The 144,179-nt window shown below is 38.6% G+C and overlaps 1 long non-coding RNA gene and 1 pseudogene across 1 annotated transcript; both read left to right on the top strand.

The window, feature by feature from the left end:
* Window positions 1-63,685: 63,685 nt before the first annotated feature.
* On the top strand, window positions 63,686-109,296 carry LOC129463547 (uncharacterized). Its single transcript, XR_008651224.2, has 6 exons — window positions 63,686-63,798; window positions 100,109-100,172; window positions 103,668-103,775; window positions 105,974-106,118; window positions 107,791-107,879; window positions 108,831-109,296. It is a non-coding gene; the product is annotated as an uncharacterized lncRNA (long non-coding RNA).
* Window positions 93,704-93,867, top strand: LOC129464296 (uncharacterized; annotated as a pseudogene).
* Window positions 109,297-144,179: the final 34,883 nt, after the last annotated feature.

Here is a 144,179-nt window from a genome sequence, read left to right as displayed (position 1 = left end):
GGATCTTTGATGAAAGGTAGAGACATTTATAGGAAAGGAAGAATGTAAATTGTTCGCCGTGCAAATATTTACCTGAATTGTCTTCCCTTAGTGAAGGAAGTATTTTAAGCAGGATCACTTGCTTCTGTGGTGTGAACTCCCTTATAGACTGATTGGTCTTGTCCTACTTCCTTCAGAATACTATGTGGTACCATGATTGAGATGGCAACATGTTCAATAAGTGCTGCTCAATTGTTACTTATGTGTCTTGTGGCCATGTTTCCAAACCTCAAATCAGGACACAGTTTGAGTAGCCTGACTGTGCTGAGTGTGCCTATGAAAAAGAATATTTGAAACTATGCTGTTCATAGAATTCTGCAGTGAATGATTACATTGACTATGCAGCTAAAGAGATGTTCATGAAAGAAAACTGGGATGGCTTTAGAATTTTGTGAAAAGACTTGAAAAAATGATGCACTCCAATTCTGCCTCTAATTCTCAAAAATGACACCCATATAGGTATCCAGAATATACCTCTACTATGAGTTACAGTCCTCCCATTTTTACCATGAAATTACAAAAATTTTAAATGTACAGTTTGTTTAAAATTATGCAAGTGATTGTAAGTACTAAAGACTCAAGTTCCGGTTGTTTAAGAAATGACATTAGAAGCGTTCAAAACCCCTTTGTATAAAATAGATACATAAGCACATATTTAGCTCTAAAATAATATTTTGATTGGTTTTGCCTCTTTGGATCCCACTGGGTAGAATAAAATATACTGTCATGATATAGAAGAAAGACATATTTACAAATATCTCCTTTTTTTCTTGATGCTATGGCCATATGAACTTCAGGAAAGGAAGTTTTGAGTCCTGAGCACTAGCCGGAGTGTTGTTTTTGTGGCACTCTCTGCAAGACATCAAAATACAGTAGTGTTTTCTGGGATGAAATCTACAGAGCAGATCATAAAGGCTGCTTCTGTAGGATGAATTTCTTATGGGAAATTCCTAAATATTTTGTGGAACTGAAGCAATGATACTCCACTCCATTGCAAGGGATTTGAGGATGACCCAAAGGTTGGGAACTAGGAGCAGCAGTAATTTTTCTGAGGATTGCTCAGGCACATGGAAATGAACAAGGGCACTTCAGGAATACTTTCTGGCTCCTATCTCTGTTTTTGACTGCAGTGCATTCCCAGAATCAAAGCCTTCCATCCCCATTCCTTCTATTTTAGAGTCCTTGAATACAGGATCATTAATAATCTCCCAGAGCAATTTAATATAATAGAATTAACTCCTAGAAGAGAAAGGAGCTAAGAAGAGGAGGGAGTCTGTAAGAGAAATCATGCTGCTCAAACAAAAATAGTGTTGAGCTTTCCAATAAAATTCCATTGAAATGACAATGTGCTCCCTGAAGTCAGTTCAAATAGTTTAGTGGTTATAAGCAGATTATTTAGATTCTGTGTTATTACCTATTTGTCCTTAGCCCATTGTTCAATCACCTTACACCTCAGTTCCCTGATCTATAATCTGGGAAATAACAAGGTCTCTCTCACAGGACTATTATCAGGATCAAATGAGACAAAGTACCTAGTTCAAAGCACATTTACAGGCTGGCAGCAGAGGCTTACACCTGTAATCTCAACAGTTTGGGAGGCCAAGACAGGCAGATTGCTTGAGTCCAGGAGTTTGAGACCAGACAGGACAATATAGTGAGATCTTGTCTCTACAAAAAGAAAATTTAAAAAATTCACTGGATGTGGTGATGCACACCTGTAGTCCTAACTACTCAGGAGGCTGAGATGGGAGGATAGCTTGAGCCCAGGAGGCAAAGTTTGCAGTGAGCTGACATTGCACCACTGCACTACAATCTGGGTGACAGAATGAGACCCTGTCTCAAAAACAAAACAAAGCACATTTACATTAGTGCCTGGACTTGGCAAAAGTTCAATAATTAGTAGCTATATTATTGTTAGTATTATTACTACTAGTACTCTTACTACCACCACTATAAGATTATCCAGTGCATGGCTATTTATGTAAACCATGGGAATTCTCAGTTATTCATTCAACATACATTTTTCAGAAACATTATGTGTCAGGCTAAGGACTAAAGAGACATGATATGAAAGACATAAGCTGGGTGCAGTGGCTCATGCTTGTAATCCCAGCATTTTGGGAGGTTGGGGTGGGCAAATCACTTGAGCTCAGGAGTTTGAGACTAGCCTGGGCAACATAGTGAGACCCCAGTCTCCAAATAATAAAATTTTAGAAAAGATACACATACCTACACATATATAGAGAGACACTGTAGTAACTGAATATAAAATGTATATAAATAAATATATTAAATATACATTTTTCATATTTGGCTCAGAAGGACCTTTATTTTTGTTACACAGCAAAACGAGCTTTGGGTTTAGGGTATTACTGACACAAAGACACTGATAGGGCAATGGCCAGATGTCATATTTTTATAATTTAGTCCCATGACCCAATATTAAGAATTTAAATAAACTTCAAATCAAGAAGGTCATCATAAGCTAATGACAAGTATTTTGACTTTATGTTAGAGCCAGACCGGAGAGAATGATAAAAAGGGTGAACTCAACTTGATTTTGTTTTTGTTGCAGCTGGATTGCTGTCGTTCAGGAACCATTTAACAAACAGACAATAGACACATGGCTTTATTTATAGCAGTCTGGAGGGAAGGAATGCAGTCAATTGCACATGTCTTCCGCAGTAGTTTAGCTACAGAATTATCTCTGTCAGGTGGAGGATGCATTAGGCAAACATAAGCTCATTCTGGAATGTAGGCAAATTGATCTCTAAATGGGTGTGCTGGTGAATTAGGCAAGGCAATTTCACCTGGAAAGTGACAGTTTTACAAGGTGGAGAAATTCAGTGCAAGGAATTTTTCAAAAAAGTTCTTGAAATAAGCATCAGAATTTTTAAATTCTTCTGCCAATTCACAGATTTTGAGTTAAAATTATCCTAATGAGTAATACCATTGATACTTCCCACCATGTGTGGGTAATGCCTGGCCTGTTTCAATTGCACTGCTCTGATGGTATCACACTTATACCCTTCACTCTGAAATAAACATTCTCCAAAGCTCTCAAACAGATAATGCTCAGAGTTTTCCCCTGGGTCCTCTTTTGAATTAAATCAATTAAGAGAAGGCCATATGTTCACCATATGTATGTCAACTTGCCAGGGATTCTTAAAAGGAGACATTTAAAAAAAATCACAAATCACTTAAAAACACACAAACTGAGAAAGAATTAATCAACTAGTTAAATCTCTATATAAATCAAGAGTTGATTAAAATTAGACAAGATAATATGTGTCCTGATTATTGTTATATTGTACTTCCGTTTTTTTCTCATTCTCATATGCAATTAATTTCTTAGGCAGTATAAGGAATCAGTCACTCTTTATCAAGTTTTCTTTACCTGTTTATTCACCTGGAAAGAGTGTAATGATTGCCAGGCCATTGATAGTTAATCTGAACAAAATCTTCAGGGTTCAATAATCTACAGATTATATGTGCTAATATTTGGTAAATATTTTTGGCTGTCCTTCATTAACTAGATTGTGCAACTGCTATGGCATGTTAGAGTTGGGATGTGCAGAATAGGTCTCTTGGTCTGACTTCTTAATTGTACAGATGCTGTTATTTAATTTTGAGTCCCACAGAGTACCTCTCATGATGCTTGCTTGGCACATAGCAAAAATTCCATACATATTTTGAAAATGGAAACATTAAGAAAACTGAGGGTTAGAGAAGTGGCATGAGCAAGGTTATCCAACTAGAGAACAAGTCTTCTGACTCCTAAACATTTTGCTGCTACACTATGAACACTAACGAATATTCTCTTCCATGGGTTACCATACCCTACTGTATTGTCACTCATGCTAAGTACAATGTTCTCACTGGGGCATTTCTCATAACTGTCCAATCCCATCTCATTTTTCTTACATGTACTTGTGTTCTAGTTCATATGTTACCTGAATTTACCCTCATGTCTCCTTTTTTTCTGCTTTTGCTTGAGCTCTTCCCTTCACATTGTTCATTTTTTCTGCCCATCTCTACTTTTCAAAATCTTCTGGGCCTCAATGTGATTGGCGGTGAATTCAGTAGAGGGTAGAGAATTGGGACCTCGTCTGGTTTAAAAGTTGTTGATTATAAACAGCAAATATCCTAGGTGATTTCCAGAAGGGTGGCAGAAGTATGTCCTTGAGTACATGCAGTGAGATGCATTTATAGCTCTGATTACAAGGAATCGAGGGACTAAGAATGTGGACAAAGATTCTTGAGTTAGTCTGGTTGGACTCAGCCCTGAAAAAAGGTAGAGGTATGTAGAAATTATTTTTAAGGCATCACTCTTCTTCCTTTCTCCCTTCCCTTTGTTCATCTCCCAGATGCAGTCAAAGTTGTTCAGAGTTCTAGTGCTATCCCTATACTGGTTGGCTTTACAAAGGTCAAAATATTACAAGTTCCTCTTGCTTCTTGGTTTTGTCCTATACCAAAAACAACAACAACAACGGCTATGTAGTGCTTCCCATGTGTCAGGAACTGTTTCAGAAAATATACGTGTGTGTGTGTATGTATGTATATGTGTGTGTGTGTGTAAATATATATGTGTGTGTATATATATCTACACGTGTATATATACGTGTGTATATATATATCTACATGTGTATATATACATACAGATGTATATATACACACGTATAGATGTTTGTGTATATATATACACACGTGTATAGATGTGTGTGTATATATAAATTTTTCCCCTTTAGTCTTCATAATCAATTTTTGGAGTAAATACATTATTCTTCTTCTTTTACAGATGAGGAAACTGAGACATGAAGAGGTTAGACAACTTGGCTAGATTACCCAGCTAGTAAATGGCAGAGGCAGGATTTGAATCCAGTCAGTCTGGCTTTTTGGTGTGCACTTTTAATGGAGACATACACCCCTGATGTATATCCTCTTCTCCTCTAGGACCTGCCCACTGGGGTATGGTCAGTGGAGTATAGTTAATTCTGCTTCTACCTGTCTTTTCTGGCTGGAATTTCTCTTTGGCTTTTGAAGAAATAAAATTTTTTCCTTTCTTTATGTCTTTTCAAGATTGAATATAGTTCCTTTTATGCTAAATTTGGTTTTCAAATAATTAAATCAACTCATTTAAATCACATTAAAAAGGGTTTTTACTTACTTTCCACTTTCAGTCTTATAAATTATTCAGTTAACTGTCCATGACTTTGACCTTACATTTCCCATTTTTGTTTCTGCCTTCAAATCTCTTTGTTTAGTAGGAGTTCCTGCAGCTCTTCATGGCTGTATCTTTGGGCAGCACTCACCATGAAATGCAGTTGAAGCTATTTTGCTCTTCTCCAGGTAGACCACTATCTTCCTTTTCAGTATCTTCTTTCAGATATCCATGATGACTGTTTGCATCTAAAAGTCCACTCATTGAGGGTTTTTTTAAAAATAACATCCTCCAAATATCTGAGATCTATTATTTACATGTTGAATGAGACGTTTTGCCTCCTAAGTTTTGTACACAGGTACAGAAGAGACTTGGAGAAGAAATATATAATAAATTTATTTTTCTACTGACATTGCGGCAAAACAATACAGAGACAACTATGTTGTTCTATATATTTTTATTTTGGCAAAGATCCTTGAATTGAGGTTGGGAAAAACACTGTTACCATAAAAATGATGGAAATGCCTATAGTAAACTAGAATGAAGACAATGAAGGTAATCATACGCAAGGAAAATGTGGTAGTTCAGGTGAAAAACAAGGAATAGCTGTATAAGACAAATTTACAGTAAGAAATGCTGAAACATTTTGGGAAGAAGAATCACAAATTTGATGGAGAGAAGCACTTATATTTGAAGAGGACATAGATTCAAAGAAAAAATAATGAATGGAATGGAAGCATTTCATTGTATTTTATCTCTTGCTATAACAGGAAGTAAATAGAGAAAATGAAATTAACACTTGGGACTCAGTGCCCTGTTGGGTTTCTTGGAACCTTGCAAAAGGAAGGGCCATATGGTAAGGAGTGCTTCTGTGACAACATAGGCTCAGCTGAAATTTCAAGGATTATAAATCTTCTTGTTTCATCTTATAATTTGATGACCAGCTGGCATTGGGAAGTATAACATTGCACAATTAAGTGCCTATGGGTTTTAAAAAAAAACTTCCTCAGTAGCATCCGGATTTGGCCCCCGAAAAACAGAATGTGGCACTACTCCAGGATAATCATTAATCTGCCTCAGTAGGGCGTCTTCCCACATGGGGGCCCATCCATAATGGTCTGTTGTAGTGATCTGTCACACCATATGGGGAAAGATGAAACAAGAGACTGAGCAGCAGAGGGACACACAACATAATTTGGAATCTTGGCAAAAATGGAAAAGAAGGAAGGAAGCATTGCGTATCATCTGTCCACATAGCTGAGCAGAGGTCAAGTAGTTAATTACATGCCCATTGCTAGGTCTCAGAGTGTCATACAGACATAGAGGGGAAAGAGAACCAGCAGGGAGAGTAAATCAGTGTTTCTGGAGAGGTACCAAATTAAATATCAGGGACCAGTTGAACAGGAGAGAACTAAGCTCCTGGAAGCCACTGCTATGCTATGTATACAGTGCCTGCTCATGTAGCAGGGGGATTAAAGACAAGGCCTACAGGGATAGGAGAAAAAGCCATGAGTGTGTCATACCATTCTTTATTATGGTAGTTGATGAACTCTACGCCCTTTTACAGTTCAGTTTTTACCTATCCCTTGTCCCACCCTACGCTGCAGCCGCACCAAACTACTTATAGTAATTCACATTTGTCTACTTTTTAGAGCTCAGGCCTGTCTGGAAGAGGAAGAAATGAATAGTTAAATGGGTAGTTGAGTGGGTCAGATGAATGCATGCATGCATGAACAAATGCTTCCATGCAGCAGCACTTCCCATAACAAGACAGCTACTTAGCACAAATGGTGGCAGTTAGAGTGTTCATCTCCTGGAAACAGAGCTGGTAGGATGCTGAAGTAGGGCAGTGGCAGGTGAGGTGGGGTAGTAGACATGGTAAAGAGAAAAAAAAATGATATTTTGGGGGAAATTGTGTGATTTTCTTATTTAAATCAGAACTTTCCCCATATAATCTACTTTTCCATGGTGCTTCAATTATTTAATACATGGTTTTCCATTAGCTTTCAACATTTTAAAACAGCAATCAAAGGTACATTTTTAATGCAACATGTAGGATTCATAGACTAACAGGTGTTAGGAAATGCAGACTGGGAAATGATTGCAATCAAATGGGATAGACGGTATTACAGCACATACTCCCTCAACCTTGTCCAGGTAAAATTGAACTAATGTCAGCTCAGCTGCAGCAGTGACAAAAGGGTTTGGTGACTGGGGGGGAAGCAGAAGGGGTAAACAACCTGTCTTTAACCTTTCAGGAGATGGAGCTCACTCAGCGGGCAGGATCTCAGGGCTATGGGAGAGCAACTGCACTGTGCAAGCACAGCCAACAGGAAGTGAATGCAAACACATTCTCCTCAACATAAACACACACAGACTTCACCTATGGCTGAACTTCTGCCCTTGGGTGACCAACACCATTAGGACGCAGGTCAAAAGGTTGCAGTGTGACAGAAAATGCAGACTTATTGAATGAAAAAGAAAATGAAAAATTCTTTTGTTTGCTTCACTCTGTGGTTTGTATAGCTACTGTGATGTCATAATAGAGTCCAGAGTGGGAAAAAGAAGTCCCTGCTATATCCCTGTCTGAGAAAGGCAGTCAGAAATTGTTAGGCATGAAAGAAAAAAATCGTATGGAAGACCTACACAAAATAAAAGCAAGTCTCATTGCTTTTCAAGGGCAGCGTAGAAGCGATTAGTCTCTGATGATAATAAGGTATGAGAGCAATATCAGAAAATTTCTCTTGCCATTATGCAGAGGATGGAGGAAATACAGATGCAGAGAGACAGCTTGCTGACACACTCCCCTCCCTGCCTCTCCAAGGCACCCTCATCACAGTAGGCCAGAAAAAAAAAAATCTTATGCTTAAAGCTGTATATTTATATATAATGTGCTCCCAGATCATATATATCATATCTATATATAACAAATATATATATTTATATATATATACACATACACACACAAAAAATATATATGTATGTATTCAAATATGTATGTATGTGGTATGTGTGTGTATTTCGAAATACGTATATACAAATCACGTACAAAAAGGCATGTAAACATGAAGCTTACCCGGCAGATTGCATAACCTCACAAAGTGTAAGAACTGGAGATCTCATGGTGTGTTTGGCTATTTCCATCCGTTCAAAATTTGAGCAAATTTGCAAGTTCTGGATGATTCTATTCCAGAATGTTTCTTCAGGGTTAAAAATTCGGACCATTTGACTGAGAATAGCCTGTGTTCAAATTCAATCTATCATTCTGTTGGTAAAGATTACATTTAAACAAAAAAAGAGACTACGTCGCATTGCTGACGTTGTGGAATTCCAAAATGTCTGATTTTATTCTAGAACCTCTATTACTATGTGCCTTCTGATAGGTTGGACTTTAGGTACATATTGTTTCCTCTTACTATCTGAACAAGCAATGAACTATTGAGTTCAAAAGGAATTTATATTCGAAATAATTGAGCAGGTTTTTGGAAACACATACTATTATTATTTTTTAATGCAGTTTTCAGTAATCTGAATTAGAGCATTCATGATTTTTGTTTCTTAGGGTTACCCCCATGTAAAACTGCCACAAGCTCTCAGAAGTGAGACTTTAGCTCCTTACAAATGCTGAGCAGACGTGAACACCCTCCTGGGAGATTGATGAGTCCTATTAACCTTGTTGCATAGATGGAAACTCAGAAACAAAGTGACTGAGGATTAAGAGGAAGTCAATGTCAGCACCAGGATTAGAATTCACACTTGCCTGGTTTCTCAGCCCACAACCAGCTCCCCCATGGATTCCTGCTTTGTCTCCCTCCCCAAGTGAGGGGACAGGGTGTTTCTAAACTTTAAAAGAATCCTGTTATTGTCAGGCCTCTGCCTTGTAGGAAGGTCCTTTCTTTTAATAAATTACAGAGCTGAGAAGTGACTTTGAGGTGATTTATTCTAATCTCCCTATTTTATAAGTGGGAACAAGGTCATAAAAATGCTAGAAACAATAAGAATGCCCAGTTTGCAGAAATATAATCGAGAGGCAAGTGGGTGTAGTGAAAAGTGCTGGATAGAATAGGCTTTGGGGGCCTGGGTTTGAAGCCTGGCTTTGAATCACTGAGCCTCAATTTCTTGTCTGTAAAATGTAGAAAGTAATATTGCCTTTAGTGTTTTATGAAGATTAAATATGTGAAGTACATAGATGTTGTAGGCACTTCTTCAATTTTTTTGGCCATCCATGTTTTCATCTTCTTTCCTGTTGTACTTCTAAAATTTCTCTCTGTGAGAAAAACAGTACTCAAATGTTCACACTTAAGGATTTAATCCCAGGTCAGTGGGATTTTGTGAGACTTTAGTTTTGGAACTTCGTTGAACCCAGTGTCAGGAATTAAGACCTGACTGTAGCCCTCGGCAGTTCAACGCCCAGAGTTTTCAGAGTTTTTCTCCAAGGTTAGCATTTGAAAAGCCCCCACACATAGAGTCCAGGGGGCCAGGCAGGCAGGTAGATAGTCTGTGGAGTGGGGGTCACATCGAGTGTCAAAGTTCTGGAAGGTGTCACTCAGTGGATGGGCACTGATGCAGACCCATAACTGAAATGTTTTCTCTACAGTCTGGGAGCCCTGTATTCCTTATTTCATTGCCCATTTCCTCATTGTCTTTTTTCTTTTTTTTTTTTGAGACAGAGTCTTGCTCTGTCACCCAGGCTGGAGTGTAGTGGTGCAATCCCGGCTCGCTGCAACCTCTGCCTCCTGGGTTCAAGCAATTCTCCTGCCTCAGCCTCCCGAGTAACTGGGACTACAGGCACACACCACAATGCCTGGCTAATTTTTGTATGTTTAGTACAGACGGGATTTCACCTTGTTGGCCAGGATGGTCTCGATCTTTTGACCTTGTGATCTGCCCGCCTTGACCTCCCAAAGCTGCTGGAATTATAGATGTGAGCCACCGCGCCCGGCCCACTCCCTCATTTTCTTTTGCCAGTCCTCCAGGAGAACATCTACTTCTCACTAGACTAGCACACTCTTTGTTCTCTAAGGAATCACTAAGCACACTTTGCCTTATTTCCTCCAAAAGGGGATTAGCAATTCATCTTCATGAGTCTGAAATGGGCACAATATCTTCTTTTACTCTTCAATTTTGAACTGGGAATTTCCAGCCAAAAACCTTGAGAGGATGTTTGGAGGAGGAGGGCACAGAAAGGAGACCTCTGCCAAGGAAGGAGTCTCTGGCCTTCCACCTACTGGAGGGGTCTCTAAGCTTATACATTTTAACTATGCAAAACCAGAATGGCCACCAGGAGGGAGGATTTAGGCAGGAAGGGCTGGGAAATTTTTCAGAAATAATCCTCTCCACATAATGAGATTATTGTACTCATAACAATGACTGAACATCTTCTAAGTGCTGTGCTCTGTGCTGTGCTGTTCAGATACAATGTCTCATTTAATTATCAAAACAACTTTCAAAAAACTAAAAATACAACTACCATTCAAGCTAGCAATCCCACTACTAGGTATATACACAAATGGAAAGAAGGCATTACATCAAAAAGACACTTAGCTATACTTGCATGTTTATTGCAGCATTGTTCACAACATTGATGGCAGCAGTGCCTATCTAGAGTGGCTGCTGCCAAGACCCTGGCTGCAGTGGGGAGGTGGGTTGGGGCTTCTGCTCCATGGAGCAGGGAAGAGCCTCGCTCTCCTTGGTCTCTGCAATCAGTACCCTCAGGGTCCCAGAAGGCCCACCTGCCCTACCCCCATCTCCACAGGATGGGGGTGTCTGCTCCTGCTGCCTGGCCTTTCCTTGCTTGTGGTGCCTGCTCCAATCTCAGAGCAGGGTTGGGGCCGAATTTGGGCACTTTCACAGCCTGGCTGGGTGTGCATACAGTTGGGGCAGTGCTGATGTGCCAGCCCCCTGCTACCTCAGCCCCCTCTGCACTTTGGATGTCAAGGAGCACAGGAGGGAAAGCTGAGTAGGTGCTGAGGGCAGCTCGGTGCTGGCCTACAGGTTCCCCTTGGTGCAAGCCCCCTGGGCACCATGGATGGCTGCAGGAGGTGGACAGGCTCCTGGGTGGAAGAGGGCAGGTCCCCAGTGAAGCCCTTCCTTCAGGCTCAGGGAAGGCCTGAAGCCTGGGGACCAGGCTGCCAGTCCTGCCTACTGGAGGAGGAACTCATAGTGCTTTTTCCTGGGACCGCCCATGGCTGCCCATGGCTGCCCATGGACCAATCAGGATGCACTTCCCCACACTGGGGCCCATAAGAGCCCCAGGCTCAGCCAGAGCAAGGCTGACAACAGTTCTACTGACTGCAGAGAGGAGCTATGCTTTCTGCTGATAGCTGGAGAAAGTTGGGACAACCAGAAGCAGAGAGGAGCTTCCTACCCCAGGGATGACCTGCCTGCAGAGAGGAGTAACCCACTCCAGGGCCTCTTTTCTGCTAAGAGCTGCAGAGATGATGGGATGACTTGTCAGCAGAGAGGAGGCACCCACCCCAGGACCTCCCCATCTCGGCTGAGGGCTGAATATTTGTCAGGATACCCTGACTGCAGAAAGAAGCTACCCACAGTGGGTTTTTGAGCTGTTCTACTGCTCAATAAAGCTTCTCTTCATCTTGCTCACCTTCCACTTATCTGCATGCTTCATTCTTCCTGGTTGCAGGACAAGAGCTTGGGGCCTGCTGAATGGCAAGGCTAGAAGAGCTGTAACACAAACTGGGCTCAAACATGCCCCTTGCTCACCACATTGCAGGAGAAGAGATGGGGAGAAGAGCTGCGGCCCTTCAGGGAGCCCAGACCTGGGAACTTCCTAAGCTAGGGCTGTGACTCCTTCTTTGGGGCCCTGCATTTCCTGGCATCTCTAAGCTTCCAGGTGCCACTGCATTCCCCAATGCCAGCTGGGGAAGCTGCTTGCAGTGTGCCTAGTCCAGCTGCAGCCTCGCAGAGAGCCGGCACCTGTGCTGGCACATGGAGCTGCCTGCCCCACTGTACCAGCCAGCAGACTGTGCACAGTGGCCAGACCCCACGCTCTCTTGCTCACACACCCCTCACTGCTCCATGCCTGGCTTGCCCTTGGCAGGCACGGGACCCAGGCCGGTAGTGTGAGTTGAGTACAGCCTGCCAGGCCAAGTGGGCAGAACAAGCTAAACAGGCCCGAGCCAAAGTCGGGCAAAGGCATCACTGGCCACAGAGATTTCTGGCCAGAAAAGCAACACCCCAAAGATCCCATAACAATAGCAAAGGTATGGAATGAAACTAAGTGTCCATCAATAGAGGACTGGATAAAGAAAATGTGGTATACATGTACCATGGACTACTACTCAGCCGTGAAAAGAAGGAAATCATGTCTTTTGCAGCAACATGGATGGAACTGGAGGCCATTATCCTAAGTGAAATAACTCAGACACAGAAAGTCAAATACTGCTTCTCACAAGTGGGAGCTAAACAATGGGTACACATAGGTATACAGAGCAGAATAATAGACACATGACACTCCTAAAGGTGAGAGGTGAGAGGGGATAGGGCTCGAAAAATTACTTATTGAGTACAACGTTCATTATTTGGGAGATGGGTTCACTGAACAACTAGACTTCACCACTATGGAATGTATGCATCTAAGAAATCTGCACTCGGCCGGGTGCGGTGGCTCACATCTGTAATCCCAGAGCTTTGGGGGGCCACGGTGGTTGGGTCACCTGAGGTCAGGAGTTCAAGACCAGTCTGGACAACATGGCGAAACCTTGTCTCTACTAAAAATACAAAAATTAGCTTGATGTGGTGGTGCGTGCCTGTAGTCCCAGATACTCAGGAAGATGAGGCAGGAGAATCGCTTGAACCCAGGAGGTGGAGGTTGCAGTGAGCAGAGATCACACCACTGCACTCCAGACTAGGTAACAGGGCAAGACTCCATTTTTTTTAAAAAAAAAAGAAAGAAAAAGAAAAAAGAAATCTGCACTTGTACTTCCTAAATCTATAAAAATAAAAAATTAAGAAAAAACAGCTTTGAGGTAGGTTCTATTATTACTAGCATTTTGCAGATGAGGGGCTCTGGTGCAGAAAGCTGGACATGGGTTTCAGGTCACAGATCTTAGAGACTGCACAGCACAGATTCAAATCCAGAGGAGTCTGTCTTCAGTCTGAGCTCTTGACCGCCACATCTTACCAGTGGTCTGTCAATCTTGGCTTAAGTAAACAAATGCATTCTCTTTTCCTTCCTTCGTCTCATCCTTCAGCGCCTAGGAATGCCCCTCTCCTGATCTGAGAAACAGATCTGCTTTTCTGTCTGTTCCTCAGTCCGTCCTCAAAGGCCTGGGCCAGCAGTGTGCATAGAGTCTGAAAAGGCATCACACAATGTGCCTTTGGCTCCCAGCTGGTAACCCACTCACCTGGGCTGATGGCTCAGTGAGACTAGGGTTTGGATGTGATGGGGGATGAACCAATTTGGGGGGAATTAGTTGGCAGTGCCAGGCTATGACATTTTGGAGCTTAAGAACAAGTGGGCCATGACAGTGTCTCTCACAGCTACGCTTGGAATAAAAGCAAGTGAGGGATGTGCTGAGTGCACATTTCCCAGTGTGGACGGAGCCCTCTCAGTCTACTCTCAAGGCCATTTTTTGTGCACACCACCCCCCCCGCCACACACACACACACCCCCGCATGGGATTCAGGGCAATCTTGTCTCACCTACAACAGTTCTGTCATCACAAAATCTGCTACTAAGATTTTATTTGCAAGGCTTAGGTTTGGGACTTTCTGGGGCCAGACTATTTCTATCATTTTTCACTTCTTAAAGGCTCGACAGAGCAGACTTCAAGCCTACTCTCTTGATCTACTATTTTGCTCCTAGTGATCTCTTTAGGTTTTTCTCTGTGGGTAATTGTGCGATGTTTTAAAGATGCCTGAAGGCGTCTTGACCCTTACTTGATAGGGTCTGACTTCAGAGGGTCTCATAGTCTCCCTGAGTTCTTTAAAGGCTCTGTTAACTGATAGAGTCTTAAAAATATGCAGCCATTTCTCCAAAGCTTGCCTGTTGGTTTGGGAGCATTTTAAACGGCAGATGCTTTTGATCCACCTTTCTTCTGTCTCTCAGATGACTCCCACCCACTGCACGTGGTCTATGCACAGGTTATCAAACCGGAATTGACCTCCCCACAGAGAAGGGAGGTAAAAAAATAAAAAGACACGGAAATCGTCTTTCTTTTTATTGTTGTCCACTATTACTCACCTCATATAATAAGCGGGCAACTCTTTCTTTGGTCTTCCCCTTGAGGCTGCTGTATTTAAAAATGTAAAGAATGCAAAGAATGCTTACTGTGAACTATAAGAGTATCTTTCAGCCACAAATGCTCTTGCCACCTCTTAGCTTCCAGGCAAAGATACACTTGTAAGGGAAAGGCAGCCAGAAATATGGGGGCCTGGGGGGCCTGAGGTGGGGGTATATGTGGGGGCTGAGGGTTGATATTAATGGAGTTTGTTCTCCTTTTCTTCCTCAGACAGGCTTTGTCATTTTCTGTCTTGAAAAATTACTAAGTAGCATTTGAAATAAACTCCCCAGGGAAAATGACATGGATACTGTGAATTTTAAGTAAAAATCACTTTCTGCCGCTCTGCATGATTAATTCTTCTTTATATCTTCTTTTCCAAATATCATGTGTTAAAAACAATATTGAGTTTACATATAGTCTTAAATAACCATGGTTGATAGCAGAAGAAAGATAGTTCTTTGTCTGACTAAAGCAAGTAACTTTTTCAGTGCAGAGTATCAGTTGAAAGGCTGGAGACAGTGGAAGTTGCTGTTCTGCCCTCTGTTTCTAGAAAAATAAAGTTTTTCTGAGACTAAAAAGGAAGCAGAGGACACAATTCTGAAAGGAGAAAAGTTTTCTTATTGATGATTAGGACTTTATTAACTTTACCCTGGAAATAATGAGCTTGGTCCTTTCTTTTATCCTCAGGAAAACTTAAGAGATACTTTAAGTTTATTTTGCCCGTTTCTTCTTTCAGAGATCCTGCACTTCACTATACTAATGCCAAAGTGGGGAGAACTGGTTTCTTTACAACCCAGAGAGCCCAATGGAAAGTAGTATTCTTTGTCTCTGCAAAACTAAAAGAACAAGTGTTTCTTGCAGGTAATAAGGCATGAGTGTAGGCCACACAGAAACGGTGACCCAATCTGGGCACAAACAGGACTCTGCCATTTTAGGATGTCCTGTTGGAATTTCAAAGAGCTAAAACCAAGCTCAGAGCTGGTCACATTTAGGAAACAATCCTCTGACAACCTTGGCTTTGCCTGACCTGTTTCACATAATACAGTCCAGATTCATTCGTTTCCACTTCCTTGCCTGGAATGCCTTCCTTTCCTTTAATGACTTTGAGTCTGGTCCTTTCTTCCAATACGCTGCTCCAGTTTTACCTACTTGCAAAAGCCTTTCAAAGTTTCCAATTCCTAGTCTTAAGGGATTGCCCTTTTCTCTGGATTCCTATGCCCCTTGGATCTCTAGTTCATGCATTCGGCCAGTCATTCATGATGTTGCCTCTCTCTAGGATGCTCTTCTGCCAGGTCTTTGCATGGCTGGCTTCTTCTCACTCAACTGAAGTGCCACTTTCAGTTTCCCTCACTACCATGCTAAAGTAGGAGCCTTTTCTGTATATTCAGAGACTGTTGAGTTGAGACACATCTGAAGATGGAAGATACTAGATCCACACCTGTTAGTGTAAGAAACTGAGAAATTCCCTGGAAATTTCTGGTGGCTAAAATATGTGAGATGCCAATGTGTATTTTAATGATGGTAGTTTAATGTGAATAAGCAGGAATGACTGCATGTTTAGCTCATATTAATCTCTGGGCTCTTCCCCTAGTTGTTCTCTGGATGAGGTTTCTTTGTATTGAGGATTGACAGAGGCTGTACCTAACCTGAAGAAGTAAGGAAAGTAAAACTTTAAATGCCAGTAAACATCATATAGTTTAGGTTGAAAAACTCTGGTAGCTCATTAAAAGGGTTCACAGGAAGGTTTCAAAAGCAGGGTATTGAACCAGAAATGTAGGTCTGGGGAAATGAAACCTAAGCATAAGATAAATGGAAGTGAGGAGTAGAAATAGGAGTTAGAAAGAAAGTAGTGTGAAAATGGAATAGCTATGGGAGAAAATTGTTTACAGTGCCATTGGAGTGCACATCCTACTTTTGTAAAGAAAAGTTTAAAATAACATCTTTATTAACATATAGTTCACATAACATATAATCACCCATTTAAAGTGCACAATTCAAAGGTTTTTAGTATATTCAGATATATGTCACCATCACCACAGCCAAAATTAGAACATTTTTATCACCTCGTAAAGAAGCCCCATATTTTTTAGCTACTACTCCCCATCCCTCCTATCTCCAGACAAACACTGAAGTGCCTTCTGTCTTTATGGATTTGCCTGTTCAGGATATTTCATGTAAATGGAATTATATAATACGTAGTCTTATGTAATTTGCTTCTTTCCCTTAGCATAATGTTTTCAAGGTTCAGTCGTGTCAAAGCATGTGGCAGTACTTCCTTTTTTTTTTTTTTTTTTTGAGACAGAGTCTCACTTCGTCACCCAGGCTGGAGTGCAGTGGCATGATCTTGGCTCACTGCAACCTCTGCCTCCCGGGTTCAAGCAATTCTCCTGCCTCAGCCTCTCAAGTAGCGGGCATTACAGGCCTGCTCCACTGTGCCAGGCTAATTTTTTGTATTTTTAGTAGAGATGGGGTTTCACCATGCTAGCCAGGCTGGTGTCGAGCTCCTGACCTCGTAATCCACCCACCTCGGCCTCCCAAAGTGCTGGGATTACAGGCATGAGCCACTGCGCCCAGCTGCAGTACTTCCTTTTTATGGCCAAATAATATTTCATTGTATGGATGAATGTATAATGTTTTGTTTGTTCATTTATCAGTTGATAGACATTTGGGTTGTTTCTACCTTTTGGCTATTATAAATTACGCTGGTATAAATATTCATGTATGAGTTTTTGTGTGGATGTATGTTTTCATCTTTCATGGTAGATATCTAGGAGTGAAATTTTGAGTCACACCGTAACTCTATGCTTAACCTTCTGAGGAGCTGCCAGACTGTTTTACACAGTAGCTGCGCCATTTTCCATTCTCACCAGCAGTCTGTAAGGATTCTGATTTTTCCACATCCTTGTCAACACTTGCTCTTATCTAACTTTTTGAGTATAGGTATCCGGGTGGGTGTGAAATGGCATCGTGTTGTGGTTTTGGTTTTGATTTCTCTGATGACTAATGACATCAAGCATACTTTTATACGTTTATGACTTCTTTGGAGAAATGTTTATTCAGATCTTTTACCCATTTTTAAAATTAGGCTTTTATTATTTTTATTATAGAATTATATGAGTTCTTTATATATTTTAGATATGTCTCCTATCAGATGTATGATTTCAATTTTTTTCTCTCATTCTGTGGATTGTCTTTTTACTTTCTTGATCATATCCTTTGAAGCAGAAAAGTTTTTAATTTTGATGAAGTCTATTGTTTTGGACTATTTTTTCTTTTTCTGCTCATGCTTTTGGTGTCATAACTAAGAATTTATTACCAACTACAAGATCACAAAAATTTACCTCCATATTTTATTCTAAGAATGGTATTGTTTTCACTCATATATTTAGGTGTTTGACCCACAATGAGTTAATTTCTATATATAGTGTATGTTAGAGGTTCGATTTCATTCTTTGGCATGTGGCTACCTTGTTTTTCCAGCATCCTTTGTTGAAAAGATCATTCTTATCTCTTTAAAAAGCTTGGAACTCTTGTCAAAAATCAGTGCACCATAGGCAGATGGATTTAATTCTGGATTCTTGATTCTATTCCATTTCTCTGTATGTTTGTCCTTATGACAGTGCCACACTGTCTTGATTACTGTTGATTTGTAGTAAGTTTTGACACTGAGAAGTTTGAGTCCTCCAACTTTATCCTTCTGTTTCAAGACTTTTTAAAATAGCTTTTTTGGGTACCTTGCAATTCCATATAATTTTAAAGTCAGCTTGTCAATTTCTACAGAAAAAGCTAGCTGTGATTCTGATAGAGATGGCATTGAACCCGTAGATGAACTTGAGGAACATTGCCATCTCTATAATATTAAATCTTCTGATTCATGAACATGGGTTATTTTTAATTTATTTAAATCATTTAAAATCTGTTTTAACAATACTTTGAAGTCTTCAAAATATAAATTTTGCATTTCTTGTTAAATATTTTTCTAAGTATTTTGTTTCTGATTTTTTTAATTTTTTTAATTTTATTTTTAGATTGTTAATTGCAATTGTATAGAAATACAATTGATTTTTTATATTGATCTTGTAACCTGCAAATTTGCTGAACTCATTACTTCTAATTATTTTTTAACTGAATTTCTTAGGATTTTTAAGGACAAGATCATGTCATCTGCAGATATAATTTTACTTCATTCTTTTCAATTTTGATACCTCTTTTCTTTCCTTTCCCTCTCCTCTCCTCTCCTCTCCTCTCCTCTCCTCTCCTCTCCTCTCCTCTCCTCTCCTCTTTCCTTTCCTTTCTTCTAAATTGCCTTGGCTAAAACCTCTAGAATGACATTGAATAAAATTGACAAGAGTGAACATACTTATTTGTTCCTGATCTTAGGGTAAAACATCCAGTTATTCACCATTAACTATGGTGTTAGCTCTGAGCTTTTTTCATGGATTTCTTTTATCAGATTGAGGAAGCTCCATTCCGCTCTTAGTTTGTGAAGTGCTTTCATCATGGAAAGGTGCTGGGTTTTGTCAAATGCTTTTCTGCATGTATTGAGATGCTCACATGGTTTTTGTTTTTCATTCTATTGATATGATATATTAGTTGATTTTCAGATATTAAACTAATTTTGTATTCCTGGTATAAATTCTACTTTGTCATGGTGTATAAATCTTTTTTTCTGTTTCTGTATTTGACTTGTTAGCATTTTATGCAGGGCTTTTGTATCCTTATTCATAAGAGAGATTGGTCTATAGTTTTCTTGTAGTATTTTTGTCTAGTTTTGATATCAGGGTAATACTGGCCTCATAGAATAAGATGGGGAGTGTTCCCTCCCATTTTATTATTTTTGGAAAAGTTTGTGAAGATTCGTTATTAATTCTTCTTTAAATATTTGATGGATTTCATCAGTAAAGCCATCTGCCCCTGGTCCCCTCTTTGTGGGTAGTTTTTTGATTGCTAATTTAATTTCTCTACTTGTTATAGATCTATTCACATTGTCTATTTCTTCTTGAGTCAGTTTTGGTACCTTATATCTTTCTATAAATTTTTCTACTTTATCTATTTTTCCCAACTTAATGTTATACAACTGTTCATAGTATTCCTTTTTAATCCCTTTTATTTCTGTATGATCAGTAAGAATATCCTTTACCATTTCTGATTCTAGTAATTTGAGTGTTCTCTTTTTTCCTTGATCAATCTAAATAATTGACAATTTTGTTGTTTTTTTTTAAAGAACCAGCTTTTGATTTTGTTGATTTTTTTCTACTGTATTTGTATTCTGTATTTCATTAATTTTCACTTTAATATTTATGATTTTCTCCCTTCTATTTGCCTTAAGTTTAGTTTGCTCTTGGTTTTCCAGTATTTTAAATGGAAGATTATATTATTATTTTGAGATCTTTTTTGTTTTTTAACATAGGTATCTACAGGTATAATTTTTCCCTGAAACCCTGCTTTAGTTCTATCCCATAAGTTTTAATATGTTGTGTCTTCATTTTAACTCATTTTGAAGTTTTTTCTAATTTGTTAATTTCCAAATATTTGTGTATTTCCAAAATTTGTTATTGATTTCTAATTTTATTCCATTCTGATTAGAGACTGTACTTTGTATTATGTCTATCTTTTTAAATTTATTTTTAAACTTTTAGGTTTGGGGGTACATGTGAAGGTTTTTTAATAGGTAAACTCAGGTTTACCTATGGTTTGTTATATAGGTAAATACCAGGGTTTGTTGTACAAATTATTTAATCACCCAGGTATTAAGCCCAGTACCCAATAGTTATATTTTTGTGCTCTTCCCCTTCCTCCCACTCTCTACCCTCAAGTAGAGCCAAGTGTCTGTTGTTTCATTCTTTGTGTTCATAAGTTCTCATCATTTAGCTCCCACTTAAAAGTGAGAACATGCAATATTTGTTTTTTTGTTCCTCTGTTAGTTTGCTAAGTCCAGCCCCATGCATGTTCCTGCAAAAGACATGATCTCATTCTTTTTTATGGCTGCGTAGTATTCCATGGTATATATGTACCACATTTTCTTTATCTGATCTGTCACTGATGAACATTTGGGTTGATTCCATGCCTTTGCTATTGTGAATAGTGCTGCAATGAACATTTGCATGCGTGTGTCTTTACATTATTTTATCTTTATGATAAAATAATTTATATTTCTCTGGGTATATACCCAGTAATGGAATGCTGGGTCGAATGGTAGTTCTGCTTTTAGCTTTTTGAGAAATACCATACTGCTTTCTACAATGGTTGAACTAATTTACACTCCCACCAACAGTGTATAAGTGTATTCCCTATTCTCTGCAAACTTACCTGCATCTGTTATTTTTTGGCTTCTTAATAATAGTCATTCTGACTGATGTTAGATGGTATCTCATTGTGGTTTTCTCATTGCAGCCCTGTAGTATAGTTTGAAATTGGGTAGTGTGATGCCTCCAGCTTTGTTCTTTATGCTTGATATTGCCTTGGCTATTCGGGCTCTTTTTGAATATGAATTTTAAAATAGTTTTTTCTAGTTCTGTGAAGAATGTCATTGGTAGTTTGATAGGAATAACATTGAATCTGTAAATTGCTTTGGGCAGTGTGGCCATTTTGATAATATTGATTTTTCCTATTTATGAGCTTGGAATGTTTTTCTATTTGTTTGTGCCATCTCTGATTTCTTTGGGTAGTGTTTTATTGTAATTTTAGTAGTAGAACTCTTTCACCTCCCTGGTTAGCTGTATTCCTAGGTATTTTATTCTTTTTGTGGCAATTGTGAATGGGATTGCCTTTCTGATCTGTCTCTTGGCTTGGCTGTTGTTTGTGTATAGGAATGCTAGTGATTTTTGTACATTGATTTTGTATCCTAAAACTTTGCTGAGGTTGTTTATCAGCTGAAGGAGCTTTTGGACCAAGACTATGGGGTTTTCTAGATATAGAAGCATGTTGTCTGCAAACAGGGATAGTTTGACTTTCTTCATATTTGGATGCCCTTATTTCATTCTCTTGCCTGATTGTTCTGACTAGGACTTCCAGTACCATATTGAATAGGATTGGTGAGAGAGGACATCTTCGTCTTGTGCCAGTTTTCAAGGGGAATGCTTCCAGCTTTTGCCTATTCAGTATAATGTTGGCTGTGGGTTTGTCATAGATGGCTCTTATTATTTTGAGGTATGTTCTTTCAATACCTAGATTTTTTAGAGTTTTTAACATAAAGGGGTGTTGAATTTTATTGCTAGCATTTTCTGCATCTATAGGGATACAATGTTGCTTCCTTTTTAAATTTATTGAGGTTTGTTTTATAACCTATCCTATGACCTACCCTGAAGAATGTTATATGTGTACTTGAGAAAAAGTCCTAAATATGTCTGTTAGGTCTAGTTGTTTTATAATGTTGTTCAAATCTTCTATTTCCTTGTTGGCCTTCTTGCCAATTGTTTGCCCATTATTGAAAATGGGATAATGAAGTTTGCAACTAAGGAGGACTGTTTTTGAAATGCTCAGCTTCAGAGATACTAATTGTATTGAAAGAGGCCTCTTTTGAAACTGCATCTCAGCTCAACTTCTCCCTCTGCCCAAACCTACTTCTCTCACTTTTTTATAAGTTTGTTTCCAAGGGCTCTCCCAACAAACTCTCCCCATGAAATCTCTGTATCAGTATCTATTTCCCAGGGATTTAAAATCTTAAATGGTCTTAGAAACAAACTTAAAGTAAGATTTTGGAGCTGGATTCATCAACGGACTATAGCACTGGTAGTCTTTGAAGCACTGGTACACACTGACATGCTGTAGCAGTGTAATAACAAAAAAAAAAAAACAAAAAAAACAAAATAAAAAAACAAAAAAAAACTAACTGTGAACTGAAATGGGATACCAGAGGAAGGAAATGCACTGGAGAATGTTGTATCTTAGGCACTTAGAGGTTTCTGAGAAAGAAGAAATTATAAAGATTACAGAATCATGTGGCTCTTATTGGTTTCCACTGATGCACTAACAAAAGAAAATGAAAGACTGAGGGTGATTAATCACACATTTAAGGTGAAGCCTAAAAGCCAGAGAAGCTCCTTGGCAGCTTATAAACAGGCTCTCTTCTTTTGTAGTTCAAGGTCAAAATAAAGCTAAGGATTAGGCCCAGAACTTAATTAGAGGAGTACTATAACTCTACAGATATTGAGTTTTCACCTGGGCCATATCTGCTATCCCAAGATCAGTGCTCTGGTTGGGTAGGAAGAAAGTCCTGATTCTTAAAGTAGGGAAATCTGGGTTGATTCATTCAAAAAACTTTGAATCCCAAGATTCCTCTGAGCCTTCTGGGCTTGAAGAACTGACACACTCCTACCTGTTAAGCCAGATGGCTGTTAAAGGTGAATACTTCTCCCATTGCTTGAAGAAAATGCAGAAGCTTCTGACCTTAAAGACAACAGGCACTTTCCACACAATTATTTACCATTGCTCGCTCACCTTGAAAATGTGAAAACTTGAGCCTGCAAAAGGAGAAAAAGAGCTCTATGCTAACACGTACAATCAAGATCCATGCGTCCCGGATCATGAGGGACCTAGATCAAGGGGGTGCATAGAGAATATAAAGAGGAGTAAAAGAGGGTATGTCAATATGGGACTACTCCCCTATCATACAGATTAAACAACCTAGCAGAGTCTCTGAGAGATGGTGCTAACACACTACTAGGTTGGCTCTTGAAAGCCTTGAAAAAGCAGTCACACACCAAGTCAAGCAGAAATTCCAGAACTCATGGCAGACAATGGTGGAGAGAGGGGCATGCCACAGCGAATATACTATACAAGGACAGAAAACCTACCAGCTCACTATGTTTCATGCGAGGGCCCAGAAAACACTGGAAGGAGAAACTCTAATATTTTTGAAAAGCTCAGTGGTGGCTGTCATCTGTAAGCCAAAGCTGATGGTAGGATATGCGGTTACAGAACTGCGCTCTCTGAGAGCAATGCAGATAAAAGGATATTAGTATAATAAGAGCCAGGTGGCTGTGTTTAACTGTCAGCAGCAAGGTGAGTACAATTTTAAAAATGAGCATCAAGGTCAAAGTGGCACCTAGGGGCAGAGAGTTATGGAATTGATTAAAAGAACACTGTGTTCTTTTAGAGGCAATAGAGATGGGCAACCAGCAAGGGTATTATTTAATTCATGTAATAAAAAAAAAGTATGAGTGTCCAAATAGCTGAGGACAATTACCCTTAATATAATCAAGATTTCTTAATTTCTAGATTTGAGTCCATTTTCATACTCGGAACCATCGACTGAAGGAGAGGCTGGGTCACAATGAAAAAGACCCTGCAACAACAAGGCAATTAATTATATGTAGTGATTTTACCTCAGTCTTTCCCCAAAAAGACTTATGGTTATTTACTTGAATAACCATACACAGGAGAAAGAGGAATATTCAACTCAGATGTTTTTAGGACTGTTGGATACACGTTCTGAGTTGATGCTGATACCTGAGGACACAAAGCATCCTCTTCCCTCTGCCCCAAAAGAGGGGAGGTATGTATTGCAGGATGCGGGGGGCAGGTAATAAAGGGAATAGTTGCCAAGGTTTGGTGCACTATGGGTCTATCGGGTCCATAGAGAAACCAAGAGGTCATTTGCCCCCAGTCCTTGAATCTAGGGAGAGTTTATTGATATGGGACATATCTAGTCTTAGAAGAACTCCCCGCATAGTCCTCTGGGGAAGGGATCATAGTGGGAAAGGTCAAATGGCCTTCTGAAACTGCCCTCTTCCCATCAGCCAAGATCATACAAGAAAAACAGTATCACATTCTGTGGGGAATGATGGGGATGACAGCTGCCCTTAAAAACCTACCAATTACAGGTTTCTACTGTTTCCCACTCAAGAGGAAGAAATTCTACCGTTTGTCAGAGATTTTAATGGTGCATCTGTTCCATCTACTTTGTGTACAGATAGAAGTGGTCTATGGTAAAACAGAGAGCCAAATCATGAGTGAACTCCCATTCACAGTTGCTTCAAAGAGAGTAAAATACCTAGGAATCCAACTTACAAGGGATGTGAAGGACCTCTTCAAGGAGAATTACAAACCACTGCTCAATGAAATAAAAGAGGACACAAACAAATGGAAGAACATTCCATGCTCATGGATAAGAAGAATCAATATCGTGAAAATGGCCATATTGCCCAAGGTAATTTATAGATTCAATGCCATCCCCTTCAAGCTACCAATGACTTTCTTCACAGAATTGGAAAAAACTACTTTAAAGTTCATATGGAACCAAAAAAGAGCCCACATTGCCAAGACAATCCTAAACCAAAAGAACAAAGCTGGAGGCATCATGCTACCTGACTTCAAACTATACTACAAGGCTACAGTAACCAAAACAGCATGGTACTGCTACCAAAACAGAGATATAGACTAATGGAACAGAACAGAGCCCGCAGAAGTAATACCACACATCTACAATCATCTGATCTTTGACAAACCTGACAAAAACAAGAAATGGGAAAGGATTCCCTATTTAATAAATGGTGCTGGGAAAACTGGCTAGCCATATGTAGAAAGCTGCAACTGGATCCCTTCCTTACACCTTATACAAAAATTAATTCAAGATGGATTAAAGACTTAAATGTCACACCTAAAGCCATAAAAACCCTAGAAGAAAACCTAGGCAGTACCATTCAGGACATAGGCATGGGCAAGGACTTCATGTCTAAACCACCAAAAGCAATGGCAACAAAAGCCAAAATTGAGAAATGGGATCTAATTAAAGAGCTTCTGCACAGTAAAAGAAAGTACCATCAGAGTGAACAGGCAACCTACAGAATGGGAGAAAATTTTTGCAATCTACTCATCTGACAAAGGGCTAATATCCAGAACCTACAAAGAACTTAAACAAATTTACAAGAAAAAATCAAACAACCCCATCAAAAAGTGGGCAAAGGACATGAACAGACGCTTCTGAAAAGAAGACATTTATGCAGCCAACAGACACATGAAAAAATGCTCATCATCACTGGCCATCAGAGAAATGCAAGTCAAAACCACAATGAGATACCATCTCACACCAGCTAGAATGGCCATCATTAAAAAGTCAGGAAACAACAGGTGCTGGAGAGGATGTGGAGAAATAGGAACACTTTTACACTGTTGGTGGGACTGTAAACTAGTTCAACCATTGTGGAAGACAGTGTGGCGATTCCTCAAGGATCTATAACTAAAAATACCATTTGACCCAGCCATCCCATTCCTGGGTATATACCCAAAGGATTATAAATCATGCTGCTATAAAGACACATGCACTTGTATGTTTACCGCGGCACTATTCACAATAGCAAAGACTTGGAACCAACCCAACTGTCCATCAATGATAGACTGGATTAAGAAAATGTGGCAGATATACACAATGGAATACTATGCAGCCATAAAAAAGGATGAGTTCATGTCCTTTGTAGGGACATGGATGAAGCTGGAAACCATCATTCTGAGCAAACTGTCACAAGGATAGAAAACCAAACACTGCATGTTCTCACTCACAGGTGGGAATTGAACGATGAGAACACTTGGACACAGGGCGGGGAATATCACACACCGAGGCCTGTCATGGGGTGGGGGAGGGGGGAGGGATAGCATTAGGAGACATACCTAATGTAAATGACGAGTTAATGGGTGCAGCACACCAACATGGCACATGTATACATATGTAACAAACCTGCACGTTGTGCACATGTACCCTAGAACTTAAAGTATGATAATAATAATAACAAAAGAAGTGGTCTATGGTTATATTATTACAAATCTTGAAAAGCAGTGAATGGTGTGGCTGATTGTTAAGGTGCCTGAAAGGAGAAAAATTACATAACAATGAGGAAGTCTGGGAAACATGTATATGGATCTATAGGAGGGGGCACAACCTGTGAAGGTCTTTGTGTTGCATGTTTACACCCACCAGAGATTATTCTCACAAAAGGGGCACCAAACACCAAGAAGACAGAATGGCCTATGCTGTTGATATGAGCCAGCCTCTGGCATTAGCCTTTAAAGTTGCTAGGACTACGGGATCATGAACAGAGTAGCCATAGTGGCAGGGCAGGATGCTATGCATGGGCCCAACAGCCAGCATGGGCTCTTATGCACCACGAATGTTACAGCTACATATTGCTGATGCTGTATGTCCAAACTGCCATCAACAGAGACCAACACTGAGACCCCAATATGGCACCATTACTTCAGCACATTAACCAACTGGTGGCAAGTTGAACTATCGCCACTTTGGAAGAGATAGAAATTTATTTTGCCTGGATTGACACATATGCCAGGTCTGGATTTGCTTTTTCTATTCACAGTGCCTTGGCCATCACCACTACATAAAAGTGTATAAAGGGTTTGATCTATTAACATAGTATACTGCAAAATGTTCCATTAGTCCAAATGACCGATTTTACAGCAAAGTGGGAACATAACCATGGGATGCACTAACCCTATCATATATTGCACAAACCAAAACTGCTGACTTGGTATAGTTACAGTATGGCCTTTTGAATGAACAAATGACCTGTCAACTTAGAGATGACAATCTGTGATGATGGGGTAGCATTATCAGCATGAACTTTAAATCAGTAACTATTATATAGTTCTGGGTTTCCAGATAGAATACAACATTTTAGGGAGCCAAGGAGTGGAAGTAGGATTGACCCTTTTACCATCTTTCCCAGACTCCCACTTGGGGAATGTGTGCTTTTTGTCCCTTCAAATGTCAGCTTTGTGGCTCTAGAGATTTTGGTTATCAGAGATAAAGTGTTGCCATCATGGACACAGTCAGAGTCTCAAGAAAAATTTAAGCCATGGCTGCTATCAAATTACTTCATGGTCCACATTCATAGACCAGTGTCAAGAAACACAGTCACGTGGCTGGATAGGGAAAATTGGCCCTGGTTACCAGGAGGAGCTGTTATACAAAGTAGGAAGAGAAGAAATTTGGGTTCCTGGTATTCCTCTCAGATGTTGGCTCTTCCCTGCTCGATTTTATTAGCATACAAACAAATGAAGCATATATGTCTTTAAAAGGGCATAATGACCAGAGACTGAGATACTCCTGGGATGAGAATCTTGGTGACTCGAAAAGGTAAGTCATCTTGGCCAGCAGAGATACTAGCTGGTGATGAGAAACATTTAGAATAGGTATAGTAGAGCAGCCAGAAAATGTGTATCACTTGTAGCCTCAAAACTAGTTGTAGTAGCAGGGGCCATATATTGTTTCACTAATCTTCCTTTCTTAGGTTTCCCTAAGACAAGGCACCAACCAGAATCTTAGAGGAGCATCCCCTAAATGGAGTAAGCATACTCTATAAAACCAGTGGATCTGAGAAATATAAGGAACTGGAGACTGTAGTGGAAGTTTTGCTGCACTGCACAGAGGCCTCCTTCAGACTGCAGCCCTTATGCTCTCTCAGCCACCAGAGTGTGGGCTGCTGACAGCTCATAACTGAGTGTCACATGGGGTATTTCCCTGGCTCAAGTGAGCTACCTCACCCAAATCACACCCCTCCCTGTGAGCAGCCAGAACTCAATGACTGATCAATGCAGGGAAACAAAGTTCCTGCCACCTTGACTTGATTCCTTACAACTCTGCAAAGCCATCCTAGTTCTAGAGGTCCCTGTAGCCTCAGATGAGCCATCTATTGCAACTACATCACCATTTAACTTTTCTTGTTGTCCATTCCTGCTTCCCTCACTCTCTTATAAGTGTGTCTTCCAAGAGTATTTCCCGATATTTCTCCTGCATCCATCTCCAACTCAGAACCTTTCTGATTCTCTTTTTATTATTTGGAAACCTGCCCTAAGATACACGTAGAGTGCGACTCTTAGCCATATTGGGACTCCTTCTTTACTGTGAGATCAATAGCAGCACAAGTAGTCTCCCTTTAAACTTATGCATTCCATCTAATCATTTGTTGGTTGTTAATGGGCTGTGGAAATATGGGTCTGGTTGTAAATTTCAAAACTGGAACATGACCTTGTAAACCAGCTTGGAAATCAGATAATTGGGCAATCTGTGGATGTGGAAGATATATGAGATAAATAGAGTGGAGGTGGCTTGTATAGATGAAGTCAAGCACAGGTCATGAAAATTGTAAATATAATAATATTTGTATGATATTTGGCTGGAGGATGATGTACTCTGCTCTCTGTTAATCAACTTCACACATGCACGCATGCACACACACACACGCAGACGCACACACACACACACGAATGGCTAACAAAGCAAGGCAAGTTAACATTTTGCTGTTTGCTGTGACCTTTGCCACAACTTGAATGAAAAACTCTCACGAGCTACATATACCTTATGAAAGATTGCATGAGATTGGTTCAAATGGCTTTCAAATATATTTCCAGTGCAAAGCCAGATCTGAATTTCATATCTTATCAATACAAGAAAAGGTCAACGTAAAGTATGCCCCATAGATTCAGGGGGAATATAGTTAAAGAAATAGAGAGCATGTTTTCCCTGATGAGCAGAGCTAGCCTATTCTGTCAGACCCAGAACTTTCCTAGGTTGGGAAGACCATCTGGTCAACACGCTGGTTTCCAAATGATAGAATAGAAAGATGAAATAAATCTTGCTATTCTGTAGACAGCATGCAAGAAACACTGGAAAGGACAGAGAGGTGTATGCAGGCATTCTCTGTGAGTGGACCAGGTCCTTGCTGGCACTGGCTCTTTGGAGACAAGGCTCTATTACCATGTGTTGTTGGTGAAAGTTATGTCTTTGAAATCTCTACCCTTAAGAGTCTAACAATACATTTCTATTACCAATCCATATCAAACTGACAGGGTGTCTTGTCCTTTATCTTGACTAATTTATAAAGAAGCATGAAAGTGAGGGAGAAGGGTGTAAAGGTCAACCATGTTCAGTTGTATATTGGATGTTTTTGTATGTATGAAGAGTTGCAAAATAAAAATTAAGATGGTGTCCTCTGAATGTTGGACAACTTTGACCATCTGGGTCACCTAAATATAGATGTTATACTGCTAGTCTCTATGGGCTATGTATAGAGTTTCCAGTGTTGTTTCATGTGGTGACAATCATTTTAAAGTTTGGCAGCTGAGTCTGCTAATAGGATGGGTTCTCTGTACAATGTAAACTTCTGGTACCTCTGGCTCAGAATTCCAGTCACCTGCCTGCTCAACTGTTTTCTCCTGTTAACATTCGCTGAAGCCAGGCAATTGTAAAATTCTTCTGTTAAGACCTGTTGGAAACCCGTGCCAACAATAGTAAGGGCAACTCAAAAGTATGGATAAGTTAAAATTGTTAAAGAATACAGCCCATCTACACTGGCTTGGACCAAACTTTTATGCTCGCCTCAGTCCATTAAACTGAAGAGTGCTCCATCCTGCATTTATTCAAGCTTCCTCCATGCACTCAGTGTAATTCTGATTACTATTTTGTGGTGGGATAGCCCATCTCCTTCTGGAAACTTTCTAGACAAGTGGATTTAGGGGCTGAAATTACACTCATACTTATGTTGGGGTCTTCCTCTTTCAGGGTGGGCTGTACTCAGGTGTAAAGATGTCAGTATTGATAGTGTAGGACACTATTTAGCCATTTTATAAGGTATACCTATTTCAAAATGTAAACCATAAATATATACAATTTATATTTATTAACTAAAAAAGAAACAATTTAAATATACACATGCACAAAAGAAATACATAAAAATAGAAATAAAATAAAAGTTAAGAGAAACTCTGGGAAGCTAGAGAAATGCTTCATTTTCCTCATGTTAAAAATTATAATTATATATACTATAAAACATATATAATTCCTTTATATAATTATAACAATTATTTATATAATTATATATAAAGGAATATAACAATAAATATATTTTATATACAGTTATACCACACACACACACACACACACACAAACACACACACGTATGAATACAACATCAATAAGAGAAAAACATCCTATCAAAAAAAAGCAAAATAAAACCCAGCAGACACCAAAGAAAAATGTAATACGTAGACGGGGTCAGTGTTTTCTCTTATTGGTTAATTTCAGAATAACATATTCACATATGTGTATGTGTATATATACATATGTGTGTGTGTCTGTGTGTATATTTGATACAGTACTATACTTACTAAATATATGTAATTATATCTTTCATATATATGATTATACCAATATGAGAAAAAAACCCTGTCAGAAAAAAATAAAATAAAAACCAGCAGGATCCCAATTGAAACGTAACACAAATGAGTGGTCAGTGTATCACACTGGCCTTATGCAAATAAAAGATTCTATGATAAATTCACAGATAATCTGATAATAAAAAGTACTCCCAATGAGGCAATCAGTGACTTCTTCTGCCATTGCTTCCCTAATTACTTTCAAAGCTTAGTTTTTATGAAAGATATATTAGTTTTTGAATTTTTTTTCAATTGATGGCTTTATAAAGAAAGCTCTTTGTTTAGCCATCACTTCCTAAGACAAGATTCGGTATGAATCCGGTGGCAGTGAAGACTGTCCCTATATCTCCCCAGCAATGGAAGTAATGGAAGTATTATGGGGACTTCTTTATAGTAGAGCAGTAAGGAGGAATTCTGGAGTATTCTGGGGAGCCTGCTAGGGTGGCTGTCTGAACCACAAGCGTGATGTTAAAAATAGAAAAGTAAACAAAAAATAAGTAAACTTACTGTTTTAGCCAGTGAGATTTGGGTTAATTTTTTTTCCTTATTGCAACCTAACCTAGATAAGCCTGACTACTTCAAATTCTCAATGAATAATGGAACCCAAAGTAAAGAAGAGAGAAAAATCTTGCAATACACATTTATTACATATTTTTCCTAAAGAGGGCTGGATATTACGGTAGATTACTTGGCATTTAAAAGAAGGCCCTACCTTTATTAGTTTACTTGAAACACCAGTCCATTGCATGTTTTTGCAGAGGAGTGACCAAATTAAAAACACAACAGAAAAAAGCAGATGTTGAGGGCCCCAAGGGGATCATGTTATATTACTTCATTTTCTAACTGAGTTTATTTTTCTGTTTCTGAATCTGGAGAAATCTGGGCAGATGCTTCCAAATGGAGAAAAGTAGGTAAATATCCAGACATCTCAGCAAAGCAAGAAGCCAGGAAATCTAAAGAAACCTTCAGCCTTCAGATAAATGGGAAAAGGTTGAATCCTCTGGAAGCGAGCTGGTGCATGTGTGAGTTGGGGGTGACTCTGGCTCTGACCCCATGCCCCCTGGCGTCACAGGTGGTGAAAAGAGCACAAAGGCAATTTGGATGAGATGTGGCTTGGAGCACTTTGCAGGGGCCAGATTGTAAATTTATCCATTTAGGAGTGTCCTGCAGGGGTTCCCACCAGCTCTGTGGACAAAGCTAAAGCTGGAAGGAACAAAACCTGTCCATGAAAGTTCCTCTTATTGCCACTGTTTATTAAAGAGAGGCAATAAACAAATTTATTATGTGTTGTTTCCTACTCTAGATACATTTCTACCTTTTTGACCAGAAGTGTGTACACATGTATGCAGTTATGATGGCCCAGATATTATTCCTAGAGATTCCTGCTTTTTTTTTTCTAGTGACATATGCCTATTGGAGGTACACAGGCCTCTGAATACTTTCCCAGCACTTAAACATATCATTCTGTGATTAGAAGAGACCTCAAGCCTTTTTTGCCAGGAATTCAAAGCAGATGTTGCTCATTATTCTTTTTTTTCAATAAAAAGATGAAGCAGTGACATTTGGATTACCTTTCTACACCAAAAGGTATTAGTTGAACAGGAGAAATTATTTATTCCTCATTAAAATTGGCTACCCAGAAACCCTAAATGTCATAACCATGACTTTGCACTACATTAGGGTGACTAATGGCAATATGTGGCACTAAATGACTTGAGTGACAAATTGTGTCTTCTTTGGCCAGGAAAAAAATCTCATGTTTTGGATTAGATGGCTTGTTTTAGGTCAAAAAAGAGGCAGGTGAATTAGCCAAGGCATCAAGGGATTTGAATGCCCTTAACTAAGTGGTCACTTTTGCAGAGTTCTTTATTTTAAAAAGACCTCGTTTACTCAAAATTTAACACTGTATTTGCTGGGAGAAAATACTACTATAGCTTAAAGTTTATCCCCCTGCTGCCTGCTGTCAACTATAAAACTCTTTTCTGAAAATTCAAGAAAGCGCTGTAAAAAAACTTGAATTAAAATACTCTGGAACTCTAGTTGTGAATGAAGCCTTTCTATAGAGGAGCTGGGGTTTTACATCCCCTATCAATACTCCTGAAAATTAAAGGGTATGAGCTGGTTTAAAATTATAGATAGAAGTAATGGTGAAAGAGACAATTTGCATTTCTAGCTCAGGGAAATGCAGCTCATTTCCTTTTTATTTGGGAAAGTAAATCTTGCCAAAATTTGTCTTATTGGTAGAAGTGCTTGTCAGAAAAAAAAAAATTGAAAAATAGTAAAGATTCCTTTTCTGCTCTCAAGGTATCTAAATGATATACACAGATCCCACAGTCATTCAAAGTTACTGTGCCTATATCACAGATAAGGAAAATACTGAATGTTAAGCAGATCTTGTATGTTCTAAGAAAGAGGAGAGAATCTGCCTCTTTTTACCCGCAAGACCTATATCTTTTGTTTTGTTCCCTTTTCATGTCTTGGTTTGTAGAGTGATGTGGCAGTTCTTAGCCTGAATCCTGGGCCCTCGTTTACTTGAGTCAGTAGTTACATTGCTCTGTGATTTATTCTCATTAGTTAAAAAAAGAAATGATGGTACAGTTATATTACATTACAGCCATTTAGAGATATAACTACTAACTTCAAAGTGCTTTAAGAAGTTTGGGTGAAAGGAAATGCAATGGAAGGCAGAACATTATCGTTTGTTCTTTTGCATCTTTATCAGGTTTGAATAAAACCTCCTCTTGATGAAAAAGCATTAGCAGCTGAGAGTGATAGACATTTTCCTTAGAAATCTAAAGGATTTAAAAATAGATTATGTGTTATTAAAATGTGGAAAAGATTGCATTTAAAAAGTATTTTTAAAGTTTTTATGTATCAGACAACACGATGACTTTGCAAACGTACTTTCTGCACAAAGAGAGGATAGGGGGCATTCTGGATCTTTTCTTAGAGTTTAGCCTGCCTCCAGATGAAAAACTGCCAAATAAAAGTTTGGTTCTGCTTTTACACTTTTGGTGGGAATGTAAATTAGTTCAACCATTGTGGAAGACAGTGTGGCAATTCCTCAAGGATCTAGAACCAGAAATACCATGTGATCCAGCAATCTTATTACTGGGTATATATCCAAATGAATATAAATCATTCTACTAGAAAGACACATGCACACATATGTTTACTGAAATACTATTTACAATAGCAAAGACTTGGAACCAACCCAAATGTGCATCAATGATAGACTGGATAAAGAAAATGTGGTACATATACCCCATGGAATGCTATGCAGCCATAAAAAGGAATGAGATCATGTCCTTTGCAGGGACATGGGTGAAACTGGAAGCCATTATCCTCAGCAAACTAGCACAGGAACAGAAAACCAAACATCACGTGTTCTCACTCATAAGTAGAAATTGAATATTGAGAGCTCGTGGGCACAGAGAGGGGAACAGCACACACCATGGCCTGTTGGGGGATGGGGGGTGAGTGGAGGGAACTTAGAGGATGGGTCAGTAGGTGTCAGTAGGTGCAGCAAACCACCATGGCACACGTGCACCCATGTAACAAACCTGCATGTTCTGCATGTGTATCCCCCCTTTTGTTTTTTAGAAGAAATAAAAAACAACAAAAAGTTTGTTTCTATGCATAATCACTGATGCTTTCTCCTCACCTCTTCCTGCATATAGCTTCTTGCAGTATCTCTTCTTTCCCCAGCATGGCATACTTTTCAGCTGCATTCTGTCCATACCAATATAATCCCTTCATCAACTCAGGTTGTTGCACTTGCTGATAACCCCTTTCTAGAGTTTTCTGATCTTTAGTAATCTCTCCTGGAAGCAGTTATTTCACCATCATGCACACTGCACCCTCGTACATTTTTATTGTTTTTATTCTTTTTCATTATGTTAGTTTTATCTCCTTGACATCATCAGATGCTCATAGGAGCAAAGGTCATATTACATTCCCCTCTAGATATATCCTGAGATGATATTGTTATTTCATACAGAATAACAGTTACATTTGGCTACTGATAACATTTTATACAATAGAATGGGAGTAAAGTGAAAGAATAAAATACCAAAAATGTCTTCCAATAACATTAACATAGAAAACAAGAAAGTGCAATTAGAGGCTTCAGTTCTCATTTCTAGAGCTGATCAGAACAGTATTTATGACTTTTCCCTTTCCTCATTGATTCCAGTTTCCCTTTGCCTCTTATCAGGACCTCAGTGGGTCAAAGCTCTTTATTGGTGCAATGATCCTTCTCTCAGTTCTTCATGGGCCTGAACCTTCAGTGATCCTGCCTGCCTGGGTGCCAGTGGTCTTCCATTTGCCCTCATCACTAGGCCTGGAAGTGTAGTTAAGTCCACCAGTCTTCTAGGTAGTTTTTGTCTGTTTTCCTAGTGGCATGAACAATTTGAAATGACCAAGTGTTTTGTCTCAGCTTTCAATTCAGTGAAGCCATTGATTTTTCTTTGGTGGGAGGCTGTCTCTGGATGACTAAAACCTCAAAATAGCAGCACAAGTTGAAAACCTGAGACAAGAATATTGAGAGTGAGTTACTGTAAGACAGAGATAAAATTCCCACCTTGGCCAGTGGTTCCCCTACCCATGTATTTTGCTTAAGAGAGAGAGAAAAAAAGCAGCAGCTGTTCATCTTTAGTCCAGAGTAGACAATAAACCTCACAAAACAAAACCCAATTTGACAAAAATTGTCTCTTAACTGGTACCATTTAATTTTTGTCTATGACAATTAGGAAATTCCTCTGAACAGTAAAAAAGCTAAGAATGCAGTTAACTAAGAATGCAGTTAGCTGTGAGTGACTGTAGCTTGAATGGTAAAAAGGTTTATGTGACTCATTCAACAGGAGTCTGATGGCAGATGGCTTTCGTGATGACATCAGGAACATTTCCATGTTTATGGGCCACCATCCTTAGCAATTATGCCTTCATCCTCATGATTGTGGCCTCATGGTTACAGCATATCTGCTGAAACACCAGCCATCATGTCCGTGTTCCAACTAGCAAGAAGGTTGTGAGAGGGAGCAAGAGGATGGGATCAGGAGAGAAAAAACTTTTCCCCAGAATCCCAACAGACTTCTGGTTTCGTCTCATTGATCTGAACTGTGTCACTTTACTCCATAGGAAATTTAATAACTACATGGTTAATGGTGCTGACAGAATTATGACAAGGAAGGAAAAATATCATAATAAGTCTTTATTTTAACAAGGACAAATTATTGCAATTTAGAGGTTCAGGAAAATGGACCTGTCACTGGGTGGTTTCTGGCTGGTTTCCTTGAACTATAGCGTGAGCTCTCAATCATTTTACTAGTATCAAATTGAGCACATTACTGTAGAAATAGCCTAACCCACCGTGGTGATGGGATCTATATGCAGCAGGCCCACCATGGCCTTCCTCCTTGTGAATTCATTGAGAGAGCACTAGGCTGCCTGGGAAGGAAGGATGACTGATATCCATCAAGTGACTATCCAATCCGCATCTTGTGGGACAATGACCACAAAATATATCTGAGTCTCACTATACCCACTGTAACGACAAAGGAGGTCAGACGTTAACACCTGGCCCTTCTGTCCTTAACAGACATTCCTCTGCAGGGGATGTGGGCCCGTTCTCAGAGTTCATTCACATAACCTTTTCTCAAAATTTCATATCACAAACTCAAATGCATCTCTTTCAAATTCTTGACCATGGAACCAAGTCAATAGTCATATCTCAGGAAATCAAGGAGCTCATGTTGAACCTGTTCTTCTAGGAAAAGGCAGGAGAAAAATTAAGATTATTCTATACTCCACAGTGTTTCAGGGTAACCCCGAAAAAGACTTCCCTTCTACAGCACTCTTCTTTCACCCAGTGCCTTCCTATATCACCTTTAAGCCAAGCCAAATGAAGCAATTCAATGATGAGCCAATAGGCATCATCATGCCTGTTCATTTAGAGACTGTTTAATTGCACCAATCTCATCTATTTCCTCAGGAAGTGGTATTGATTTATGTACTCTTTGGGTAGAGAGGAGTTAAACCAATGAAGTCCACTAGGCCATTACCTCAAAAGCTAAGGGCCATTGTGGATATTCTGATAGTCATTGAGGATATCCATTTCATTTATACATGGGGAAATTGGGGTAAGGATCACAGAATGTGTCTGAGTTTCACTACACCCACTGCAAGGGCATGGGAGATCAGAAAGTTAACAAAAGAGAGTCTGATGAGTAAACCCATGACAAATTTTATTCTGGGACCCAGGTCTTAGTGTTACCTCAGAGGTAGTATCTAAAAGAAATCACAACTTACAGGATTTTCTTTTCACCTTGGTTAAGGGCAAGCATGAAGTTCATATTATAACAGATGGTGGTAAAAGAAGGAGGTTCTCCACAGGTACCCTGTATTTCTTTTATACAAGCTGCTGTGTGCCTGAGAACTGAGTGTGTCTAGTGCCTAGAGAGGCCATGACTGTCTATGGGGTGCTTGAGTCAAGATTCAGGTGTAGGTTCTACCTATCACAAAAAACCATCAGCTTAATGCCTACATACCCGATATTAAATAGCCACAGGTCTATTCTGCAGGTCAGATCATTCTCTAACATCAGATTTCCAAATTAGGAGCTCCACCTATTATTACAATTATACCCTCTTTGCTTCCTGCTTTTGGTTTTCTCCATTTTATTTGGATCCTCTATAATCAACACTTGCAGTGTACTAAACCCAGTTATTGAATGCATTTTAAAGATTGAGTTGCTTCCCTCCCCATTCTATTCCTTAAGATTAAGAAGGAGGTCAACTTTTGGGCCTTCCTGAGGGACGGGTAAAAAAGTAGGTTGTTGCACTGAGCCGAGATTGTGCCATTGAACTCCAGCCTGGGTGACAGAGCAAGACTCCGTCTCAAAAACAAAAAAAGTGGGTTGAACATTCTAATCCAGTTTACTGTTCTCAAAATCCTTTAAGGCCCCTCTCTACATAAAACATGGATCTTCTGCCCTTTTGATGTCACATGGTGTGATCCTTTGTTTGATCTCAGTTTGAATCAGCTACCAAGCAACCAGTCTGGACTCTAGCCAGCTGCCTAGGCCAGCACACAGCATGCGGACACCATGGCACCTGCATCAATGGTGATTGCCCTCCACCCAAAGACTATATTCTGCCCTCTTGGGGCCAGCATCTTCAAAATGTATAACATACATTTTCTCTACATTTTTAAAAATATAAATTAGGAAATGCCTGTCCTTCTGTCTGGAAATAATAACTCTCTCTTTCTAATTCGGTGCCACATTTTACCCTTTGGACCACATTGAGGTCCAATGCAAGAATAATTAGCAATAATGAGAAGGTCTTAAAGGAAACTGTAAAATAAGAAGCATTTAAATATGGGTTCTTTAAGTCCTCTGAACCTTCACAGATAGCCAGTCTTATTGTAACTGCAAGGATGCCTCACATTTCCAGCCAGCGCCTTAACGTTTACACCAAAGACCTAGTCAGGTTGTTATTTTGATTGGAATTCCAGTCTAATTTAGCATATTACAGCAACAAGATCTGATTTTAGTTTCTGAAGTTCCCAGACCTGTGGTAAGGAATTCTTTTCAGATAGTCACATTATGACAAGGAAAGAACTATGAATTGAGAGTGAAGCAGGGAAAGGACATCACAAGAAGCAGGGAGAACAGAAGATTTTAATTTAAACTAGGATAGTGGCAATGGAAAGGAAGGGTATGGATAGTTTGAAGAGATGTTTGGGAAGTAGAAGGAATAGGACTTGGTGAGCATTGGATATGATGAGTAAGGAAGAAACAGGTTTCTAGCTTGTATAAACTGGATTGCTTTACTGAGGCAGAGGGCACAGGAAGAGGAGCGGGATTGGCAGGGAAATTGATGAAGTTAGCTTTAAACATTTTTGGTTTGAGATGCTTACTAGCCTTTTCTTGGTGAGAACCTCAGGGAAAGTTTAAATTTTTGGATTCAAGTTCCTTAGCACATGGAGGAGAACAAGAAGGCATTGAGTCCTCTCTCCCTTGTCAAGAAAGGACATCCATCACTCTGACCCTGTTTTTACTTCTATTTAGACATGAAGGGGCTTCTTTCTAAAGATCTATGGACTTGTCTACTAATATTGATTCAATATTGCACACAATCTGGAATTTCCACATATGGAAACCTGCCTAGTACAGTCAGTCATTTTTATTAGCTTAGCCAAATTTTCCAGGCACCTCTAGCTGGTAGGGACTTGATGAATAAAAGAAAGGGAGATAATCTTAATACAATTCCTCACAAACCCTATGTTTCTAAAGCAGTTTCCCATTCTGATTAGTGGATTTGAAAATGCGGCTTCACCCTTTAGGGATCTCAGATGAGATTTCTTTCCTTCAGTCCTAATTGTACCATGACTCTTTCCTGATTTTGAAACTAACAAAACTTTCCCCAAGCATAATCTACTTCTAAATATTTTCTCCTAGACACTGAAAAAGGCTGAAAGCTTCATCTTCCTGTTCCCTGAGTAACTCCACAATGTTGTCAGAGAGAATGGCCCTGAATTCTGTTTTGGCTGCAGGTTCCCCATGGCTGGTCTTTAGCATTCACAATCCACACAGGAAGCATGAGGAAAAATGCCACGTATTGTGAAAACTTGTGTTTCATTAATCACATTCCACCTTGGTGCATAAAAAAGGCTGACCTGTAAACACCATGCAAGACAATTTCAGGTCTTTATATATGTTTCACACAAAATATTTCTGGTAGTTGAACTTGTTTGGCTAATAAAAGAGGTTTGTCACTGATTTCTTTAAAAAGCCTTTGCAGCACAATTCTATTGGTGTTAGTGCCTGGCAACAGTTTTGGAGAGAGAATGAAATCTGGCTTGGCTGGAATTTATAGATTGCAAGCACAGTCTGAGAAAGGGCTATTCCCATGTTCTCCATCTCAAAAAGATTGCCATGTAATTTTGTCCCCACCAGGCCAGGATGCTGAGAGCCATGAGAGAAGTAGCCAGGAGAAATATTCAACATTCCCCTTCCTCATTTCTTTTGGATTCAACGTTTCCTGAAGTATCTAGAGACAAAAATGACTTCCGTTGGTTTAATAGCAGTATGTGGACAACATTCTTCTCAATTCTTTTTTTTTTTCTTTTTGAGTCGGAGTTTTGCTCTTGTTGCCCAGGCTGGAGCGCAATGGCACAATCTCGGCTCACTGCAACCTCCGCCTCCCGGGTTCAAGCAACTTTCCTGCCTCAGCCTCCCCAGTAGCTGAGATTACAGGCACTCACCACCATACCTGGCTAATTTATTTATTTATTTATTTATTTATTTATTTATTTTTGTATTTTTAGTAGAGATGGGGTTTCGCCGTATTGGCCAGGTTGGTCTCAAACTCTCGACCTCAGATGATCCGCCTGCCTTGGCCTCCTGAAGTGCTGAGATTATAGGCGTGAGCCACCGCACCCAGCCCTTAATTCTTTTCTCTAAACTCTGAGCTATGCATTCTCTCAGGGACTGACATTCAAGAGGTCAAGCCAAAAATATAACTCGTATGACTAGATTCCCCCAAACCAGTTCCTTTTTCAAAAGACTTTGCTTTAAAAAACAGAATACTTTTTAAATGAATTTTCTTGGAACATTTTCTGTGGAAATGCATGGTGGGGGAGGTGGCGGTGAAAGGAGTCCTTACATCTACAATGAGTATTACATTCTGGATAAGATGTGTGGGTTTAAAAAGGAATATATATTTATAGCCAATGGCTCGTAGAGGCATATTTTTGGGTTGTACATACTAAACATGAAATAAATGTTGAGGAGCTTTAGCCAGGCAGCCTGATTCAGCCTTTTCTATGTACCATAGCACTGCTCAAAGTCATTCCAAGGTCATTTTTGGTCATTTTTGGATTTTCACAATCCAAGCCATTTTCTGCAATGCCTTGAAGCTGATCTGTATGTAAAACCCAATTGAGTTTTTCCTTCTGTTTAGTGCCACCGAACCACAGGGGGAGAAAAAGACAAGTAATAACAAGGCCACACAAGTATGATATTCTAGATATAGCACTAAACACTCTACTTACTTAATCTTCTTTACTTGTGAACAAAGGCAAGGACTCATGATGTCATGACGTGCTGTTCATGATCCTCGGCTAGGGCAGCATTTGTGTGTTGTTGTACACTGGGGTTATGGAAGGAAAATGATGGTAGTTGAAGCTGGAAAGGTAAACTAGCTGACTGTTAAAAGATACTCATGACCCATGCTAATTACTCTGGCCCAAAAGGATTTTTTTCTCCCCATTTCTTCTTCCCTTTTCTTTGGTCCCTATCTTCTCATATTTCATTCTTTCTTTAGCTCCTGTTCTTTTATCAGCCTGTGACTCTGAACCCTCAGCCTTCCTGAGTCCCTGGGGCTCTGTATCTCTGTTCATCAGTCTTGGCCACTTCTAACCTGTTTGGTGTGAACTGTGTCAGGGTACCTGTGCTACACAAGGCATTGTTTTCTCCTGTAGGGATGATGCAAGAAGGTATTTGGGGAGAACTATATTCTGTCCTTGAAAGGCCCTAGGTTGCTATATGCCTTCATAAAATCTTCCCTCGAGCTGTATTTCACACAGGGAGGTGGATACCTTGCGATACTGGCATTCTTCACTATAATCCCCAGGATGATAGAGAAAGGCTCACCATGGGGAGAAGATGCTGTAATGTATTTAGATGAAAGTGAGCGATTTAAAATACTCACCTTCTGTTTTTTCTCAAAAACTTATTTTTAAAATTATTTTGGGGGATGTTCTTCAGCTGAGGGTCACAGCTGTCAAGGTTAAGGGAGAACTGAGGCCCAAGAAAGGTGAACTAACTCACCTTTAGTGGGTTAAATAGTTAAATTGGACTATTAGTTCTGAGAGCAGCCAAGGAACTTGTAGATATGTGGTCCCCGAATCATTGCCAATAAGTCATAAAGGTAATTGGACTGCACATATCATGTGGAGCATATGAAGGTGGTAAAATGTGAATCCTGAGGCTATAGAGGTATGAGTGTGGCTTCTACTCCTGGCAAAATGCTATCTATGGATAACAGAAGGTGTGGCATATGAGGACTTAGAATGAAGTTGTAAATACTAAAAGCCACATTCACTTTCACTTAGAATCCACATTAAACCAGGTGCTTTTTTTTTTTTTTTTTAAATTTTGGAAAGCACCAGGTTAGTTAATCGGGAGAGTCATAAAAAAATTTCCCTTTTCAGCATGATATTTGACAGAATGTCAAGGAGGGGTTAGGAGTTCTGGTTCTGGAGTCTTTGAGAGCTGAGTTGAAATCCCCATGCCATCACTGTCTGATCCAACATTTTATTTGCTCTGTGTCCTAGTTTCTTTATATAAAAAGTGAAAATAATAACATGGCCTATTTCACAGAGTTATTGCAAAGACAAAATTAGCTAATGCATGTAAACCTCTTAGAAAAATGTCTAGCACATAATAGACTCACAATGTGTAATACATGTTAGCTGTTATCATAACTGTGATGCGAGTGTTAGCTGTGTATATTACCTGAAGAAATGTGGGCAGTACTCTGTGTTCCAGAGAATTAGAGCTCCTGGAAAGTGGTGGACCTAAAGAGTGCTGGTTGTTTAATTGATACCAACCTCAGTGGAATTCTTTGGTTTGTATTCTTGGCCTTGACTCAACATTTTTGCTAATAATTTGCATTATGATAAAGGAGGATAAGTGCTTACCAAACTTACAGCTAAAGAAAATTGAGGCATAATAAGTAAGTTGAATGTTATAGCTGTAATGTAAAAAGAACTAAAAATTGAAAAGATGGCCCAAGCCTTATAAAATGCATTTTAATAAGTCTAAATATGAAGCCTTACATTTAGATTCCAAAAATTAGCCATATATTTCTAGGGTAAAGGATACCTGATTCAGAAATAACTCATATAAAATTATGAACAAAACATCTTATGAGTCACTACAAAGAAAGGATTCTAAAAGCTAATGCAATCTTAGGCTAATGAATAGAACTAAATAATCATCTCCTTACACCATGCTCTGGTCTGGTCAGGCCCTGGGGGAACACTGCATTTGGTTCCAGGTCATATGGATCAGAAGGGACATGAGCATGCTGTTACTCTATGGAGACTGTGAGGAAAGTAGAAGCCAAGACAGTTGATCAATAGTTGAAAGAATGTTGGATAACTGGTCTGGGAAAGAATAATACTCAAAGATTTAGGATATCTATTATAAAATATCTCAAAATACTGAATGTCAGGGAATACTGATTCAATATTTTTGCATAGCATCTCAAAGGGAAAAAGTGGTACACAAATGTGCAAACTGCAGTGAGCTAGATTTAATTTAACCATTAGGAAACATGTGGTAGAACATTGGAATGTCTATGAGTGGGAAGCGTTATCTTGTAGAGCAGTGAGCTTCCTGTCAAGAGAAGTGTTTGTGTATGGGCAGAAAGACATCAGTGTTGGAGAACAGATTGTGTTAGATAGCATCTAGGGTTCTCTCCATGTTAAAATCCTTTGGATTTTAACCCATTAGCCCCCACTGTCTACTGAATCCATTGTGAATAAGGAGACAAATTTGAACATGATCAGTTATGAGCCAATCATTTAGTAGTGAAGGGAGAAATTCAGCCAAACAAAGCATGGAGCCCTGGAGATGCAACTCTCCACAGTAATAAGTAACAGTTCAAAGCAAAATCAAAAGGAGGCCCCACATAAAAATACCCTTCAACTGGGCACGGTGGCTCACGCCTGTAATCCCAGTAGTTTGGGAGGCTGAGGCGGGCAGATCACGAGGTCAAGAGATAGAGACCATCCTGGCCACTGGTTTCTATCTTTAGTAGAAACCCTGTCTCTACTAAAAATACAGAAATTAGCTGGGTGTTCTGGCACTTGCCTGTAGTCCCAGCTACTCAGGAGGCTGAGGCAGGAGAATGGCTTCAACCTGGGAGGCAGAGGTGCACTCAGCAGAGATCCCGCCATTGCACTCCAGCCTGGTGACAGAGCGAGACTCTGTCTCAAAAAAAAAAAAAAAAAAAAAAAATCACCCTTCAAACAAAAAACATCTCAAGGATCTTGTTTAAGAATTGAGTAAAGAAATCAAGGATGATGGGGGTAGGTAGGAAGGTGAATAGTTTGCAGTGAGCCATGAAACAAGGTCCAGAATAAGTAGATGGAATCAGTGTTAAGAATACATTTAGGCTGGGTGCGGTAGCTCATGCCTGTAATCCCAGCACTTTGGGAGGCTGAGGTGGGTGGATCATGAGGTCAGGAGTTTGAGACCAGCCTGGCCAACATGGTGAAACCCCATCTCTACTAAAGTACAAAAAATAACCAGGCGTGGTGGCAGGTGCCTGTAATCCCAGCTACTCGGTAGGCGGAGGCAGGAGAATTGCTTGAACCCGGGAGGCGGAGGTTTCGGTGAGCCGAGATCATGGCACTGCACTCCAGCCTGGGTGACAAGAGCAAGACTCCGTCTCAAAAAAAAAAAAAAGTACATTTAAGGAGAAAAACAATCAACCTATACAGTATTCAGATATGGAAGGTGAGGAATGCCAGTGGAGCATAACAATTAGAAAAGTCAGAATTATTCTTCCTGAAGGAAACCAGCCTGTGCTCAGCCTACCCAGAGGGATGGAGCTTGGGGGACTTCTATTTGATTCCTTTTGGAAGAGTACCTGGTGGTGTGCCTTTTTCCTCCTTTTACCTGCCAGAGGTATAGACGTTGTGCAGTTCTAGCTGAAAGACACATGCTGCTAGATATTCAAAGGGAGGAGAAAATAAAACCAGCTCAAAAGAAAGAGTAGTTAAAAAAATTGTTTGAAGGAATAATTCCCTCCTATACTCTGCAAGAAAGGGATATTTTCAGAGACAAGAGTTTCCTAACAAAGGTGAATTAGCAAGGGGGATGCCAAAAGCAATGATCTAAGCAGCAAATAATTTGGAGACTGGTTTAAGAAGCTTGGGTTGAAGGATAATCCTCAACTGATGCCAGTGCTAGGGAGTTCATTAATAAGAAGGGAAAGGGGACAAGTGGAATAGATACAATCTACTTACAAGAAAGCATAGTTAATAGACAAAAGAAAGCAAGGCAGGTGTGTAATGGAAGTTGAAGCAATTAACTTTGAAATGGCAGGATTTGTCAGGGGAAAGGCAAGCAGACTGAATAATTTTGTTTGGAACAGGAAAAAAGGAAGGTAATAGAAAGACTGATAATTACAGAGTGAGAAGAATGTTCTCTTTCAGGATACAAAAGATTATTAGGAGACCTGGGTAAAGAAAGATGGCTCTGAAACAAACATGTGAAATAAAATCTTAAAATTCAGGATGATGGATGAGAGTTGCAAAGTCAATAGTGCAAGTTTATTGAGTACCTACAAAGTCACAGACACTATGCACTAATAAAGATGGCTTTTACTTAAGAAGCTGGTAGTCTAGGTGAGAATAATAATAGTGTTTGTTGAGAGCTTCCTATGTGTCAAGCCGTGTGATAAATGATTAAAATATATAATCTCATTGAATCCTCAAAGTAACTCTTTCAGGTAGGCATAATACTATTAATATTATCACCATAGAGATGAAGAAATGGTCCAGGCATTATGGTTCATTCCTGTAATCCCAGAACTTTGGGAGGCCAAGGCAGGAGGATTGCTTAAGGCCAGGAGCTCAAGACCAACCTAGGCAACATGTCATGACCGTCTCTATAAAACAATTAAAAATTAGCTAGGTGCGGTGATGTGTCCCTAGCTGCTTGAGGTCCCAGCTACTTGAGAGATTGAGGCAGGAGGATTGCTTTAGCTCAGGAGGTCAAAGATGCAGTGAGCTGGGTTCATGCCACTGCACTCCAGCCTGCAGCCTGGGCAACAGAATGAGACTTTGTCTCAAAAAGAAGGAAGGAAGGAAGGAAAGGAAAGAAAGAAAGAAAAAAGAAAAAAAGAAAAGAAAAGAGACTGAGGGTCTACATAGTATGCCTATTATAACACATCAAGAAACCAGTAGAACTGGTAGATGAATTTGGGAACTTTGATTCTAGAACCTGTGTTTTTAATCATTGTTGTTTTTTGGCTCTTGGACAGAGATACCTTTAATTGGGTCATTTCAGGGGGCTAAAATTTTCCATGCCCTCAAGTATCTCCTTTGAGAGAGAGAGTAACACAGTACCTGAAATACCACCATTAGACATTTCCCCTTTAGGGTGAATTCATTGCGGAAGAGGAAATTTATTATACTATTCCTGACCACTGATTCCTTAGAATGTATCTCCATTTATTCAACAACCATTTTCTGAGTTCACTAGGTGCCAGAATTGTGTCATACATTATGGGTGCCAAGATAAATTAGATGTTTTCCCCACCCTGAAGCCTACTATGTTCAGGATACTGTCCAGTCCCCTGGTCCCAAGTCACTGTTCTCCTCTGGACTCCTGCGGAAGTTTCTGAACTGGTCTTTCCACTTTAAGCCCCTTCCATTAATTCCCACATGGCAGTCACAGTTGTCAGTTTAAATGCACATCTCAGTTTGTGAAATCCCTATTGGAATCCTTTGATGGCTTCCCACTGCCCTTGGGATTAAAACTCAAATCATAAAATGGCCTACAAGGTCTGATATGATCTGGCCTCTACCTAACTTTCTAGATTAACCTTGCTCTCCTCTGCCCCTTACTCTTCCAGTGTCTTTATGGTATCATGGTTCTTCCCAAATTACTTTTGCCCTATTGGATTTTTTGGATCTCCTTTCTAGTGTCACCACTCCAGGCAGTCTTCATGGAGCTCACCCCCAGTGCCCCCACGCTAAGTCAACTCCTCCCTACCTATTTTATCTTGTAACTCCCTGTGTTTTTAGCTTCCAAACATTTACTATGGTTCATGTGATTATTTGATTAATGTATGGCTCTTTTAGTAGGCTTCATGAGAATAAAATTTTTGTTCTTTTCACATTTGTATCTTCACATGTAGAAGATGCCCAAGAAACATTTATTTATTGATTGAATTAATGCATTTTTTTTCTCTTGCTGAAAGGTATTTGTTATTCTTCTTCACCAAGACCCCTACTCCTTTTACTATCAATTCCCCACTCTCTTCACTCTCCAAACAGTATATACCTAGATATGGCTTCTATTGCTTCATGGCTTGTGCATGTAGTCATATCTCTCTTTTGCCTTCTACTCCACTCTACTTTCTGCTCTCCTGTCTGTATATTTGACATCTAAACCCTCTGAGAGGTTCTTACAATGGTTCAATTAATTATTATCCAGTATAGAGAAGCATTCTGGGCATTTCACATACACTGTTTTGTAAACTGCCAGAAGGCCAATAGATGGCTGTGTTTGGGTCAGTTGCTGATTTCTGATCCAAATAGGTATAGTCATGGTATCAGAGTTACAGAATACCAATCACTGACGTCTATATGTAAGGAACTGCCTATACCATCTTCTTGGAAATGTGTCTTGAACATGGCAAACTTCTGGAGCCAGCACTCAGCATAGCATTTGGAAATGTGTTACATTTAAGTAATCATTGAAAGATTAAGGATTGAATAAATTAAAAATGGCTGAGCTGAGGATATACAATAGTAACATCAGGTCCTCATGCTTCAGTTAGAACTTACACCTCCTGTACAACTATTATGTAAAAATAAAAAAATTAATGCATAAATATAATTTTAAAAAGAACTTGTACTTCCTGATTACCTTCCCAGGGCTTATTTTCTACTATACCATTTTGTGTCCAATGATAAAATTAAATAACTGGTCAATAGGTGAACATTTAGAGAAAGTAATCAGACCCTGAATGTAATGTGAGCATATTGTAAAGTACCATTTGTCTTTTTCATATATTTCTTGTATTGTTTCCTTGCTTCCCTTGTTTAATGTTAATCTTTTTAAACTTCTAGACAAAGGTGGTATGATGGTTAATGTTGAGTGTCAACTTGACTAGATTGAGGGGCGTCAAGATGGCTGATGAAGTCCTGTTTTTGGGTATATTTGTGAGGGTGTTGCCAGAGGAGATTGACATGTGAGTCAGATGACTGGGAGGAACACCCACCCTCATTGTGGATGAACCTCTCTGAGTCATCAAAAATTGTGAAGATATTTGCGTCCCATGTGAATGCTTACCAAAGGATGACCTTGGCAGAAGGGGATTTTAATAATCAAATGGATAGAATGACCCTTTCCGTGGACACCACTCAGCTTCTTTCCCAGGCCATCCCTGTCATTGATCAATGGGTTCATAAACAAAGTTGCCATGATGGCAGGGATGGAGGTTATGCATGGGCTCAGCAACATGGACTTCCATTCACCAAGACTGACCATGCTATAGCCACTGCTGGGTGCCCAACCTGCCAGCAGCAGAGACCAACACTGAGCCTTCAATATAGAACCATTCCTCAGGGTGATCAGCCAGCTATGTGGTGGCAGGTAGATTACACTGGACCATTTTCATCATGGAAGGGGCGGTGGTTTATCCTTATTGGAATAGACACTTAATCTGGATATGAATTTGCCATTTCTGCATATAATGCTTCTGCCCAGACTACCATCTGTGGACTCAAAAATGCTTTATCAACCACCATGGTATTCCACATAGCATTGCTTCTGACCAAGGAACTCACTTCACAGCCAAAAAAAAGTGTGGCAATGGGCTCATGCTCATGGCATTCACTGGTCTTACCATGTTCTCCATCATCCTAAAGCAACTGGCTTGAAAGAATGGTGAAAAGGTCTTTTGAAGTCACAATTACAATACCAACTAGGTGACAATACTTTGCAGGGCCAGGGCAAAGTTCTCCAAAAGGCTATATATGCTCCGAATCTGTGTCCAATAATGGCGCTATTTCTCCCATAGCCAGGATTCACTGGTCCAGGATCCAAGGGGTGAAAGTGGAAGTAGTACCACTCACCATCATCCAGTAGCAAAATTTTTGCTTCCTGTTTCTGTGACATTATGTTCTGCTGCCCTGGAGGTCTTAGTTCCAGAGAGAGGAATGCTGCCATCAGGAGACACAGTGATTCCATCGAACTGGAAGTGAAGATTGTCACTGACCATGGTGTATATGTGCCACATTTTCTTAATCCAGTCTATCATTGATGGACATTTGGGTTGGTTCCAAGTCTTTGCTATTGTGAATAGTGCTGCAATAAACATACATGTGCGTGTGTCTTTATAGTAGCATGATTTATAATCCTTTGGATATATACCCAGTAATGGGATTGCTGGGTCAAATGGTGTTTCTAGTTCTAGATCCTTGAGGAATCGCCACACTGTCTTCCACAATGGTTGAACTAATTTACATATGTACCATGGAATACTATGCAGCCATAAGGAAGGATGAGTTCATGTCCTTTGCAGGAACATGGATGAAGCTGGAAACCATCATTCTCAGCAAACTATCACAAAGACAGAAAACCAAACACCACATGTTCTCACTCATAGGTGGGAATTGAACAATGAGAATACTTGGACACAGTGCGGAGAACATCACACACTGGGGCCTGTCGGGGGTAGGGGGCCGGGGGACAGATAGCATTAGGAGAAATATCTAATGTAAATGACAAGTTGATGGGTACAGTAAACCAACATGGCACATGTATACCAATGTATCAAACCTGCATGTTGTGCACATGTACCCTAGAACTTAAAGTATAATAAAAAAATAAATAAAAGTGTCAGGCCTCTGAGCCCAAGCCTGCAAGTATTCATCCAGATGGCCTGAAGTAACTGAAGAATCACAAAAGAAGTTAAAATGGCCTGTTCCTGCCTTAACTGATGACATTACCTTGTGAAATTCCTTCTCCTGGCTCATCCTGGCTCAAAAGCTCCCCCACTGAGCACTTTGTGACCCCCACCCCTGCCAGCCAGAGAACAACCCCCTTTGACTGTAATTTTCCACTACCTACCCAAATCCTATAAAAACGGCCCCGCCCCTATCTCCCTTCACTGACTCTCTTTTCAGACTCAGCCCACCTGCACCCAGGTGAAATAAACAGCCTTGTTGCTCACACAAAGCCTGTTTGGTGGTCTCTTCACACGGACGCGGGTGAAAATAAGAATATATTGGGGACTTGAGAGTAGTGTTACAACATGAAACAATGCTGGAGGGCCTTCTAAGTCAAAGAGTAATTTTGAACCTTACCCAAAATGGCAATGGTAAGCCACTAAAAGGCTGAATTGTGAGAGCTGATTGTTAACAGAAAATTTGTGAGCCAGTTGTTAAACACAGCCATTATTAAAGTTAAATTATATACATTTGCAATTAAATAAATTAAAATGAAAAGTAATAAATACCAACACCCCACCCCACCACCACCAAAAAAAAAAAAAAAAAAAAAAAAGATTATTACTGACCACTTTGAGCTCCTCATGCCTCTAAGTCCACAGGCTAAGAAAGGAGTTACAGTGCTGGCTGGGGTGATTGACCCAGACTATCAAGATGAAATCAAACTATTACTTCACAGTGGAGATAAGGAAGAGTATGTCTGGAATACAGGAGATCCCTTAGGATGTCTCTTGGCATTACCCTGCCCTGTAATTAAGGTCAATGGGAAACTACAACAACCCAATCCAGGCAGAGCTACAAATTGCCCAGATCCTTTAGGAATGATGGTTTGGGTCACTCCACCAGGTAAAAAACCACAACCAGCTGAGGTGCTTGCTGAAGACAAAGGGAAATCAGAATGGGTAGTAGAAGAAAGTCACTATCAATACCAGCTATGACCATGTGAGCAGTTACAGACATGAGGACTGTAATCGTCATGAGTATTTCCTCCTTATTTTGCTAAGAATACATTGATGTGGCTGGGCGTGGAGGCTCACGCCTGTAATCCCAGCACTTTAGGAGGCTGAGGCAGGCAGATCACAAGGTCAGGAGTTTGAGACCAGCTCGGCCAATATGGTGAAACCCCGTCTCTACTAAAAATACAGAGAAAAAATTAACCAGGCATGGTGGTGGGCGCCTGTAGTCCCAGCTACTCGGGAGGCTGAGGCAAGAGAATCGCTTGAACCCATGAGGCAGAGGTTGCAGTGAGCTGAGATCACACCACTGCACTCCACCCTGGGCGACAGAGCGAGACTCCATCTCAAAAAAAAAAAGAATACATTTATGCACATATACACCTGTATTAAGCAAATAACTTTGCTTTATTTCCTTTCTCATTTCTTTATCATGTAACATTAAGTTTATTGACTACATATCAGCATTTAAATGTTGTTAATTTTATGTAATAGTATTTAAGGACTAGCGAGTTTTTGGTTGTATGAAGGACAGTTGTATTATGTTAGGTGGAATTATAACCTTGTTATTGGCTTTATTTAGAGATTAAGTGATTTAAGGAGATGTCTATGGGTGCCAAGTTGACAAGGGGCGGGTGGACTAGTAATTGTTAATATTAGATGTCAACTTCACTGCACTGAGGAATACCTAGATGGCTGATGAAACATTGTTTCTGGGTGTGTCTATAAAGGTGTTGCTAGAGGAGATTGACATTTGAGTTGGTATACTGGGAGAGGAAGGCCTGCTTTCAGTGTGGGTGGGCACCATCCAACTGGTTGCCAGTGCAGTGTCGACGAAAATAGTCAAACTGTAAAATATTTGAAGAGATTTATTCCGAGCCAAATATGAGTGACCATGGCCCATGACATAGCCCACAGGTAGCCCTAAGAACATGTGTCCAAGGTGGTCGGGGAGCAGCTTGGTTTTATACATTTTAAGGAGGCATGAGACATCAATCAAATACATTTAAGAAACACATTGGTTTGGTGCAGAAAGGTGGGACAACTCAAAGTGGCAGGGGATGTGAGGTGGGTGCTTACAGGATATAGGTAAATTTAGATATTTCCTGGTTGACGGTAGAGTTTGCCTACCTGGGATGATAGAAAGGAAATGCAGGTTAAGATAAAAAATTGTGGAGACCAAGCTTCTTATAGTGGCTGCCATTAGAGACAATAAATGACAAGTATTTCCTGTTCAGACCTTTAAAAGGTGCTAGACTCTTAATTAATCTCTTCAGGATTCGGAGGGCCTAGAAGAAAAAGATCTGGCTGTGTTAACAGAGAGTCTTTACAGATGCAAGTTTTCCCCAACAAATTGGAGGGCCATTTCAAAATATGGCAAAGAAACATGTTTTGGGGTAAAACATTTTGACTTTCTTCTTTGTCACAGTGTTATGCCAGAGTCAGATTGGAAAGTAAGTCATGATATATAGGGTTAAATAAAACCTATCTGATGAGAATTTATGGTTTGTAGGAGATGACTCCCCAGACCCCTTTAGATAGAAATTTGGGCAAGATAAAAAAAAAAAAAAATCAGAGTATAGTCCTCAGTGGCTAGAACAAGGCAGGTAGAAGAAGGGGGATAAGTTTGCTTGCTGAGTTTTCTTGTTCTTTCTCTTCCTTTGCTGGACACTTCGCTTGTCCTCCTCCTGCCCTTGGAAATCAGACTCCAGGTTCTTCAGACTTTGAACTCTTGCACTAGCAGTCTTGAAGGGGCTCTCGGGCCTTCAGCTGCAGATTGAAGGCTGCACTGTCAGCTTCCCTGGTTTTGAGGCTTCCAGACTTGGACTGAGCCACTATTGGCTTCTCTCTTTCCTCAGTCCGCAAATGGCCTGTTGTGGGACTTCACCTTGTAATCATGTGAGCCAATTCTCCCTACTAAACTCCCTGTTATGTATACATATATCCTATTGGTTCTGTCCCTCTGGAGAACCCTGACTAATACCCTGAGGTGGTTTGAGGCTTTCCCTAGATGGAAAAAGTCATCTCCACCATCTTCCACTCACTGGATTACTTACCAATTCACTGTGCAGGAAATTTTGGTTTTCTGAATATGTCATGTTTCTTGATACAGATTATGGGGGTTTTTCTGGATTCTACAATTTATAATACCACCATATTCCATGGCAACACAATTTTAAAAAAACAAGTATGGGAAAATAAAAACTTGCTTAATTATATATTTTTAAAGACATTTTGAGGTGGGCAGGTGAAAAAAAACAAAAACTTCTGCACAAACACATGTCTAGTAAGAACTTAGGAGGCCCTAAAATAAGTGACACACAATGAGACTCCATCTGCAATTAATATGCTGAGGTCATTTTCTGAATAATGTATTTTTTACAAGGATTTTGTTGACATTTAAGATAAATGAGGTTATTGGGGTCTTCTTTTGGGAATAAGTTATCCTGGATTGCACGGTCACAGCGTAGAAGCAATACACTTAGCTCGGTTTTTTTGATTCTCCTCTCTTGAACTTTGTTTTGTGGGAATTCCGAAGTTGCTCTTGAGAGCTAAACTTTTTTTTTTTTTTTTTTCTCTTGCACAAGGGAATAAACCCAAGTACAGCCTTTGGGGCAAATAGTGGACTTTTTGTTCTCCCATTGAAAGCCTCTGGGATTGGTGGCTGATCAATCACTCCTGGTCCGATCCACAGACAAAAGCCCTTCTGATTGGCTGTCACTGGGTCAGGTTCCCACCCTGCCTTATCTCTGTCGCACCCTTGTAGGCTAACAATAAGACTAGGTGTAGGGCGTGTTAGTTTAGAAAGAGATAGTGTGGCTTAGACTGAGTCTTTGCCTGGTACCTGTTAGGGTCTGTATTTTACTCTAGTGATGTCAAGTGAGACAAGAGCTGGAAAAGCACTTTTCGAAGACAGAAGTTCTACATATGGTGGAGGATATAGCAAACAAGAATGAATGCTGTCTATGGATAGGACTACTGTGATTTTAGAAACTCGTATGCTATAAGCTGAAGAATTTGAGGGAATCCTTTTTCAGGCTACTTTAATTGATGTCTTTGTAAACATAACTTTTACACGATGAGCATGCAAAAAGTGTGGGTTACTGCATCTAAGAATTGAGCTATATTAAGGTAAAAGGTTCACCTGGCTTACAAAATGATAGGGAAGAGTAGTTAGCTGATAAATGTGTAACTTTTGCATTTGGTAAGAAAGAATGCAGACTCCAAAAAGGGCACGTTTGAGATGTGCCCCAACCATTGTATTTAAAAGGGGAGGAAATCAAAATTCAAGAGGTTGAGAAACGTGTTTTATGCCACCTAGAAAGTTTGTGGCAGAACCATATTATAAACTCAGATCTTCAAACTCCTGGTTGCCATGAAAGGAGTACCAGCCCAGTTATCTGAGACCTGGATTCAAGTCCTGGCTGTACAGCTTACAGTGTGTCACAAAAGCTTTCTAATCCTACATTACAGAAATAAGTAATCTACTTTGTCCGCTTCCCAGGGTGGCTATAAGGATAATATATACCAAAGTATTTTGCCAAGAGTTATATAAGTGCAGAGTTATGTTGCTTAATTCAAAGTATAATCATTTGATATCACCTATTTGATAAGGGTAACTTTGTAAATAATAAAATCATGGCAATGAAAACCTGTTTTGTCATTTTCTTTTACCCCTTAGAGTCTGGCAATAGTACTGGCAGATGCTATGTATAATAAAGTGTAATTTGTGAAATTCAAATGTACTTGTGAGGACAGTTTGCTTTAAAAAATCTGACTTTCAAAGAAAATATGCAAGTAGACCATAATCCAAAATTAATGTTCTTCATTAATGTGTTTCATGTCATGGATAATGACTTTCCTTGTAAAATGATAAAGGAGGTAAATAATTTCTTGCTTGACAGAAAATATTCTGCATTACCAAATCACAAATTTTGCCCTGATTTCAGGTCCAGACTCAAATCAGTGTAAATTTTCCAGGACTTTACCACATTCATCATTGATGTCTATTCTAGTTCTTTGGAAACCCACCATAAGTTTATTGAAAAACTACTATAGAGTAATTCTTGTCCTTTTCAAACATTTAGATAGACAACATTTACCATGCCACTCTTTTCACAGGCTTGGCAAACATATGATTTAGAATTGTAAGTATTATCATACAGAGGTTTATTGAGTTGAAATTCATATGATGTGAAATCAACCATTTTAAAGTGTACAATTCAGTGGCATTAAGTACATCACAATGTTATGCAACCACATGTCTATAATTTCAAAACATTTTCATCCCCCCAAAAGAAATCCAGTACCCATTAAACAGTCACTCTCCAATCTACTTTCCACCACTCCCCTGGAAATCACCTATCTCTTCTCTGTCTCTAAGGATTTACCTATATGATCCCATCTTATTGGCTTATATTGTTATGTCTAGCAATTTCTTCTTTAACTTCATACTGCTTCTGAGAAAGATGGTCAGTTTGTATTTTCATTTCTGGCTACAAAATGGAAGTAGAATTAAAGAGACGGTAATTGACTTGCCACAGTCCACTCAGAGAGGCCTTGGCTGACAGTCCCAGAAATATAATAGACCATGACAGATGACTTGTGTACTCACCAAGGAGAAGATTACAGTTTAGCATCTGTCTCCTTATTCAGACTAGCTAATATCAGAATGTGTTACTGAGTTGCTAGCTTGAATAGGATGGGTAACAATGTTCATTCATTCATTCATTCATTCAACAAAGAATGAGTGCCTAGAATGTGTGAGTTCCTGGGCTATATATGACAAATGACTGTCATATACATTGCAAATCACAGTTCCTAAAGGCAGATAGTTTTACAAGCACTCGTTCTCGTGAACCATGATATGTTAAATAAATATGTTCTTAGGGATCCTTTAATTCACACACTCACACACACACACGCATACACATTTGTTTGTTAACATTTGAAAATCAAAGCTCTTTTAGCTGGACTAGCAGTTTTCTCCCCTAAAAAGGCTTTGTGAATGTCTAGTAACACAACCTGAGTATACACGGAGAACTCATTTCTTGTTCTTTCTGACCATAGATGGGTGCTCCTTAATGCCTGATTTAGTTGTCGATTGGACTAGTCAACCTGTTTAGGTACTGTTTAAAAGCCTCTTCATCAAGAGATCTGCAAATGTGGGTTTATAGAACTTCACCGTTGTCTCCGACTGAAACAGGGCCCTTGATGCCGTGATGTCTAGCCAGGCCTCTTCTGTATGTGTCACGCATGTGTGGGCATAAGATGTGATGTAAACAGAATGGTAGGTTTCAAAATGAGGAAAATGGGAGGACCTGGGCAGACCATTGGTGCTGCTGTAAAAAATCATTTTTGGCATGAATTTGGGTTGAATTTAACCCATTCTTTGTTAAAAGAAATCAAATTATTCAAGGAACTAGGACCTGGGAACCTCCGCCTCTCCCCTTAATATCATGGTCAGTCTGGGCCTTCATGATAAGAAGTTTCAGGTTATTCTATTGAAACACAAGGGACCAAAGAGTGTTTGTTATCTGTTGCCTTTCAAAGGCCTCTAAGCAGTGAAATACTATCTGAGAGAAAGAGACACAAGACCAGACTAGCAGGTGTTGATCCAAAAAGAGGTGAAAACATTCTCAGCACAAACTAACAGCCAGTGTAAGTTTATTTTTGTGCCTCCAGGTAGGGAATGCCTAACAAATAGAATATTATCTACTTTTTAGTCTTATGGAAGATGTTTAAGAATTTTGTGGTACACATGCTCCAAGACACAATTATATATCATAATATTGAATTCTAGCATATAGCAGAGGAAAGATAACACCAAGGTTAATATCAAAATTAATAATTTGTAAGTTAAGAAATTTTCACTTTTGAAGAAATTTGCTGCTATGTGGTTCTTCACGGAGTCTTTTATTTTTGAGCCATTGCCTGTCCTTTGGATGAAAGGGTTCACATTCTTTTTGGTGTGCCAGGGGAAAGACTGCTGTTTGACCTTGGAAAGGAGTAAAGGAAAAGATTTGGTGGCTGTTCTTGTTTGCTATATTTTCCACTGAGCCATGGTGGCCATATAAAGATTCTGCTTCAGACGTGATTAGTTTTCCCCAAACGGTTCTAAGCTTTGAAGACATTTGCATTATGCAAAGAAAAATATTTCTCTAAAGGAATTCTACCTATCCATTCCTCACTGGTAGTCCATATCCTCCTTCTCTTTCAAAATTTGAAAAAATTAAAAAATCTGTTTTCTTCAGGAAGCCTCCACAATTTAACTTAATGTGCTGTGTAGTCTTATACAATGCCACATAGAATTCATCTGTGAGACATGAATTCCTGATATCTTGGTGGTAACTTCTTTGGAGAATATTGTTTCAACTTTTCCAATCACACAGTTGGCTGCTTAGAATGAAGAGTGTCCTTCCCGAAAGCTAGGGTCAAGGAGGGATCTGGTCATGCAGGGAATACTCAATGAGTGTTGACTGGCTCACCTCAAGGCTGGTATATTTCCTGTTCTCACGCCTCTTCTTACATTTACAACATGTGTGGCAATGATTTTTTTTCAGTCATTAATGATTTTTTTCAAAGTCATTGAAGGAGGGAGAGAGAAGGAAAAAGAGACATGGAAAAAGAGAAGGAGAAAGGGAGAGAAGAGAGTAGGAAAGAGAGAAGGAGGAAGAGAAAAGGAAAAAGGGGTTGAAAGAGGAAGGGGAAGAGGAAGAGAGGAAGGGGAGGAGGAGAGGAAGAAGAGGGTGAAAGATTATCTTTACACATTAGTCCCTGTGCTGCCCTATAGAAATATTAGATCACCTTACACTTTGATGTGAGACAATAACTGATCACAACTGATCCAACTACAGTGAGAAGGAAGGGTGGTGGGTTTATCTACAAGTGATTTCATTAAAGCATTACAGTCTACAGAAGCCCTGGAATCTTGAATAAGTAAAAGAAAGTAAATAAAGAAAGAAAGGAGAAAAGATCTCAAATAGATCCTATTGCCTCAGCACGGAGGGACTGAAAATACCTCTCTAATACCCTAGGTCCCCAAACCTACAGTCAGTTTCCTGAGTTGTTTGGCCTTTTTCAATCTCTTTTATTTTTCACGATTCCTTCAGCTAAAGTCTTTGCACAAGCCCGTGTGAATTGCTCTGACCCTTTCTCTTTAGTTAAATTCATTTTAGTTCATTCACTTAAACATTCGTGGAGTTTTGAACTTGATGCCAAACACAGTTTCAGGCCCTAAGGATAATGTGACAAAGGGGACAGCACGGTCTGCTTTTGTGGGACTTAAATCCCAGTAAACAAGAACAGACAATAAATACATGTGTGACTGTTTGTCTGCTTAACTACTGTCTTCAAATTTTAGCTCGAGCTTCAACTTCCTCTGGGAGGTCTTCCTGAAAATTGCTTCCAAATGCTAGATGTCAAATTCTTCCATTAAAAGTTCCTGTATCACAATTTTACATATGTTTGTGTGATTATTTGATTAATGCCTGTATCCTCCACTGCCTATGGAACTGCATGAGGACAGTGATTTTGTCCTTGTTCCCACCAGATTCCCAGCATTAATTACTGGCACATAGTAAGCACTCAATAAATACTTTTTGAATGAATATATGTGCAAGTGGGAAGGTACACAAAGAGCATACATCCAGACATTTAATAGAATTTCCAGACTGGCTTTAAACTTCCAGGGAGAAGCAGTATGTAAGACACTTTTCCCAAATACCTTAATCAACTACAAATGTAGCTGACATTAGTAGAAATTCAAGCAAAACAAAATGAAGGAGGCAGGGTAGGCAGTTGGGAAGTACTGACAGGTCAGTGGTACACCTAAGAGGAGAAAAAGATAGCTGTTAAGGGAGGTGGAGATTTCCAAAACTAAGTCATCTCCCACCTGGTTACCAAAATCTAGCCAGATCGTTAGCAATTCTCTCCGGGACTTGGGCAGATTCCTTCTTTGGAATTGCTACAACAGCTTTGAAAAATGATTTTCCAATGAATTTGATACATAAAAGTGGTCCTGATTTACTTTACCTCATAATTCAACAGCATCCCCAAATCTTATTGCCTTGAGAGGTCGAATCTGTTTTGCAAATGGGACTACTTAAACACATAGAAACTTAGATTCTGTTTGCAATTTGGACTCACGTCTCTACCTTATTTGGTGCACAAAGTCAGTGTGGGTTTATAGTAGCAGCATTTTATGTTCCCTTAGCACACTACTGTGGGGAACTCTTAAGGAAGTGGTGGTTAACAGTGGAATGATAATGCATATTATGTCAACTGACTTCTGCTGGAGTAATATTTGTAATGCTGGGTAGAGTATAATATCTGTGAAGATTGTTACCACACGTATACTTTGTTTTTACAAAATAATACTGGAAACTTTACTTTTTAAAAGCCTAACTAACTCTATACCTCTCAAGTATGCCTCTGACCATAATGATCCTCTTCCCCTACTCAGTAAAAGGAGAATGGAACTAACATTTGTTATGTGCAATTATGTGCTGAGAGATAAATACTGTTTCCATTTTGTTTTGGGGACACTTATACATGAAATGGACTTAGAGAGTCTAAGAACCTTGCCTAAAGAGATAGCAATTAATATCAGAGCTAAGCTGTAAGTAAACCCTGGATAATCTGAGTTTTTTCCCAATAAGGTGGCATCTCTGAAATCTTACTGTATATAAATTGTTACAGGCATTGTGTGTTGAATAACTATTTTTGTCATGACAAATAATTAGACAATAACTGGGTACTTTCAGCAAGAAAGATGTAAGGATTCTTCTTGTTTGTTTTTATGGCTATGCTGAATTTGGGATTTTCTTCTTATAAAATTATTTTTGTAATTATACAGATAAAAGACCATATGATAAAATGAAATAAAGACATGAAGATGCTTTAAAATTAAAAGAAGTCTATTGTTATTAGTACTGTACTTTAGGTTTAGATAATACAAGAGTATCAACAGAAAAATAAAAACATACTGGAAATTCAATATAACGTGTTGTTGTTTTTGTTGTTATTTTCTGTTGTTTATCTAAGAGAAGATACATCAGGCTTCACAAATCTGGGGTTTTCTGGAGATATCAAAAATCATCCCCCAAAATGATAATGATGTGAGGTGATGAATATGTTAATTTGCTTTACTTAATCATTGCACTATATATAAATGAACACTACATTGTGTGCCATGCATCTATACAGTTTTCACTTGTCAACTAAAAATAAATTTTAAGAAAGACCTTTCTTCAGATGTTATTAGTGAGGTGATCCCTCCTCATGACTCTTAAGGAAAATTAAGGAAAAAACCAGCAAATATAACGTTTCCAATAGAAACCTGAGAATGTGGTTCATATGCCCCCAAATCTCTCTGTACTTCTAGCCAAATACTTTTTTTCCGGTTATCTCTCTTCAAACTTTATGTTTCATAAAGAAAATTTATCTTTTTCTTCCCTCCTGCTTGACTTTTTCTTTGGTTTTTGGTGTCTTAAATAATGCCAGACAATTCGGTTTATTCTAGCAGTCACTTGATTCAATAGCTGTGATAGTGAATAAAAAAAAGAACAGTGTAGGTAAATGAACTTACAAAAATGTCAAATTTATTAGATTGGACAAATCACTGACCTACATTTCAAGCCCTGAAGATTAAAGTTGTACTCTGGTGTGAGGTCATGAAACTCTCAAGTTAAAGGTATAAGAGACTTTTTTTTTCCCCAACAAGTAAACAAAAACATTTTTTCTCACTTTGCTTAGGGTAAGATTTTGCTTCTGTTATTAATACTAAGCTATTTCTATTATATATAATATATATAATATTAATATAGTATATAATATTTCTATAATAGCTTAGGTAATTTTGACTTAATGAAAGATTCGGAAATAAAACTTATTTTGGATTTATTTTTGCCTGACATGAATCGTTTTTTATTTTTTCCTGTAGTTAGAATTCACTTCATGAAATGTGTTAGTCTGCTTATTTCTGAGGAGGCTTGTGTTAAAATGGAACCAAACATGCTATGTGTTGATATGCTCCAAATGTTCATTCCCAGGTACACACAGGTACTCAGCCTCGCTCCATGAGACTGTTAATTTCACTAGTTGAGGGAATTTTAATCTCTGAGATCGACCTCTTTCAGAAACAAAGGGGGAGGGAGATAGAGAAAGAAAAAGTACACACCTGCAACCTATTTCTTTTTGAAGCAAAGCCTTTGAGCAGATGGAAGATGAGATAGAGAGAGAAAACAGGCCAATTGCCAAGAGAGGTTTGTTTACAATACAGGCAAGTTCCTTCAGAAGTTGATAGAGAGCTGTTGTCATGGAAATGAAGGGAAATATTGCTGCAGGGTTCCACAGAACAGATTCCTACTACAAATATACCTGGATTTAAAGGTGACGGAGATGGGAAAGGGGGCAAAGAGTTTCCTGACAAAGTTTTAAGTAATGCTTTTCTGCATATCTTTTAGGTGTTCCTCGGAACCTGAGAATTCCTTGCCTTGTGGTATGCAAAACAGACAATCAAAATAAATGTTGCCGTTTTTTCTGTATTACATGGAATTCCTAACAAGAATAAGAGAATTAGTGTTCAGGTGAGAAGTCAACAGTACATGTATCTCAATTCTGGAACATTGGCTATTGTTTAAAAGACTTCTGAGAAGTACACTATTATTGTTAAAAACAAACCAAAAACACTTTTTTTTTTAATCCCGGCTGCAGTAACACAGATAAAGTGCCTATACCGTAAGGTACTACAATATACTGTTTTCAGTGTACAAATATCAACCTTTAACAAATTAAATAGAATCTATTCCCCCGCCTTGCCCTCCACAAAAACAAAAACAACCCCTCAATTTATAATTTATTGCCTGCTTCAAAATCTAGTCTTTGCTTTAATTTTGACCACTATGACTTTCTACTGTTTTTAAAAGAAAATCTTTTCACAAATTAGTTTTTTGAAATGTAAATTGTTTTGTGGACAAAAGTTAGTCCTGCAAATCTTCAGCTTTACAAATTCCTTATTAGGAAGTGCTTAGTAAGCTATTTTCTGGCTTTTCTCCTTTCTCCAACAGTTCCAGCAGAGGATGATGTCATTTTTCCCTTTTCCTGTTCCACCTCCCACCCTTTTATCCCACTAAGTTTTTTGTTAGGCTTTAATTGAACATAGCAACACCTGTGTTTCTTTACTGGCCTTCAAACTACTATTTCCAATCCATTTCTTCAGCTGCTTACAGGGTTGTTTTCATTAACAACAGATAATTAGCAACTTCACACAGATTGAGGAAAAACAATCTAGAAGCCTATAGAAGCTTCTGCTGCCTATTGCTCATATTAAATTAAGTGTAGATGCTAATGATCAAGACTTGACATTGTTTATTAGATATTGTAGCACAGGGTTATAAAAAAAGCAACAAGAAACTAAGTTAAGGAATCAGATTTCTCTTGTTGGCTCTGGCATTAACTAGCTGGATAACTGAGACAACTGCCCTAACCTACTCTAGTTTTACATTTCTTAACTCCACCAATCACTTGTTGGAATGGTTAATACCTTTAGCCCTTTGTAATTTTATTACTTTGTAAGAATTATATTGAATTCATATAATCATTTCCTATTTGGAATATGGTGCATAAACTTCTAGAAACTGTAAAACAATCATTATATCTTTTTCTTTTCTCATTCCTGTTCCCTTTATCATCTCCACACACCGGCATCCTCCCTTTCTTACTCACATGTTGTCTCTCCATATGATAAAAAGGAAACCAGTCAACGCTGTCTGAACAATGTTATGCCATCTGGTAAGATTTCCGTCCCGCTCACTTCTCTATTGCTATAATTCTCCTCAGATATACTTGGGGGAATTCTCCCTAGACAGTATCTTCAAAAGCTGCACATTCAGATTTACCTCTAAAGGTTTACCTGGGCTTCTCACCTTCATTATTCATTAAGACCACTAGAAGATGTGAAGACTTAGGCAAAGGAACCAAAAGAGACGAGAGGATACTTCCTTATAGATGTTCAGTATTTCAGCTTGGGCAAGGGGAGACTCAGTTTTAAATATTGATTGTGTCAATTAAAAGCTGTATGACCTGGCACCAGGTCATTCTAAAACACAGGTCCTCGTTCTAAAACACAGGTCCCCATTCTAAAACACAGGGACATAAATAGTACTCACCTAGCTTGGCTGTTTAAATTAGTTAATACATGGATAATGTTTATAGCAGTGTCTGGCAAAAAACAAAATGTCACGTAGTGTTAGCTTAATTACTGGGGAAGGAAAGATTCTCAGAGATCCATAGATTCTTTTTCTGATAATTTTCAACTTTTTCCAATGTTGCTAGATCTTTTCCTACTTTTTAATATTTTTTATCTTTGTTGATCATTGTTTGTTTTCCTCACTTCTTTGTTTATTTTACCTCCAGGTTATACATTTTATACTCTACCTAAATCAATCTTAATTCAAGGAGAAACACTTTCCCATTCTTTTATTATCATAGGCTTCTGAAAAGAGAAGGAAAGTAATTAGCTCATCTTACTTCAAGGAAATATATTGCCCACTTAAAGGCAATTAGTAGTTCTGTGGTTCAGGAAAACAGGATATTGATTTTTTTTTGTTTGATCCAGTGGAGTAGTTGACATGTTTATGTTTTATTCTGCATTGCAGAAACTTGGAAGTGGGGACCCAGTTTTATAAGTAAGGCCTCGTTTGTGTATAATGGAACATTATACACCTAGTAGGAACTCATTTAGGACATGTTTGTTAATGGTTTTTCTTGTCTTAAAATAAAGGATTCTGAAACACGTTCCAAGTAAGATTGATGATTTTTAAAAGCAGTAGCAAGAGGAAAGGTGGAGGATGAGAAGCTGTTTCTAATCCCCTTCTCTTCTGAATCCTCTCTCTTGGCTTTATTACTGCTTCTACTCTCAGTTGACAGTGTTAGTAATTTACAGATGGGCCCACTGATTTTTAAAAAAGAGAATTCAAGAAGGCCTCGACCTCTTTGCAACACCTATATTTAAAAAAAAATAACTATCCCATATTTTGGAAGAATAACATGTTAGCTCTTTAACGCAGTCTAAGATAGCATGTTGGGACAGCCTTGAACTTCATTCTCTATGCCTCAATTTCCTCATCTGTAAAATACTAATAATAGGACTATCTTATTTATGAAGAATTAACTGTGTTTGTCAGCCAATGATAATAATGCTTATCATAAAGTAAGGGTGACAAAATGTAGCTGTGCCGATTATTCTCTTCTATATGTTATTCTGCAGCTATGGTTTATGGGTGCAAGAGGTAGTTACTTATCCCCTCCCTGGAATCTTTCTGTGGAATGTCTATCATGACCCCATTATTCATTTCTTTTTGGATGGTTGGCCTCTTGGTTACAAGCATGTACATTATGACTCTCTCCTTGCCTGGAACTGGATATGACAAACTGGCTTGAATTAAGATCTGTGAATTATCTCATTTTCTTGGTAAAGTGGGATTGATTTTATTCCAAATAATATTTGTTTGTTTTCTAAGGGAGGGAAGTTCTGGCCTCAGTTTCCTTAGATAGATTTGAATCTTGCTTGGTGTTTTTAATCACTGAAGAGAGATTGAGTTCATTTCTCTGGAATAGATTTTGGTTTATATTCTGAAGTTTTAATTTCATTTGGAAGCTGTAGGCTGAAGGATTATCACTTTATAGTAAGTGTATTGGCAGGAGAAGCTAGCTGCTACTGTAACCCCCACACCTCTGTGGCTTATCACACTGACTTTTGTTTTTTGCTTTTAGCACAGTTGGGTGAAAATGAGGATGGCAGTTCCGCCACTATCCAGAGCCTCTGCCACCCTCTCAGTCCACAGAGTCCTGCAATGGACTTTTTGCATGTGATTAGCAGATGCAGAAAGAAGACAGTATGCCAGGTGCAGGGCCAGCTTTGTAGGCCACACTGGACAGAGCATGTACCTCTTCTGCCCATGGTCCGTGGTACAGAGCTCATCACAGTGCAGCACCTAACTGCAAGCAAGGCTGGGAAATGGAGGCCAGTAACATGCTCAGAAAGACAAAGGAAATGGCTGGTGAACAACTAGTTACTGCCAAAGCAAGATAGTTAGTTCAACCAATTTTTATATTATGGAACATTTCTGTGATATAATACATGCACATACGTGGAAGTTACAAGAATAGTAACATCAGTACTCAGTTTGAGAAATAATATATTACCAATGCAGTTGATGTCTTCTATTACACATGCCTCTTCGCCTCTGCTTGCATCTCCTTCTGTGTTGCTCAGGAGCAAACACTATTTTATTAGCTTTTTGGTTATCATCTTATGACAGATATATTTATGCCCATAGGTTAACATTTTTTGTTATTTTTGGTCTTAATACAAATGGTATCTATCAAATGTATTCTTTGGTGAGTTTTTTCACTCATCTTTATAATTCTGAAATTCATTCATGTTGACTCGTGTAGCTGTAACTCATCCATTTTTACTGTTGTATGGTATTCCATTTGTTGGAATAATCACAATAGAATCATTCAGTTTCCTGGGCATTTGGGTTACTTTCAGGATTTTTTTCTTTTTGCAAGTAATGCTGCTATGAATATTCCTGTACATATCTCTTCATATATATTTGTAAATTACTCTAAGGTATGAATCTTGCTGCTATACCAGAATACCACTCTATTAAAATTGTATGCAGTAGTATGTCTTTTTTAAGGAAAAGTTAATAATTTAGATTTCCATTTACTCTTCCTAGGTTGGTGTGAGTGTGTTGCTGTTGAGTGCTGGCTTCACAGAGTGTGAACTAAGTCAGACTAGAATATTTTAACTCCATAGATCCATTATATTTCTTTGATTTTTGAAGAAGATTTTAAAAATAAATCCGTGAAGTCATAGTTGTACTTCTATTAGCTATCTCACTTTGTACAATGTGGCTAAGTTATTTTGGGGGTGGGAGTTCTATGCTATGTTTGTGGCATATCACTTTTCTGATGTGTAGAGTTCTGTGTGACAGAGCTAGATTTATGTCAGAGATAAGAGAGTCCCCTGAATTATTTTTTCTCCCCATTGACTAGTTAAGCGAATTTCCAACTTCCTAACATTATTCTTGTGATTTAAGGCTTTATTTCCTTTTAAAAAGCAAATTGTCCTTCTGACAATACATGAAGAATAAGCAAACTAATCATTTAAGAAAAGCAGAAATCATGTTAATTCCAGAATCAGAAAAAATCGTGTCCAAGACTCACAAATGGAGATAATTTGATGGGAAAAATAATGTTTTTAGTGGCATCATCATAGCAAATGACGGGGTGACTTTCACAGGCCTGTTTGTGATAGTACTGCCTACCCAGGCAGATGGCACTACCCGATGTGATGTTGAGTCACAGCTGTCTCTCAGTGGGATAAATCTATGAGTTTCACATTAGAATAACCTTCCTATAGCCCAGAAGAAGGGCAGTGTTTTTCATAATGAGAAAAAGAAACTGAAAAATTAGACAGGCTTCTAAATAAGAGTCATGGAGGAAAAACACCTATGATTGTAGCACAGCCTGATGAAGTTTTGGCACATGGCTCATTCCTCCAACACTGATCTTGTCATTCAACATAAATTTCTGGTTTCTTGCTCACATGACTCAGAGTTGCATATATCTAGAATTTGCCTTCATGGGGAAATCCTTTCAAGGCTTACAGGCCTAACGTATCTGGGGCAGGCCGTGGGGAAGACTGACATTTTAAACCACATGTTTATTACATTATATGTTTGAAAAAAACTCCTGCAATTTTAAACTGCATGATAGTGGAGGAATTTATTTTTCATTTATAAAATTGTGTTATTGTAACAATTTTTCTTTGAAAGAAGATGAGACAGAGTGAATAGGGAATTTCTCAACTCCTTTTTGCAATTTGCTCCCTAGCTGTGTTACTCAGTCCTTTGGCTCTTCAGAATCTATTTGTAGCTAGATATTCTAGTGGCCTAAAAGACAAAGTGCTAGCACCCAGCAGTCAACAGCTAAGGCTTTAGGGCCCAAATACCTGGGTTTGAATCCTAACTGTGTCAACTTCAGCATAGTCCCAAATCTATCTGTGCCCTCAGTTTTTTTAATTTGTAAAATAGAGATGTTCATACTCACATTTAATTTTTAGTGTTTCAATAAGTATAGCTCAACAAACCAATAAATCCTGTTACATTACTCTCCTCCTCAACAAATATTAGCAAGTCTACTCTCTGCCAGACACCATGCTAAGTGCTGGTAATATAAAGATCAAATTATTGCCTTGGGAAAGAGCATCTAATAGTTCAGTGAAGAGACATTTTCTGTAGAGTAAAAAATGCATTCATATTTCAGGAGATGCCATGCTTGTGTTGGCACACTATTTACTTTCTTCACGTCACCCTAAATCCTCCATAATTGTTTTTTTTCTTACTCTAACACCAAAGACTTGGTGGCTTACAAACAACAGAAATTTATCTCTCACAGTTCTGGAGGCTGAGAAGTCCAAAAATCAGTGCACTGGCAGATTCTATGTGTGGTGAGAGCTGCTTTCTTATTTGTGGATGGTGCCTTCCAGCTGTGCCTTCACATGTTAGATGGGGTAAGGGGTCTCTCTCTCTCTGGGGCCTCTTTGATAAGGGCACTAATCCCGTTTATGAGTGCTGCACATTCAAGACCTACTCACCTCCCAAGGACCCCACCTCCTAATACCATCACATTGAAGATTAGGATTTTGGTGAAGGGGGACACAACCATTTAGACCATGGCAATTTTAAAACAGTGTTCTATATATATATATATATATATATATATATATATATTTTTTTTTTTTTTTTTTTTTTTTTTTACTACCAACATCCTTCTGTAAATTAAGGTAAAGAGAAATAAATCCATCTTCATTATGAGGTTCTTTAACTTCATTTAGGCTCTCTGAGGTCCAACTGAGTTGTGACAGAGGCAGGTGAGGACTGAAAGCCCAGAAGGGACTCAAGTCAGATGCATAGAGGGCCCTTGGTCTTGGCAAGTTCTTGCAGCCAATAAAAGAAAAAATTTTCCAACATCCCTCCTGCTTCATTCAAGCACTGAGGAAGAACATACTTCTGTCTCATCTCTTCCCACTGGGTGATATGACCTATGTTTCCCATTTGGGTGAGTTTAATATGTTCGAGGTCACCCTTCAAATGTGGCCTGTGACCATTTACCCTCCTGGGAGCTCCTGCTTATGACTGTAGGCATTCCCCTCTCCTCTGAGCCTCCCTGAGGAAGCTCTGTTCTGCAGAGAGGACAGACAGAGGGGATGTACCTAGAGTTATTCAGCTGCTGTGTTGGTGACCAACTCAGGGTAGTAGGACTAGGACACCCAGTTTGACCTCAAGCCCAATCTGTCCTAATATAACTTTACCAGTTCGGATGCCTAAGCAAATCATATGTCTATTTCTCTATTGACACAAAATCCAGCAGAAAGAGGCCTGTAGTGAATTGGCCCCTCCAGTCCCGAGGTTGTACTCTCTATTTTGCCATTTACCAGCTCTGTTACTTTAGGTAACTTATTTTACTCTCTAGACTGTAAGAACAACAGTGTATTCATTTCCTATTGCTGCTATCACAGATTGCCCTGGACTTAGTTGCTTACAATAGCACACATTTATTGTCTTTCAGTTCTGAGGATCAGAAGCTCAACACATGTCTTATTTGGATAAAAGCAAGGTTTTGGCAGGACTGTATTCTTTCTGGAAGGTTCCAGGGGAGGATCTGTTTCTTTCCCTTCTCTAGCTTATTCTAGAGGCCACCTGCATTCCTTGGCTTGTGGTCCCTTCCACTATCTTGAAAGCCAGCAGCATAGCATCTCCAGACCTTGTTCCTACTCTGACACTTCTGCCTCCCTCTTAGAAGGACCCATTTGATTATACTGGGACCATCCCAATAATCTAGGATAATTTTTTTTTTTTTTTTTTTTTTTGAGACGGAGTCTCGCTCTGTTGCCCAGGCTGGAGTGCAGTGGCGCAATCTCGGCTCACTGCAAGCTCCGCCTCCCGGGTTCCCGCCATTCTCCTGCCTCAGCCTCTCCGAGTAGCTGGGACTACAGGCACCCGCCACCACGCCCGGCTAATTTTTTTTTTTGTATTTTTAGTAGAGACGGGGTTTCACCGTGGTCTCGATCTAATCTAGGATAATTTTTCCATCTCAAGATTCTTAACTTAATCCCACCTACAAAGTAAAGTCCCTTTTGCCACGTAAAGTAGCATTTTTGCAAGTTCAGGGATTAGGACATGGACATCTTTGGTGGGGAGAGCGTTATTCTGCCTTCCATAGAAAGTATGACTGGATAATTTCTAAATTATTTTCTACTCATATATATATTACTATAAATTAGGTTTGCAGATCTTATGATTTTTCACACTCTCATGTCCTCATAAAAAGATAGGTTACTTCAGACCTAAATCCTTATATTACCCTCTCCATCTTCGCCCTTATTTCACCTTCTCTTTATTCCTGCAGAAACCTATTAGTAGCTACTTTCCTCTATACAGATCTTTGATTCACTATTTAAACTCAGTATTAGAAACAAATCCAGCTTCTGATTTCCTCACCCCCTTCTGTTGTTTAAATAATATTTATTTAGTCTGATATGCTCTTCGCAGTTCAAATATTATTCTTTGCTGATATTTTATCCCATCAAACCTGCTTATTCATAAGTGATGGAAAAATGACTTAGCCCCCTTGCCCATCCCCCTTTCTCTATATAGTAAGGGTAGTTTAATCTAGTGAAATCTTAAGGATTAAAGAAATATACATTTTATGTAGAATACTCAACTGGGTTTTAGGACCAGAAATATGAGGTAGCATGTACCCTGCCATCTAGCTAAATACTTGCAAAATACTATAGTAGAGCTTCACTGCTCTGAAGACGTTTGCAGAGTGCTTCTGGAATTGGCTAATTAGCTAGAGCTTGTTTCCTTCTTACTACTTCTCATTGCATTGTTTGCCTTACCATAAAATCATCAAATGGAATTTCAAAAACATCAACATATGTTTTATTTTTTTCTGACTCTTCTCATCAGGAGAGAACCTCATTTTTAAACAGCTGTTTTCCTGATTTTGTCTTGGTTGATGCAATGCTTTTTAAACTGTGGATGAAATAAGGGGATGGGAAGTGTCAAGAATGCTGATATTTTATCAGGCCCTTATTTAGGCATTTATGAAGAAGACAGTGATTACTTATTCATTCCCAAATTCTCTACCTCCCATTTAAGTAAGTGTCTGCCTGCTTCACTAATTGTTAAATAATGAAAAGACCCACCCCTCAAAAGATTCTTTGAAAATGTAGCAACTATGGTGATGACTAAATTTCTTCAAGTGACACCTGGAAAAAGAAAGTATTTTGTTTCTGTTTGCTGTGAGAGCACAATTTTCAGACCTTCTCAATGGGGCTTGAATTTCACTATGGCTCTTCAAAGAGCTGCTATTATTTTGGGCTACTTCTGGCAATTGCCATGAAAATGATAAACTGCTAAGGCCTGAAGGCTTGACACAAACTGTCACTAGCAATGCGTGTTTGTGTATGTGTGTGTTTGGCTATCAGCTTTGATGTGCTAATTACATGTTACCTTGTTCCTTAGTCCTTTTCCTTAACATTTGTATAAAATCAAGGTAAAAAGCATGCCATAGGCATCCTTGCAGGAATTCATCATCTTGAAAGGAAGAAGGATCCTTCCAACTGTTTTTTTCTTAATCAGGGCCACCCCTTAGGTGTGCAAAGCCTGAGGCAAATATTTATTTTTTGCAGCACCTGTGTCTGTATAAACACTATTAAAAATTATTACAATATTCATGAGGTCATGCATAGTGCCTTATAAATGAAGATTTGGAATAATAAGAGAAGATGTACTTACGCATTTGTTTATTATCCAGTCAGAGCCTGTGAGGATTCTTTGCAGTGGTCAGGCAACACCTTGTCATGATCTTAATTGTTTTTTTTTTTTTTTTTTTTGAGACAGTCTCACTCAGTTGCCCAGGCTGGAGTGCAGTGGCACTATCTCGGCTCACTGTAAGCTCCACCTCCCGAGTTCACGCCATTCTCCTGCCTCAGCCTCCCGAGTATCTGGGACTAAAGGTGCCTGCCACCATGCCTGGCTAATTTTTTGTATTTTTAGTAGAGACGGGGTTTCACCATGTTAGCCAGGATGGTCTCGATCTCCTGACCTCATGATCCACCCGCCTCAGCCTCCCAAAATGCTGGGATTACAGGCATGAGCCACCGTGCTTGGCCCATGTTCTTAATTGTTAAATGTAATAAGGTACATTTATTACCTTATACTGAGAATAAGGTAGCAATAGTGCCATTGTTCACAATGCCATGGCCATGGCTCTCTGGACCCTATTTGTGCTAAAATAATGTTGACCTTTTTGCCTTTGAAACTTCCCAGTACCATTTACTTGATGTTGGTTGCATCATTTCTCATGACCTGTATTATTCACCCCACTGTCCACAAATCCTGGCTTCCAGAGATTCTCTCAAAGGTAGATATGAGGCTTCATTGATAGCCACAAATACAAATCTTGTTCAGAGTACACAGAAAATGTGAACAATAGTCCATATTCCAGTCATCTTGAATTTATTGTGTGGATTTCCGTAGCATAAACATAGCACAAATACGTCTTCCATCCATGTCTCCTCTTGAACTCTTTAGGCCATAATCACTGCATTCCTAGATTGTGAAACCTTTCAATATTGATCAACAACATGGCTCTCACACATGGCTACCAACAAGGGCCATAAATGGAGAGAAAGGGGGAATAGGTGAAGAGAGAAAAGTGATTCTTGGAAGCAAAGTGTATTCCTTATCCAACATGGTGTGAGGTTAACCCAGAGAGCACCTTGTCACCATATGGATGTTGGCACTGGGGAGCAATGCATGTCCTAGGAAGAGATAGGTGCAGCTGCCCTGGAGGGATACTTGCCACATGGTGTATAGCGGAAAAGGGTGGGGTGACCGTCCTGAGTGCCAGTGTGGGGATGGAGAGGGATCTACCTATTAAAGAATGCCCACCCCACCCCGCCAACCTAAGGTACTGTAGACCCACATGCAGAGAGCCCACAACACACATTGCTCAAGCCCCAGGGTTGGCCCAAAGCGTGACTTGTCCTTTGTTTGTTGTGAATAAAAGTCTGTCCAAATCAGCATGTCAGCAGTACTCTTCTGGTAGTTCAGTTACCATACTGGATAATGAAAATGATCCACTTGCTTACAACAATGTCCCAGCCATGGCACTTCAAGAACACTGCATAGGTACAACTCAGGGCATCTGGTCAACTTCACTTTTAGGAGAGGTGGATTATTGGCGTTAGAAGTTTGGAGAGCAGCTCAAAGGAAAGGAACAGAAACAGGGTCATGACCAAGACTCCTGGGTCTTGACCAAGGTTTGGGGCATGTGGCTCCTGCTGGTTCCAGGCAGAAGAGGGAGACTTGGATGAAAATATTGAGGATGGTACTTTAAAGAACAGGACCCCCTTGAAATGCAGCAGCAGTCCTACTTCCTTGCATCTAATGGCTTTAAGTGATAATGGAAGTGGGGGTTAGACTGATTATACGGGCGTGAATTGTTATTTGTTTTAGTACTAACTGGCTGGTTGCATTCTCCTTCCCTCTGTCATCTGTCATCTGTCATCCATCCATCAAGCAGTAACTGACTACCTTTGATATGCCCAGCAGGGTCAACTTATCCATTAAGCACTAAGGCCAACTCTTAGGGGCCCAGAAAAATGCCCTAATTGCTTTTATGAACACAAGAAGAAAATGAACTTTTAGGTCCAAGAACATGTTGTAACATATAATATTAAACTATTCATCTTTATACCAACAGTCACAAGGTATATTTTAAAATATTTTTTATGGAGGAAAAGTCCCACCAAGGCTAAAATGCCCAAAGCCTAGGGAGATCATAATGGAGCCCTGGTGATCGGCCCCACACTAGAGGCTGGGGCTGCAGCAGTGAGCAGAAAGCAGTCCATGGGAGTTGGAGGAAGCGGGAAAAGAACACAGGAAGTTACGTTACAAGGTAATGCATTATTCCAACAGAGTTAAGCCCAGGGAATTTACAAACAGGCTTGTACAAACAGGTTGGGGGTTGGAGGTGGGTGTGTCTGTACAAATCAGTGATGAGTTGGAGGCAATTGCCTCATTGCTTTATACTGTATAGCTAGTCCACTAGGGTTTTATCTATTATTCTTGTTATTGATGCAGATGATGATCCAAGTAAATTATGGGCAATTATTAAACTCAGCTACTGGTAGAGATTTAACTTTGATACTGGCTGCTTTGAAATATAAGCATCCCATCTGAAAGCATTTTGAAATAATTCAGAAACATATGATAAATGTACATAAAACTTGCTACCTGGCTGTGTTCATGATTACTTCCAGGTTCTTCAAGCTATCCAAATCAATGGTAATCCTAACATACTATATTTGAGCTGTTGAGACTGGAATAGACACCTCTAAGTGATGCCTTTTTAAATACCAACCAGGGTAATGATCTCATTACCTCTCAACCTAGTCCACAAAGGACAACTTTGTATTTTAGTAAGCTTTTTTGTGACTTTTTACTATAAAATAGTAACAATAATAGAAGCAAAACCTTCTGTACATTTGTTTTGCCATAATAGGTAACAAGGCTGATATGATTTGGATTTGTGTCCTTGCCCAAATCTCATGTTCAGTTGTAATCCCCAGGGTTGGAGGTGAGGTCTGGTAAGAAATGGTTGGATCACGCACGGGGGCAGTTTCCCATGGTTTAGCACCATCCCCCCTTGGTACTGCATAATGGGTGAGTTCTGATGAGATCTGGTTGAGTGTGTAGCATGTTCCCCCTCTCTCTCTTATTCCTGCTCCAGCCATGTAAAACATGCTGGCTTCCTCTTTGCCTTCTGCCATGATTGTAAGTTTCCTGAGGCCTTCTCAGAAGCTGAGCAGAGCCATCATGCTTCTTGTACAGCCTGTGAAACTGTGAGCCAATTAAACCTCGTTTCTTCATAAATTATCCAGTCTCAGGCATTTCTCTATAGCAGTGAGAGTGCTAATACCAATGCTAATATATATGCCTCATTAGTTTGTATGACTCATTAGTTTGGGTCATATTTGATAATACCCAGGTTTCTTTCAAACCATAAAAGTTTAATTTATTTACATTTTATTTAATGAATGCAGGCACTCAGCAAAAGATATGTACTTCATTCAGCAAGTGAACATTTACTGAGCATTCACTATTGTGCCAGACACAATACCACTTTACCAGGTACTGGGGATATTTAAGCAACACACAGCCCTTATCCTCAAAGGACTCATGATTTAGGGGACGTTGTAAGCAAGAAAAACAGTGGTTATGAAACGGGAAAGGTTCCCTTGTCCTCCTCGCAGGGCTTGGGCTGGGGGTGTGGCTGGCTTCTTCAGTGCCCCGCGCTCATACCTCTAGGGGAGCATAGAGACGGGCAGGTTGTAGGGCTCCAACCCCACGGCAGTGTCTAGGTGTGAATGTTTACAGCTTCTGAAGCCTCAGTGGGCATGTGTTACTGGATGCTCTCTTAGTTTGCCGTCTATAGGCGGCTTGTGCTAATCAGCTCAGTTAGACCCTCTACCTTGTCCCAAGGACAGAGGGCTTTCTGTATCCTTGGTTCCTGCCTTGGTGTACCAGAAGAATTGGGTCACACGTGGGCTTGGAGAATGAGTATGAAGTTTTATTGAGTGGAAGTAGCTCTCCGCTGATGGGAGAGCCAGAAGGGAGATGGTTTTTCGCTTAACGCCCAGCTCTCCTCCAACTGCCCTGGCCAAACTCTGCCTCATCCCGTAGGTCAATAGCCTGCTGGCTTGCCAGCATCTGTCAGTGTGCTCTTCCACCAGTGTGCTCCCTCTACGTCCCCTAGCCATCCAGCCACATGTGTCTTCTGCTGATGTGCTCCTCTCGACATCTGGTCATCTGCATGTCTGCCTGCTAGGGTCTTGGGTTTTTATAGGCCCAGAATGGAGTCATGGCAGGCCAGGGTGATCTTGGAAACTGCAACAATTGGGCAGGAAGGCAGGAGAGCCTGTCCTCACCTAGGTCCGTGAGGGTGGAGCCCTAGCAAGGGACCCACCTTTCTCTACCCAGCACTTCCCTGCTTCCCTTCTGTATCAGTTACCATTACTGTTATGGTTACCTTCAATGGCTGATAGATCTTCCACTTAAAGTTTGGTTTGGATATTGAGATTTCTGATGCCACATACTAATAGAGAGGGTATGAAATGGTTAATTACTTGCAAAATTGAGATCTCTGAGGTGAGAAAAGCAGGGCTTTCAAGCAGGTCTAAAATGACTTAAGGGCAAGGAAAGGAGGCTGGCTCTAGGTTTTTGTTGTGATTCCAAAATGAGGCTGGAATCATGGGCTTGTGTGGCTTGAATCTCCCACTGGCATCAAAGAAGGGAGCACCAGGTTTCCTCATCAGCTTGTCCAGATACTTGGCACGAGAAAGCGAGGAAAGAGGGCTTTCAACGTCAAACGCCAAAAACATGGAGTCAGTCTCCTCTTTACAAATGCAGTGTGATCAGAAGTTCTATAAGGGAAGTTTGCAAAGGGTGCTTACCTCACATGGACATTTAACTTAGTCTTGGAGGGTCCAAATACTGTCCCTGGAGAAAAAATGCTCTTGAGCTGCTTCACAAAGGGTGAGAGGAAGGGGGAGAGGAAGAATGAGAGGATATTCATCATGAAATTTAACTCAAGGCAGGACATTCGAGGTGGAAAGTATTGTATTGGAAGCACCAAAGGGTGAAAGTGCAGAGTACCTGAGGTTGGAGTGAATTTATAGGATAGGTAACATGTAGTGTTACAGCAGTAGATGCACCTAAAAGGTATGAAGTTTGAGCTTCATTCTGAGGATGAAGGAGAATCATTGTAGAGTATTCATCAGATTTGCATTTTGAAAGGTGACTATTCTATTTAGAAGGCTACCTGAGGTTAAACAAGAAGGGAAGACAAAATCTATGAACTGTGAGAGATATACGACTTGATCAGTTAACCTCTTGATAATTGCAGTCTTAGTTTAAGTGGTTGTTCTCAACATAGTCTTACTGTCTTTCTAGTAAAGGTGCATAGTGAGGGGCAAGGAAGGAGATGGGGGTAAGAAAGTTTTGGTCAATCTTTTCAAGCAACAGATATCTCTATGCTCTCTCAACTATTCTGATACAACCCCTAGGGGAAGGAATTTTCTGTGTTTTGAAAAAACAAAAATCCGCCAGGATGATTTGGTTTTATGTCAACCTCGTCCTAGCAAAGAATTACTGAGTTAACACAGTAAAGCTCTGAGAATGAATTTCAGGCTTGGGTCTGGTGGGGACAGGGTATTGAGCTAGAGGATGGAAGGGGACAATGAATAACTATTACACTGTAATGCTTTCCTGGAGTATTGCAATCACAGAAAAGCAGGCTCTCTAGAGTGGTTATAAAAAATAAGAGACTTAGCCCCAGTTCTTTAGAAATGTTCAATTTAGTGGAGGAGGACAGAAGAAAGAAAAGACAAAGAAAGAAAGAGAGGGAAAAAAGAGAAAATACAGAAAAGAGAAGTAGAAAGAAAATGAGATCTGAAATTGTCAAGAGGGCCTGGACCCTGAAGGGAAACTAAGGAAAGCAAAATCCTGATGTGTTTATGTCACTAGACTCCCTTCCTCCTATTTTTGACATAAGCACTGATAAAACCTTCAAGACATTTGAGAATGGGAGACAAATACTCATCAGATATTTTATAATATGTAGCCACAGTTTCCTAACCAGGTTCCCTTAAAACGTTCTCAGCCAGTGGTCTTTGTTTTCTGCCCACATTTCAGGTAGGTCTCCTGGAAATCTTTGTGCGACACTGGCATTAGCTGCCATCGAACCATGGGCTCTGTGCCGTTGGAGCCAAGAGAAAAGAGTAATAAGAGTTGGAACTGGTCTGCTGAGCAAAGGCTCCTTTTTTTCAAAGCAGGAGGCTGTGGAGTTGGGGGAGGGGAGTTTGATTAAAGGAAGAAAACCTCCTGTGACCAAGGCAACCAGAGGGCCCCCAAAAGCCTGTGGGAGCCTGGGGGAAGAGGCATGAAGTCCTGTAGATTTGTTACATCAAGATGTTAATGTTTTTAATCAAGGTTCCTAGGTGACCCTCAGGCAATTAACTCACGGTCCAGTTGTCCTATTATGTATCTTCAGCTGATTCTTCTCTTTGTACATTCTCTTCTCTTTTCCTGACCACCACTACTAAATTTGAGAAGTGGTTATGAGCTGCTACATCAGCATTAATTTAATCCTAGTAGTTAATTCATTTCTTTCCCTTTTGTAGCTGATTGAAAAAAGGAGGAAGTTATTTCAATCAAGGTTTTATCCTTTTGAGAGAAGGATAATTTAAATATGTGAAACATGGTATTTCTAAAACCAGGGAAAGTAGCCTTATGAAATAATTCTGACCATATGAATGAGTCCACATTTCATTGTCATTACGAGGTGCACACAACAAGAGCTGAACTAGCTTTCTATTTTATTTATTTATTTATTTGAGACAGAGTCTCACTCTGTTGCCCAGGCTGGAGTGCAGTGGTGTGATCTCGGCTCACTGCAAGCTCCGCCTCAGGGGTTCACGCCATTCTCCTGCCTCAGCCTCCTGAGTAGCTTGGACTACAGGCACCTTCCACCACTCCTGGCTAATTTTTTTTGTATTTTTTTAGTAGAGATGGGTTTCATAATGTTAGCCAGGATAGTCTCCATCTCCTGACCTCGTGGTCTACCCTCCTCGGCCTCCCAGAGTGCTGGGATTACAGGTGTGAGCCACCGGGCCTGGCCGAGCTGAACTAGCTTTCTAGATCAATGTTCATTCAAGTGATTATAGGAAAATGGTTATGAAAGTACTGATTTTAAAAATTATAATTTTGAGAGCATAATTGCAAATATATGTCTTAATAGTAGTAGACATTATTTTTAATATTACATGAATTTGAGAACAAGGCAAATTGACAGCTTGTATTTAACCATACAGGTTGATATCAAAGTTGGAACTGAAAATAAAAGTCCACAAAAATATAGGTAAGAAAGTATTTAATAAAATGGCACTTAAATAGAAGAAACATATTTTGTAACTCAACTTGCTGTTTAACACTATTCTTGAAATATTTTACATTGCATTCTCTTACCCTCATCTAGTACTATTTAAATTTTTGCTCATCAGTTTTTGGGATATTGGTTCATTAGGATACATGATTAATTGAATATTACTGATAATTCATCTGGGCAAATGTGTTTCATTAATGGAACAGAGTACTGTGAATATGGTCAGCACAAAAAGTACTCAAATATTCACAGAAAATTTAAAAAATATATATTGAATAGGACTACCAAGAGAACAGACTTGGCCCACTAGGGAGGATTTATAGTGTCAGGTCTTAACATTTGCAGTGTTAGACTTTCAGCTAAATTTCTAGGAGTTAAGTTTTCCAGAGGAGATGATATCCAGGCACTGTGGCAATATGCTTAAAACTAGAAGGTAGAGCTGTCCATTCATTGCTGCTGTCTCCAGCATTTCTATGGAACGTGATGGCTCACCTGCTGCCTTCCAGGTAAATTCCTGAAGATAGTTCAATTTATAGCTCTGATTTTGTCAACTACAGAACAAAATGGGAAGGAGAAGTGAAGAACGGTTCTTCTTGGTGATAAGTGTTCTGTTTTTCATGACATTGCTCACTGTGGTTTGAATACTTTTTCTAGGAAGAGTGACAGATTTGCACAGGTGTAGCTATACTCCTTCAACTGTCTTCCTTATTGCTAATCGGGATTTATGAGTTAGCTTTTCTAAGGTTTGGGAAGGCATCTGTGCTGTATCTTACAGTGGGCGTAAGGATCCAGGCATATTTATTATCTGACTGTAATTTTACCCTCTGTATGCTTTCTTCCTTGATGGAAAAAAACTGGTATAAAGTATCCACCATTTTTCACGTTAAATGTATGTATTAGGGAGGGCATTCCACAATGGCAGAATAGGAGCAGCTCTGGTCCACAGCTCCCAGCGTGATCAATGCAGAAGACGGGTGATTTCTGCATTTCCAACTGAGGTACCTGGTTCATCTCACTGGGACTGGTTGGACAGTGGGTCCACGGAGTGCATTGCGATGGACAGTACAGCCCATGGAGGGCAAGCTGAAGCAGGGTGAGGTGTCGCCTCACCCGGGAAGCACAAGGGGTTGGGGGATTTCCCTTCCCTAGCCAAGGGAAGCCATGACAGACTACCTGGAAAAGCGGGCACTCCCTGCCCAAATACTGCGCTTTTCCCAGGGTCTTAGCAACTGGCAGACAAGGTGATTATCTCCTGTGCCTGGCTCGGCAGGTCCCATGCCCATTGAGCCTTGCTCACTGCTAGCACAGCAGTCTGAGATCTATCTGCTAGGTGGCAACCTGGCTGGGGGAGGGGCATCTGCCATTGCTGAGGCTTGAGTAGGTAAACAAAGGGGCCGGGAAGCTTGAACTAGGCAGAGCCCACTGCAGCTCAACAAGGCCTACTGCCTCTAGACTCCACCTCTGTGGGCAGGACATAGCTGAACAAAAGGCAGCAGACAACTTCTGCAGACTTAAACATCCCTGTCTGACAGCTCTGAAGAGAGCAGTGATTCTCCCAGCACGGTGTTTGAGCTCTGAGAACAAACAGATTGCCTCCTCAAGTGGGTCCCTGACCCCCGTGTAGCCTAACTGGGAGACACCTCCCCGTAGGGGCTGACAGACAACTCTTGTAGGTGGCTGCTCCTCTGAGATGAAGCTTCCAGAGGAAGGATCAGGCAGCAATATTTGCTGTTCTGCAATATTTGCTGTTCTGAAGCCTCCATTGGTGATACCCAGGCAAACAGGGTCTGGAGTGGACCTCCAGCAAACTTCAACAGACCTGCAGCTGAGGGGTCTGACTGTTAGAAGGAAAACTAACAAACAGAAAGGAATAGCATCAACATCAACAAAAAGGTCATCTACACCAAAACCCCATCTGTAGGTCACCAACATCAAAGACCAAAGGTAGATAAAACCACAAAGATGGGGAAAAACCAGAGCAGAAAAGCTGAAAATTCTAAAAATCAGAACGCCTCTTCTTCTCCAAAGGATCACAGCTCCTCAGCAGCAGCAGAACAAAGCTGGACAGAGAAAGACTTTGACAAGTTGACAGAAGTAGGCTTCAGAAGGTCGGTAATAACAAACTTCTCCAAGCTAAAGGAAGATGTTTGAACCGATTGCAAGGAAGCTAAAAACCTTGAAAAAAAGATTAGACAAATGGCTAACTAGAATAAACAGAGTAGAGAAGAACTTAAATGACCTGATGGAGCTGAAAACCATGGCACAAGAACTTCATGATGCATACACAAGCTTCAGTAGCCAATTTGATCAAGTGGAAGAAAGGGTATCAGTGATTGAAGATCAGATGAATGAAATGAAGTGAGAAAATAAGGTTAGAGAAAAAAGAGTAAACAGAAATGAACAAAGTCTCCAAGAAATATGGGACTATGTGAAAAGAACAAATCTACATTTCATTGGTGTACCTGAAAGTGATGGGGAGAAGGGAACCAAGCTGGAAAACACTCTTCAGGATATTATCCAGGAGAACTTCCCCAACCTAGCAAGGCAGGCCAACATTCAAATTCAGGAAATACAGAGAACACCACCAAGATACTCCCCGAGAAGAGCAACCCCAAGACACATAATTGTCAGATTCATCAAGGTTGAAATGAAGGAAAAAGTGTTAAGGGCAGCCAGAGAGAAAGGTCGAGTTACCCACAAAGGGAAGGCCATCACACTAACAGCAGATCTCTTGGCAGAAACTCTACAAGCCAGAAGAGAGTGGGGGCCAATATTCAACATTCTTAAAGAATTTTCAAGCCAGAATTTCATATCCAGCCAAACTAAGCTTCATAAGTGAAGGAGAAATAAAACAGACAAGCAAATGCTGAGAGATTTTGTCACCACCAGGCCTGCCTTACAAGAGCTCCTGAAGGAAGCACTAAACATGGAAAGGAACAACCGGTACCAGCCACTGCAAAATCATGCCAAATTGTAAAGACCATCGATGCTATAAAGAAACCATCACTAATGGGCAAAATAACCAGTGAACATCATAATGACAGGATCCAATTCACACATAACAATATTAACCTTAAATGTAAATGGGCTAAGTGCCCCAATTAAAAGACACAGACTGGCAAATTGGATAAAGAGTCAAGACCCCTCAGTGTGCTGTATTCAGGAGACCCATCTCACATGCAAAGATGCACATAGGCTCAAAATAAAGGTAATGGAGGAAGATTTACCAAGCAAATGGAAAGCAAAAAAAAGCAAGGGTTGCAATCCTAGTATCTCATAAAACAGACTTTAAACCAACAAAGATCAAAAGAGACAAAGAAGGCCATTACATAATAGTAAAGGGATTAATTCAACAAGAAGAGCTAACTATCCTCAATATATATGCACCCAGTACAGGAGCACCCAGATTCATAAAGCAAGTCCTTAGAGGCCTACAAAGAGACCTAGACTCCCAAAAAATAATAATGGAAGACTTTAACACCCCACTCTCAATATTAGACAGATCAGTGAGACAGAAGGTTAACAAGGATATCCAGTATCTGAACTCAGCTCTGCACCAAGCAGATCCAATAGACATCTACAGAACTCACCACCCCAAATCTATAGAATATACATTCTTCTCAGCACCACACTGCAGTTATTCTAAAATTGACCACATAATTGGAAGTAAAGCACTCCTCAGCAAATGTAAAGAACAAAAATCACAACAAATTGTCTCTCAGACCACAGTGCAATCAAATTAAAACTCAGGATTAAGAAACTCCCTCAAAACCGCACAACTACATGGAAAACTGAACAACTTGCTCCTGAATGACTACTGGGTAAATAACGTAATGAAGGCAGAAATAAAGATGTTCTTTGAAAGCAATGAGAACAAAGACACAACGTACCAGAATCTCTGGCACACATTTAAAGCAGTGTGTAGAGGGAAATTTATAGCACTAAATGCCCACAAGAGAAAGCAGGAAAGATCTAAAATGGACACCCTAACATCACAATTAAAAGAATAAGAGAAGCAAGAGCAAACACATTCAAAAGCTAGCAGAAGGCAAGAAATAACTAAGATCAGAACAGAACTGAGGAATATAGAGACACAAAAACCCTTCAAAAAATCAATGGATTCATGATCTGGTTTTTCGAAAAGATCAATAAAATTGATAGATTGCTAGCAAGACTAATAAAGAAGAAAAGAGAGAAGAATCAAATAGACGCAATAAAAAATGGTAAAGGGGATATCACCACCAATTCCACAGACATACAAACTACCATCAGAGAATACTATGAACACCTCTATGCAAATAAACTAGAAAATCTAGAAGAAATGGATAAATTCCTGGACACATACCCTCTCCCAAGACTAAACCAAGAAGAGGTTGAATCTCTGAATAGACCAATAACAGGCTCTGAAATTGAGGCAATAATTAATAGCCTACCAACCAAAAAAAGTCCAGGACCAGACAGATTCACAGCTGAATTCTACCAGAGGTACAAAGAGGAGCTGGTACCTCCTTCTGAAACTATTCCAATCAAAACATTCCTTCTGAAACTATTCCAATCAATAGAAAAAGAGGTTATCCTTCCTAACCTATTTTACGAGGCCAATATCATCCTGATACCAAAGCCTGGCAGAGACACAACAAAAAAAGAAAAATTTAGACCAATATTCCTGATGAACATTGATGTGAAAATCCTCAATAAAATACTGGCAAACTGAAACCAGCAGCACATCAAAAAGCTTATCCACCATGGTCAAGTTGGCTTCATCCCTGGGATGCAAGCTGGTTCAATATAGGCAAATCAATGAACATAACCCATCACATAAACAAAACCAATGACAAAAACCACATGATTATCTCAACAGATGCAGAAAAGGCCTTTGACAAAATTTAACAGCCCTTCATGCTAAAAACTCCCAATAAACTAGGTATTGATGGAATGTATCTCAAAATAATAAGAGCTATTTATGACAAACCCACAGCCAATATCATACTAAATGGGCAAATCTTGAAGCATTCCATTTGAAAATTGGCACAAGACAAGGATGCCCTCTCTCACCACTCCTATTCAACATGGTGTTGGAAGTTCTGGCCAGGGCAGTCAGGCAAGAGAAAGAAATAAAGGGTATTCAATTAGGAAATGAGGGAGTCAAATTGTCCCTGTTTGCAGATGACATGATTGTATATTTAGAAAACCCCATCGTCTCAGCCCAAAATCTCCTTAAACTGATAGGCAACTTCAGCAAAGTCTCAGGATACATAATCAACGTGCAAAATCATAAGCATTCCTATACACCATTAACAGACAAACAGAGAGCCAAATCATGAGTGACCTCCCATTCACAATTGCTACAAAGAGAATAAAATACTTAGGAATCCAGCTTACAAGGGATGTGAAAGACCTCTTCAAGGAGAACTACAAACCACTACTCAACGAAATAAGAGAGGACACAAACAAATGGAAGAATATTCCATGCTCATGGATAGGAATAATCAATATGGTGAAAATGGCCATACTGCCCAAAGTAATTCATAGATTCAATGCCATCCCCATCAAGCTACCAATGACTTTCTTTACAGAACTGGAAAAAACTGCTTTAAAGTTCATATGGAACCAAAAAAGAGCCCGCATAACCAAGACAATCCTAAGCAAAAAGAACAAAGCTTGAGGCATCATGCTACTTGACTTCAAACTATACTACAAAGCTACAGTAACCAAAACAGCATGGTACTGCTACCAAAACAGAGATACAGACCAATGGAACAGAACAGAGGCCTCAGAAATAACACCACACATCTACAACCATCTGATCTTTGACAAACCTTACAAAAACAAGAAATGGGGAAGGATTGCCTATTTAATAAATGGTGCTGGGAAAACTGGCTAGACATATGTAGAAAGCTGAAACTGGATCCCTTTCTTACACTTTATACAACAATTAATTCAAGATGGATTAAAGACTTAAATGTTAGACCTAAAACCATAAAAACCCTAGAAGAAAACCTAGGCAATACCATTCAGGACATAGGCATGGGCAAGGACTTTATGACTAAAACACAAAAGCAATGGCAACAAAAGCCATCTTAGACAAATGGGATCTAATTAAACTAAACAGCTTCTGCACGGCAAAAAACACTACCATCATAGTGAACAGGCATCTTATAGAATGGGAGAAAATTTTTTACAATCTACCCATCTGACAAAGGGCTAATATCCAGAATCTACAAAGAACTCAAACAAATTTACAAGAAAAAAACAACCCCATCAAAAAGTGGGCAAAGTATATGAACAGACACCTCTCAAAAGAAGACATCTATGCAGCTAACAGACACATGAAAAAATGCTCATTATCACTGGTCATCAGAGAAATGCAAATCAAAACCAAACTAAGATACCATCTCACGCCAGCTAGAATGGCAATCATTAAAAAGTCAGGAAACAACAGATGCTGGAGAGGATGTGGAGAAATAGGAATGCTTTTACACTGTTGGTGGGAGTGTAAATTGGTTCAACCATTGTGGAAGACAGTGTGGTGATTCCTCAAGGATCTAGAACTAGAATTACCATTTGACCCAGCAATCCCATTGCTGAGTATATACCCAAGGGATTATAAATCATGCTACTATAAAGACACATGCACACATATATTTATTGTGGCACTATTCACAATAGCAAAGACTTGGAACCAACCCAAATGTCCATCAATGACAGATTGCATTAAGAAAATGTGGCACATATACACCATGGAATACTATGTAGCCATAAAAAGGATGAGTTCATGTCCTTTGCAGGGACATGGATGAAGCTGGAAACTATCATTCTCATCAGACTATCACAAGGACAGAAAACCAAACACTGCATGTTCTCATTCATAGGTGGGAATTGAACAATGAGATCACTTGGACACAGGGAAGGGAACATCACACACTGGGGCCTGTTAGGGGGTGGAGGCCTGGGGGACGGATAGCATTAGGAGAAATACCTAATGTAAATGATGAATTGATGGGTGCAGCAAACCAACATGGCACATGTATACCTATGTATCAAACCTGCGTGTTGTGCACATGTACCTTAGAACTTAAAGTATAATAATAAAAAAATTAAAAATAAATAAATAAATGAATAAATGTAATCACAACTGCTTTGCAAAGTTGTCATTAGGATTAGATATAATATTGCAAGGAGCACAATGGGCTTTTAATACATGGGGACTATTATTATTCAAAATTCATCAGTCTTCTATTATTTCAGTTTAGATTACTGAATTTTATTCCATCAAATGGGTATCAGGGACAGATGGAGTTATGGATTAGAATCCAAGATTGGTAGTGCCAGAAGGAATCTGAAAGCACCCAGTCTATTCAATCTATGACCTTTAAGCAGATAAAAAAACTGTAGCTCAAGCTCATTGTGTCTTATCCTAGATACCATGTAGAGAAATATTACTTACACATGATATTTAATACAAGACATACATTGTAGTAAAATAAAATGAAATAATTATTATAATGTTAACAATATTTAACATTATTAAAGCAATAATTATATTTTTATTATCATAGTGATGATCAGTGGGAGACCTAGGAATGGAAATTAGTCCTTAAATCTTCCATTTCAAATTTCTTTCCACAGAAGCAAAAGTTCTTAAATGGGAATAATGATGTAACATTCCAAAATCAAATCAATCAAATCAAAATGGACAGGGGTAGTATTCACCTACTCTTTTTCATACAGATTTTTGTGAATTTAAATACATGGGAAGTAAATTTGGTTCAAATTGCTTACATTTCATATCTACCTAAAGAGTATATTTTTCCCTAGGAAAGTGTTCTAAAAAAAAAAAGGAAAGCTAGTGTTAACCCTATGATTTTAGCGAATTTGGGAAGAAAATATATGCTGCAATTTTTATAGCATACATTTGTTGCATTATAAATGTATTTTGTAGGCCTGAAATCACAAATTCATATTTTTGGGTCCCTAACAATACTTCACTATAATAAAGTGAAAATGATTAGACTATATATATATATATATATATATATATGTATCAGATTTAAAATTACTTTGTCCAACAAAGAAATTTTGTTGTAATCCCAGAGTTGGGTCTGAGGAAAAGCCAGGTCTATGAAAACAATCAGACATGGGCTCTGAAAGAAATAAGGTTTGACAAATTGTGACCATCCACTCAATTATTTCAAATAATGTCAGATAATCTTAGGTGGATTATTGAAATAATCTGATTAGTCTGATCATGCCAAATAAACTGAGAATCCCAAGTGTCTGAAATTTGGGTGCCTGAAATATAGTTAATAAAACATAAAAATAATGAAGTCAATGCTATTTGTTGAAAATATTATTAAACTTCAGTCATAAAAATTAACTTTAATTATACTAAAATATATTGCATTTTGGCTTATAGCCTGAATAGGGTTTTTTGTTTCAGTTTAAGTTTGAATTATGCTACATGAATTGGAGCTCAATTAATATTTATTCAATGATATAGTGCACACCTGGTAATAAATATAATGACTTTGGATGCATTTACAGAATAGTTGAATCAGTACTATCTTTAGTAAGCTGTCCTTATTTTATTAGCCTTATTATGCCTTTTTCCTCCTTTTAACCCTTTCTCCATTCTTACTCTAAACGCTATTTTTTCAATATTTGAAAAGTGTGACTATTCTGAGAATCTCTAGTCTATGTCATCAGGTAAAACATATTTTTTGACCTAGCTGGCCTTATCCTATGCTAATATAACAGTGTTGCTAACATTCTTGCTATTTTGTTAATAAACACTTCACTAATTCTTTCTATTAATCATGTGTTCATGGAAAGGGACTGTGACATCTGATCTCTTGAGATGGTCCATAGGCCAGAGTTGGTGCTTGCTTCTTTCTGCTTCAGGTTGTGTCAGCTGTGAGTGAGGAAGCTAGTATTTTTTTTTTCAGTTTACTCAGCATAGGACCTCTCTGTGTCTTCCTGTTCTGATAAAGAAGAAACAAGGAGTATAAACTTGCCCACTGGACACAATTTTGTGCGTGTGTAGTTTAGCAAAATTCACAGACTACCTATCAGAAATTATACACTAGGTGTTCATTCTTCTGATGATGGATATAATTTAATATTTGTCATTGAATCACAAAAATGGGATAATTTGATAGATAATGAAATAAAATAGTCTTAATGCCTCAGTCTTCTCAATCTTCCACAAAAGCAGAAGGAGAAAGGAGGCATCAAGCAACATTTTATTTTGCTTATGTATTTTGTGGATTAGGAATTCAGACAGAGCACAGCAGAGATAGCTTGTTTCTGCTTCACCTGTCGGAAGCTTCAGCTTGGGAAGATTTGAAATACGGGGCATAAATCAAACCATGAGAGGCTACATTCATCTGGAGGCTTCTTCACTTACATGTCTGGCACCTGGGCTGACATGACCTAAAGGCTGGGCTCAGATAGTTTTATCAAACGGAACTCTGACACATGGGCTGTCCATGTGGCTCAAGCTTACTCTCAGCATGGTAGCCTCTGGGTAGCTGACCTTATGAATGTGCATTCCAGCAAAAAAGATGGCAGCTGCATGGCCTTTTGTGACCTAACCTTGGAAATCACTTCTGCTATATTGGTCAACCCTGCCACAAGGCCACTAAGATGCAAGGGGAAAAGAACAGATTTGATTTCTTGATGAGAGGATTGTCGTGGAATTCTGGTCTTGACCTGAAAGTGCACCAGAAGGCATAGCTTTTCTCTGAATCAGCTTCATTCAGGTGTTCTGGATAGCACTCAGATTGTTTACTCCATGATTCCTTGGTGGCTCTATTTCAATGTGCATAGAGCCTTTTCATTCTATGTGAGATGAACACTTTACTGACACAAGACAGATAATGAAAGAGTAAATTTTGCTGAGTGCTGACTGATTATATGTGTCGTCCTTATCCCCACTAAACTCATGTTAGCATTACATACACCTAATCTATTCTGGGACTAGTGGCTTCTTTGAACCCCTTGGACATGTTTCTTTCCAGGGTCACTGAGCTTTTGAAGACTGCATTAGTCTGTTCTCACAGTACTATAAAGAAATACATGAGACAGCATAATTTATAAAGAAAAGAGGTTTAATTGGGTCATGGTTCTGAGGCTGCCGCATGATGCTGGCATCTGCTCAGCTTCTAGATAGGCCTCAGGAAACTTACAGTCATGACAGAAGACAGAGGGAGCAGGTATGGCACAGGGCCAGAGCAGGAGAAAGAGAGTGAGAGCGGAGAGGCTACACACTTTTAAACAACTGGATCTCATGAGAACTCACTATCACAAGTACAGCAACAAGGGGGTGGTACTAAGCCAATCGTGCGAAATCTGCCCCCATGATCCAGTCACCTCCCACCAGGTCCCATCTTCAACACTGGGCATTACATTTCAATATGAGATTTGAGGGGGAACACACATCCAAGTCATATCAGAGAGGATCTGACTTGATTGGATCAGTTTCCTCAAAGACTGTCTCCAACGAGATAACTGTATCAGACGACCATCCATGAGGAAAGATTCTCAGAGATTCTCTCACAGAGCCCTTGTCCATTATTGAGAACAAAAAAATTAGGATCCAGAGGATGAAAAAGAACTCAAATTTGTGCTTCTGTAATAAATGTGGAATGAAGATAAGAATGGCAGACTTATGTATACCTAAAGTGTCAAATGCTTTATGAGAAGATGTGGGGCCTTCTAAGGAAGAGGATAGAGTTCTTGTCCTTAAAGGAACTTATCATCTTACGCAAAAGGTAGAAAAGCACATGCATCTTCTCAAAAATGTACAGCCACTGCAGAAATATGTAAAATTACACACACCATGGAAACATACAACTAGGTGTAACCATTCTTAATAGGCAGCAGAGCTGGAATGCATGAACGATTAGAGCGAGGTTGTATTAACAACAAGGAGTGCTCAATAGCGAAGGTGATCTTAAGAGGAGGAAATGGATTCTGTAAAGATGAGATAAAGAAGGCATAGTAAGAAGGAAACCCGGAGGTCTCCCTAGCTTTCAGAGAGGTTATTTTGAATTCTACTTTCAGAGAGGTGTGCTTTTTGACTACATTGAAATTTTGATTCTAATTCTAGCTGCCTAGAAATATATTCTACCTAATATATTTCCTCCTACCAACTGTCTCCATCCAGATACCAAGATCATAGATTTCATGACAGCAAGCCCCCTGCATCACCAGCCTTGGTGTCTTCTGCATAATCTAGAATAATACTTTAGTGGAGGATGTGACAGGTACATTTTAATGGAATTGAATTACCTTGAGCAGACTTAGCCCTTGATACCTCATGACCAGCCCACACCTTGTTAGATGTCTATTTCCTGTGTTCCCTAGGACTTCCCTGGGGTTATTTTATTAGTAATAATATTATTGTAGTTTTTGAGACAGGGTCTCACTCTGTCATTCAGCCTGGAGTGCAGTGTTGCGATCTTAGCTCACTGAAACCTCCACCTCTTGGGTTCAAGAGAATCTCTTGCCTCAGCCTCCCAAGTATCTGGGACTACAGGCATGCACCACCATGCCCAGATAATTTTTGTATTTTTAGTCTAGACAAAGTTTCTCCACGTTGGCCAGGCTGGTCTCCAATTCCCAAATTCAAGTGATCTGCCTGCCTCAGCCTCCCGAAGTGCTGGGATCACAGGCATAAGCCACCATGCCTTGTCACTCTGGGGTTATTCTTGCATCTGCTTTATAATCTGAACTCTGAACTCTTTCCATAAAATGATGTTATTCCTTTGGCAACCTACACAGCTGATTTTATTGAGCAGTCATATTTTGATAGTTATGCTCTAGTATTCTTTTGGGCATACCAGTTTTTGTTGAATGAGCTCAGGGCCTAAACCAAATGTAAAATGTGTGTGTGTGTGTGTGTGTGTGTGTATATATATACACATATATTTGCATGCATGTATGTGTGTATATATAAGTATATACAGATATGTAGATACCTGTTTTCAAATACTCTTTGAAATAGAAAGAAAGGCCCCATCTAGATTTCATAATTATTTCTCCCTCTCCACACTTAACACATTTTTGTTTTTAGCATTTCCTTTTCTCATTTCCTGTTGACATAGTTCTAGGTTTCAAGGCTTATTTATTCTCCTTGTCCATGTACATTTCATACATTTCTAATCTGAAAGCTTCTGTCATTCTCAAGGAGGCAAAGCTAATGAAAACTCTTATCATCATGGTGCACAGGCAGAACTAGCCCACAGAAGCCCTGCTGGTTGTTCAAGTCTGGTCCAAGACTCCTTTTGCCAAGATACTGCTGCTGCTACTAATCCCCTTGTAGCTCCTTGGAGTACAGCCCAGAAAGGACAGGTTAGTTTGGGCCCTGACAAGGTTATCAGAAAAACCCCAACACCAAAGACTAAAAATCTGACACTCACAATCCTCACAATGGAATCAACACAAAACAGAAAGTGATCCTGTTCTTGGAATCTTAGCTCTGCCCAGGTCACCATCTTGCCTGGCTGGTTTTGTTGATGCCAGCATAATGTGACACAGATTCCAAAGGCACAGCCATTTCCAGGACCAGAGGGTGGTGGATTATATAACCAAGCTGGGTAGTGTCAGGTTTATCAAAGGCTGATAACTAACAACTCGCAGCTACTTGCCTTGGCCAAAAATGAGGCGGAGTGAAACAGCTCAAAATTCTGCACAGTCAAATTGAACACATAGTTCATTATAATTTATTTTCTATGCAAAATCTATAGTTCATTTAAAATTCTTTCCTTAATACTCTTTATCAGCTGTGCATCTCAAAGCTGATGATGGTACAGGAAACAATTGCATAATAAGACCCCTAAAATGGTGCGAATGTCTGAGTAGATAAAAGGGCCAGCAGTTGGTGAATTAGCAACCTGAATTCAAATTTTAAATTATGTAACCTCAGGATATACAGGTGATAGAAGACAAAGCACCAAATATTTAAACAGGAAAAAGTAAAGGTTACATTTCAATCAGTAATGCAATCATTTATTTAAGATGCAGAGAGTCATCAACTCAGCCACCAATACTTACGACTTGAGAATGTTGAGTTCTATGACTCACCGTGGGAAGGATCTGGGTTTCAACTTGTGTCTAAAAGGGAACATTTATTTTAAAATTTTCCCATTCTTTACCCCACATTGGCCTGATTATCTGTATTGTGGCTTACAGAATCTTACAAAGTTGAAGTGAGAGAGAAAGCGAAGAATGGGCACATAAAAGGGAATTTGCCCAGATCTAGTCCTGAAAGACCTACAAGATCCTGCATTTTTTTCAGGTTTTTCACTAATTTTAAAGACTCTGAGAAGTCTTAATCTAGATCCCAGCTCAGGTAAAAATCTAAAATGATCGAAGTCTGCACATGGTCTCAATTTTCACACACTCTCCTCTTGGCACTGGCCAGAGCTAGCCTATCTTTTTGGGAAGATACTGGTAGAACATGATTGAGTTATAAACTATGGGAATTATTTTGACCTTAAACAAAAACTTGTATTACATTAACTATTATTAAGAAGAATGATATATTACACACGTAGAGAGTCTCATCACTTTTTAAGACATTGTTGTGTCTATCGAACAACTTTGCCAAGCAGATCAAGAAAACATTAGCCTCATATCATAGAGCAATTTACTGTAGCTCTAAAAAGATAAAGAATTTACTCAAGAAAAATTAGAAAGTGGGTAGCCCAATGCACTTCCCATCACAAGGCTTTTGTGAGTCTTTCCAAAGTGTGTTCCTTGGAACAGTAGTATCAGAGAGAATAATGGCCCCTTCGAAGTTGTCCACATCCTAATCCCTGGATCCTGTGACTGTATTACTTGACATTTCAAAGGGTAGTTATGATTGCAGGTGGAATTAAGGTTGCTAATTAACTGACCTGAAAATAGGGAGTTTATCCTGGATTATTTGGGTAAGCCCATTATAATCACAAGGTCCTTAGAAGTAGAAAAGGGTGTAGAAGAGGTGCTGCCCTGTGAGAAGGGACCAGTCTGCTGCTGTTGGCTTTAAAGATAAAGAAAGGGGGCCCTGAATCAAGGAATGCAGATGGCTCCAAAAGTTGGAAAAGTTAAGGAAATGAACTCTCTCCTAGAACCTTCAGAAAGGAATGCAGACACCTTGACTGTGGCCCAGTGAGACCTGTGTCAGATTTCTACCTAAGAACTGTAACATAATATATTTGTGTTGCTATAAGTTACTCAATTTGTGATAATTTGTTGAAACAGCAGTAGAATACTAGTGCACTAGTCCTGTGACAGGTTTTATTAACAAGTGTTTTCTAAGACAATGGTATGGCAGTAAAGAGAACCTGTTAGTAACTGTCAATTCGTGTGGCATAACTACTCCCACCATGGCCAATTTCAAACTACCACAGTGACATCACTGAACTCAGAGTTGGGAAGAGATGCCCACAACCTTAAGCTGGTATGGGCCAGCTGCAGCATACCACTGGAATAAGTTTGGGAAACTGCATACTTAGCCCCTTTGGAATTTCACTATACATATTAGCTTTATTAGAGGTAGCCCTTCAGATAAGACATCTGCTTAACTTTACTTAACTCAGCATTCCAAACTTATTTGACATTTTTTCTCCTAAATAATACACATTGTGTGGAAACTTGGAAAGTCAGTGACAAAATCGTTACCAGCTGCTCTGTCTACTGTCTCCCAACTCAGATTTTTTTTCCACTCTGCCAAAACGCGCCCCCAGTTTGTGAACAGATTTTACTTTTTTATTGTTATCTATCCCATAATACTTGGGGACAATGAGTCTAGGGGCCATAACAAAGGAGGAGCAGAACTAGGGAGAAGTAGCTGTGGCTAGCCCTTTGTCCCTGACCGCCCACTTTGCAGAGCAAAGCAAGTAGCAGCAAGCAGCTGATTAAAAAGTGATCTCTATTGACATCAAGATCTACTGACTGAGGAGCACTTCTCTTGCAACACAATCAGTCCAAATTGTCAACTGAATGAGGGCCACCTTGCTTCAAAGGGACCAGCTTTTGACTGCTAGGTGTAATAGGATAAATGTAATAGGATAAATGACATTTGCCCTGTGAATACTACTCCACGTAATTCCCTCTCTAGACTTTTCAGAAGCTTGGGGGAATCTTTTGATAATGATTTAATTTTTCCCCTGAGCTTGTTAACTCTGCTTGTTAAGGGCATAGGGTTGGGGGTTGGGGTGCTTTAATCTTGCTAATTAACTACATTTCTGTCTCTTCCTGTTTAGATAATTTCTTTTGGATGACTCATCCTCTTTAGGGTAAATGTTCAGTCTGTCAGATTTCCCAACCATTTCCCTCTTCTTCCCCGAGATGGTGCCATATGTCTGGGGGTTTGAGGCCAGGAGGCGATCTTATAATCCTAAGGCAGCGTCAAGCTTCTGTGAATGCAGGTCCTTGTTTGGTGCACTGTTTGTTCTTGGGCTCTGTGGTGAGGAAATTAGTCTGTGCCAACCCATGGGGGTCTGCTGATAGGTGGCTGTCTGATAGGTGGCTGTCTCCTCATGGCCTGCAGAGATCGTGCTGAGACATGTGTGGCTTTGGCCATTGCCTGAAGCCTCTGGTCTCCACGCTATGCTGCCCTTGCTTCTGGCCAGACTTCTGCCAGCTCTCCCAACACTTCTGTCTTGCTGTCATTCGCGTTTACAGGATCCAAGTATATCCCACACAGAGGAGTACTACTTCAGGCTATCAAGGGCCATCTCTTTTGATGCTGCATTGTATACTGGTGGCGTACTGGTGGCATGTTAAATGAGACACAGAGAAAAATGTAGAGCTTCTACATCCCCCAAATTACACCACAGAAAGTGGGTCACTAGCTCCAGTGTTCCTGGATTTCCCAATACGTTAGGGAGCAGCAGGGATTAGACACTTAATAATCTGGCTCTATCACCTCCTTACTTTTCTTTACATTCTACTGTGTTCAAAGAAATGGCTTCCTATTGTATCTTCTTACCTGCTTTCTGGTTGAAACACTTCTTAGGTCACATCTATTTCAATAGGCTTCATGGCTTAGCTTTCACGGGTGGCAGAGGTAACTTCTACATACAAAGGAAAGGACTCTAAAATATGAGGTGGCCAGGCTTGGTTTGTGTATAAAGAATAATTGAACAACTAGAAGGTAAGAGTCACCTAGGATGAAAATACATTGATTTAATATCCTGGCTATTCCCATTATACCTGCTGATAGGATTGTGCTAATGGGAATGCAAAGCCTCCTTTTCCCCATTACAGAATTGCTAAAGAATATAAATAAATCTCATTGCATTGCTTCTCAGCCTTTTGGCTAAGATCAAGTGTAATAAATCTCATTGTGCTTTATGCCTAATGTGTGCTTATATTAAACTGATTTATCCATAGGAGATAAGGTGTTATAATCCTATAATACTTATGGACAATAGTGTTCATAATGTGCTTTTAGTGAACTCAGAGGAATGTATTTTCCAGATGAAAGGCTTTTTCCCCTCTTCCTATTTCTCTAGTAATTTGTATTTTGTTCTAGTAGCATATATTATACCTATTGTAATTACTTGTTTCCATATCTTTCTTCCTGCCTCCCAAAATTTCTCCACATGTATACTAAGCATACATGACCATAAGAGCCAGAATCCTGTGATATTTATGTGTGTACATCTTCACATGTATATCTCAAGTTCTGCACCTGGCACACAGTTGCTGCTGAATTCATGAATGAGTCAAGTGACTTGCTAAGTAGCCATTCAGCAAATAGGCAGCAAAGAAAAAAATCTTGTTTCATCATCCATACCAAGTCTCTTGTGGGGGCACAATAACTCAGCAGTGGGATTGACTCAAGAGAAGTGAATCACAGCAGATTGAAAACTTCACTTTCGGAAATGGGATATTTTCATCGAATTTGACAACATGAATTGACTGTGTACGAACCATTCAACCAATTGTGAATGTTGAATGAGGTTCCAGAGCAATATTTTTTATGGCAAAATAAGAATAATTAGCATGGACAGAGAGTATTTTTTTTCTACCAGCCGGACACAAATTATTAGCATGTTCGATCTAAGAGTTTGATAATTGGGATGATACTTCTACTGCCACCAGTGCAAGTATTCTGAATTCTCTTTCTCTTGAAATAAATGGGCCTCTTTCTTATCCCTCTACGTGGAATGAGGCAATCATGGTCCAGTTATAGCAGCCACCTTGTAACCATGAGATTATGGGTAACCTGCTAGTGATGCTGGTGCACAAAGCTGGAAGGAGAACATGTTGTCACTCATAGTAATGGGGCTGTCATAATAGGCCTGTATTGTCTATCTCCAAAATTCTCCTATAATGTCAAGGGAGGGCCTCAGTGGCTAAAGTAAACTCACTTTCCTACTGGTCCAGAGATCTTCAACAGCAGAAATCAAGAGAGAGATTGGTCAAAGAAATGAAGGCTCCTCTTCAAGACAGGATGTGCCCACTAACAAGAGTTAAATAAAAACTTCAGAATTCAGTATGCATTACATGAATCAATATACAAAAAGAGGTTAGAACACTGCTTGGCATGATTAAACGCAATGTGTTTGCTCTCATCGTTATTGTTACTGCTGTTGCTAATATTGCTACAGAGTAAACTGCTACCAGCTCCAGTCAATAGGTGTTCTTTGAAAAATTTAAATGATTTTATTTTTTTCCCCTATCTCTGCTACCCCAGCCCATGGTAAACATCATTCTACTCTCTACTTCTATGAGTTCAACATTTTTAGATTCCACATATGCATGAGACAATGTGATATGATATTTGACTTTCTGTGACTGGTTTATTTCACTTAATATAATGTCCTGCAGGCTCATCCATGTCATTGCAAATGACAGGATTTCCTTCCTTTTTAAATCTGTATAGTACTCTGTTGTGTATATATACCACATCCTCTTTGTCCATTCATCTGTTGATGAGCACTTAAGTTGATTCCATATTTTGGCTATTGTGGTAATGTTGCAATGAATATGGGAGTGCAGAGATCTCTTTGACATAATGATTTCATTTCCTTTGTATATATATATATATATACCCAATGGTGAGATTTCTGGATCTTAAACTATTTTAAATTCAAAAATTAATTCCTACTTATTGCAGAAAAAGTTAGTATAGGTAGGTTAAAAAAGGAAAAAAATAAAATACTACCTAAAGATAATCATTAACAGTTTGATCTATATATGTATGTTTCTCAAAAAGCATTACATCATGCTATGTTTACTATTTTACAAAGTACTTCTGTTTTAACTATAATATTGTTGATATCTTTTTAAAATTTTCTTTTCTACTCTAAATACAAAATTATACTGATATTTAATATGTCTTACCATTTAATGAGGCATTAGAATATATATAATCCTATATATATAAATTTATATATACATATGTTCTACATTTATATATTAATATATATTTATAATATATATTTATCTCATAATAAAGAAAGCATTTGGCTTCATTATTATTTTATATTATTTTATTGTATTTTATATCATTTTATTCATTATATTTTGTATTATTTTATTATAGCCAAAAAATCTTTTGTGCTTTTAGAAATTTCTTGTTTTTTAAATATGAGAATTTTTTTTATTGTGCTATGCAATTGATTAGTAAATTATTCACTGGACCTGGTTTTGAGTCATAGCTTCAGCTGTGACTGTTTCTCAAGAGAACCACATACTGCCTTCACACCGTCTCAATGCTGTTGGAATACACCAACTAACTCTAATGTCTGTTGTCTTGAATATAATGTAAGCTAAGTTGTTTAAAATATGGACCTATTTCATGCTGTGCATTTGCTGGTGAAGGAAGATTTTAGACTGATTATGAGCATGCTGTTTGAAAGAGTGAGTGGCTCAGCAGTTTGGAACTGTTTCTAGTAAAAACACAAACCCGTAACTGCCTTTGGGTCATCAGTCCAACAGGTTATAGTGATGTAGTATGAAGTATCTGTGTGTCTCAGACCAAATTGATTATCCTGGATGCTAAACTGAGAACTTACAACAAAACAGAACAATAAAAAAAAAAAAATCCCTGGTCTACTGTAACATCCTAATTGTAATCTAAGATAAACACAACATGCTGAGCTAAAGAGGACTGTTGTATTTTGTGTAGAAGGGGATTTATGAGCACATTAGTAGGGAAAACCAAGGTAGGTGAATGAATGTAAGGAAATATTAAAGGTAGAACAATTTAATAACTTCTTCATTAGGATACTCCTGTATAAAAGATTCTATTTTGTACACTTTATTCTTATCTATACTATAAAGTGCTGCATAACCCCTAACTGACAAAATATTCTGGCAGCATCTTTTGGCTTAGTTAGGTACTATGAGAATTCAGAGATAACAACATTGCATTCATTTAAGTATGCTATGTTATTAGTCTTGCCATTCAGTATGTCTTTTTACAGTCTATTACATTTAGACCTAGAGAAATTGTCAGTTGACAGAGAATACTTTTAGTATCACTATCTTGAAAGCAAATTTGTATTCCTTTTGATGCTGAAATTGTGGATTTGCAGTAGAACAATACAACCATTGTGTAGTATAATAGGTCCCATAATTCAGTATAATTGGAAGTCAAAGATTGTATGGGAATGGAAAGCAAAATATAAAATGATTAGTTGCCTAGGAGAGTTTTCTAATTTTTCTACAGAGTATTTATTGGTTAACATAAACTTCAGAAAATATATCTTCTGTGACTTATGTTGTACTATAAAATATTTAATTACATTTAACTCTCAATTCTCATTTGTGTATGTGTGTGAATGTGCACATGCGTTAAATCAAAACGTGATGCAATTCTAAATGCCTTCTAAGAAACAGAAGCTAGTAAGGAGTACAGCCAAATTTTGGGGTGAACTATTCATAGAAAGTGACATCTGCAAAGCCCAGTGTCTAATAAAAACACAGGACAAATAAGTAAATGTTTCCTTTTCTTACAGACATTGAACTTTTTGTAGGAGACAGATGTTGTTACATTACCTGGTTCCAAGTGACTGCTAGAGAGTGAAGAATAAAAACAGCATTTTACTTTTTATGTTTATAAAGTTCAGTGATCTAATTTAATTTGCTTATTGTAAATAAAATCAGTTTTAACAGTCCTATAAACTAAGAGTCCGTTTATTAATGGAGAATTTTACAAAAATAGAATAAATTTCTATTCATCTCTGTAGTCAAACATTTACTAATAGTTTTATTAAAACAATTTTAAATGACCACAATTACATTTGTTAAGTGTAAAATGGGTGTGATGGACTCACTAATGTCTAAGGTCCATTTCACTTTAAAATTATGTCCTAAGTTATTTCTCAATGAAGTTTAGCATTTTCCAAGTTGTTTGAGAAAAAGAATTTTTTAGTTTTTCTTCAATGCCACTGAAACAGAGTGTTTACATTATTTTAGACTCCTTAAATTGCAAACGAACTGTTCTGCCATCTGTGCAAGTGAATGCACAATAATACATAAGATTATTTGCTACAAATTAAACTATTTTATATTTTTTAACCAGGATTAACTATGTTTCATCTATGAGAAACTGAAATTTAGACTTTTCTGTATTTAAACAGCATGACAAAAGTGACCAAAAGTGGTAGGACAATTTCTAGAAAATCTGTAGACTATAACACTCAGGTGGCTGGGTGTGGTGGCTCACACCTGTAATCCCAGCACTTTGGGAGACCCAGGCAGGCAGATCAACTGAGGTCAGGAGTTTGAGACCAGCCTGACCAACATAGAGAAACCTCATCGCTACTAAAAATACAAAATTAGCCGGGGGTCAGGGTGGCGCATGCCTGTAATCCCAGCTACTCGGGAGGCTGAGGCAGGATAATCACTTGAACCTAGGAGGCAGAGGTTGCCGTGAGCCAAAATCGTGCCATTGCACTCCAGCCTGGGCAACAAGAGTGAAACTCCTTCACAAACAAATAAACAAACAAAACACCCAGGCTTTGGCATATTGGCCCTGAGGGGTGGAGATGAGCCTGTCAAAACAGTTTCCTCTCAAAAGCTCTAATCTTGAAATGCTCAGAGCTCACCTTAGAGGATCTTAGTGGGCTAGAAGCAGACTGTGTACTTGTGAACATCTAAATCCATCCCCTGGCTATTGTAAGCAAGATTACCCAAAAGAGTTTTGAGAGATTAGAAAGGTCAAAGAGGACATGGTCACAGAATGTAGGAGAGGATGATTAGAAACTAGGAATGTGCTATAAGGCAGTTTGGGGTTATGTTGTGATTTATAAGGGAGTTTCATTGATTCCTTTAACAAATAATTGTTGAGCAGCTCCAGAGTAAAAGCCACTGTGCTATGGTCATGGAGGGTCTAGCTATGCAGTCCAGTATGTAGATACTAGTCACCTGTGACTCTAGATTTAAATTTTACTGAATTAAAATAAATAAAAATAAAGCTCAGTTCCCATTTGCACCGGCCATATGTCAAGTACTCAATAGCCACAATGTAGCTAATGGCTATCATATTGGACAGTGGGGATATAAAATATTTATATCATAACAGAAACATTTATTGGAGAATGCTGGCAGAATAGTCAAAGATATCCTGGTGCTTTTCATGCTGGTAACCCACTTGAGCAGATTATGTAAACAAATAGATGCAACAGCAAACAGTGTATTATATGAGCAATTTAAGAGGCATAGATAAGATAACTGAGTGAATTCAGAGAAAAAAAGAAAATCACATAGGATTGTCAGAATAGAGTCACAGAAAAAGTACACTTTGAAGTCAGGACTGAAGAAAGTATGAAGAAAGTCATTGTCTTAGCTTGGGCTACAGTAACAAAACACCATAAACTGAGTGGCCTAAATAACAAATATTTATTTCTTACAGCTGGAGACTGGGAAGTTCAAGATCAAGGTGCTAAAAAAATTAGTGTCTGGTGGGGGTTTATTTCTTGGTTTGCTGATGGCTACCTTCTCATGGTATCCTCACATGGCAGCGCGTTTTGGGGAGGAAAAGACAGAGAAAGGAAGCATGCTGTTTAGTATGGTGTCTCATCTTTAAAGGGCGCTAATCTCATTCATGAAGCCTCCACCCTCACGACCTCATCTAATCCTACTTACCTCCCACAGACCCCATCTCCTAACACCTACCCATCACATTAGAGGATAGGGTTGCAGCATATGAATTTGAGGGAAACAAGCATTCCATCCAAAACAGCAGTTGAAGACAAGGTGAAAATGTTCTCTCTATAAAGGAAGATGTGAGTTCAGTGGCAGGAACAGATGGCAATTAGGCTTGGGTAAAGAGCTCAGGAGAGGAGGGGATGAAAAGGCACCTGAAGCCACTAGTATTCTAATTGAAAATCCTTGAGGGCTAAGAATTTGAGCTTTTTTTTCTGAAGGGACTGGGAAACCACTAGAATTTCTGAGTAAGAAATGTGATCCAAGTGTTATTTCAGAAAGATATATCTGGCAGCGCTGCACAGACTGGGTAGGGTGGAGAGAGAGGAAGCTGATAGACCATATTAAAGTGTGTGGAAAATAGACCATATGTGCAGTTGTAAGGACCTGAACTTGAGTATTTGCAGCTTACTCTGGACACACAATATAGTGAATCTTGAATAAAATAAGCTTTTTAGAAACTAACGGCATTATTAGAAATCCAGGCCCCCATATTTCTGTAAATGACTGATTTTTTTACATCTTTCTTTTGTTGTCTTCAGTCAGAAAGATGCAGATTGCCCATACTTCATAGCAGAGCAACAGGAGGGACTTAGGGACAAAAGGGTAAGATCTGGGGGAAAAACATGTAAGGAAATGGGAATAATTCAGGCTGAAGATAGAAATAGGACCAGGCACATGGAAGTCACTTGAGACGTGCAGTGTGCTGAAATCTTCATCTGAACAGCATCCACCTTCAGTGCCAGTTCTGCTTATGCAGTGGTGTGGTGGAGCCTCTTAGCACTGCCTCATGAGATGCCATTGTGTGCATCTCTTCTCAATTTTGTTTTCAGTGAAGTCTCATGGTGAGAGTGTTTACACCATGGAAATTGGCAAATGCTATAAATCAGGGCTGCTTCTATCCCCAGCTGTGCCCACAGGAACTATTCAGACAAGCCTGATCTCTTCTTTAAAAGACAAGACTAGAAACTAAAGACACCAGGCTGGGCATGGTGGCTCACACCTGTAATCCCAGCACTTTGAGAGGCTGAGGTGGGTGGATCACCTGAGGTCAGGAGTTCGAGACTAGCCTGGGCAACATGGTGAAACTCTGTCTCTACTAAAAGTCCAAAAAAAAAAAATATATAGCCAGGCATGGTGGTGTGTGCCTGTAATCCCAGCTACTGGGGAGGCTGAGGCAGGAGAATCACTTGAACCTGGGAGTCAGAGGTTGCAGTGAGCCAAGATCACGCCACTGCACTCCAGCCTGGGCAACAGAGTGAGATTCTGTCTCGAAAGAAAGAAAAGAAAGAAACTAAAGACACCATTGCAGCTGAGCAGCCATAGCAGGGCATGGAGGCCAGTTCTTCCAGCCTAAAGTTTATAGTTCTAGGTGTACATATGGCTGCACATTGTTTTGTAATAGCACATACATCTTTAACTACATATACGAATACTTCAAATGTACTAAGCATTTTTAGATTTATTCTTTCTCTCTTGCTTTGCTATAGAGCTGTTCAGGAGTTCACCCAAGAGAGTGGAGAATACCTCTTCCTGATTTCCTTGTACAAATTTTATGTAGCTTGACCTGTGATTTATGGACAGGAAAGCTGTCTGCATAGTTACACTCTTACCAACTGATGTGTATAGCATATCTCCCTTCAAGTTTAAAGAATATTTTTTTCTGTCTTTTAATAGGCTTACTCTCCTTTCTAACTGTGCACCTTTTCCTATTGCAGCAGTGGAGAGTGATACTTCCATTGGCTGTTGTTTTACTGCAACTACTACTTGCCATTGATTGAGTGCCCCTGGCACTTTCTATGCACCCATTTCATTTAATCCTCATCACCATCCTTTTAGTTAGAAAATATGATGTCCAATTGTCAGATGAAGAAAGAGGACCTGAGACGTTAAGACACTTTAATCATATACCCGACTGATCTCGGGTGTCAGTTCAAATCTCTGACCATATCATGCTTAACCATTAAGCCACATTGCAGGAAGAAAAATTCTTTTCTGATAGTGAGGGCTTTCAGAAGCCATGGCAGCCGCATGGGCCTTGGTGGCCAGGAATCAGGCTTTTTTTACTGTGTGCCTAGCAGAGTGCATTACCATTACCTTTAAGGGACTGTAGGAGAATAAAGGCCAAGGTGCATATGGACACACAGGGGCCCTTGCTCTAGAGATCTTACAGCCTCTGAAACCTCACAGGTGAACATACTTGGTAGTTCTGGTAAAATGCCACTGAGAATTCCCAGATTGAGGCAGGGTCCTCGGATTGAGAAAGTTATAACCAAATTTTTCCAAGTTATGCCTCATCCCGAAGCCCTAGGGTTTTAAGAACAACAGTAACAAACTAGGCATTTCTAAGACTTGTAAGTAGGAAATGAATTATTTCTGAGATGCAACCTAAACATACAATTGTGGGGGGAAAATGCACTTCGTGAATACCTCGAATATTGTAGCATAGATAAATGACTCGAGGATCAAAAATGCATGAAACATGCTTGCAGAAGAACCCAATTACAATAGCAAATAAGGCTTGAGGAACTGATGCCATTTTGTGAATTGGGTGTGTAACATGGCAAAGCTATCTCCTTTTATAATGTCATGTTTGTGTATATTCACACTTATGCATGGACATGCATCTATTATAGTAACTCGGTAAAATAACCAGAGGGTATAGAAATTCCTGCCTAGACTTGGGTTTTTAGACATGCTTTCTTTATTCTCAACACCCGTGCACATGAGAAATTGCAGCTCAAGCACAGACTTGGCAGGCAGAGCCTGTTCACTGTTTTCTTAAACGCTCTTCCTTTCTGTACAGTGGTACCTATTTTAGGGGCACTAAGCAGCCTCACACTCGCCTCTCAGGCTTCTGAAGGGTATTGAGGACTTGTTTGGAGCACATAATTTATGCTGTGCTGAAAAATAGCTGAGACTGTAATGGTGCCCAGAGAATCCAAGTTCTCTGAAGACCAAGATCACATTAATATGCAGTATTTCATTTACAACCCCCTTCTAAGTAGGTTTGAGAGGATAATGCCTTGTTTGAATAATAATATACCACATTTTACTATTCAAAGTGCTTTCACATAAATCATCTATCTCATTTTATTTTTGAAACAATGAGGGAGATAAGGCCAGGATTATTACCTATAGGGAATCAAAAGCTCAGAAAGGTCAAGTGATTTACTCAAAGTCACATTGCAAGTTCTCTGTAAAGCTGAGATTAGAAGCTGTGATTCTCCCATTCCCAGCTCAGCTGGGTCTTTTTAAAAGCATGTTGGGACCCACAGCTTCATGGGTGGAATACTGAAATTCTCAGGCCCAGCCTCTTGCCTCTAAGTGTTCCATTTCTATACTTTGCTTTTAGCATCATTTAGACGTTGTGGCCTTATAAAATGGTAATACATTTTAAATAAAAGTGTATAATTTAATCTTTTCTTTTAGGAAATGACTTTAGAAATGCAACCTGAAGGCATTATCAATTTCTTGAGCTAAATTTACAAAACTGGATGCAAGTTGCATATGACAGTGATTCTTGGTATTTGTTTTTCATCCTTATGTTTAATCATAGGCATGGGTTTGAGTTTTATGTGAGATAATTAATGGAAAAGCACTTTGTAATTTTGAAACATTGTGATAGTAAGAGCTGACATGACAGTGTCAGAAATTATTTAATTAATTTAGTTTAACAGTTTCAACTTGTTAGAAATGGTATTTTGACTTGTTCACATAGTATCTATGCTTAGTCCCTTTTTATAAATTTCATTTTATAATTCCTTTAAATACATACATTTATGTTATTTTATATAATATGTGTGATTAAATATACGTGTATACGTGTATATAAATTACTATTTTTGTCTTTATTAAATTCTCATACATACTGGGATTCTCTCAATTAATTTTCTAGTTTTTAAAATATTTTTAAAGCTGATGGGAAATGTACCAATTAATTCACTCTGGCACCATGATCTGTCTATAACTTCAAAGGGCTATGCTTAAAATCCAAAAGCCATAAACTAAAGGTATTTTATGGAATTTACTTGACATTTCAGAGGAAAACGAAGGCATTACAAAACAAGCATATTAAGTATACGATTCACATCCCAACAGCTCAAAGGCAAGGAAGCCTGAGGAAGCTAAGTTACTGGCCATATGTTTGATAAATATAAGCTTAATGGCAGTGAATGTATTAATGTCAGCGAAGACAAGTCTATGAAGGTATGCAGTCCAGTGTGAACACTATCTGGCATGCACTGATCTTTCTGTTCATAAGAATCTTAACCATGCCAATCTTCATGATCGTTTTAGCTCTATTATGCAATAGGTAAGTGTCAGCTTTGGGACAGATACCATAGTAACGGTAGACTTACAATTACAGTAGAATCAAAATATATCTTTGTCAGCCAAGTATTTGACAAGATCTTGGTATATCCTTGTGTATATTAAAGAAAGCCAGGCTGGATGAGAACATAGCTGGAGACTGAAAACCCACATTCCAAGACTGTTGACTAGTTAAATGAAATTCTGAATTTTTACACCTCTGAATTCTTTCATTGGCCATGAATGTAATACTTTATCAAAGTTTTGGATGAGAACATTGAGGGCAGGGTTATTCCCGGTCATTCCGGATGACCCAGAGCACTGAGGATTACTTTCATGACAGAAGAACTAAGAATACAAAACCACGTCAACAGATTATAACCAAGTAGTGACATTTACCCAGGATATTAGTAAAGTTCCCCACATTGATTCAAAAAATAAATTGTGTAGATAAACATTGCATTTGAACAATACAAATGTTCTAAGATATTTATACTTTTTGTCATCTTTTTCAGCCACAAATGAGCTGTATATTCTGGCCAGAAATACCTAGGTAAATATGGTGTTTCTCTATTTTACTTTGAATATAAGACTCAACTTCAGTATCTAAGTGTTACTGAGTATATTTTTATAAGTACTGTTGTTCCAAATCACTTGCTGTCAGTTTAATTCAGTAAATGCATGACAGGTGCCTAATCTGATTTAAGCATCACAGAACATTCCAGGAAAAAGGAAATGAATAAGATGTCATCTCTGACCTCCAAGGTTTAATGGAGAAGGCAGGCCCCCAAAGCAATCAGTGCAAAGACACTTGCGAGAAGGGTGCTGTGGCTACCTAGCTATCAGCTGCGACAGTTGTTCTTGGATTTTCATTTTCGTATACACCTCTTTTACCTGAAAGATGTCCCTTGCCCCTTTTTAACTTTGCCATTTAGGAGTAAGGCAGTGAGCTATTCTCACACCACTGTGAAGTCATCGGTCCATCTCTCCCTGACTAATAGCTATAAAGCAGCAAGAGTTTCCTAATTGGCATTTCAAAGAACACTAGGGATCGATTACACATAAAATGTTTATTTATAAAACTGTCATAAACTACAGGTTCAATTTGTTTGACCTTCTGGTAATTAGCACAGACTTACAATAGAGAAAGTTAGGTTACACCAAATACTTTTATTCTTGTTATTTCTACAGGAAAGAATCAAAGCACACAAACAAAACAAAAAAAGTAATAGCGGCATATTCTTCCCGGTAGGAGCAAGAGAAGAAAAGAGTACTCTAACTATCCCCCTTGCCTTCATCTTCTTTCTAAAGGCAAATATGCATTCTCAATCAAGCACATTTGCATTTGGAAATAATTTGCTTGTTGTTTAAAAGGCCTCACTTTTACTCACCTTGCTCAAAGAACACAGGTGTATCAAAACCCTTTAGGTTATTCCTGAATTGTTTTTCCCAGATTGTTTTCTTCAGAACACTAGGCCTGAGGGAATTCAGTGGTAAAGGGGTACAAAAATGTTAGGCAAGTTTTCCCTCTCTTAGAAATTCACAAGACACTTTACCATATTAGAGTCTTATTCCTTGGCTTAACCAACTATGTTCTGACATTATGTGTTTCCTTGTGGTATTAATTATTTAGTTTTATTGCTTTCAGAAGCTTAGTGTTACTACTATTGACAATATCCACTTTACTAAGGGAGAAATTATAGAGAGGCCAAAACACCTCAAAATTTAGAATGGGAAGAGGAAATGAGGAAAGTGTGTGTTTGTGTGTATGTGTGTATGTGTATGTGGGTGTGCCTTGGGGAAAAACTGAGACACTGTGAGAAAATATTATAATTGCGGTTTTCTTAAATTAGCATTTAGGACCACTAAATAAATAAATTACACTGTTCACAGAAATTTTAAGAACACATGATATAATTAAATACAACTTAAACTAAATTATTCCTTTGGCAGATAAGGTCATGTGGTTACAAATTTTCTGGACTCATGAAATGTATACTATGTAGTATTATTTTAAACAGGTCAACATCACTGTAGAAAGATGCTAAACCTTAGAAACCTGTGAAGTGGGAAACACTAATATCCCAATTTTACAGTTAAACAGGCACAGAGAGGCTAAGAGTCTTGCCCAAGGCCACAGAGGAAGGAAGAGACTAAATCTGGAACAAACTTTCTATTCTCCATTTCCAGAAGAAACCACTAAACCATGCTTCCTCTTGTCATGGAAGCTTAAAATATTTGGTATGGTCGTCTTGCCTTTTTTTTCTTTCCAATGACTGTTTAAAGGCTTTCGAGATGGTAGTGGTCAAGCTGCCCCTTTCTTTTGAAGCCTTCTCTGTGCTTGTCTCCTTGGTGGTGCAGCAGCAGCTTCTATTTTCTTTGCTTGGCTTAGGAAGCTCCCTTTGAGGGTTTCTGAATCCCTGGCCTTTTGGTGATGTTTGATGCAACAATCCTCTTTACCTGCAATCCACATCACTGACCTTGGAGCTCCATGAACTTTTCATTTACATGCACAGTCAAATTAAATTTGCCTGGCCTTTGAAAACTTACATCTGTTGAGTGTATAATTTGTATTGCCATTTGTTCCACAGATGTGTAACAAGACAAATACCTGTCCAGGCTTATAAGGGATTCAGAAATGCGTACGTTAATCATGCTGGTGGAAAGAGGTTAAGGGCAATACAATAAATCAGTCTCCAAATGGTTTCACTTGGAATGGCCTGGGAGAACAGGGTTATTTTTATCCTAGGATGCTTTTAATTTGAATCAAAAATACTTTACCACATGTTCTGCCACAAGTTCAAAAGGATTGGTAACAAACATTTAATCTTTTTCTTTTCGGATTGGCGCTAAGCCCTCATCAAAAAGCGTATGCAGTCAGGCAGCTTATCTCCACTGAGCTGCTTCCCTTAATGTGTTCCTAATTATAATCGTATATATGGCTCACTGTGGCTGATTGAACAATATGGCAGTAATTTCTTTACAGGCCTCCCTGCTCTTTGAACTGTGAGTACAGAGGGCTAGAACAGAACCAGATCAATGGGATTTGAGTGCTGGCAAATCAAGCCAGATGCGATCTTTAGAGAATGAGTTTCCAGCTGTTTCCCAGAAAGGGACTTCAACAGACAGCTGGGGACCTTATCATTATCATCATGATCATCATCATCATTCCCAGTAAATACACTCACAACTCTTTAAAAAACGTGCAACTATTCTCATCTCTTCCTAAATCATTACCCACCATAAAGTCTCCCAAATGCTTTGAAACTGTGACTGTGTAAAACAGATAAGCCTGTGACTGATGATGTGGGAATGGAAACATAATAGTATTATATTGACACTATATATTTGTCAGTGCTGCAAGATGTGCAGCTGAAAGCAATGTCCAAAATTTATTTTTAAGATACCATATACTCACAACATTTCCATGTGTTTGTAAGAGGGAGATAACATAATCCTCATTTTCTTGGTCAAAATGGCATGTTATTGCTTTGTGCATACATCTTTGTGTCCGCCACATCACTATCACCATGCCTTGTTTGAGGCAGTATCCAGTAAATGTTTCTAGGAAGAATAAGTGCTTGCTTTGTATAGAGCCTTGTGCTATGGGGGAAGACAGCAAGCTTAATACATCCAAAGGAAGTTGCTGTGGCCCTGTAAAAGGCTCCCAATTAAAGAGACCCTAATATAAGAATTTAAAATGATAATTACTTTGAACAATTTAAGGATCATTAAAATGCAAGAAAATGGCCAATAGCAGAGAGACTCACAAGCTTTCCCAAATGCAACTGACCGAGTTAGCTGGCCTATGTGAAATAATTTATGCCACCTTCAAAAGCCTGCCTCATAAAAGTTCTTCCTCTCTAGCCTGCTCTGGGGCTCCTAAGTCCTGCTCTTGGCCTCCCTTTTTCAGGACTTTCTGTGAATCCAGGGAGGAATTTCAGAAGTGCCAGGATTAGTCAATCAAATTAAACTCAATATCACCCAAACAAAGTTGGTCAGGTAAAATAAAGAAGTTGAAATGGGAGGTGAAGTTCAGGAGAATGAGAATATTGAGTGATCCCGAGATATGGGCAAATGAAGAGCAAGTCTAGGGATCTGTTTGGTTTTTGTTTGTTTGTTTGTTTTGAGCAGTGCTCATAGAAGAGGAAATCTGAAAGTAGGAGCAGAGTAGGGTGGACATGGAAGAGATACAGTCTACATGACTTTGTTCATACTTTGCTTAAAAGATTTTCTCTAATTTATTTCAACTTTTATATTTCTTAGTGAATTCCTTGAAGATAGGAACCACCAATGATCTTTTGCTCATTACTTACTCTTAGCACTTGAAAAAAAGCAAATACAAAATATTTATTTTTTAACCTTTGTGTCATTACTGTATCATAGTAGATGCTCAATAAATATTGGAGTAATAAGTAACTATTTACAATTTTAATTTTAACTATCCTCAACTGAAAAACTCTTCTGGACATTTTAAACTCTGGTTCTCAAACAAAACAAATTAAAAACCTTTTAGAGCTAAAAGTGTATTATAAAATAAAAATGTCTTTCAAAATAGACCTAGAGTGTGCAGCTGATGAATAGTGAATATTTAGTTATATGTACTCAGCTAAACTAAAAGTTCTAGGAACTGTATCATTTTTTATGGGAACAGAGGTAAATAATTTATTTTAATCTGGTATATTTATGTATATAAAACTATATCAGTATTACCTGCATGTGATTAGAATCACACAACATGTCTTGAAACTATTTTTCCTCAGGTAACACAGATAGTAAACATGAATTATTTGGATCTGTGCTCTCCAAATATATTTGATTACTCTCTTTTATCAGTTAAAAATTACAAGAAAAACTTTCAAACATGCACCCTCAATATATGTATATTTATTCATGAATTGTATATATACTACTATTTGTATTAATATTCAATTTCTTTCTTCTTTGCTTTAGATCAAAATACATTTAAGTAAGAATTAAAATGTCATTTGTCCATCACCTAATGGCTCAATTTGCTCCTGCCTTGGGTGTGCACACCCTGCTCTGGAACAGACCAGAGCTCTAAAGAAGTGACTGGAAGTTGTGAATGTCATTATTATGAAGCCTCACATTTGCTCTCCTCTTTAAGACACAGACATGGCATTAGAGAAGGGCAGAAAACTGCACTTGGCTGTGCATAGAGAACGCTAGAGACCTCTTGTGCAACACAGGGGACTAGGTTGCCTAGTGTAATGAGAGAAGCATGGGTTTTGAGGCCGCTACAATGTCTGTTTCTTCTTGGCCAACATTTCAGTAAGTGTAGTTATGTATATCTCCACAATAGGGTTAAGAGAACCAGTGTCTTCTGAAAAACACATGAAATCATGGGAACCCTACTAAGTCTGTGCTTTGCAAAAATTAAAAGTAAAACTAATTTTCACTATGACTCTATTATTCTTCCTTGTTCCTAGGCCACAGGTGGGTGAGCAAATTTCAGTTAAGAGTTGGATAAATCGGAGTAAGTTGTTACTTCTGAGGATCAAGGGCAAGTAATTGGATCAGGGTTGGGTAAACAGAGGGTTTCAATTCCACATATTATATTTCAGTGAGTAGGTACAGAGATGATTGTTTTATATCCTTTCCTTCTTATTGAATCTCCTTTTTTTAAGTGAATAATGAAAAATAGTAGAGATTATACTGGAAATATGTTTAAGAAATTTAGAAAAGTCCTAGGATTGGGTTTACTAGAATAATTTAAATAATAAGGTTAATATGGGATTGTAGATGCATGCATTACACTAAAGAGACTTGTAATGAGGCCCAATTCGGTGGAGTAAGTTGTTAGAGAATTCGGACTTCTTCCTTTTAAGGCTGACTTTGGAAGGGTGAACACTGTGGCATTAAAAAAAAAAAAAAGTTTAACTTCCTTTCTAGAGTGCATACCAGTTCTTAAAGTTTGTATAAGCCCTCTATTTTATGCCATTGGGTCATCACAGGTTCTGTAAAATCCTCCATTATCATTTTCATGGAAAACAAATCCATTGTAATTCAGTTGAACAATTACACATTGATCGTCTAAAATGTGCCAAACATAATACAGAACACGCATTTTATAGGAAAATTGGACTGCTCTAAGATATGTAATAAATCATCTTCAATTTTATGAAAAGGGAAGCCAGGCATGTTAATGGAGTTTGTTTTTATAAACATGAAGTGTTTGGGCATGTTTCATTTTTCAATTGGGCTGCTCAGCCAAGCTTAGTTAGCACCTTGTAAAAATGAGTTGTTTCTCATTTCCTTAATGGAAAGCAGCGAGAGTCATAGCTAAGATCCCCATATCAGCTGGAGGCCTTCTGTAGCACTCCTTAAGCCTCTGAGGTTAGATCCAGGATGCAAATCCGTCTGGATACTTGAGACCAGAAAGTGTATTTCTCCGGAGAATTTAAACTCTCTCCCCATCAGTCACAGACAAGGAAACTATCTAAAAGCAGATCGCTGTTTTCAGATCTCTAAGTTGGAAGAAAGGTTTTATTGATAAGCATTTACATCTTAATAATTTCTTGAAATATGGAGCTGGTTCATCATTTTTACAATTCATTTGGCCTTCAGAACACGCCATAATTCTGCATCTGTGTGGATATCAATTTTCTTAGTAATATAATGTTAACTTAAGAATGTGATAAAACAGGGAGCATGTTGGAACTGTTCCTTGTCCTGTGGCCTTAACAAGCCACAGCTGTATCAGCAGCTGGTCATTGAAGGAGCCTGGTCCTAGCCTCTCCCAGCATCCTTTTTCAGCTAGATCAAAAGGAAATATACCAGGCAGAAGGTTTTATCATCAAAGCCTATAGAAATCTGTGGGAACCAATATTTCCATTTAGATTGCTTCAGCCTCATCAGACTGAAAAGATTTTTCTCTAGTGGGACAGAAGTTGTTAAATCAGCCAATTTGAAAAGCTTTTTCATCCTCACTGAGTTTATCAAAGAAAAGGAATATGGTGTCAAAAAGTTTGTTCACCCCCCAACATGCTTTACTAAGCTGTCAGCTTATTCTCTTACCAATTATTTTAAAAGTTGTGTTAATGACCACTAGTGATTGTTTAATGGCGATTTTACTGAAAGTAGTTGCCATAGATTTAATTAATGAACCCCAAACTCCTGCTATTTCAAATGCAGGTAAAGCTAAGGAGCAACTATTATGAGGGAGTGAGTATATTATTCACTTCTAGAAGGAGTAAAATCATTTTTTTTCATTTAAAGGCGTTAAAATAAATATTTATCTTAATTCTCTCAGATGACACTGTTCGATACAATTGCTTGTCCAGGCTAAGTTCAACCTTTCATTCAAAGGGCTCACTGATGCCACAGAGAAGTGTTGAGAAATATTCTGTGTTTATTTTTAACCTATGTTGTACCCATGGCCATCTCAGTTTATTTTTATTCTAAATTCATTTTTGCATTTTCTTAATATGTAAAGTATTCTTATAGAGAATACTTAAATATTTTAATAGGCATTCTTATATACTGCCTGGATTTTTGCAGTAGATTTCACTATAACTGGTATTTTCATCTGTTCTTTTCTTTCTGGAAAAAAGAATTCTGCACACAAATTCCAGATTTATCTTCTTGAAACACTGATTTTTTAAAAAATTTTAAGATCCAGGATACCTGTGCCGGATGTGCATGTTTGTTACATAGGTAAATGTGTGCCATGGTGATTTGCTGCACCTACCAACCCACCACCTAGGTATTAAGCCCAACATGCATTAGCTATTTTTCTTGAGGCTCTCCCTCACCTCGCCCCACTGACAGGCCCCAGGGTGTGTTATTCCCCTCCCCGTGTCCATCTGTTCACATTGTTCAGCTCCCATTTATAAGTGAGAACATTCGTTGTTTGGTTTTCTGTGCCTGCCTTCGTTTGCTGAGGATAATGGCTTCTAGCTCCATCCATGTCCTGGCAAAGGACATGACCTCATTCCTTTTATGGCTGCATAGTATTCCGTAGTGTATATATACCACATTTTCTTTACTCAGTCTACCATTGATGGGCGTTTGATAGATTTCATGTCTTTGCTATTGTGAATAGTGCTGCAATGAACATATGCATGTGTGTATCTTTATAATAGAGTAATTTATATTCCTTTGGGTATATAACTGATAATGGGATTGCTGGGTCAAATGGTATTCTGGTTTGAGGAATTGCCACATTGTCTTCCACAATCGTTGAAGTAATTTACATTCCCACCAAGGTGTAAAACTGTTCCTATTTCTCTGCAGCCTCGCCAGCATCTGTTGTTTCTTGTCTTTTTAATAATCACCATTTTGACAGGCATGAGATGGTATCTCATTGTGGTTTTGATTGGCATTTCTCTAATGATCAGTAATGTTGAACTTTCTTTCATATGTTTGTTGGCTGCTTAAATGTCTTCTTTTGAGAAGTGCCTGTCCATATCCTTTGCCTACTTGTTAATAGAGTTGCTTGTTTTTTTTTCTTGTAAATTTGTTTAAGTCCTTTGTATAATAGATTCTGGATATTAGACCTTTGTTAGATGGATAGATTGAAAAAATTTTCTTCCATTCTGTAGGTTGTTCACTCTGATGACAGTTTCTTTTGCTGTTCAGAAGCTCTTTAATTAGATATCATTTGTCAATTTTAGCTTTTGTTGTAATTGCTTTTGGTGATTTCATCATAAAATCTTTTCCCATGACTATGTCCTGAATGGTATTGCCTAGATTTTCGTCTAGGATTTTCATAGTTTTGGGTTTTACATTTAAGTTTTTAATCCATCTTGACTTAATTTTTGAATAAGGTGTAAAAAAGGGTTCCACTTTTAATTTTCTGCATGTAGATAGCCAGTTCTCCCAGCACTGTTTATTAAGTAGGGAATCCTTTCCCCATGGCTTGTTTTTGTCAGGTTTGTCAGAGATGAGATTGCTGTAGATGTGCGGTCTTGTTTCTGAGTTCTCTATTCTGTTCCATTGGTCTATGTGTCTGTTTTTGTATCAGTACCATGCTGTTTTGGTTACTATAGCCTTGTAGTATAGTTTGAAGTTGGGTAGAGTGATGCCTCAAGCTTTGTTCTTTTTGCTTCGGGTTGTCTTGGCTATATGGGCTCTTTTTGGGTTCATATGAATTTTAAAGTAGTTTTTTTCTAATTCTGTGAAGAATGACAATGGTAGTTTAATGGGAATAGCATTGAATCTATAAATTATTTTGGGCAGTATGGCCATTTCATGACATTGATTCTTCCTGTCCATGAACATGGAATGTTTCTCCATTTGTTTGTGTCCTCTCTGACTTCCTTGAGCAGTGGTTTGTAGTTCTCCTTGAAGAGGTCCTTTACTTCCCTTGTTAGCTGTATTCCTAGGTATTTTATTCTCTTTGTGGCAATTGTGAATTGAGTTCACTCCTGATTTTTCTCTCTGCTTGCCTGTTGTTGGTGTATAGGACTGCTTGTGACTTTTGCACATTGATTTTGTATCCTGAGACTTTGATGAGGTTGCTTATCAGCCTAAGAAGTTTCTGGACTGAGAAGAAGGGGTTTTCTAAATATAGGGATATAGGGATGTGTCATCTACAAACAGAGACATTTGACTCCCTCTCTTCTTATTTGAACGTGCTTTATTTCTTCCTTTGCCGATTGCCCTGGCCAGAACTTCCAATAATATGTTGAATAGGAGTGGCGAGAGAGGGCATTTTTGCCTTGTGCCAGTTTTCAAGGGGACTGCTTCTAGCTTTTGCCCATTCGGTATAATATTGGTTGTGGTTTATCATAAATGGCTCTTATTATTTTGAGATATGTCCCTTTGATCTGTAGTTTATTGAGAGTTTTTAACATGAAGGGATGTTGAATTTTGTCAAAAGCCTTTTCTGCATCTATTGAGATAATTGTGTGATTTTTTTTCTTTAGTTCTGTTTATGTGATGAATTATGTTTACTGATTTGCATATGTTGAACCAGACTTGAACCCCAGGGATGAAGCTGACTTGATGATCATGGTTAGATAAGCTTTTTGATGTGCTGCTGGATTAGGTTTGCCAATATTTTATTGAGGATTTTTGCATTAATGTTCACCAGGGATATTGGCATGAAGTTTTCTTTTTTTGTTGTTGTTGTATCTCTGCCAGGTTTTGGTATGAGGATGATGCTGGCCTCATAAAATGACTTAAGGAAAAGTCCCTCCTTTTCAATGGTTTGGACTAGCTTCCGAAGAAATGGTACCACTCCTCTTTGTACCACTGGTAGAATTCCTCTGTGAATCATCTGGTCCTTGGCTTTTTTTAGTTGGGAAGCTGTTTATTATTGCCTCAATTTCAGAACTCATAATTGGTCTGTTCAGGGATTCAACTTCTTTCTGCTTCAGTCTTGGGAGGGTGTATGTTTCCAGGAATTTATCTATTTCTTCTAGGTTTTCTAGTTTTTTTTTTTTTTTTTTTTTTTTTTTTTTTTTGCATAGAGGTGTTTATAGTATTTTCTGATGGTTGTTTGTATTTCTGTGAGGTCAGTGGTGATATCCCTTTATCATTTTTTATTGTGTCTATTTGATTCTTCTCTCTGTTTTCTTTATTAGTTTAGCTAGTGGTCTATTTTATTAATTTGGTCAGAAAATCAGCTCCTAGATTCATTGATTTTTTTGAAGAATCTTTTTTTTGTCTCTATCTCCTTCAGTTCTACTCTGACCTTGGTTATTTCTTGTCTTCTGCTAGCTTTTGAATTTGTTTGTTCTTACTTCTCTAGTTCTTTTAGTTGTGATGTTAGAATGTCAATTTGAGATCTTTCTTCCTTTTTGATGTGGGGGTTTAGAGCTATAAATATTCCTCTTAACACTATTTTAGCTGTGTCCCAGAGATTCTGGTATGTTGTCTCTTTGTTCTCATTAGTTTCAGAGAACTTCTTGATTTCTGCCTTAATTTTATTATTTACCCAGGAATCATTCAGGAGCAGGTTGTTCAATTTCCATGTGTGGTTTTGAGTGAGTTTCTTACTCTTGAGTTCTGATTTGATTGTGATGTGGTCTGAGAGACTGTTTGTTATAATTTCAGTTTCCTTGTATTTGCTGAGGAGTGTTTTACTTCAAATTATGTGATTGATTTTAGAGTAAGTGCCATGTGGTGCTGAGAAGAATGTATATTCTGTTGCCTTTGGGTGGAAAGTTCTGTAGATATCTATCTGGTCCACTTGATCCAGAGCTGAGTTCAAGACCTGAATATCTTTGTGAATTTTCTGTTTCAATGATCAATCTAATATTGACCATGGGGTGTTAATGTCTCCCACTATTATTCTGTGGGAGTCTAACTCTCTTTGTAGGCCTCTAAGAACTTGTTTTATAAATCTGGGTGCTCCTGTATTGGGTGCATATATATTTAGGATAGTTAACTTTTCTTGTTGAATTGAACCCTTTACCATTATGTAATGCCCTTCTTTGTCTTTTTTGATATTTTTTGGCTTAAAGTCTGTTTGTCAGAAACTAGGATTGCAATCCTCGCTTTTTTTCTGCTTTTGATTAGCTTGGTAAATTTTCCTCCATCCCTTTATTTTGAGCCTAGTTGTGTCTTTGCGCATGAGATGGGTCTCTTGAATACAGCACACCAATGGGTCTTGACTCTTTATCCAGTTGCCATTCTGCACCTTTTAATTGGGGCATTTAGCCTATTTACATTTAATGTTGATGTTATGTGTAAATTTGATCCTGTCATCATGATGCTAGCTGGTTATTTTGCAAACTTGTTAATGTAGTTGCTTCATAGTATCATTGGTCTGTGTACTTCAGTGTGTTTTTGTAGTGTCTGGTAACAGTTTTTCCTTTCCATATATAGTGCTTCCTTCAGGAAATCTTGCAAGGCACACCTGGTGCTCATGAATTCCCTTGGCATTTGCTTGTCTGAAAAGGATTTTATTTCTCCTTTGCTTATGAAGCTTAGTTCATCCAGATGTGAAATTCTGGGTTGGAAATTATTTTCTTTAAGAATGTTGAATATTGACCCCCAATCTCTCCTGGCTTGTAGGGTTTCTGTTGAGAAGTCTGCTGTTAGTCTGACAGGCTTCCCTCTGTAGGTGACCTGGCCTTTCTCTCTGGCTGCCCTTAACTTTTTTTCCTTCATTTTGACCTTGAAGAATCTGACAATTAGATGTACTGGGGCTGATCTTCTCCTGGAGTATCTTACTGGGGTTCTCTGGATTTCCTGAATTTGAAGGTTGGCCTACCTTGCTAGGCTGGGGAAGTTCTGGATGATATCCTGAAGTATATTTTCCAACCTGGTTCCTTCTCCTCATTTCTTTCAGGTACCCCAATCAGTTGTAGGTTTGATCTTTTTTACATAATCCTATAGTTCTTGGAGGGTTTTTTTGGTGCCTTTTTATTCTTTTTTCTCTAATCTGGTCTGCCTGTCTTATTTCAGCAAGCTAGTCTTCAGGCTCTGAGAGTCCTCTGCCTGGTCTGTTTAGCTATTGATACTTGTGGTTTCATTGTGAAGTTCTCGTGTTTTGTTTTTCAGCTTCATCAGGTCATTTATGTTTCTCTCTAAACTGATTATTCTGGTTAACATCTCCTGTAATGTTTTGTCATGGTTCTTAGTTTCTTTGCATTGGGTTAGAACATACTCCTTTAGCTCAGTGAAGTTTGTTATTACCCACCTTCTGAAGCCTACTTCTGTCAGTTCATCCATCTCATCTCAGCCCAGTTCTGTACCCTTGCTGAAGAGGTGTTGCAATCATTTGGAGGAGAAGAGGCACTCTGGCTTTTTGAGTTTTTGCACTTTTGCGTTGATTCGTCCTCATCTTTGTGAACTTATTTACCTTTGATCTTTCAGGCTGCTGACCCTAGGACATGGTTTTTGTGGGGTTGTTTTTGTTGATATTGCTGTTGCTTTCTATTTGTTTGTTTGCTTTTTTCATTTGTTTGTTTAGACCCCTCTGCCCATAGGGCTGCTGCAGTTTGCTGGGGGTCCACTCCAGACCCCATTCTCCTGGGTCCCTCCCACACCTGGAAGTGTCACCAGTGGAGGCTGCAGAATGGCAAAGATGGCTTTCTGTTCCTTCCTCTGAGAGCTCTATCTCAGAGGGGCACCAACCTAATGCCAGCCGGAACTCTACAGTATATGGTGTCTGGTGACCCCTGTTAGGAGGTCTTACCTGGTCAGAAGGCACGGGATCAGAGACCCACTTAATGAAGCATTCTGACTGCCTCTTGGCAAAATAAGTGTGCTGCACTGGGGGAAATGCCCCTCATCTGGACTGTCTGGACTCCTCAGAGCCAGCAGGCAGGAAAGACTAGGTCTGCTGAACCGTGGAGACTGCAGCCACCCCTTCCACCCCAGGGGCTTCCTCTCAGGGATATCAGAGTTATGTTCATAAACCCCTGGCTTGAGTTGCTGAAATTCCCACAGGGAGGCCCTGTCTGATGAGGAGGAATGGATCCAGGTCCCACCTAAATAAGCAGTCTGGCCACAATCTGCCACAGCTTCTGTGCTGTGCAGTGGGGAATTCCTCCCAGTCAAAACCACCCAGCCTCCCCAATACTGGCAGGGGAAAATGGAAGACTGGAGCTGCAGTGATGGCAGCTGCCCCTCCCCCTGGAAATTTGGTTGTCTTAGGCAGTCTCCAGCCTGCTACCGCTGGCTGAAACCTGAGTGGCCACTGAGCATCTGCATGGCTCTCTGCTTGGGACCCAAGGCCCTGGTGGCATGGGCTCATGAGGGGATCTCCTGATCTGTGGTTTGCACAGATCCATGGAAAAAGCATGGCTTCCCAGGCAGGATAGCATAACCACTCACCACCTCCTTTGGCTGGGGTGGGAGCTCTCCTTGCCCTGTGAGGCTCCTGGGTGGGCTGTCAGTCCACTCTGTTTCTCCTTGCTCTCTGTGGGTTGTGCCAACCCCATAGTCAGTCCCAATGAGAACACTTGGATACCTCAGCTGAAGGTGCAGGATTCACTCACCGTTTTTTGTTCGTCTTGAAACACTGATTTTAGTCAGTTGCTTACCTACTCAAAAACCTTCATTGACTTTTCCATGCATATTTGATCAACTCCAAAATTCTTTATCTTATAATTAAGTGCTTCTTACATAGTAGTCCTAACCTGTCTTGACTCCACCTTTATCTTCCATTATTTCCCAGTAAAAACTATTTTCTATCTAGGTCTCATGAAATAGAAAAACATTCATTAAAAGTAAAACACACTTTATAACATTGGCTTTGGCAATGATTTCTTGGATATGGTACCAAAAGCATAGGCAACCAAAGAAAAAATAGATAAACTGGATGATACCAACATTAAGATTTTCTGTGCATCAAAGAGCATAATCAGCAACATGAAAAGGCAACCTATGGAATGGGAGAAAATATCTGTGAATCATATGTCTGATAAGGCATTAATCTGAATTATATAAAGAACTAGTACAACTCAACAACAAAAAACAAACAACTCAATAAAAAAAATGGCAAAGAGCTTAAATAGACATCTCTCCAAAGAAGATATACAAATGGCCAATGAAAAGATGTGCCATATCACTAATCATTAAGGAAATGCAAATCAAAACCACAAGGAAATACCGCCTTGCATGCATTAGGATAGCTACTATAAACACAAAAACAAAACTAAGACAGGAAATAGTGAGCGTTGGTGAGATTATGGAGAAAATGGAATCTTTGGGCCCTGTTCATGTGGATGTGAAATGATAGAGCTACTGTGGACAACAGTATGAAAGTTTCTCCAAACATTAAAAGAATTTACCATATGATCCAGCAATTTTATTAGTAGGTATATATCCCCCAAAAATGGAAGCAGAAACTTGAAAGAATATTTGTACATTCATGTTCATAACAGCATTCATAATAGCCAAGGGCTGAAAACAACCTGCAGACGAATGTCCAACAGATGAATGGACAAACAAACTAGCATATACATACAATGGAAATTTATTCAGCCTCAAAAAGGAATGGAATTCTTTCTAGTACACGCTACAACACAGAAGAACCTTGAGGATATTATGCTGAGTAAAATAAGCCAGTCAGAAAAGGACAAATACTATATGATTCCATTTGTATGAAGTACCTAGTCAAATTTGTAGAGGTAGAAAGTAGAAGCTGGGCATGGTGGCTCACACCTGTAATCCCAGCACTTTGGGAGGCCCAGGAGGGTGGATCACAAGGTCAGGAGATTGAGACCATCCTGGCTAACACAGTGAAACCCTGTCTCTACTAAAAATACAAAAATTAGCTGGGCATGCTGGCACGTGCCTGTAGTCCCAGCTACTAGGGAGGCTGAGGCAGGAGAAATGCATGAACCCGGGAGGCGGAAGTTGCAGTGAGCCGAGATTGCGCCACTACACTCCAGCCTGCAGCCTGGGTGACAGAGCAAGACTCTGTCTCAAAAACAAAAACAAAAAAAGTAGAATGGTGGTTGCCAGGGGTTGAGGGAGTAAGTAATAGGGAGTTATAGTTTAATGAGTAGCGTGTTTCATTTTGCAAGATAAAAACCATTCTGGAGATGGATAATAGAGCTAGTTGTACAAGAATGTGAATATATGTCACTAAGCTGCATACTGAAAAATGGGTAAGATGGTCAGGTGCGGTGGCTCACACCTGTAATCCCAGCACTTTGGGAGGCCGAAGCAGGTGGATCACCTGAGGTCAGGAGTTTGAGACCAGCCTGGCCAACATGGTGAAACCCCCTCTCTACCAAAAATACAAAAATTAGCTGGGAGTGGTAGCAGGCGCCTATAATCCCAGCTACTGGAGAGGCTGAGGCAGGAGAATTGCTTGAACCTGGAAGGTGAAGGTTATAGTGAGCTGAGATTGCGCCACTGCACTCCAGCCTTGGCAACAAGAGCGAAACTCCGTCTCAAAAAAAAAATAAAAATGGTTAAGATGACACGTTTTGTGCTTAGTGTGTGTATATTACCATAATTATTTTTAAAAAGTAAAACAAAACACAAATAGTAGTAACATGCAAAAAGGAATACAACACCCATTGCCCAAATTTTGATTATTCTCCAATAAAAGAAACTAAGGCTCCTTGGAGAAGTGGCTGTTTCTAGGACTGCAGCAGGTAAAGGACCAGGTGAGCCTGGAGCTTCTTACAGTGCCAAAAAGAAGTGAAGTACTAAAAGAAACAAATGGAGCAAAACAAACAATGGGGCATGTCAAAGGGATGTAGGAGTCAATTGAGAGGGCCAACTGTCCAAAGCAGGATTAATTTGAGCAACAAAGTAAATAATGTAGCATTGGACCCAAAGTATAAAATAATATCTCTGAGCCCATACTAATATAAATCAACGTATGAGTAAATCAGTAAATGGAGGAGATGGGGCAAATCTTCCTTACGGAAGAATTCTAAATATAATATATAGACACCCTCTCCTCCTGGAAGTGGAGCTTAATTCCCCTCTCCTCCTGGAGGAGAGAGTGTAACTGGCCTAGTGAATGGAGTGTGGAAAGGAGAAAAATAGCAATTTTGCAGTGGGGAAGCCTGGCACACACTACCTTAATCAAAGTTAACACCACTGACAATTAGGGTTGCTATCATACTCACTTACATGATGTGATGAGAAGGGCACTTCTCTGTAACATTCTTCTCCCAAGCCCATAACCCCAATGTAACCATGAGGAAAACAGACAATCTAAAATTGAGGGGTATTTTACAAAATATCTGACCAGTACTCTTCAAATTTGTCAAAGTCATTAAAAACAAGAAAAGACGGAGAAACTATCACAGGAAACTAATGGGACATATGACTAAGTATAATATAGTAACCAGGATGGGCTTCTGGTGCAGAAAAAGGAAATTATTAGTAAAAGAACTGTAGAAAGCTGAAATAAATCTAGAGCTTATTTGATAATATGTGCCAATGTCAATTTCTTAGTTTTGACGAATGAACCATGGTTATTTAAGTTGTCAAATTAGGGGAAACCAGGGGAAGGACATACAGAAACTCTGTGGACTATCCTTACAACCCTTCTATAAATGTTAAAGCTGTTTTAAGATAAAACTTCATTTGAAAAAAAGAAATACAAAATTCTTGCTTTTGCATGATAAACTATCAACTCAAACCAATAGCCAATCAGATGTTTATGGATATTGAAAATATTTTTTTCAAAAAATTAGCAAAAAATCTAGCAAATAATGAAATAATATATAATTTTATTAAGCTATCATAATGGGGTCTATTATATAGTAAGTGTTCCATAAGTAAAAAATGTTATCACTTAATATTGTTTCAGAAGTACTAATACTCGAATGTGAAACAAAATTATATTTTGGGAAGAAAATTTATTTCTATTATTGTACATTATTTCTATTATACAGCATTTGTTTATCCCTGCAAACAGTAAAGAAACAACTGAATAACTATTATTAATAGAAATTAGCTATAATTCTTAGAAAAGTTTAATGATGTGGCTTGGCACAAGATAAACATATGCATTTAATTAATAACTTTCCTGGGCACCAGCAATAACCATCTGCATAAATATACTGAAAAAAGAAATCATTAATAGACTCAAAGAATATAAACTATCTAGGAATATGTGCTATAAAATAGAGAAACGAAAAAAATTATGGTTTCTATATACAATGTAATATTATGCGGGCATTTATAGCTGTATTTTTAGGAGAATTTGAAATAACAAGTCAGATGTCTGACACTATGAAGTTAAGTGAAAATTCAAGATGTTGAAATAGTTAGTAAGTAGTTTCATAACTGGGAGAAAATTATCCAAATAAAAAGTCCCCAAACTTGATCCACTTGATAATCAGATAAAAATGATTAAAGAGTAAAACCTCTCAGAAGAGGTGGGACAAGAAGTGAATAGTTTTTTTTAAAGGCGAGGCATTTGATTCTTCGTATATTTAATGAGGAGTTTTTATTTGAACAGATATGAACCAGTCCGGCCATTTATAGTTGTTGACTGCTTTTTTTTGTGGATGTCAAGTGGTCCCGTTAGAGAGAGACAGGGAGGTTAAGTTTGAGATGTACGTTAAACTCATGAAAGGAGTTAGTGAATGAGCAATCAAGTAAAAAGCAGAAAGAGGTCCGAACAGATGATATAAATTTGGAGGTCACTGAATGCTGGTTCAAATCACAGGCCTAAATAACATCAACTGTGAATGTGAGGATAGAGAAGAAAAGTGAGCTGATTTTGAGCCCAGACCAATTCAACAATTTTCTCTCTGACTTGACTCAACAATTTAATTTAGAAATGAAAATAGTTACTACATTAGCATATTTTGAGGATTTTGCCATGTTTAGAATTATGAATTACTTGAGACCTACACTGGAAAGAATGTAGAACAATGGGAACACTTACACATTGCTGATAGAAGCCTAAGTTGGTACAACCACTTTGGAAAACAATTTGGCACTACCTAATGAAGTCCAGGCTGGGTTTTCTTTTTGTACTCAATTTGCATCTGAAGACAAAACAATCATATATTTGTATCTGCATACATTGAACTAGTTTGTTCCTGCTTGCTTGAAAATGTCTTGTTTTTCCTAATTATCTTTTCAATGGATAAATGGAAAAAAAGAAGAAGCAGAAGCAGAAAGAGAAGCAGGAGGAGGAGGAGGAGGAGTCGTCATCATCACCATAGGGTGACATAAAATGATGCCACATGATATATTTCAAAGGCTCCACAACTCAGGTTAACTCATACCTCAACTACTAGTCTTTAAGATGTATGTAGTATAAAAGTTGGCTGATTGTTTTCTGTATAGTGGGCATGGTTGGTACAGACAATCCAGGATGGATGTGGTATTAGTTACCTGACTAGAACAGGTATGGCTGGAGTATGTATCAGGAGTTGGATGGAAAACTGAAGAGTGACAGAAGTATCTTGACCAACTTTGTTATTGTCCTTTGAGTTTTGCACTTTAAAGATTGTAACACACACATCATATTCAAAGTTGCTTTTAATAAATTCCTACTTTAAAAAGACATATGATAAGTGTGGCAGGAAGAACAAACAAGCAAACATTTGTACACTAATAGCCTTCCAAAGAATAAATCTTTGTGCCAGAAGGTGAAATTGATTGAAAGGTTTTGTCCATTCCAGGCACAACTTTGGCTCTTTGCGATTTCTATAAATGCCGAACATAAGTGGAAATCTGCTGTGACATGTATTCAATAATAAAATTGTCCCTCACATGGACATTGCACCTGAGGCTTTGACAAAATATCCTTCTAACAGTGTAATGCAACTTGACACCCATCCCCAAAGACTGGGCTGAGCCTTAAGTCATTGCTTCACCCCGAATAAAATGTTCTTATTTCTTCGCCCTTCGCCTGTGCTCTTTATTTCTATTAAACTTCTTTGTAAATGTATGCTCTGTAAAGTTAAGAGTGAGAGAATGCAAGTGCTGCCGGAAAGAATGAAGAGTTCACAAGCTTAGAACAGAAAGGGAGTTACTAAACTATTAAGCTCAATTAACAAGTGAAAATGAACTAAGTTGTTCCAGAGTGATTTTTAATTCTGTCAAATAAAGAGGAACCAGACTGCAGGGTAAACTCTTATTTATTAGTTTTGGGTAATGAGGTTTTCCATAAGCAGAATTTCTTAAATTTTATTGAATCAATAAAATCACCAGTTGGAAATCTGGTTTTTCCCACCAGAGTAGGATTTTAATTGAGCATACAGAAAACACCCAAGTGCTGTAAAGTAACTCTATGGAGGTGAAATGGTCTATGAGTTATATTATTGGCCTGGCTGACAGGGTTTCAGAAGTCCTTCATTTGAATTTAATCTCTACTATGTACCTCTTGTGCATTAATTTTTACCTTGAGGATAATGGTTCCGTATTTTCTTTATGCTTATTACCAAGGAGCCATGATAAAAATAGTAATGTCAGGGCCTCCCTGTTCTAGCCTCTGACTGAACAGAACACCGCTATGTGGAGTGTATGCCGACGGGTTCTAAACCTCTGCTAAAGAAGGATCAAGGCACAGGTGCGACAACCCCCTTACAGTACAGATAGCTTTGCTGTACTCCATGGCCAAAGGGCACATCTTACCTTAGTCAACTGCCTTGTGAACACCTGCCTTCATTTATAAAAGAGTCAAGGGAAAAAGCATGCTGGAGGAGCATAAATCTGTCCCCACAACTCGAAAATGGCATAAAGAACCTGCTTTGAAGATAGTCAATACTTCCTTCCTTATTTCTGAAGTTATTGGCAGTAAAGGAAATTCCTTTAGTGTGAGACCAGTCTTCATATTTCTGTTTGCATTATGTGTTTTTAAAGACACACACACAAAATGAAATGAGGGTTTGGAAATTGTCAACTAACTTTTACAAGACTGCCTAGATCAAGTGTAATGTTTCTACACTTGTCTTTGTTAAATGAAAGACATATGATGTGGTTCAAAAGTTGTGTACCCCAGTGTACAGAATTGATCAGAAGAATTTATTTTCAGTCCTACTCGTGAGATGATATTTAGCTATCAAATGGACTGCTTTACCTAAATTCTATAGTGCTTCAAGCCAGGCATATCAAGAAACCAATTGTATCCTTCCCTTCTCTCTCCAAAAACTCTTTCACTACTTCCACCTCATAAATGGTAATCCCAAGGGTAAATTAGAGTTTTGTGGGGTCTGGAGCATATAAAATATAAAGCTCCTTTTAAGAGTTTTTTTTTTTTTGTCCTAATTGTTGTCTACTATACCATGTTAATTGCAGAGTAACTGTAGGAATGGTATTGATGATAGATTCATTCCACTGCTCCAGGGAGCTGTGCTTTTCTAGTGTTTTCTCCTACCTGGTAAACCTAAGGGCCACATCCCTCAAAAGATGTGCCCTGTGTGAGTGGACAGTCAGGCATGGCTGCAGGTAGATTGTACCAGCTGATGGTAGCCATGGCCTCACCCTTACTGCCTGCTTTTCCAACTTAAGAGTGTTTATCATGGAAGCTTCCGTGTCCTGAATTAGGCTTATACCTTAGACTTAGATGTTGGACTGGCTGTTTCTAGCCTCAGGACATTTTCCATCCAATGGTAATACTTGGCTTCTTGCCAGGTGGCCCAGGTATCCTCAGAGGCACATGAGAGATCTCTGTTACTCACTCCCCTTTCTATCACCTTCAGGGTCTAGCTCCAGAAGGCACATTGGAACTCTGTGGTAGCCCCAATGCCCTGTCACCCACTCATCTGACATCCCATTGAAAATGTGTTCTAGATAAAACAGCAATCTCCTGGGAACCTTATCCTGTTACATATATTTTTTTCTGAAAAGAATTATCTCCAATTTTGTGATATAACACATAGTCATTTAAGCATTATCAAAAGCCTAGGAATTTAAGGCCAGCCTGGGCAACATGGTGACATCTCCATTTCTAAACACCACCCCCCCTACACACAAACTTCCACCTTCTGGTTCTTCCATGAACATTTCCCACTGCCATTTTTTTTTATTTTATTTGTAGTCAAGAGAGAAAAGGAGACTGAAAAAAACAGCATTCATTTTATTGGAAAAGAAACAGCAAATACCCCAAACTGGTTATTAGTTTCTTATAAGTCTATGTCATTCTTCCAATGAATAATAGTTTTATGTTTTTGCTCAGCTTAAGGTATAAATTTCTCTGTAGTCTTGTTTTTTTCTCAAACTCTTTCTTTCCTTTTTTTTTTTTTTTTTTTGAGACCAAGTTTCACTCTTGTTGTCCAGGCTGGAGTGCAGTGGCACAATCTTGGCTCACTGCAACCTCCGCCTCCCATGTTCAAGTGATTCTCCTGCCTCAGCCTCCCGAGTAGCTGGGATTACAGGTGCACACCACCATGCCTGGCTAATTTTTGTATTTTTAGTAGAGACGGGGTTTCACCATGTTGGCCAGGCTGGTCTTGAACTCCTGGCCTCAGGTGATCCACCCACTTCAGCCTCCCAAAGTGCTGGGATTACAGGCCTGGCCCTCAAACTCTTAATAATGATGCTTGTATCATGGTTGTTTCTCAAATTTGCTTTAAGAATTGGTCATTTCTGGATAAAGAAAATGTGGCACATATACACCATCAAATACTATGTAGCCATAAAAAAGAATGAGTGTATGTCCTTTGCAGGACATGGATGAAGCTGGAAGCCATCATTCTCAGCAAACTAACATAGGAACAGAAAACCAAATACCACATGTTCTCACTCATAAGCGGGAGTAGAACAATGAAAACAATGGGAAGGGAACATCACACACCGGGGCCTCTTAGGGGGTGGAGGGCACGGGGAGGGAGAGCATTAGGACAAATACCTAATCCATGCAGGGCTTAAAACCTAGATGACAGGTTGATAGGTGGAGCAAACCACCATGGCACATGTATACCTATGTAACCTAAACGTTATGCACACATATCCCAGAACTTAAAGTAACATAAAATTAAAAGAAAAAAAGAATTGGTCATTTATTCCTGGAGCCCCTTCTCAAGACTCAGAGCATTAGCATAATAAAGGTTTTGAAGGGGAGGAGGTCAGGAGAAAAGATAAAATATTTAAATTACAAGTAATACAGCTATTAGTTTTGAAGTGGTCATAGACTGTAGAAAATAAGATGATATATACATATAATTGATATTGCTCACTGAACCAATTTACTAAAATTAACAACAGTGAAAATTACCAGCCTTTGAAAGATATGCTGCATCAAGACTTTCTATACTCATTATTTGAAATGATCTCCCTGTAGTCCCTGGAGTTGTAACACACCAATTGATAAACAGACACTCTTAATACTTGAAGCATGAGCATCCCTGATGATTACAGACAACCACTGTCTCCAGTTTTGCCTGTGGGATATTCCAGTAAAGGTCAAGTCCATAAAATGGAAACATGGTTGGTATGAAAATAAGCTTCTGAAAATAATTTCTGTCATACTAAAATAAATAATAAACCATCAATTCCAAGCTTTAGAACTTTCTAATTTTGTTGGCAACTGCAGCTTTAGCTCTTCTTTATGTAATGCTTTCTGCCCTTAACATTCTATTAGTTTTGTGCCTTCAAGTAAACACAATTCATCCAGCCTGTCCTATAATTACCTAATGCTGAATAATCAGGTTTGTATACACTTTGGGATTTCATGATTTTTCTAACACACCTAGAACACAAAATGGACAGATCCATTATGATTATCAGCATTTTCTTTTTTAGTTATCTAATAGTTTTGATCATTTTCTAACATCCTCAGAAAGTCATTTTTACTATCTTTCCCTGTGTTATGAAGACACTTAAAACCAAGGATACATTGGACTTCACGTTTTTTGTTGTCATTACTGGGCACGACAGGTTTCTGCTGAGTTCTCTTAAGTTGAGCTACTCTTTGATTTGTGAGCAAAGGTTTAAAAGGCTAGAAAGGGGGAAATTGGTTCAATATTTCAAGCACAATGAAACATTTCTTTTGTCACTTTATTTCCCTGCTGTATTAATTTGTGGTTACTCACCTTCTCCTCAGGGATCCCCAAGGGAACCCCAAATCTGACTCTCTATGATCTGACATATGAGCCCAAACATTTCTCCAATAAATTACATCTCCTGTGTAATAAAACAAAATTGGCTGCTTTGGGGTATAGCAGAATATTTCAGGCACCATTTGGCCACATTTTGGTTCGTTGCTCATATACATTCTGATGATGGGGATCTCTGTGGCCTAGGTTGGTCTGGGAAGAGGAATGTTGAGTTCACTCACTGGACCAAACAATGCCGGAATGTTTTTTCCCTGTCCATTCACTTAAACAATGTGCCATTCTGCACCTTATAAGCACTTAATTTATTCCAACTCTTTGGCCTGACCTGTAATCCCCCTCTCCTTACCCATCTGACCCATCTGTGTTTCATTTCCCACTCATCAGCATCCAAAGAGCTAGGCCCAGGGCCTGTTTGGAACCATTAGACAGAGATTGGCACTCTTCCCTCTTCCTGCGCCACATCCTCCACTGGAAAAAAAAGTGACCATCAGATCAGAGAACAGAGCCTGCTTTGTCCCCTGCAACAGGGATCTGGAAGCATTTTCAATCATTTGCACTCTATACCCACTCAAACGCATTAATGTGATCAACATTAGGCCTGTTGTGGGCATTTTTTCCAGCAAATAGCTTGCTAACATTCCAGGCATGTACTTCCCTGAAAACAAGACTGAGACAGGGCCCTGAATATTCAATTGGAAAATCACCAAGAGCAAAAGCTTAGCTTGGCACGGCTGGTGTTGATTCTTAATAAGTGACTTCCTAAAGCTGAGGCATGGGGCTTACAGCGTCAATGACTTGTTTGAAAAATATTTTGTAGGTGCCTCATACCACTCTATTTCCTGTGGTATGCGTCATATTGTGAGCTATTCCAAGCTGGCCTGGTTAAGCACGCTAACTTTTTCCCCCCAAGATTGTGGTGTTTAACTAAAAATGTCTTTATACAAGATGAGCTCATAGCTATTAGTGCTGATGTAGTTTTAACTGCTTGGATACCAACTGCAGTCGCTTGAAAATGTACTGCAAAAGGGTAAACGCAAGCAAAAACATATCTCACCCCGTCTAAAATGGCGGGATGCAGTCCCAGCGGCAGCGTTTCTTCAGGGGAAAAAGCTCCAGATTTAAGTACAATGCATACCTTTCACTTTCATTAAAAAGACTTACTGTTCTTAGTACATTACTAAAGTCAAGGTGCTGAAGACATCTGGTACACTGGAATAAAATTAACCCTTTTTATGGCTTCGGGTATTTTGAAAAACTTGCGAAGGAGCAAAGCTAAGGTAATTGGAGAAAACAAGTGTGTCTTTTCAATCAAATTTCCAAAAGGGAAACAAAAAGAGATCCAACGACCTAAACTTCTATCTCTGAGATTGAAGTACATACAAGTAGGATTTGCATAAGGTTCAAATAATAAGATATCGAATATAAAATGTCTTGACAATTATTTAGAAACCAAAAGATGGGTAAGGGAATTAATACTGTTGTGTCCTCTGTATACCTCCCATAGCTTTTGGCCTTTCTACCTTCTAAATTGTTCTTCACAGCACTTATGGTGTAGAGATTATTATTTTCCTTTTGCAAACAAGGCCAGATAATCCCAGAGGGATTCAGTAAGCTCCCCAAGGCCACACAGTTGATTAAGCATAGAAGCAGGATTCAAAATTAGGTCAGTGTGAATAGCAAGCTTGTGTTCTATCCCCTACCTTGCTACTCACAGATAAAAATATTCTCATCTCTATTATGGCTGTAATTGTCTACTTGTTCAAAGGCTGTGTGTTGGCCATGGTGTAATGGGTTAGAACAGGAGATGAATATAAATCTGTGTCATATTCCTACCTGTCTCCCTCTAGTGAATAGGTTACAGACAGTATCTAGTTTGGGGCCCATACCCAGTAGGTGCCCAGTGGCTATTAAGTGATTAGACATTGTACATGCCATCTCTGAATGATTTGTGTTTCTACAATAGGGCCTTTTATAACAGAGAAGAGAGGTATTGATACTCTGGACACTGCTGGGGCTGTGTTTGCCTCTCGGGGCAAATAATTTTCCTTGGTGCCAGGAGCAGCTCTGACGTGGCTGCTCTGCCCTTATGTGGCCTGGGGCTTTGAGATCCAGAGCAAGGGCCTGGCCTGGTCTGGGATAAGGCAAGAATGCATCAAGGTGGAGCCAGAGAAGCCAGAAGAGGTGACTGTGAATGTCTATCTCCATGAATGTGTCACTGAGGAGACAGGAGAATGTCTATAGGAAGTGAGCAAGACAATTTCTGAGACAATGAGTTATTGGACAAATGCACTGAACAGCATTATAAAGGGAAGTAGGGACCTCTATTCCCCTCCATATTTAGGAATGCACATAATGAGGCCCTACCCATGAAGTGGAAAAAGAGGCTTTTGTGTTGGCTCTTATCTGTGACTAGGTTAAGTGTTTTGGCTGTCTGGCTTAGGGGATACAGAATCATCCACCAGGACTATACATTGTGAGTTGATCCCTTATGAGCTGATACGTAGTGCATTATCTAAAGGAAATAACTTGCTTCTTGATTGAGGTTTGCAAACTGGGCATGTTTTCTTTTCACAGTATTAAAGAAATATAAAATTTTTACAAAAATTCTGTGACTTTCACACCTTACAATTTAGTAAGTTAGCAAAAACAGTTCAAAATGTTGAACTAAATGACAACTAGGAGATTGGTTTCTGTTCTCAAGTTATAAGTAGTTCCTATTTTCTACCTGAGGCATTAGAAAAAAGCTCATTTCAAGTGAGTAAAAAATACTCATATTTCGAAGCAATTTTGACTTCAGAAGTTTTATCACCACTGGATTGAGACATTGGGGATAAACCATACAAATACGTTGCTAAACTAATAAAATCTTGAAGATTTAGAAATGTATAAATTTCTTTAATTCTTATGTTTTAAAGTTTATATTTGGAACTATTTAATAAAAAAGCAACATTAGGAAAGATATTTTTTCTAATGAAAGCAGATAAAGTGGGAACTGGTCAGAAATCTGTTCAATTCAGGCCTTTTGCAACCTCATCAAAAGTCAAATTATTTTACAATGAATAGTTTTGAATTATTATATTTCTTGCAAGCTGATTTTCTCTCTCTTGTTAGGAAGAGTGACTTTCATTCTTAACAAAGTAATGGGAAAAGAAGAGGTATGAAAACGTCAAAGGCTAAAATTGTATGATCTATCACGGTGTTTCAGTAGAAATTTAGAAATATTGGCTAGGAACAGCTGAAGTCCAAAACTTATGATGATCACGTTGATTTGAGTTTTCCCTAAGCCTGTTCCATAACAGGCTTTCATGTTTACCATAGACATAAATTCACTGTGGTTCTTAAGTAAGGACTATGTTTGAAAGAAGTGACTAGAATGCCAGGATTTTCTCTCAAGATTACCCCTTCAAGGAAAGCTCCGTGCAACTTTCCTTCCCAGGGCCGCACACACAAAATTTCAGGAAACAGCAGGTCTTAATTAGGCCTCCAGTTTATAGTTTCACCTGAAAAAATACATTTAAAAAAATCATATATATTTGGCTGTCTAGATTTTTCACGTCAATAAATTCTTGCTAATTAATCACATTAACGGTGCTCCTTAAAAGTTGAAACAGAATCAGAAAACAAACCAAATTCCCCATAAATATCCAACATAAAGACCTATTCACTGATGCATTTTCAGTTTTTAAGAATTTTACAAGTGTTTTTTTCTCCCTAACAGGACACACACACACACACACATATACACACACACACACACGCAATATCACTATCTGTAGCTCTCATTCTCTGCAGAGGAAAACAATTCTGGTGGCAAATTTTAATACTTCAGAGTGATGTCACTGTGTGAGTACTTTCCTGCTTAGTGCCCATGCGCATAACTGTTTTAAGGGATTAGAGCCTAGAAACCCTGAGCAGCAACATGTCACGTCATCTCAGATCCTCCCAACTCCCCGCAAAAGGGGAAAACTAACAATGTGGGGAGGAAGAAAAGAAGGTAAACTGGGAAGGCAGGAGCTAAAGGGGCGAATGGACTTCCTCCTGTTTGTGTACCATTGCATTCTTCAAAAGAGCCATCATTCTTGATATAAATTCACTGCACTAATATTCTATTAGAAGCTTCGGTCTGCTGTGGTACCTGCTGTATAAAAGCAGGATTGCTTAAATCCTCTTCAGAAACATAAATAAATAGATTTAAAATCTCACTTCCCTCTGTGGTGTGTTTCCTGAGAATAGTGCTACTGCTGTTCATTAAGAAAATAATGTTTCAAACTCATAACCTTAGCTTCCCAAATTTCTTGGGTGTGTGTTTATCAAGATGTACTTGAGTGTGTTTGTTGCAATTTGAAATCTTATTTGTTGCTACTCTGTGAGTAGCAGCTAGCCATTTCTTCAACAGGATTTCTGAATGGGATGGATCTTTTAGGAGAGAAAAGATCAGTTACTAATTTTGATAAGTAATTAAGTCAGTGAAATGGGAGAATTCAATTTTCAGATGAATAGACTTTAATTTCTATTACAACTTTCATGTATTATTATCTATATCTGTTTTTAGGGGAAAACGTCTATAAGAATTTTTGCTATAATCCCTCCCCACAACCACAAGTAGTTGATCACGGTGGAATTATGGCATTTTATAAGATCTCTATTCAGAGACGTTTAGGAGTACAGATTTGAGCTGGCTTCATGCTGTATGGACAAAGAGAAAATTAACAGTGTATTAATTATAAATACTTCCCTTTGGATTTTTTTTATGAAGCTTGGTTTTTCTTTGGTGGGAAGTTTTTTATTTATTATTTCTTCCTCCTCCCCCTCAGCACTTTGGTCTCATATTCTAGGCCCTATATTGCCGGTGATTTAAGGAAGAATGGTAAAAAGTAGTATATTATGTTGAAAGAGTACTTGACCTTGTCCCAGCTAAGCCTCTAGTTGATTGTTTAATTGGGGCAAAACCTCTCACCTCTGTTTCTTCACCTATAAATTAAAGAGACTCAATCATTTGTTCACTCAACAAACTTTTAGTGAGTGTCAATTGTTGGCAAAGCACTGGGTTATGTGCTGTTGATATAAAAATTTGTAACTGAGTCACTGGCTCTTGAGAGTCTTGTAGCATTGTATGAGGAGATATGTCAAAGATTAGAATGGAGAAAATAGAGATAGGTAAACAGTCATGCATGACTTAACAAAGGGGATACATTCTGAGAAATGTGTCATTAGAAGTTTCATTATTGTACAAATATGGGAGAGTATAATTAAACACAAACCTAGATGGTATGGCCTACTACACAACTTGGCTATATGGTATAAGCCTATTGCTCCTAGGCTACAAGCCTGTACAGCATGTGACTTTATTGAGTCTGTAAGCAATTGTAACAAAATGGCAAGTATGTGTGTATCTAAACATATCTAAACAGAGAAAAGCTAAGAGTAAAAAATACAGTATTATGATTTATGAGACTACTGTTGTAGATGCAGTCTGTCATCAACCACACATGGTGCATGATTATATTTCCCTTTATTGGTCAAGATAATTGGAGTATGCCACTCCACTATTCACCGCACGAAAAGAAGTAGAAAAGAAGGAAAATATTATGTAAAGAAGCTCACAGCAGTTTCAGGAAAAAGAACAAGAGTTGAGAGAAGGAAACAGAGAGAGATAGAAGCCACAAGGTACCATTGCTCTTGTCCCATTTTTTCATTGAAACCCAAGGTGAGGAATAGATGTAGAATAAAAAGGACAGGTTACTTGTAAGTTCAAAAACAGGGACAGAATGGACTTGTGTCCTATTTCCAGTTTGGGATTCTGGTTGGAGCTAGCCTGGGGGAGCACCCTTTGCTCCAAGAAGCAGACGCAGCAAGTGTAGAAACCAGACAGCATGAGGGAGAGGCAGGGAAGAAAGTAGCTCCTCTCCCTTTCCTTCAGTTCTCTCACACCTGTTGGTAGCACTGAAGAGATTCAGAATTTCTCACATGTCCCCAGTGATACCGAAGGTTGAGAGTCAGCAGGTTTGTAATGGGGCTGCAGTAGTGAAGGGAGCAGAGAACCCCTACCAGAAGCTGAAGAGAGGGCAGACGTGGCCAGGGTTCAGACGGAGCCCAGGGGTGAGGCTTAGATGATCTGAAGAGAGAAATGAGGTTGGGCTGAGGTGCAGGATGTGAACTGCTGGACTATAGCTGGACTGAGGGAAGAAATTAGCATGATACTAGTTGTAAAACTTCACAAGCAGATGCAGAGACAATAGAGACCAACATGAACACAGGTAAAATGAGTTTACCTCAGCCAAGAGCAAATGGGAGCCAGAGAGAAGCATGGCTTCTCTGCCACAATACCATAAGGATATATGTGTCTTCTTGTACACACATGTTTTCTAGGAAATCTTTGACTCAGGTGAGATAGCCTAATGAGGAATTTCAACTTTACATTGACTTACCCTTTGCCAAAAATGGTAGGAATTAACCTAAAAGGACATGTTTTAAAATGTAAGAGATTGAGCCACTCTGTAGTGACAGATTTAGGTCTTCTTTCGTCTCAAAATTCATTACTATGAGGGCTTAGAACAAAATGAAGATGTGATATGGATCATATGCACACTTTTTACACATCTGTATTATAATGTTTATGATACAGAAGTGTCCTATTTTATGATGAAATAATCCTAGCTTATCTTTCATGATGTATCTATTTCTTCAGGCACTATCCCATCCATTATTTTATTTTCTTTTATCTGAGTAGGTATGAGATGTTGGCAGGATAAGTATCATTGCCTCCATTTTCTAGGTTAGAAATCTGAAGCTCAGTGAGGATAGCTTGTACCTCTTCATCTATAAAAAGGAGACAATATTTACTCAGCCAAAGTATGGTTTTTATGAGTATCAAGTAGGAATGAAAAGCTGCTAGGGAGCTCTTAGTTACTGTGCCCTTAAGAACATCTAAAAGCAGAAGAAACAAGATGATACTGTAATCAAAATGACAGCAATGCAACTAATGCTGTCAAATTGCAGACACATGTTTTACCTAGCAAGGGTATTCCTACAAATGTTTCAGTGAGTCCAGTTCATACATGAAATGAACTGGATGAAACAGCAAAGCATTGCCAGTGGATTTAAGGAGTAGATCTTTTCTTGCGATGTCATAAACAGAGCACTGATTTAGAGTACTCTATTTCAGTTTTATCTTCAGCACTTAGTAGGGCATTGTTTTATAGGAGATATTAAATGCTTTTTTTGCAAGTTCAAATTTATTGTATTATTTAGCTATCTTAAATCTATGAGAGATATGATAGTTATATACTTCTTAAAGATTACAATTTAGTTTATTCTCAATTTCTGTGAAATAATAGAAATGTGATGCTAAAATAATCTTCAGATCTGGATCATTGGTAGAAGGTCAAGACCACCTCTGGGCACTTCTCTCTTAGGTTAAGCTTCTCATGGCACAAGGAATGAAGTGGCCTCTGCATCTTGGCCAGCATGGCCCTAGGAGGTCTAATTCCTGCTGACTTCTTCAATTTAATTTCACATCATTTCTCCTTCACTCACTTCATGCTAGTCACAGGGCCCATCTTTCAGTTTCTCATTTTCCTGAGGTCTTTGCATATATTCTTCCTTCCGCAAGAAAGCTCTTTCCCTTCCAGGATTTTTGTCTTCTTCTCATTCATTAGGATCCCCTTGCCTTCTTTAATTATTCCATTCATACACAACCCCATGTTATTCTCTATTTCAGCATGCTCTTCTTTTTATTTCACTTCCTATTTTGCAGTGATGTGTTTGATGATTATTTATCGTCATTCTCTCACTGAGTTAAAGGCAGATGCTTCGTTTGGCTCACGATTGCACAGTCAGTCACTCCCTGGGTCTGAGTAAACAACTATTAAATAAATAGATAAATTAATTAATAATCCAGGTATGTAAAGTCCTTAGTCAAGTGTATGCCACATGACAATAAAAACTTAAAAAATAAAAGCTTAATAAAACTTAAACAATAAAAGCTTAATAAAAACTATTTTTATTACCACACTATTGATGGCCTCAAGTCATTATTGCTAAATATGTATATAAATGTAGGGGGGAAATATAAAGAATGGTGAGAAGTTTGGGCATTTTCTACATGTTTATCATATGTATTCTTAGGCTGATTCAAATTATTTGCAATTTAATGTAAATCCCCAAATAAACATGCAAAAGAATAATAAATATATGAAAGATATTAAAACCAACTGAAAAATAAATATGGAAACAACGAGATGTCATTTTTCAACTATAAGATTGGCAAAGACAGAAAATGTTGATACTATTTTGTATTGGCAAGCATATGGAAAAATGGACCCTCATGGATATTTCTGAAGGGCAAATGACATAATACATAATGAAGTTTCAAATATTCATGCATACCTGGGACCAGAATTTCTGTCCCAGGAAATTACACTATAAAAAAAGGACAAGATTTAAAAATTTATATATAAGAATATTTAATCCAGGATTTTCATAATACAAAAAATTTAGAACTTTATAATAAATACTTTATTATAATGCAGAAAATTTGGGAATAACTGTATTATAAATAATGTTGTATTTATAATTGCTAAGCATAAACTCATACAACAAGCTCAGAAAACAATTTGACATTATCTTAAAAGTTTAACCTGACCATTTCCTGTAGCCAAAAAATTCCAATATTTAGGTATATATTTTAGAGAAACTTGTATATGACCTACAAGAGACATACAAGAATGTTCTTAGAAGCATTGTAATATCTAAACTGTTTGATATGTACCACTTTCAGCATTGTTTAAAGCACTTTAAAATTTCTATTTTATTTTTTTCTTGGATCCATGTATTATGACTAGAGAACATAATTTGCATGATATTTATTCTTACATGATGTTGACATTTGCTTTAAGCCCTGGCACATGGTTGATTTTATAAACGTTCTATGCATTCTAGATAATGTTTATTCTTAATTTGTTAGGTACAGTGTTCTATTGACATACCAAATTTATTATATTCACATATTTTAAATATGGATCACTTAGAAATTTGTTTAGCTATGTGTAAGTTTTTCCTTCTCCCTGCAAGAAAAAACTCTCTCCTCTTTCTCTCTTTTTTTCTCCTTCCCTGTACCCAATAGCTTCAATATTCAATATCCTAATTGAAAGCATCTAATTCCATTTTGATGGCTTTTGTCAGCTCCATTGAAATAGTTTTATTGGGCTTGTGTTTTGTAATTGTGAGCCGTGAGCTCATCTTCCTCTGAACCCTACATCTGGCAATTCCCTGAGGCCTGGGTATGTCTCTCTAAAGAGTTCCTTTTTGTTTTTTGTTAGGAATCCTTAAATTTGGGTACGATTTTAAATTTATTTCTCAGCCTGGGGTTTCTCAGATCATGTACATTGTATAAATTTGAGGCCAGGTGCAGTGGCTCATGCCTATAATCCCAGCACTTTGGGAGGCCAAGGTGGGTGGATCATTTGAGGTCAGGAGTTCGAGACCAGCCTGGCCAACATGGTGAAGACCTGCCTATACTAAAAATACAAAAATTATCAGGGCATGGTGGTGGGTGCCTGTAGTTCCAGCTACTCAGGAGGCTGAGGCAGGAGAATCTCTTGAACCCAGGAGGTGGAGGTTGCAGTGAGCCGAGATTGTGCCACTGCACTCCAGCGTGGGTGACAGAGTGAAACTCTGTCTAAAAAAAAAAAAAGAATTTAAATATATTGAATTTGAATTACATACATTGAAATTTGAACCCCTCACCTGTGTACAAGCTGACTTTAGTTGCAAGTTCTCAGAGGAGATTCTTTTTCCTACCCAGTTTTCAGGGGGAACCAAAATGTAACCTTATAGTTCCCTTTGCTTTTTGATAGATTTTTCTAATCCCCTTTTTACTGATGAGGTAGTTTTCCTAATCCTGAATTTATGCAGAAGGGTTTAGTTCCAACTTCTGTATTTCACAGGCCCAAGGCCGTGTCTCCAGTCTCTAGCACTTCATTTTATCTTAAAACCTAAACCTCCAAACTCAGGTATCTACAAAACTCTGATATCCACTACACCATTGGTCTCAGCTTGCCTCTTTGGTTCCTATCTCCTTCCTAGCCTTGAGTCTTTGAGTATTTTGTATTTTGTCAGCTCTATTATGCATTTTTAAAGGGTCTGCACTAACATATTTGCTTCATGGTGCTGCTGTGAAATTAAATGAAATAATACACTACAACATTTGCTTACTGCCTGAATTATATGCAAATCTAGAGGCTTGGGTTTTAAAAACACTGGACTGAAAAAAAAAGAAAAAAGCATTTGGTGTGTCCCACTAGTGACAAGAAATTGTCTAACGTTTCTATTCTACTCTCTTGAAAAGTCATCTTATACTCTCCTGCGTATTGAGAGCAAAATGGACATTCAATTAGATGAAAAGAATATCTCCCTGATTTTTCTATATGTTCATGGTTTTATGCAGAATCAGTTGTAAATAGGTATGTAGAAATATCAGGTAAAGAGTTTCATTTCCTGATAGTCCATAGACTTTGGAAACCCAGTAAGAGACTTTCACGAACAATAGGGATACTTCTTTGCCCCTTCTTTTTTCAATCTAATTTTCTTTCCATTGAAAGCAGCTGTGTTTTTCTCACTGACAATTCAGAAATCAGGATAACTCATTCTTCATAAATGCTTTAGAATATTCTGGCAGAAGCTGCTTCTGACAGTTGGCTGCTAAATGTTCAATGGTGCTTGATTATACTGGAAGGTTAAAAAGACCAGTGTGATTATTTCTTTCTCTGTAAAACTGTCCCTTGTCTTATTACAAAACCGCTAATTCTCCCAGCAACCAGAGATTATCTAAATAAACTAGAGCAGGCGCAGAATTATATAACAAAGGCAAATTATTTTTTTTTTCCTGGGGAGGGGGTGACATAAAAAAACATGTTTATTGAGATATCATTCTTAAGCTACACAAGTCATACACTTAAAGTGTACAACACAGTGGTTTTTTGTATAGTCACAGATATGTGATGTCACTATCCCCACAGTCAATTTGTAGAACATTTTCATCACCTCAATAAGAAACTGTACACTTTAGTAATCACCCCTGCTATGGTTTGAATGTGTCTCCTCCAAAATTCAGGTATTGTCAATGTGATAGTATGAAGAGGTGATCAGGCCATGAAGGCTCCTCCCTCATGAATGGGATTAGGTGCTCCTACAAAAGGGCTTGATGGAGGGAATTCATCCCTTTTTGCTCTTCCACCTTCTACCATGTTAGAACATGGTGTTTCTCCCACCCAGAGGATGCAATATTCAAGGCACCATCTTGGGAGTACAGACTGGCCCCTCACCAGAAAATAAACCTAGTAGTGTTTTGATCTTGAACTTCCCAGACAGCAGAAAATATGAGAAAACAATTTATGTTCTTTATAAATTATCCAGTATCAGATATTTTGTTATAGCAACACAGACACAGAAAACCACCTACCTACCTCATATTCCTCTCACTCTAGCCCTAAGCAGCCACTAATCTACTTTCTGTCTCTATAGATTTCTAGGGTTTGGACTTGCATGTGAATGGAATTATATAATATGTTGTCTTTTGTGATTGGCTTCTTTTGCTTAGCATGATGTTTTCAAGGTTCATTCATGTTGTAGCATTTATCAGTACTTCGTTCCTGTTTATGGCCAAATAATATTCCATTTTGTGAATATACCACATTTTATTCATCCATTCATCAGTTGATGGATATTTGGGTTGTTTCTACCTTTTGACTGTTGTGAATGATGCTGTTGTAAACATTTGCTTACTGGCTTTTGTGTGGCCATATTTCATTTCTCTTGAGGATATACCTAGAAGTGCAATAGCTGGGTCTTTTTGTAACTGCATGTTTAATGATTTGAGCAGTTAATCACCAGACTATTTTCCAAAGTGGCAGTACCATTTTACATTTCCACCAGTAGCATGTGAAGTTTCCAATTTCTCTGTGTCCTTGCCAACACTTATTATTATTGTACTTTTAAAATTCTGACCATCCTAGTGGTTGTGAAGTAGTATCTCACTGTGCTTTGATTTGCATCATCCTGATAACTAATGATTTTGAGTATCTTTTCACATGATTGTTGGTCATTTGTAAATCTTATTTGGGGACATGTCTATTCAGATCCTATACCCATTTTTTAATTGGAAAAAAATTTTCTAATACTTTTTAATTGATGATTTTTAATAAAACCTAACAAACAACATGTATATCATATTTAATAATCTCTTTAAGAAACTTCCTTGATTAAAAAGAATAAAAGTATCTGAAATTGGAACTTTTGTAAAACTCAGGTCATTACATAGATCATTCAACAAAAACAACTTAAAATAATGATTATACATTGCTGATTACCTTTGTCCTCTATTTTAGCGTTCCTCAAGGTCTCCTACAGTAGGATCTGCATAACTTAATAAACATTATTTCTTAAGATATTGTATTTGACTGCCACATTTTTTTGTTGCAAATTATCACTCTAGTTGGGGGGCGTCTTCTCAGGTTTTCACTTATCTATTCTCCTGTCAGCTGTTTAAGAATAACTCAGAGGTAATGAGAAAGGTGTTTTAGTTTTTTTCAAGCAGTATTTCATGCCCTCTGGCCAGAAATTTTCTTGCCTTACTATTGACAGAAGCCTATTAACCTATGGTAACTAGAGGCCATTGATGTCTGACGCTGGGTCTCTGTGATTCTAACCCCACGTGGGTAAAATAGAGCAATCTTTCTCATATCCCATGATGATAAGTGCTGCCATTGATCTTACCCATTTCATTTCTATGTGAATGGTAATCATACACCTTGGAATTTTTGGTAGTTTTAATTTCAAGAAGTTGATCATTTCTTAAATGTATAAGTGAGACAGTTTCCATAATGTTTAAAAACCTTCATATAAATAAATTCATAATTTTAAAAACTCCCTCTTTTTTTCTGACCTTGTATCTTGATTGATGTCTCTGAATATGTAAACTATCTTAGGAAAAACACTAAAAACCCAAGTCAAAATTGTGGCTTGTGGGGGCCCTTAGTAAATTAACTGCTCATCTGCTTGTTCAAACTGGTATTCTATGAAAATAAGTTTCATATTTACTTAAAGTCTAACGAAAAGCTGGTTTTCAATTAGTGAAAATTATAAACAATAGGGTACTTTTAACAAGTATTTTAAGAATACATGTGACATGATCTAAGATGAAGATTAATTGGAACATCAGTTATAATGTCAAAGCTTATAAACAACTAAAATGTCCATCAGTGGGAGTTAATATATTAATTATCATTCAGCCACACAATGCAATACCCTATAAACCATTTAAAAAATATGAAATTCTGTATTTGTGATATGGAAAGTTTTCCAAGATATTTTAAGGGAAAAAAAATTACAAGGTGCAGAACAACATATATAGCATTTTCCCCTTTATGTGGAATAATATTTCTGTGGATAATTTTAGAAATGAATGGAATACCTCCTGAAGTTCATGAAAACTGGTTGTCTTTGAGGAGTGGAATGGTTTTTGAGGCACAGGGGAAAATGAGAGATTTTTCACTGTACGCCATATAGTGCATTTCTGTCTTATATCATGTACATTAATCCTATTTAATATTCACAAATATTATAAATAAATGAAGCAAAATAAGGAATTTATCACATATTTTGTTACATGCTGTTTCCCATGATAATACAACTTATTGGGAGGCATTATAATTCCTAAAACTTAGGTAATCACAAATAACTCTTTCCTTGTAAAATGAGCTTGACATCTATGATTACTTTTCAGAAATTCTGCTGAGACTGCTGACTTTGTATGACTATATGCCAGCTGACTTCAGAGAGTTTGGCGCTCTTGTTCAAGAGCATATCTGCAAGGGCTTTAAAAAAATCTATTTCCATTCAATATACTTTCTATTTCTCTTGTTATTTTAGAAGTTGAATGAGAAAGCCTTTATTAACTGCCACCATATTCCTGATTTATTCCAGCAATGTTTATTGACCTTTCAGAGTGGAGCACTTGGAACTTGCCCATCTGAGTTGCTTCTTAATCCTACTGTGGTTTCACACCAATGTAAGAGTTTTGCTAATGTTATATTACTTAAAACCAAACAGAAAATAAAATAAGAGTTTAAAACCTTATTTCAATTTTATCCCAGACAGAAGTTTGGACATTTGGGACCCCTTAATGACGGTGCCAACTCTTTAAATCTATTGTTAAGATGTGACCATTTGAACTGTCTCATTAAAGACAGAATTTAAATGAAAACAGAAAAGAACTAAAGTAGCAAAAGAGATGTTAAGAGAATTTATAAAAGGAAAGATGTAGAGTTCTTTCTTCAAATCTTCATAATTTTGGTTTAGTGATATTATGCTCTTTCCAATTTAATTCATTTTAGTTGAATAATGCCTGTTATGAGTGTTGTTTATGATGATGATAAAAATGATCTATAGTATAGAAAACACTCCATTATGTAGCTCTTATGACCAGACATTTTCCATTAAGTTTTAGATATATTATTTCTTCTTTTCTTTATGTATACTTTATTTATTTATTTTTGAGTGCATATGGAAAATATAATCATTTTTCTTTGCTACAGATAAAATCTGATTTCTTCTGATTATCCAAATAGTTTGTGTATGAATTACATAAAAAAATCTTCATTAAAACAACCTGACCTTACTAGGGAATGTCCTTTTATACCCCTTCCCCAGAAAATGGAGCCAAATTACTGAAACACCTCTAAAATTTTGAAAAGCAAACAGAAGTTTAATTGGGAAAATTATGCCAATTATTTGTTATTTAATATTTTAGCAAGGGATTTTTTTCCAGTAATATCAACTAATCTTATACTCTAAAAGCTGCAATATAATCCATTTAACTTAAGAAAACCTGGTTCTATAGTCCACCTATGAAGAGTGGAAAAGGGAAGAGTAATTTCAAGTGGATAAATCTAACAAGCAATAACTCAATCAGATGACAAAGGTCAACATCAACTGTGATAAGTAAATGACACCTTGTACAGCTGGGTACCCCTCTGAGAGGAAGCTTCCAGAGGAAGGATCAGGCAGCAATATTTGTTGTTCTGCAATATTTGCTGTTCTGCAGCCTCTGCTGGTGATACCCAGGCAAACAGGGTCTGGAGTGCAACTCCAGCAAACTCTAACAGATCTGCAGCTGACGGTCCTGACTGTTAGAAGGAAAGCTAACAAACAGAAAGGAATAGTATCAACATCAACAAAGAGGACATCCACACCAAAACTCCATCTGTAGGTCATCATCATCAAAGACCAAAGGTAGATAAAACCACAAAGATGGGGAGAAACCAGAGCAGAAAAGCTGAAAATTCTAAAAACCGGAGTGCCTCTTCTCCTCCAAAGGATCACAGCTCCTCACCAGAAACGGAACAAAGCTGGATGGAGAATGACTTTGACAAATTGACAGAAGTAGGCTTCAGAAGGTCGATAATAACAAACTTCTCCAAGCTAAAGAAGGATATTCGAACCCATTGCAAGGAAGCTAAAAACTTTGAAAAAAGATTAGACAAATGGCTATCTAGAATAAACAGCAGAGAGAAGACCTTAAATGACCTGATGGAGCTGAAAACCATGGCATGAGAACTTCGTGACGCAGACACAAGCTTCAGTAGCCGATTCGATCAAGTGGAAGGAAAGGTATCAGTGATTGAAGATCAAATAAATGAGATGAAGCTAGAAGAGAAGTTTAGAGAAAAAAGAGTAAAAAGAAATGAACAAAGTCTCCAAGAAATATGGCACTTTGTGAAAAGACCAAATCTATGTTTGATAGGTGTAGCTGAAAGTGACAGGAAGAATGGAACCAAACTGGAAAACACTCTTCAGGATATTATCCAGGAGAACTTCCCCAACCTAACAAGGCAGGCCAACATTCAAATTCAGGAAATACAGAGAACACCACCAAGATACTCCTCGAGAAGAACAACCCCAAGACACATAATTGTCAGATTCACCAAGGTTGAAATGAAGGAAAAAATGTTAAGGGCAGCCAGAGAGAAAGGTCGAGTTACCCCCAAAGGGAACCCCATCAGATGAACAGCGGATCTCTCGGCAGAAACTCTACAAGCCAGAAGAGAGTGGGGGCCAATATTCAACATTCTTAAAGAAAAGAATTTTCAAGTCAGAATTCCATATCCAGCCAAACTAAGCTTCATAAGTGAAGGAGAAATAAAATCCTTTATGGGCAAGCAAATGCTGAGAGATTTTGTCACCACCAGGCCGGCCTTACAAGAGCTCCTGAAGGAAGCAGTAAACATGGAAAGGAACAACCGGTACCAGCCACTGCAAAAGCATGCCAAATTGTAAAGACCATGAATGCTAGGAAGAAACTGCATCAACTGATGGGCAAAATAACCAGCTAACATCATAATGACAGGATCAAATTAACACAAAACAATATTAAACTTAAATGTAAATGGGCTAAATGCCCAAATTAAAAGACATAGACTGGCAAATTGGATAAAGAGTCAAGACCTCTCAGTGTGCTGTATTCAGGAGACCCATCTCACGTGCAGAGACACACATAGGCTCAAAATAAAAGGATGGAGGAAGATCTTCCAAGACAATGGAAAGTGAAAAAAAGCAGGGGTTGTGATCCTAGTCTCTGATAAAACAGACTTTAAACCAACAAAGATCAAAAGAGACAAAGAAGGCCATTACATGATGGTAAAGGGATCAATTCAACAAGAAGAGCTAACTATCCTGAATATATATGCACCCAATACAGGAGCACCCAGATTCATAAAGCAAGTCCTTAAAGACCTACAAAGAGACTTAGACTCCCACACAATAATAACTGGAGACTTTAACAGCCCAGTGTCAATATTAGACAGATCAACAAGACAGAAGGTTAACAAAGATGTCT

Source organism: Symphalangus syndactylus, chromosome 15 (genome assembly GCF_028878055.3).
Source record: "Symphalangus syndactylus isolate Jambi chromosome 15, NHGRI_mSymSyn1-v2.1_pri, whole genome shotgun sequence".
Lineage (NCBI taxonomy): Eukaryota > Metazoa > Chordata > Mammalia > Primates > Hylobatidae > Symphalangus > Symphalangus syndactylus.
The sequence above is the reverse complement of the archived record's forward strand: the minus strand, read 5'-3'. Positions and strand labels throughout refer to the sequence as shown.